The sequence below is a fragment of the Atractosteus spatula genome, chromosome 20 (assembly GCF_055471065.1).
Source record: "Atractosteus spatula isolate fAtrSpa1 chromosome 20, fAtrSpa1.hap1, whole genome shotgun sequence".
In the NCBI taxonomy this organism is placed as follows: domain Eukaryota; kingdom Metazoa; phylum Chordata; class Actinopteri; order Semionotiformes; family Lepisosteidae; genus Atractosteus; species Atractosteus spatula.
In genome coordinates, this window is record NC_142725.1 from 13818337 (window position 1) to 13962515 (window position 144179).

General features: G+C 37.5%; 4 protein-coding genes and 2 long non-coding RNA genes across 9 annotated transcripts; 3 read left to right on the forward strand and 3 right to left on the reverse strand.

The window, feature by feature from the left end:
- The first annotated feature begins 261 nt into the window (after positions 1–261).
- Positions 262–1869, forward strand: LOC148817591 (brain natriuretic peptide-like). Its single transcript, XM_088938271.1, has 3 exons — positions 262–480; positions 890–1187; positions 1597–1869. The coding sequence occupies exons 1-3, from the start codon at positions 265–267 to the stop codon at positions 1611–1613; spliced, it is 531 nt and encodes a 176-aa protein (XP_088794397.1). The 5' UTR covers positions 262–264; the 3' UTR covers positions 1614–1869.
- Positions 1870–7929: 6060 nt separating this feature from the next.
- On the reverse strand, positions 7930–27076 carry clcn6 (Cl-/H+ antiporter 6). Of its 2 annotated transcripts, none has more exons than XM_088938274.1 (23): positions 26993–27076; positions 25714–25773; positions 24916–24981; positions 24471–24536; positions 23747–23813; positions 23449–23555; positions 23032–23158; positions 22179–22246; positions 21519–21577; positions 20057–20189; positions 19150–19263; positions 18623–18789; positions 18141–18264; positions 17359–17488; positions 17026–17179; positions 16089–16245; positions 15377–15483; positions 14925–15111; positions 14316–14473; positions 13197–13353; positions 12770–12877; positions 12396–12521; positions 7930–12273 (listed from the first exon to the last, which is right to left on the reverse strand). In XM_088938274.1, the coding sequence occupies exons 1-23, from the start codon at positions 27065–27067 to the stop codon at positions 12193–12195; spliced, it is 2598 nt and encodes an 865-aa protein (XP_088794400.1). In that variant the 5' UTR covers positions 27068–27076; the 3' UTR covers positions 7930–12192. The 2 variants fall into 2 exon arrangements, with proteins under 2 accessions (XP_088794400.1, XP_088794399.1); XM_088938273.1 differs by having other exon boundaries at positions 26984–27067.
- A 790-nt stretch (positions 27077–27866) lies between these two features.
- Positions 27867–37700, forward strand: mthfr (methylenetetrahydrofolate reductase (NAD(P)H)). 2 transcript variants are annotated; one of them, XM_088938507.1, is made up of 12 exons: positions 27867–27985; positions 29947–30200; positions 30941–31179; positions 31540–31650; positions 31925–32118; positions 32929–33179; positions 33754–33888; positions 34860–35040; positions 35242–35424; positions 35680–35781; positions 35898–36017; positions 36347–37700. In XM_088938507.1, the coding sequence occupies exons 2-12, from the start codon at positions 29953–29955 to the stop codon at positions 36548–36550; spliced, it is 1968 nt and encodes a 655-aa protein (XP_088794633.1). In that variant the 5' UTR covers positions 27867–27985; positions 29947–29952; the 3' UTR covers positions 36551–37700. The 2 variants fall into 2 exon arrangements, with proteins under 2 accessions (XP_088794633.1, XP_088794634.1); XM_088938508.1 differs by lacking the exon at positions 27867–27985 and having other exon boundaries at positions 29828–30200.
- A 1997-nt stretch (positions 37701–39697) lies between these two features.
- LOC148817594 (uncharacterized) lies at positions 39698–40896 on the reverse strand. Its single transcript, XR_016094592.1, has 3 exons — positions 40761–40896; positions 40059–40169; positions 39698–39942 (listed from the first exon to the last, which is right to left on the reverse strand). It is a non-coding gene; the product is annotated as an uncharacterized LOC148817594 (long non-coding RNA).
- Positions 40897–60552: 19656 nt separating this feature from the next.
- Positions 60553–64054, reverse strand: pex10 (peroxisomal biogenesis factor 10). Of its 2 annotated transcripts, none has more exons than XM_088938304.1 (7): positions 63993–64054; positions 63623–63744; positions 63331–63411; positions 62831–63237; positions 62246–62421; positions 61150–61285; positions 60553–60998 (listed from the first exon to the last, which is right to left on the reverse strand). In XM_088938304.1, exons 2-7 carry the CDS (start codon positions 63732–63734, stop codon positions 60930–60932), a joined length of 981 nt encoding a protein of 326 aa, XP_088794430.1. In that variant the 5' UTR covers positions 63735–63744; positions 63993–64054; the 3' UTR covers positions 60553–60929. The 2 variants fall into 2 exon arrangements, with proteins under 2 accessions (XP_088794430.1, XP_088794431.1); XM_088938305.1 differs by having other exon boundaries at positions 63973–64037.
- A 1326-nt stretch (positions 64055–65380) lies between these two features.
- LOC148817596 (uncharacterized) lies at positions 65381–79562 on the forward strand. The gene is made up of 2 exons (XR_016094578.1): positions 65381–65510; positions 79137–79562. It is a non-coding gene; the product is annotated as an uncharacterized LOC148817596 (long non-coding RNA).
- Positions 79563–144179: the final 64617 nt, after the last annotated feature.

The following is a 144179-nucleotide window of genomic DNA, read 5'->3' on the forward strand; positions in this document are numbered from 1 at the left end:
AAGTGAACAGAAGGATAAGCAACGGGCAGAGGCTGAATACCTCTGGGAACACTTATACTAATTATGACACTTCTGAACAAATTATTGAAATATCTTGTGTATTAGCGCCAAGTCTTCACCAGGTTAGCCGACAGCTTAAAAAGGAGTCGGTTTCCGACAGCTTGCTTTATCATAATCAGGTGACGGAATGCGAGTCTTCGCATAACTATCCATGATGTCACACTAAAATGTACTGTATAAAAAGCCTTCGTCTTCTAAACGGAGATGTACAAGCACAAGAATAACAAGAGAGACGAGAGCCTTCAAAAAAAGAGTAGAGAAGAGACCTTGAGATTCAAAAGGACAACGTTGACAAGAAAGATGCAGCTGCTCACAGATCTCTCTTTCTGCTACGCTCTTCTTCTGCTGTTGAATGCACAGCTCAGCAGCGCACAGCCTTTCCACACCGACACTGTGGCGAAAGACGTGGAGAATCTGAAGGTAGATTTGCAAATGAATTGTCAAAAAGTTGTCAACCGCCGGGTTATTAGTGTTAAATTGCATTGCATAGTATCTGAGGCTGAACTAATCTTTCTCGTATCCGTGATAACTACAGACTATGTGCTCAGACATATTTAAAGGCTGTGCATATTCTAGCTACTACAAATAATCCCCCTGTAATTAACTGCACTGGAATTTAATATAGATTAAACAGCGTACTGTAATGCGGTATAAAACTAACAAAATAGGGGTTGATTTTTAAAAAAAAATGCAATGGCATTCAATACCATATCGAAATGGTGACACTTTTCATAGCATTATAAAGTGTACCAGTCTGCAACACTTAAAAAACTGACGTGATGGCGAGAGCACATTGTCTTATTTCTTTCTTTGCACTTTGTGTTTCTAGGCTTTGCTTCAACGACTGGAAGAAGCCTTTCCATCGCCTGACGAACAGGAACCTTTACTCTCGGAGCAGTCTGAAGAGGGAGTCTTCGACGACCTCCCAGGAGACGCACAGAGCGAACAGCCACGAGATGAAGTAAACCCCAAAACCACCGACTTGGAGAAGTATCTGTCCGCAAGAGATCTGCAATCGCTCCGGAGCTCCCACTCGTCGTCGAAACGATATTCCGGATGCTTCGGGAGAAGGCTGGATAGAATCGGTTCAATGAGCTCTCTCGGGTGCAACACTTCATCGCGATACAGTACGTACACTCTTTCAATTCTTAGTTAAAACGTGATCAAAAATAATGGAGATGCATCGCACCTACAGTGCTGTCATAGTGTCATATTATCCCTGCATCAGTTTCGCAATGTGATCCGAGCTAGAATGGGCTAAATATGACCGTGCCGTCTATACCATTTTGATGTTATGATGTTGCAATGAAGAAAAACGGGATCAGTGCGCTCAAGGTTCTGTACTCTTGTTTGAGCTTGTGGGCTCAAATAAGGTACTTCACCCAGGTTGTTTTGGTAAAATATAAATGTGTGCACGACGTATCCCTTCGGAGAAAAACGTCGGCGGAAACATGGTAATTATTTGCTTTACAGACCACATATCCGAGTTGTTACCATACTGTTTTTCACTCATGGTGTTATCTGCGTGCTTTTCAGGGTCGAAGAGAAGCTGAGGCTTTCTTGCAGCCACAGACACCAGAAATGAACCCCGGACTCCAGTGCGGATTCGGCATTTCCACGATGAACTCGACCTTTAGTTTCATTTAACATTAACACTATTTATTGAATGTTATTTATATTTAATTATATTTATTCTAACATATATTTATTAAATTATTGCCTCTGGTCATTTTTATCGTTATAAAACTGCAAATGTAAAATGACAAGTCAAACATAAATTGATTCAATAAATGGAATTATATTTTATCAGACGCTTTTTTTTTGTCTCGGCTCTTCTGATTTAACAAACTCCTGTGCGCAAACAAGACGTGCCTAAAAACGAAGTGATTTTATTTATCCACCTTTAACGCCTAATCCTTAAAAAGTATTGCCAATCGTGCTACAGTCATTTTTGGCGTAAACGTCATACATTCATGCGAGTCTGCTAGGTAAGACACATGTCTCTAGATACTGTTTGTCCATCAACAACGTTTTTATTCTTAAGAATATACGTAAAAACGTCCGTTTCAAATCTGTTGCCTTGTTTTAACATTTATTAAAATCATATGGATGCATCAATTCATTGTTTATTGTGCTAAATTAAATACATAAATTGAGGAGGCGGCTGAAACTTGAGAAGCGCATTAACTACCCCCACTGTTTCCGCTTGAATCAAAGAGCTGAAGTCACGGAGTCCTTCAGCACCCAGGACAGCGCCACGGCGGCCTGCGCTCAGACCGAGGGAAGGCAGCTTCAGTCCTCAATCTTCTCCACTGAATAGAACTATTCGGATAGGAGATCAAAATAGCTCTGGTTTCCACATCTTCAGCAGGTGTTAACTGGAAGGTGCCTCTAAATCCTGCCGGACCTCAAGGATTGGAATTGCCTACTAATGACTGGAGCAGAAGCAGGGCTGCAGACAAGATGAGGCCATTAGGGCTGTCCAACTCTTTTGGTTGCCTAAACCTAACTGATCCGAGAATCTCATCTAGCCATTTCTTGAAACACGCAAGTTCGGAAGTTTTGACTACAGGGTCTGGGTAGCTTGTTCCAGACTGCGTAAACTAGTGGCTCGCATGAACAATCTTCAATGTACAGTACTTCCCCTTAGTTACCAGTTGTGCCCTCTTGTACATTTAACTGTTGATTCTGAAAATGTCCAGGTTGACACGGTCACAGCCACAGAGACTTTTGAATAACTGAGATGGGACCCCATTCCCCTTTTGCTCTCATACAAGACTGAAAAGCAACAAATCACCTCATTAATAGACCTGCTGTATTCTGGCAAGCACCAGTTAGGATTTATAATAAAACATCCCAGCTCAGCCCCCTGTGCAATGTTCCGGCCATTGTTGTCACACTTTTAATCACTAAATAAAATTAAGAACCCAAAAGCATGGTAAGGCACGGCAGGGTGTGGTACAGTATTCTCATTTAAAGTTATAAAGCCAAATTAGAGATAAAGCAAATTACCTGATTAACACGGCCTATATACTGGGATGAGAAAGGTGAATCAAGGGAAATATTAGTATTAAAACCCTGTAGTGAACATTTTAGCTCAGATGAGTTCTTTTTACATGGTGTAAAGGTAAAATCACATGCTTCTTTCCACATGAAGTACAGTATTGGGGTCTCATAAACAATGTATTGTTGTTAATATCTAATTCATAAAGCCCGTTACCAGACCCATCCATGCTCTACATAGAATTTGTCTCTCAGAGTATGAGGAAGGGCGTTCCATAACAATGGAGCAGTGAGAGAAAAGGCATAGTCACAAAAGGTCCAAGATTAAGCCCTGGGTACAGTGATCAAAGGACCAGCCTCAACTGAACAGCGCCTAGAGGAGGAAGTGTAAACATGGAGGAGTTTACAGATGTATGATGGAGCCAGATTATTTAGAGCATTAAAAATCAGCAAAAAGGTATTATCTTGAATACTTGACTTTATAGGCAAACAATGCACAGACTTAAGTGTGAGAGGTTTGTGCTGCCAAGGTCTGGTGTGAGTTCGTAATCTAGCTGCAGAGGTTTGGACATATTGCAACATGTTAAGTAAAGTGTTAGGGAGCCTGTGGAAAAAAGAGCTGGAGAAATCAAGGCTTGATGTGATAAATGCATGAATCAGGCACTCAGCATCAGACATTATTAGAAATTGCATAATGAGGGCAATATTTCTGAGGTGAAAAGGAATCTTCATCAAAATTTTCCAAGAGACTCAAAAGACAGGAAGGGATCAAGTGTAATCACATTGTTCTCAAAGGACGGAAGCTCACATATCCATCATTGTTGCCAACCACCCTGTGAAATATAAGAACATTACACCATTTGGAAAGACATGTCGACAACCATCTGTATTAATTTCACTTCTGATCATAATTACCTAATTGAACACATTAAGTAAGAAATCACATGACTTGTTTTTCAGTCCTAATCAGGTGTTAACAGTAAGTTAACAAGACCTACAGCACTCCTGGGAACAGAAACTGCCCATATCTGACTGAAATTCCTTATTCACATCACCATGTAAAGATAAGATATTTGTTCTCTTACTGCCAGTAATGTTTAGTCAGCTTGAAAATTCTGAAAATTTGTCTCAATTCCTTCTTATGGATAATTTAAATCTCTTGGCTCCATCAAAAATACTTTTATAAAAATATACTGAAGACAAGCCTTAGGACCTCAAATATTGAGGCCAAAAGACATTACAAGCATGAGAAAGAACTCAGTGTTTGAGTACTTGTCACTATATGACGAGTACCATGGGAAAATGTTATGCTGAGGTTATTTTAGGATTTCACTATACATGCGAAAGCAGCTTCAACTAGGCTCTCCATAAGGTGTTGCAGTGCAATTCAGTGCATTTCTGAATAGGTGGTCCCCAGGCATGTTACAGGTATAATATATTACTTTGGAAAGGTTTGCAGGATAGCTGTTTTAAAACAGCTGGGCAAGAATTTCAGACATGCCTTGTGATGAATACTTCACAATGCCTGACATACCTCAGCTCAACAGTGAAAACTGTAGCTTAATTCACAAGACATTTGTGGACAAGTGGATGCAACATGTCTTCACACACAGCGCATCACCCTGCACCAAATAACCACTTAAAAAGGAAATCTTGTACAACTCCTATCTGTAGGAGGTGACAGAATGCACTTGAGACCATTATTGACACGATGAGCCGTGGAACATGAGCCATCTCTGTCAGGGCTATAAAAGAAAATGTGAGGCAAAGGAAAAACAAGGATCAAAGATCAAGGAGAGAAAGGCTGAAGAATGTGATAATGCTGAAAACAGCCATGTATACTGGATTCCTTATCTTTCCTTGCAACCAGGTGCTGGAAAAAGAAAATGTATTCAACCAGCTGTATTCTGCTAATGAACTAGCAAATCTGAAGGTTGATAAACCACGTCTATAAATTGGTCAATCACATAATGCTATATTATCAGTAGAATAGAAGCTATATATCCCCCCCCCCCCAAAGTAAATCAAACATATACTGTATAGATATGTTCAAGGGCATTTTCTTCATTTGTTTTAAACCCACAAACTCAACTGGAACTGGTTTCCTTCTTTTCATTTTCCTTGGAAAAATATTCTTGAGGCATCCCGTCCAGTGTGTACCCTGCCTGGTGCCCATTGTTTGCTCCACAACAACTCTGAATTCGGAACAGCAGCTAGAACATGGATTGATGGATAGATGGAAATATATTTGTTTCAATAAATTATATACAAATACATAATTAAATGAATTAAATACCAGATGAGAAAATAAGCTTAAGTGCACTGCAAAAATATAATGCATTTGCATTCTTTTCCTAGAGACTGCTAGCAGACTTAGTGGAAATCTAGAGTCATTCAGAAGGTAATGAAAGTCATACAAATGACGCAAATGGCAGCCGAAAGGAAGATGTGAATTTGGGCTGCTTCGTGTGGGACAGGGGGAAAAAAGTAGCCAGTCTTGGACATGAATAAGGAAGAAGAGGTTTACCAGCTGCAGAGCCGTTGTCTGCAGGTCTTGCTGGTGGCGCCCAAGAAGAGCAGAACGGACTCCGGGATGCTTTGGCTCACAAATTGATCCACTTGGTTCTAAAAGTGGCCCGGGATGTGAAAGCTCCAAAAGCAATGAACGACTCCTAAAAGGACTCTGCTAGCATCACAAAGGTGTTCCATAGAATACCGCAGGAGGATCATGTAGCAGAGCACCGCAAAACTCAAGGGAAAAGCATGATGGAGCAGAGAAGAGTGGGAAAACACAAGAAGCTGGGAAAACACAAAGCAAAAATTAAGATGCTTGACAGAAATTGAACAAAATCACAAAAACAGTAGAAACGTATTTAAAATGGTAAACATTACTTTATATACACAAATATACTCTACTTTTTTATTAAAGTGTAAAATCTTGCTTTCAAGAAAGTTTCATGAAGAGAATAATTTTCACTGATATGCTGTACAATGAACCACACAGCAAAAACACTGTTGAAGATTTTATAACTTGCAATTGTGATTTACAGTGTTTGCCCATTTCTTACAAGTACTTTTTACTTCAACCATTTGTTTTTCTTTCCATGTACAGTAGGTTAGGAACATCAGAATGAGAAAATAGAAGCCTTGTCATCTCTCATCATCTCCCACTTTATATTGAAAATAAAAGTGATAAAGCACTCTTTGGGGAATAAAGAAGACTAGTTGTTTTGTTAACAGTGTTCTTTTTAAATGTAGTTTTGTTGATACATATGAGTGTTGCGTAAACTAGAATTTCATTAAATATTTTGAAAAGCATTAAAAAAATTTAATGTATTTTTCAATTTATTTTTAAATGTATTTTAATGTATCAAACTAAAAAGTGAAATGATGAACAAGCCTACTGGACACTATAAGAAAATTGTCAGTTTTTTTTTAACAACTACAAATTTAATCATCCTCAGAACATTAATAACTTTGTATTAGAAGCTCTAAAATCATTAAAGCCAAACTCTGAAATCATGATTCTCAGAAGACACATAGGTGGAAGCAGCTGCATGATCTTATTAAAGAGCAATTGGTAACACCTGCCCTCTTTGTTATTAGAAAGCTCCTGACACCTTCGTCATTACTGACACCCTGACAAACCGCAAGGCCTGAATGAGCACAGTTCTGTTCAATCTGGTTCTTGCTTTAGTAATTAGTAGAGCAGTGAACAAACTCTCAAATCAACACATATCTACTTATAAAGTCTTTAATGCAGATAAAAAATGTCAAGGACAAACAGTTGAGATCAAAGGAGACCACATTTCACTGCTTGTTCTTGCATTTATCAAAAGGATAAGATCAGATTTTCACACGGACCTGACATGGTGAAGATTAGTGTAAGCTGTTTGAAATGATTCTCACAAGCATCCCGCAAGAGAAGGAACAACAGTCTAAAGGGTTGAATCGTTTAGAAAGATCAATCTCTTTGTTTTCATCTGTTGCTATGCTATTGTGCACAGCTACATCTTTAACAATCTATTGCATTTCTGCAATTAACATCAGCTGTCCACACTGATAACTCATCTGCAACCTGACAGCACTCGCGGCAAATGCAGATTTTGAGCACCATCCCTCCTAATTAGAACACAGAGAACAGAGATTACTCTTGGACTTGACAGGGAGATTGTCAAATGACTCCTTGTCTGCTATGATTAGTTCCAGCAGTGTGTGTCACTGGATATTCTTCATCTGCTTTCATTAACGAGGCCCACAGGTAGCACTGACAAACAGGACAGGACCGGCTTTTGAACAGTGGGAAATAAGACACATTTTTCCTCCCTACCTTTGATAGACAGCATTAATGTTCTATACATGCCAACACGTATTATTCACTGAAAATCAAATACTTATATTCCCTATAAAAGCAAAACTATTTTAAGAGAATTAAACTATTTTTTAATTATCCTCAAACGTCTCTGTACCAAATTATGAAAATGCACAATAGTATGCTTTCACAAGAGAAGGGAATGTACAAAATGCCACTCTAAAATTATCAAACAAGGTTGAATCCATGAAGCTCTTGTGATTAACAGGACTGAATCCAATAAAAGAAAAAAATCATTTTGGTAATTTATTGTCTGTAATTTTAGAATACCACTGTGCAAGCACAGAAAACTAAAGGAACCAAGCTAGAAAAGATCAAATAACCAAATTTCAGGGATGTGTTCCACACAATCAGCAAATCTACCTTTACAAGCCAAAGTAAAAATCTTAATAAAATACAATTGAAGGTGTAAAGCTTAAAAACCAAAAGAAACTTTATAATCAGTCTTTTCCTTTTAAAGAATGTGAAAATATAAGATCACCAGGCTCTGGAAGTGCACAAGTCTTTTTTTCCTTTAATTGTTTGACACATTAAGGCAAACATACAGACAGAACAAGTGGAATCCAACTCAAGTACAAAACCATTGTTTTATAATACCAAAGGTAGCTAATTACACATCACAAATATCCAAAATGAATATCTTTTTTTCGAAGTGGGAAAAAAAGTATGAACAAATCTGTATACAAGCATCAGGAAAAGTGTTAAGACACAAATTGAAAGTGCATAATGTGGAAATTATCCCTTTTTAATACGGCTTGGACACATGAAAACAAACTGAAAAAACAACCTAAACAAGGGCATGTTTGCATTGTTGGGAGACATTGTTTACCAAAACAAAGTATTATTCAACAAAGCTGGAGTACATGCACAAAACAGTTGCTAGCATCCTTATTCTTGCAGCAATAAGCTTTCTTGGGAGCATAATACCTTTCTGGCAGAAAAAATATTAGATAAAAAAATAAACTGGCTTTGGTGAGACTGAACTTGTAGAAGATATGCAAAACAAATCACAAATACTCAGAATTTACTTAAACTATTCATATAGCTCACATGGGAAAAATGAACAGCTTAGGGTTTCAAAAACTCTCAAAAGAGTTCCAGTCCAGTAGATTTTATATATCTCCATTCTCCTCAAGTCTCCAAAGGTTTGGTAGAATTAAGCAAGTGACCTGTGAAATAAATTTAGAGGTCGTTTGGGACCAAAAATCCCATTCAGTCCTGGAGAATCGGTATAATCCGAATTGAGTGCATTAAGTGCTTAATTGATTAATCATTACAAGCATTCCCACATTTTAGAAAAAAAAATTTTGAGAGGTAACAAACAAGGAAAGTTTAAGCCCTTTTGCTATTTCACCAAAAAGCCACATTACACACTCACTGTATATATGCACCAGACTATATATTATTCTATGGCTTTTCCAAAAATGCATTCTGAGGATCCTATCAATTCTGTTCCGTCTATGGACTTTTATATCCTAATACATTTTGTCTACAGACAGATAAACAGGTTACGTGAGAAATTTAATCCACATACAAACAGTGCCTCAAGACTGCTTGCCAAGCAATTCTCATTGAAAAACTACCATCAAAGCTCCCATTTTGCAATTGCTGAGCGGATCAAACTGTTCATGTAATACAGACCATAACATGATAAAGGGCCACAGTGTCACATTATTGATTAGAAATAAGTTGACTGGTGACTGGAAACAAGATAAAACATAATGTGTCACACATAGAAAATTTTATTGTAACCAGATCTTTAAGAGTCTATCAGATTAAGTTAACATAGCCTTTTTCCATCACAAAACAATCAGTTTCCTGCTTACTTTAACATTACTAATAAAGTGAATATTGGGGAAAAAAATGTTAAAAGGTACAGCAGGATTATGAAGGAAAGAAATGATATTTCCATGAAAATGGAACAATTATAGCATGAGATTTTTTAGTGTCAGAAACAAGAACACAAAGTTCTGTCAATACTGATTTTGATAAACGCATATCATGTTTTCACATGCCCTCAACCAAACACAATAAGTACCAATACTTATCTTGCAGGTAAGTGCAAAAAATTAATCAAAATATACAAAATATCAAATACCATAAAGTGAATTTAATAAAAAATGAATGCATCAGTTCTGAGGGTATTGATGGTGAAACAATGTGCTTTATTATAATCAGCCAATGTTTATGGATTGTTTCCCCACATTTACCCAGTTAAATGTCCCACTTTTAAAGTGTAGTGTACATGGCAGTGGGACAGCTGTGAATGGCCACATAACCACTGCAGATAAAGACACCTTGAACTGTATCAAGATGTTCTACACAAGAGCAAGTCTTGCTGAATTAGGAAATTATTTCATTATTCCAAAATAACACCACAGACCTACCTAATTCAAAAGACTAATGAAAGTTTTATGATTTACAGAGAGATATTTGGTGTCAAGCTAAGTGAATTTTCAATTCAGATCAGACATCAGCAGGACTCATCAGTCTTGGTGGAGAAGCTCAACATCTGTTAACAGGTGAATTTCACAGAAAGAAAAGAGAAGACCTGAAAGACTGTCTCTTCACATTTTCCATATCCATTACCTCCTGAATCATTACAATGCTACACCATGCATACTGCCAAACGAGACTTGTTGCCAGAAAGTCATGTGGCAACTACCGTTCATGCAAGGAAAATAAAATGAATACACTACCTTCTATTGACATACTATTCGCAACCTGCTCTTCTCTAACCACAAAGAGAGCTGCCCTGTTGAACAGCACAGTACAGCAACATACAGGTGCTGTACACAACTTGATACATGTGAATTCCAGTTTAATAGTAAGTAAAATGAAACTTCTAGCTTATGTTTACTGCCTTCAAAGAATGCCCAATAGCTTTATCTATCTAAGGCATAAAAGGAATGTTTTCCTGCAACAGAAATATGCCCTAGTTGTATTAAAAAATGTTAAAAAATATCTTCAAACATCATCAAAATGCTGTATTTGAGTGGCCAGACTTTAGCTTCTTTTACTAATGAAACAAAGGCTGTTTTTAATTAATCTCGGGTAAACAACAGAAAAATGCTACTCTGTCAGTGCAATGTCAAAACCATAATGCCAAAATACTGAAAGTACATCAGTGTGAATGGAAACATATTTCCGTTCAACAAAACTTAAACAGTAAAGTAAAACATATATACCTTATCTAACTTTGAATCACATGATTTTAGTTACATTGATTCTAAGCAAATAAACCTTAAATATCCCAATTTGCAATTTTATTAACTTGATACCGATTCAAATTTCTGCATCACTGTACAACATTTTGAGTAACTCAAAACCAAACTCCTTGGTTTTTGAGGACTAAACAAGCATGTCACCATTCTACAGGAAGCTCTAGGAAACTTCCTATCATAGGATAAAACTTAATTTCAGACTAAATGTGAGTCACAGTTGCTGCTTGTCTGCTTGAAAACAGCTCAGTTAAACTGGTTCTGAATTCAATGATATGGTTTCTTACTAGGTTTTATATTACACATAATGGGCTTATATTCATTAATGATGTTTCCTATTCTTTTTTAAAACGAAATACCAGTATGTTCCTAAACTTTTTGATTTGATCATCATGTATCATTATTGGCAATTTATGTACCTGCAAATGAAAGTTTAGTGGTATGACAAAAATCAACACAAAAACAACAAACCAAAAAGAAATTCTCAAATTATATGCAGCATAAATATTATAAAGAGGAATGCTTCTTGTACAACAAATGAGTCATCACCATCAACTGAATCATCTGCTAGATAATTTTCTACTAATTGCCTGCATGGAGATTACTGTAACTTGTTTCACTAGTACGTTAAATAAAACTTGACCATGACATAATGAGCGCACAGAAACCAATCTAATGGACTGCTGTCCAAGGGTTTTAACAGTGAGTTATCCCATCGCAAAGTTAAGTGTTTCTCATTTGCCCAGCATTGGATTGTGATCACTTTCCTGAGATTAAAGTTCAGTTTTCAATTCACTGTTTTACAACACAGGGAAGTATTAAATAATTCTGCAATTCAAAATTCATTCTAATATAATCACAGATCAACTTCTCAACATTTAATAACATTCTCATATCTGTAATGGTTAAAAATCTGTAAAGTAGAATTTAACCAAAGAGACTGATTTTAAAATGTATAGGGGAAAACTGCATTGCAAAATTAACCACCATATCATTGTGCATTTTCAGCTCAACAAAATTTGAATGTTTTACTGTTAGTCCAATGCAATGCTTATCTAAAAACGACAGCACTTGTAAACAGGATATAGTCATCTCTTTTTTCAGGGTGTAAAGGCATTTCCAGTTTGAGTCAAAGTCTTAAGTTTCTTCTAAGAAGTGTCACAGAACACTGGTTAGTACAAAAAAAATCTAATGCAAAATCACAAAAAAAAGTGCTATAGTGTAGTTGGTAAAGCAGGAATACAGGAATCAGAGAGCACTTTCAGACTCTCTGTAGGCATAGCAAAAAATTAGATATATTGGACATCAGACTTACTTTGAAGCACCCACTGCTGATCCAACAAAACTACCTGTGTATGTAAAATCTCTCTTAAGCATGAGTGGTGCAATGCTGTAGATACAGTGCTGCGGTGCATGGAGGCTCTTCCCCTGGGTGCTCTTGGAATAATGGATGCTTTGGCCCCCAGTTGCTGTGCTCAAGGAGAAGAAGGGGTCCCACCTGAAAGGCTCGAAGATGTCGCCAGGTGCTGATGCACCTCACATGGTGATGTAGTGCTGCCTAAGCTTGGCCAGGAGAAACTCCTGGGTCAGGTTGTGCCTGGTGATGATCCCAACGATCTGGAAAAAAAACGGGAGGGACAGTAGAGATCAGCTAGCTTTCTCTGCCACATGCTTTTGTGGGTTTCACAAATACAGCGGCAATGGAGCGGCTTTGGAAGTACAATTCAAAATTGACGTGCCTCTCCTACAGCGTTGACCACAGGCAAATGTCTCAGTCCCATGGTTCTGAAGAGGTTGAAGACTTGAGAGACGTGGGTGTTCGGAGACACAGTGTACGGACAAGGGTTCATGTACGGTGTGACATCCTGCAGAAAACAAAATCATGTACATAGTTAACATTTGAGGGGGGTGAGGAGATCCAGTGACTACAATGACACTGACTATATTCCACCTTCAGCCCCTTGATCAGGGAGGAATGCTAAAATGTATTTTAACCGGTATTTTTTAGGCAAAGCTTTAAAATGAGGTACAGGAAGAGATCTACTGAAAATTTACAGAGGTATTATGCAGAAAGAGAACAAAAGACCAAGTAAAATGAGGGTCACGGATATACCACTATCATCCTCGGGTTGAGTAAGAGCAGGTCCAAGTCGTGGATATCAGGGTATCGAGGATAGTCTTCAGTCATCTCACTGAATGAGAGCCTTGGCTGTGTTGCACTCTGTAAGGACCAATAGAATGTGAAACAAACCATGACTGTGTTAAAACTGTCAATAAACAGGTAGGACATGGTCAGGTCAGCTTAGCTTTTCAACTAACGCTAGTTTTTATTCTAAAAATGTAAAATATTTTGAGCTATAAAAAAACAACCTATATTGAGAAGAAAAATATTCATATTCTGAATATTTATGTAAAAATGGTCATTTGCTTTAATGCCACTCTCTTATGCATTAAACTTTTAATGAATACATATGAACATCTCAGGTGTTCACCCATTGAATTACTGTGTAAATGCCTCCCAATCCCATCTGCATGCTCACCGATTGGTTTTCTGCATAGCACACGCCGCGTATCAGCAGAGTGACCAACTGGGAGCGCAGGATTAGACCATGAAAGGTCAAAGGGCGGAAGCGCTCCTCCATAGTCCACTCCTCGCTGGGTGACTGGTCAGGGTACAGGTTGGGATAAGGCACATGTCTAGAGGAAAGGAAAAGCAACCCCGCAAAAATAATGTAGGTAAATCTGCTGCTCTTTTCAATTCTGATCACTTTTTGTGAAGCTACACTGATTGGCGGGTTAGTGGTTTCTTAAGAGGACTATTCTTAGAAGCCTAGAGGGGTGTAGGTCTGGAGATCAGTTCAAATAACTCACTATATGCAAAGAAACATTTCCACAAGTACTCTGGAATCATTCCAGAGCAACAATATATTTTTTGCATGTGACCACAAATACACATATACAGTAACAGTTTAAATGAGTTACATTCTGCAATTTTAACATAACAATTAACCTTGATTTCAATGCTACAACTTTAACTATGTATCCTAACAGTCCAATACAGTTACCTTTTAATTTCCCATGTTTCATGCATTTTTTTCTCCTTACAGAAACTGGGGAACTTTTCCTAGATCCAGATACTACTTTGAAAATCTTTTTTTGACTATTCAAGATATGATAAGCAATATTTATTTGGAACAATTCTGTTACAAAAGACTATACATTAAGTTTGTGCCATTCCAATAATTCCAATACTTCATGTTTCGCTGTGAGATAAAAAACTCTGCCCGAGTACTGTGGAAGATATCATTTTTAAAGCAGGTGACAGACCCTGCAGCTGAAAAGCCATAGTTCAGCAAAACATATAGATCATTTTTAAATGAACTGACGCATTCTTACAGTCAGTGCACTTGTTCAATTAAGTCAGGAACAACCAACTATAGTCCTCAAGACTACACAACTACAAAATGTATTTACTTTTATGATAATAAACTATGGATCTGGACAAATCTCGCTAAATCGGTGGTCAGAACAAAAACACTTTCAATTAAATGCTCAAGTGAAATTGACAATTTAAGCATCACCCATGAAATCGGTGGACATTCCAACATTGGCCATCACTGTTGCAGGAGCACAGGGACTGGTGCCACTGTGCTTCTCACCTCCTCTCCAGCATCTGTTGCAGCATGTCCTGTCCTTCGTCCGCTGGCTCGGCGCTGACCTGATCGTCGCACACGTTGCGCAGCTCGCTCGACGGGTACGACTTCATGGACTGGCTCCGGCGCCGCTGCTCCCCGGCCCGGGTCAGGATACTCGACTTCTGAGGCCCGGCAGAAACGCAGCCTTAAAACAATGCACTCAGCTGCACACAAATAGACAGCACTCCACCCACAATAAAACCTTGTTTGTTTTGATGAACATGACCCCTTCCACACACTAAGCGTATTTCCATTTTTTTAACCTTTTTGTAAAGCACTGAAATATAAAAATTAATAATTGAGGTAAAATTATAATGTTACATATTCTAGCTGCACTGGAGGTCACACAAATATTGTTATTATTAAGTCTCTTAGGCTGCATGTTTTGCAGTTTATTTCCTTAACATAAAATTACAGAATGTCCCTTAATTTTTTTTTGCACGAAAGCTGTAGATAATTTCCAAAACTTAAAAATGCAGGAGCAAACACAGAGGAGTGCAGTACTAGAAATGCAATAGAACTTTTTTTTGCAAAGCACTGTCTACCTCTACTGGAGAACATTTGGAATTTCACCTTAAACCTGATGTTGTTGCTAATGAGAATGTTCCCTTTCATGAATTCTGTCTCGTTGCCTCGGTTCTCCGTTACCACAGGGAAAGCATGGTACACTGTGGTCCTCAGGATGCTGACCAGAGACTGGATACGAGTGTGGGGGTACACATAGGTCAGATTGGGCTCCATAATGTCACTAGCTGTCAGTCTGTGGGGAAAAAAATACATTGTGTGACAAACACAGGCTCACAGAAAATGAAAATGCTAGCCGTGAACTAAGCTTTTGGGAATTCCTGGAAAGAATGACAGGTACAAACTAGGGATAAGAAAAAAATACTCTTCTAGCGTGGCTTTGTTCTAGATTGGCTCGAGGAACATACTGTAGTACTGCAGTACTGTAACCACCACACCGAAGAGGAACAAAGCCTTAGTTAATTGATAACATTTATTATAACATAAAGAATATTACTTACTTATCCATCTCAACCTCTGTCTCCCACTCCAATAAAGGCGCTCCTTTGAGAACAATGTAGATATCATATATGCCCTTGTTGAAGAAATCTCCAGTCCACTTTGCTACCTATTAGATCACAGTGAAAAAAACAGGCATTTCTCCTATAATTAGAATGGAAAATTGCTCATTTGTCTATAAGAACAAAAACTATTTTCCAAATGATGGGATTACATAATTTACTATTTGAGTTTAGATAGCAGGAATGGATCAATGCAAAATGGGTAACTTTGCAACTTCAGATGAAAGTTCATTTTAGTGCTTATACCTTTATTAAGGACTACAATTTAGCAATGCCCTTGGACTCATCTCTGCTCCGAGATTTTCTGAAACCATTAACAATTCATTACACTGGAACTGTTTCTACATTTAAATTATTAAATTGTCCTTTTGCAAAATATGCTGATAAGAGTTTATTCATTTCACTTGAAAAAAACCTTTTCGTCTGAAATTAAGAAATTCGAACTCTTATATTCCCACTGGAGATCGCCTACTAGTGGACTTAAACAGCTACCTTCCGGCCAGCCAAACATTATTGGACCGTAACAGAATTAAACTGGGCTGACAAGAAAATTGGAAACAATTAATATTTGACAGCCACCTGAGTTAGAGATAGAAATGACAATGGATAGAAAGAAGCTGGCTGGGAGTGTGGCCAGTAGCCCAGTTCCTACCATGAGAGTTATCATGATGGGCAGCCCGTATGATATTTCATTGGTCGATTCGATTAGAATGACAGTCAGGCTGATGGTCATCCGGACCACACCCCCAAGAAAAGAAGCTGCACCAATCAAAGCGAAGGTCCCAGCGTAAATGTCCAATCCTATGTTTCTAGATGGAGAGAAGTTAAAACGAAAGCTTTTAACTAAGTGTGTGAATAGCATGTTATTTCTGTTGCTAAAATACATAGAGATCTGTAGAAGGAAGATAAGCAAATTAAACAGAATGGCATTCATTGTATACACACAAGCTTACAGCAGACCAAATCAAAAATAGTGGTTCACAAAATCAGGAAGTCATATGTAATTTGAAGCAAACTTACCTTAATAGGATAACATTAAGAAATTACATTACCATGATGACATATTCTTGTCAATTTGTGATGGAAATCACTGTATTGTGATTATTGTGAATGCACGTGCAACATTTCACGACTTGTAACAGACTATCAAAAGGGAGCCTTCATTAGGGTAGCCATGTGGAAGTCGGAGCAGCTTTGGAAGTAGGTCAAAATGAGCCTTGACATGTCTGAACAGTTTTGATAATGAATGTCCTCACAGAAACTGGGCAGTCAGTCGAACCGTTTTGCTGAATGCCATTGGAACGGTGGCAGCGTTGCCGTGAATAATCTTCACAATTCTATGCTTTAGTGCTCTCTCAAATATGAAGAAATACAGTCCTAACTTTTCATGCATAAAACAAGCAATGAAAATACATATTTAGTAACATCGCAATGTCAACAAGAGGTTGTTTTTAGCAGCTGACTTACATCAGTCTGAACATTTCCACAACCTGCTTTCCTGGGCTCCAATGCGTCATGTAAGTGATTTAGCGTAAGTGTCATGAACAATGTGGAACAGCTACATGAGAAGTAGAGAAGGGCAAGCTCACGTTTTCAGGATGTTTGCTACAAGTCGTCCGTATGCAGCCCCACACAGCAGGGAGGGCACGAATAGGCCACTCGGCACAGAGACACCGTAGGTCCAGCAAGCCAGCACAAAATACAGCACAAAGAAAATAGTCAAAGTCTCAGGACTAAATGTACCTGTAATGACAACAGGAGAGAAGCTCAGAAAGACAGTGTCACACTGTTACAAACCAAAGGAGGCTGCAAGCACCCGCTAAGTAATACAAACAAATCTTCGGGTGTTTGAGATTGCAAAAAGATCATTTAGCCTGGGAACCTGGGGTCACTCGGATTTGGAGAATGCTCATGATTCTCACCGTCTTGGTGGAACAGCTGGTGGATGGCCACTTCCTGTGGATTGAAGAAGAGAGCTGCCATATCGTTGTAGGTTTTGTTTCGGCAGAAGAACTGCTTTATGGTGGAGTTTCCATCCTCGGAGGCAGGGCTCTTGAAAAATGGACAACAAAACTACATATTGCAAAAAGTAAACCAAGGAGGCCATTATGTAGCAACTGAGGTGTTCAATGGACCTGATATTCATCTCATTTATTACAGTTTATTTTGTTTTTGTTTAACAACATTGTTTCAAAATTGAATGTTGGAAAACAGAAATGGTTCTGAAGACTTGTTGTTGTGCTACAGCAGGTTTAAAAGGGTAGCCATGCAGTCAGGATAAGAAAACTGGTACAATTAAGTTTAAGAAGCTCATCATTTTTGAGCAACTTGTTATGCTTATATACCGTTTGCTCCGTTCACTTTGTTTATAAGATTTCATGATGCTGTCACAAAGCTTTGATGAATGCAACAAGTTAGTTACCAACACAATAAATGCAAATGTATAAATGTGTAATGTGTAAAAGTGTATAAATTCATTCTCATGAGGCAAAGACCTACCTACATACAAAGAGGTCCTTAATAGCAACTGCAGCAATGCAAATTTATTTCTTTGATATTAAGCCTTTAGAGTACCAATAAAAACAAGAAATCTTCAATTATTCCCTTGTTACACATCATACAGCATCTCACTTGGAACACCTATGCATATGGTACCACAATATACATCATACACAGACCTGAAGAGAAATAACTGCAGACTCACTTGCAGCAGCAGGGTGGTATTGTCAGTGGTAGGAGAAGAGAGGTTCTGGCATTTCCCAAGAGTCATGGAGGCCACAAATATCACTATTGTTGTAACCATGGAAACTAGAAGGCTCTCCAGCAGTCTGCGACAACAGAAAAATCAACAGCATGGAGGTCCATGTAGGAACACAGGAGAAACAAAACCAAGGAAGAAAACTTTAACAGTATGGATTTTGTCAAAGATGAAATTCTTTACACAGACAAACCCAATGAGTATAGAAAAATGTATTTTTCATTCTTCAGTCAATGGTCAAAATGGTCAATGGGGGGTTGTTCTGACCAGGGAAGGTGATCGAAGTCTACTGTTCCCTTATACTCCTCATCCAGTATAGCACAACCCACCCCTAGAATGCAAAAGATCATGGTATTTTGGCCACCACTTCTTAAATATAAAAAGACTGCAGAAGAAACGCTGTAATTTGCGGTCATGTTTCTAAATACCTGACGAACTTGGCTTTGGGATGCACATTCCTCATGCGGTACTTGGCCAGCCTCTTGTTCATGCAGTTGAATAGAGCTCCTAGCAAGCCGCCACCTATTCCCATCACCACAAAGAAGGCCAGGTCCACTGCGGTCCACAGGTGACACTTCTTATTGCCATCCGAGCACTGGAGGGGACAGAAAGACCTTTACAAACAACCTGCCCATCACAGACATGGTGGCATAGGGAAAGAGCTACCCATTACTTTGAAGCACACACTCATTTTATTAATTATTTCTATATCTGGATAGCAACTTACAGCAGCACAAAAGTTAACTTTCTACAAATTACGCAGTTTTGTACTTCATTATAGTCTGACACTTATAAAATTAGGACAAATTATTCATGGAAAAATCATTCATTCATGATTCCAAAAAGTACTCACATTCCAGCAATCTGGCTATCAGCACAAACACCCTTCAAAAAAGGTAACAAAATCTGAATAAAAAATGTACACAGGAGTCTGCCACTTGCTGCTTTTTAGTACCTTAAACTCTCCAAAGTTGAGCAGTCCTGGGAGCTGGAAAGTGCCCCAGCTGTTGAACAGAATTCCTGAGCGGAAGAAATTGAGGGTGAAGGTGGCCGACATGGAACAGAACAACTGGAGAGAGACAAAGAGGGAGAGGCAAATGATCAGGGGAGCACATGAAAATACTCTTTGCCATCACTCTACCACATAGAAGGAATGTACTGTTTATGAGAAACTTTCTCTTGACATGCGAAACTACTCCTCTTTCAGTAAATGTTCACACAGCTTGCTCCCCTGTGACTCAACTGGTAAAGGTGCTTGCTTCAAGCACACTTTGCACTCTGCAGGCCAGATCTCACAAGTTTGATCCTGGGTCATGTCACTTTTTGACTGTATCTAGGATTCCCCCACATGAAGTGAACAACTGGCAGAATGTTGTCATCAGGATTGGTCAGCCAGGATTCCTTAAGCAAAACATTGATACCTGCAAGCTTGCAGTGACATCTGTGAGAAACCTGCTGCGCCAGCTAGCACTACTTCTACTGCAGGGAGCTGTGGAGCTTGCAGCCTTCCAGAAGGTGAATGATTTAATAATCAGACAGATCAGAGGAATTTCTCTGCCTATTGTCATTCTGCCCATGTAGTGCAGCAGTAGTTTCTGCATGCCAAGATGCAAATACACAACCAAAGATTCAAAACTGGGAGGATATATGACGAAAAAGCAAAAGGAATGCTCAGAAACAAATGAGATAATATTTCACAATTAGGCACAGTCAATAATACCACCTGAGAAGAATTATCAGTACTGCACAGTCTGCAGTTTTGCTAATATAAATTTACTCTTGCACATTGCAAATAAAATGTGACAACAGGCATACAAATATGACTGATGGTTTAACAAATTTAACAATTAAATGCTGCTTACCACTTTCCATGTGAGTGCCTGGTTCCAAAAGGATGATCCCTCCTCCAGGCTAAACAGTGTTCCTCCTATAGGAGCCCCAAAAGCAGCTGCCACACCAGCTGCAGCCCCTGCCGACACAAAGTCCCTCTTGTCTCTAGGAGTTGGACAAAATATAAACATACACTGAGCATTAAAAGACAATTCTAACAGCAAAAATTCATTCGTTTATCACTGGACTGGGAAAAGGATTATTTTGTGGCTGATATAACCGCATTTTATTGAACAGATATGACAAAGTGATTATGCTGATTTGAATTCATAATCAACAAAGGTTGATCAAGTGAGGAGCTGCTGTGAAAGTCATAGGCTAGCAGCGTGTGCAGGCACCACTAGAAGCAATACAATGCAATAGGTTGCAAATCACGGCTTGAGGGATTCAGTCCCATTCCTTTCACATAGCCAAGACAATCATGTTTCCATCTGTTAACTGGTCTCATAGCCCTAGAGAGCACACATCATCCCAGCTCATCTGGCAAATGTTCAATGGGGCTCAAGTCTGGTGAACTTGACATCCATCACACAAATGTCAAATTCTCACCAAGTAGGAAAGCTGTTGCTAGGCGAGCAGCATAAGGACATGTTTTGCCCTGCTGGAATATTGTGAACTGAGGTGAGGTCCCAGAATTTGATCAATGTAGCACCAAGTAGTCAGGATGCCATTGATTACTACAAGTGGATTTCTGTAATGACTAGACACTCCTTTGCAGAGCCTTCACACTTTGAGCTCCCCTTTGGGTTCAAGCATATCTTTTCTGAATGCATGCATCATATACTTGCTGGTGTCCATCAGGGTGGTCAATACAAAAGCTTGATTCATCGCCAAAGAGGAAGAATGAATTGTTCTCTCGATAAGCGGTGCACATTGGTTCTTTCTGCGGGTCATTCTTTGTTTTTTATTATGCTTGACATTTAGCTGGGTAAAGGATCACATCCAATCTACCCAATCCACTTTTTCACTAATGAGATGATTAACTCAGAATCAACTGAGTGCATCAGTGAGTCATGAATTAATAACTAATCAAAATGATACCATAAACATTTAATCAATACCCATAATCCATATACTTTTTCCCCCCCAAAGGCATACATACATAAACAGAATGAAGATTATTTTGGTGCCCAGTATATTTTACAGGTATATTTATGTCTCATGAGGAGTGCCTGGTGAATGCCCAAGAAATAAAATGTTCATTTAGAATACATAAAAAGGCAAGATCGGCAATAGTGATGTTATTTAATATTTTTGAAGATAATTCACTCTTTTTAGAAAGAGGTCTTACCCATGAATAAATTTGATTTTGTTTGGGATGGATTAGTGTGACACAGAGAAAGGCAGAATGCCCAGCAAAAGTTTATCACATTCTTGATAGAAGGCCGCAAAGACATCAGAAGATCAAGTTGAAACGAAGATATGTGCACTTACCTGTCGCTACGGAAATAGGGGAAATTGAAGCGAATTTTCTTAAAAGTGATGCTCTGAAACTGGAAACAAGAAAAAATGTTAATATTGGAGTATGGAGAAATGTAGATCATGAGACAATCCAATCAAAATCCTTGACACACTCACCAATTGCAAATTACAAACCCAGTATTTGAATGCAAATACTGATTTGGTGGATGAGTCCAAAGAGTGTCAACTCTGGTTTTGAACCCAGTTTCAACTGTTGTCTTTCAACAGTCACAGACTTGCAGAAATCTATTGGTAACATATGGCAAAACATATAAACAGTACTTTTTCGCTTTTGTTTCAAAGCTAGCATTTCACTGATAAATACAGCTACAGGATTGTCAAATTTATGTTATTGCAAATGCAGCAGCCTAAACTAGCATAAACTTTAATAATACCTGACAGCAGAGATGCCCTGGCAACACGCATGGCAGGCCACTGTGTCTGCAGTTTTCCATTTAAACACAGCTCTAAATGAGTTAATCCAGCTGGTTACTGGCTTAACTGGACCAATTGAGCTGCATCTCCCAGCTCTCATGCTGCCCTAGCTTTAATGAGATACTGAAAACATACAGAAACACTGGCCCCCTACTTATTCTATTGTTAAAGTCACCAACAACAAAATGATTTCTGTACCTGAGGCAGGCCTGCTCCTATGATGGAGCCGCAGTGAATCATTGGGCCTTCTTTCCCAACAAAGAGTCCTATAAATGATGTCAAAGGTTACAACACAAAGTTCCCTTTTCAGTAAGTAACCTAGGCCAGTAGTACCTAAGCTTGATCCTGGAGGAACACTGTCAAAACCACCCTATGTCACGTACCAATTCAGCTTCTCCTCAGCTTGCTTATCCTCATTTCTACCTAAACAATCCTTGCTATTTGATCAGTTTATGATGAACAAACACAAATGGGAATAAAAGTGTATCACACACACTCACAATGAGTTTTGTTTCCTTCTTCAGGCATGCAATTGGGTACATTTCAGGCATCATAACTGAATGAGGGTATTTCTGAAACTCAGAATCTGGTATAAAGTTGATGCCCATTACAGATTCCATTTAACCTTGTAACAGCTAAAAACAAATTTACAATTATGCCCCAAACAGAAAACTGAAATCAATTAGGCTGTAATTAAATTCTCATCTGGAGCAAAAACCAGAAGACACATTGTTCTTCCAGGATCAGGGTGGGAACCACTCACTTATGTTATTGCATTGTGAACTTACTCAGCACTTAAAGAGAGTCAAAGCCAAAATGCATCTAATACACTTGCGTTCTGTCCACATAATGAATTGTGTTCTTTGAGTTTGCTGTGTGCTTAGCTTCCATATGTAATCGTTTTTGGTGAAACTACTTTGATATGAAATGTCATTATCTGTTGAGTTTCCCTCACGTACATGTACCTTTCATGGATTCCTGTAACATGATCCGACAGAGAAACTAAGAAATGGAGCTCACCAAGGAGGAACATACTGAGCGCACCGCCTACCTCCAGCCACAGAGAACAGAACTCCCACTGCCTTGCACACGAAGGTCCGGAACCTCACAATACCAGGAATTTTCACCCCGTTCAAGTAGCTCTTTATCTCAGGTATACCTGACCCTGCAGCTATAGGCTGAGAGAAAGGATCAAGCAAAACTTAATAAAAACAAAGCGTATTCACACCACAGCACGATTTACAAACAAAAGTTTTGATTCATAAGATTCAACTTAAGGAGATTTTTGAAGGTAGAGCATTTTATGAAGTAGCTGAGCAGGAAGGAGCCCAGAAAATGAGTGTTTCATACTAACATCATCATGCAGGTACAGTACATTGGCACTTCACAGGGTACATTTAAGTTAAGTCATAAACAATAATTTCAAAATGCTGACTTGCAGTCTGCACTTCTCACTGAAAACACTTACCTCAATAAGAACTAAAACACTAGCAAAAAAGATAAAGGTCATGTTGAAGGCCAGTAGTTCTAATAGGGATAAAGCAAGACAGCCCTTTTCACTGCATTCCTCCACGGCTGTAAGCCACTGGTCAAGGAAACCAACAGACCGGTTACTGACGGGTTTTATGAGAGTTTGGAACAAATCACAGACATTTCTAGAACTACTGAACTACTGATGGGCAATCTTGTGGCAATCAGGAGCAGGCCTAAAATACATTATTTCAATTAGTCTACAAAGGTCAGCATAAAAACACTGAAAAGGATACATTTTCCAACAAAGTTCAACTTGATCTGAGAGAAGAGTCGTACAAAATAATCGACAAAAAGACCCACCTGTAAAGATAAAAATGTACATGCATCACAGAGAGAAGTTAAATGGAATCTTTTTAGTTCACCTCTCAGGTAAATATTTATCCAGTTGTCTATGGATCATGGATGTCCTTCTTTCACCATAAGCTAACCACAATAAAGCAGCCTGCTTTAATTATGAAGGAATGCTGTTCTTCTACTAAAAATTCTTAAATATTTTCATTAGTACAAAACACTACATTTGGCACTGAAGCGCGGCACCTACCTGGCACTGAACAGAAGCCATTATTTACCAGCTGCCCCATTACACAGCAGATCAGGTCTTTGCTTCTCTGGCTGAATTAAGGACAGGTTTAGGTAAGCCAAAATGAGCAATGTTCAAAGCAGAACTCAGTGAGGGCACTGGGGTTAACACCCTTACTCTTTTGAGAAGTGCCCATGAAGTCAAATAGGGCAACTCCAACATCATGGTGTCCACCAGTACCAATACCATTCTGGGGTAGTGGTTTGGAAATTATTTTACAGAGGGAAGAGCACCAAGATGGAAGAGTGGTCCACAGACACCACTTACAGCAACAGCCTGGTTTTCCTTAGAGGTCTGCCCTCCCATTACAGATCAGGCTGAGCCTTGCTTAACTTATGCGACCTGACAAGACAGCATCAATTACTTCAATTACTTACCAGACCGGTACAGACCCCAATGGCAAATACTACCATCCACTTCACTGCTTCATACTTTCTGGCTGTCTAATTTGGGGGGTGGGGGGGGGGGTAGAAAACAAATATGATTCCAATTATAAAGGCTGTCTGTAAACCAGAACTCTAATACCGATTCAAAGTGTGATTTACATTACAAAAACTGTAACTGTAAAAAAATTCTGTGAAACTGAACTTTAGTCAAGACAACTATAGTAGATGTAGGTTTTGACTTAGGCAAATAACCAAATAAACATGGGTTATATATCTATCACAATATTGTTTACCTTAATAATAAAGGCAGAAAATTGGCTATGGTAAAAACACAGATTTTATTGAAAATAAATGCTCTAAGTATAAAATCAATTCAGTCTTTTAGAATACAGATAATTTGGTGGGAAACACGTGTCCTGGCATGTTGTTGCTTTACCTTATTGTCCATTCCCTCCAAAACCTCCACATAGGGTTCATTGATGCATTTGTCATAGTCCAAACTCTGCCGTAGAAAGGAAAGATGAATCAATAATAGTGGCAATAATTTTCATTTCCAGCTTTCCACCTGTGGAATTGGTGCTGTATCACATGAAGCAAGAAACTGATTCTCGGAACAAGAACTGATTAGGCATGTCCACCGGGAACTGTTAGACCTGGGTACACAGCTCATGGATCTATTAAAAAACACTGAAAGAACAACACATGACACATGCTATTTCCTACACATTCCATGTACCTTGAGAATTTAGGCATAACATAATAACTCGGAAAATGTAAAACTCTTTCAGCCTTAAACTATTAAATGCAACTTTAAATACAAAGTGCTCTAAAAACCACATTAGCCACAAAAATAACCTTTATTTTAAGAGACCTTTTCACACGAAAAAAACTGCACTACTAAATTTTTTAAAACTTTCGTAAACATATACAGAAAAAAGCGTTAAACTTAGAGGTTTTAAATTGCAAGTTATCCATTTGTCTTATTTTTTTCAACATAGCATGCTAAAGTAACATCTGGGTGTCACAATCAATGATTTAAGGGAAAATAAATGCAATTTATAGTATTTTTAACATGCTCTCACAACGTTACACTAAGCAATACATACTGTTTTAAAAGTAATCTTTATCCTCATTTTTATCCCTTTCATGGGCTCAGGAGAAAACTTTAATGACGTTTTAAGGAACAGTGGTCAATATGCCTTCTGTTTCAGTTTCAATATCTTTGGAGTCTCACCTCATAATCTTTTCTTGGAAGGATTTCATCATCTTCATCATGAGTTTCCCCTAGAATTGTCTGTCATAAGCAAGTGAAAACAGGAAATAGAAACTAATTACATGGAAATCTTGTTATCCACATTCGTTAAATTGCACAGCCTATTTATAAAACCAGTAAGCAGACAAATCAAGGGGTTTATTTGATAAACTCCCCTATCCTGAAAGCTGGTTTACCTTTACATTTCTAAAATATTTACCTTAAACAAGGAAACTGCTTTCAAAAACATTTTGTTTCCCAAAAGGTTAAAAATATTGCAACATAGACTTCTTTTCATGAGTAAATAAAGCTAGCAGGGAGCTGAATCAGTAAAAACATGAGCATGTGCTTATGGTTTCATTTTTACCAAAGAAAGCACTTGTCAGGAAAGGAAAACAAACAAATACTGTATGGGTGAAAGAGTTACAACTTGTCATTTATATTGCATGTACACGGTATTTAATAGAGTGTGCACATACAAAGTCATTGTCTGCTCAATTGGAAAAAAAAGCCACAACACTGATGAGTTATGGGATATATGAAGACCCCATCCATTACAGCTCCAGTCTGGGAGTAGCATTCCCTGGGGACCAGCAGATAGCCTTATGGCATCACAGTAAGGACCTGTGCTTTTGTTCAGCACATAGCCTTCGTAACTGCAGTACAGTATCTTTTTTTTGCTTTTAGAAAGCATTTTTTTTACATATGGTAGTTTATCAACACACTTAATATAAAAAAACCGGTGCCCTGGTCTAGACTCAACCCTTTGTCGTGCACAGCATTATGAATTCGTCTAACATGCGCTTCATCCCTCGCCTTAACTGGTCATGTTCATATCTCACGCAGCTCTTTACGACTGTCTGGGCTTAATTTCCCACTGTTCTACAGGAATTCAAAGAAATGTGAATCAAAGCCTTCTTCATTCTTAACTGAGTGTGCACATACAAAGTCAGTGTCTATAAGGGCTTCGACTCCAATCACAGTAGCCACTGCCCAGAGCTCAGCGGTGGTCCTAAGAAATGTCGCATTCTCATGCAGAAATTTCGTTATGCCGCACGCGTTAAGACCTTTTAAGAAATAAATAAAGCAAAACAACGCAGGCATTTCCAAAACATGACAATATAATTACACAGCAGGGAGGAAAGGGGTGAATGAAGGAAAAAAAAGAGTTTGGTCAAAGGACCGAGAGAAGATTTTTTTGCCGGTCAGAGCAACAGAGCAACAAAGGCAGGCAAAACAGCACAGCATTCACCCATTGTACCAGTTCCTCGGGCGTCCTGGTCTCCCCTTCCCTGCAGCAGCACTGACAACACAGACAGCTCCCACAACACGCCATCTTCCCCACCTCGGCATCCGCCTGACAGCGCTCACGTCACATGACCTCGCGGCGGCCCGTGCTGCCACGTGCTGAAGCAGAACGGGGAGCCGCCATTGCAGGACACATGGCTCTTTAAACGGCCAGGACGATAGAGAAGGGGATCGCATGCTCTAGGCTAGGGAGTGCATTTATGTACCAAGCAATTACACGGGAGCGCAGCACCGGGAAAATTAGGCTCTTTGATTTTAATCCTCAAGATATTTTGCAAATGTTCTGATTTATAAAGGTACGCGCAAAACCGCTCTAAAAAGATAGTGATTATCTAGACTCCAGACTAGATTAACCTCGGAACACCAGTGTTGTTGACACGATCTTCTATATCCTATCGTACTATTTCGATACGTAATAAGCATTGAAAATATAGCAATTTAAAGATGAGTTGCAGGCCTGTGGAAATAAATTTCATTCGGGAAAGGGTTAATCTTCTGTTTGAATATTTAATTGTTTGAATTGTCAGCCTCCTCCTACGTTACAGGCTTCACTGCACATAAATAAATGCCCCGACAGTGGTGCAAGATGCCCGCACAGCACCCGAGAGTCCAGTTGTGGAACTGGAAAGGTCTAGTTACACAACTGTCTCCGCTTTTGGGAATGTCACCTCTATCCTCCAAAACGTTATCGAGCCGGTTTCAGTAGTATCTCTGAAACTCCCCCCACGCTCTCTCCACTCCGCCCCCTGAAAGGGGAAACTTCCACCGGCTACACCCGCGTCACGTGACTGGCTATATTTAATATTTTTTTGTGCGCGACAGAGGCTACAATTGAACCACGTTATGAATCGACCTGCTGCCCCAGCTACATCTAATAAAACATCGCAGCGTCATCATCAGAACGCTACAAGCTGATCTCAGCGTTAGTTGCACTGCTTAAATCCAGGTAGGTAGTGATTTATTTAAAAGTAAAAAGTTAAGCAGCACTAGGTTTTTTTTTTACTGTTACTGAGCAGTATGTTTAAACCACAGAGTTCTGTGCTCCCCGATAATGAATGGTTCTGGTACTTTTTGTATTAACAACGCATTTGCAATGAGATAAGCTTTGAAAACAACCTATTTTTTGGTAGTTGCAGAATAAGTGAAAACGAATGTGTGAAGTACCCTAATCAAGGGAATGAAGTACTCACTTGATCCTAGATATCTGGTGTCGTTCCTAATTCATGCCTTCCCAGTAGTTTTCTTCAATGCCTGCGTGACTAGTGTCTGGAAGTCTCTGAAAACGCTGCAGTGATCAGATGGATTTCGGACTAACAATAAGCGGACAAAGCGCAGTTTTTGGAAGCGATGTAGCGGATCAGTATTTCTAATACGGTTAGCACCGAACCTACACCTTTGGTTCAATGGGCCTACTTTTTCTGGTAGGTTTTGAATGTGTATTGTTGAATGAGAACAAAGACGTATAAGGAGCAGATGTAGATCAAACAACTGCGATGTGTGAATCTAACGTTAAAATATCACCGGGCACAGCAGAATACTATACTTGTTTAGGGGAAGCTAATCATGTCATAAAAGAACAATAACTCAGTATATTATATTGTAAAACAACATATAGTGTAATATTATAATGCATCCCGTGCATATTAAAGTACTTACCAGATTATAATACCCAAACTTAAAAAAAATAGAAACACTTTTTATTTCTGAGGGTTAAAAACAGTGTTTATTTCTGTGGCACACAAGAAAACCAGGGACTGTTTCTCTGCTCCAAGACCCAGGCAGCTGGGTTACTTGCATAACAAACCCGTCCGGCTCTTCGATTGTCGCCCTTTAGCGTTGCAAAAGGCAATTTAGTTTTAATTTAATTATAAAATATTCCCAGTTACAGACTTTGGCTTAATCAGGTTTGATTAATTTGGTGTTTAATATAACTGGTCTTGTGCAAATAGAAAAATACCTTTCTCTGGAAGTTTTTGAGAAGAGATTGCATGAACCCCTGCCTTGATTTGGCAAGATTTTAAAAGGGTGAAGTAGCATCTTAAAACAAAGTGAGGATTAAAATGTAGATGCCTTTTCAAATAATATAACAATGTTATTTCCTCTAAAGCCAATAAACAAAATGCCAACAACAAAATATTTAGAAAACTTTTTAGAAAATTTAGAAAATCCAGAAAAAAACATTTTTAAGTGGCATTTTTTTTAAGGACATCAGTCCAACTTCACTTCATCTACACAGACATTTTTGTATATATGGCTTGGCCTCTGTAAAGGTTATTGCTATCATATGGTTTCACTTCATCGAATTTTCTTTTGTAGCACAGTGGTGCTCTAGGACCATGTTCCAAAATAAACTCTTGTCAGCCCCTCCCACTGTAAAGAACTGGCAGCACTAAAGTACAGTATGTTACAGAACTGAAAAGATTAAAATAATTCAGATGTTGAAATGCACTGTTAGTCCATGATGTTCCATTTGAAACGTTTAAGCAGATAAATTAATTCTTGCTGTTGATAACGCCTTGTTGTTTTACCTCACTGTTTCTGTTCTGATTAGTATAGTGGATGTGATGCTTTTTATTATGGAAATAATGGTTTCCTAGATTGTTGATAACCTAGGACTAGGGAGTGTTTGAAAACTGAAAACAGGGAGTTGCAGAAGGGTCACGTCTTTGATGGGACCTGATCCTGGAGTATCTGTAAGTACAAGCGCATAAAAAAGTAGGGTTTTATGAAGGGCAGTGTGAGAGTAGAACTGTGTGGAGCATTTATTGCACCTCAGTCTGCCTCTGATTCGTCAATAAAGCCACGCCTGGCAGCAGGACAGATCTTGAGAGTTCAGGTGAAGCGTGGGAGCGTGTTCTGTGGAGGACACTCCAGTTCCTCACGAGTGGGCGTGGCGCTCATCTGCAGATCACCATGGTGAACGAGCTGCCGCAGACGGACAGCAGCGGCCAGCCCTGGCGCTGCGACTCCAGTGGGGCGAGCAGCAGTGGGGGGGACAGCTCCAAGGAGAGCTCCCGCTGCTCCACGCCAATCCTGGACACCGACCGCGCTGACCGCCTGCGCGACAAGATGAGGAGGCGCATGGACTCGGGGGACTGCTGGTTCTCCCTGGAGTTCTTCCCTCCTCGCACCTCCAACGGAGCTGTGAACCTCATCTCCAGGTCAGAATCTTGGACTTGTCCTCCCCCACTTCCTTACTCTTGTATGCTGCCTTGTTTCTCATCTTACTACACCAGCTTCTTTCAAAACAAACGGGGAGACATCCCTGGATCAGTCACCTCCAAGCAGCCAAATGACCTGGATGGGTGAAATGGCCTCTTCTTCTTTGTAACATTTCTTCCATTCTCCATGCCATGAGTCTGGTTTAGTGTGACTAGAACCTGTGAAGTTTGAAGGCACTCTCACAGTGCACTGTATTATCATCCAGGGCTTTCTCTTGTTAGTTTTAAGAGTCATTAATCCATAAGAGTTATTTTCTCAGAAACCACCAGTGGCATGCTAAGCCATTTGATAGCTCTGTAAGAGTACAAACATTGTAGAATGACAGCATCCACCCCGCCCATTGAGAAGCCTGACGGTTTCCAGGAATGCTTTTGGAAAGGCTAAGTGCATATGCTCATTTAAGTACACTAGTAAATATACTGTGGTTTGAGAGTAGTAGGAAGTGATGTATAAAGTATATGAAGCAATTGTACAGAAAAATAAAGCTAAAGACATCCTCTGTATGCGTGTGCCAGATCATGGGGGTAAAAGTCAAATGTTTTCAATTAATTAATCTGAGGATCTCTTTGTAGGATTACTGCATTGAAAATGTTAAATTAAGGAGTATATTGTTAAGATTGCCCAAAGAACTAGTGAGACCTCATTTAAAATATCATGTTGTGTTGTGTCCTTGACATAGGTTTGACCGTATGGGGGCAGGTGGGCCACTCTTCATTGATGTGACCTGGCACCCTGCTGGAGACCCTGGATCAGACAAGGAGACCTCCTCCATGATGATAGCCAGCACCGCTGTCAACTACTGTGGCCTGGAGACTGTGCTGCACCTCACCTGCTGCAACCAGACCAAGCAGCAGATCACTGCACATCTGAGCAAGGCCAAGCACCTGGGCCTTAAGAACATCATGGCTCTGAGGGGAGGTGGGCCTGAGAGTTCTGTTCTTAAGCTAGGGCAGATTCCGGTTAGCTTGAGCTCTTGTCACAGGACATTTCCCAGAGCAAATGAGCCTTCCAAACCATTTCAGCAGACAGATTTATGAGGATAGCCATCTAAACTATTAAAATGTTACTTTATTCCATGGAATGTTAAGTTGTGCGTAGCAAAATTCTACATTGGTATAAAGAGGGTGAGCTTAGTAGTCCTTCCCCACAAAGTAGTTTTTTGAAACAGCCTAATAAAAACCTGAAGAAATTTCTGCTTGGAAATTGTCTGCTTCCTTTATTGTCATTCCCTGTTTAATTGCTATTTAAACTGTTTATTTCTTGTGGCTTTGGATCCAGATCCCATGGGAGATGAATGGGAAGAAGAGGAGGGAGGTTTCAACTATGCCACAGACCTGGTCAAACACATTCGCAGTGAATTTGGTGACTACTTTGATATCTGTGTTGCTGGTGAGTTCCTTATGCTGATCTTCATATTTATAAAAGAAGATCTTTTAAAAGAAAACTAATTAAGTTAAAAAGACTGTTAAATCCAAAAAAGTTGTGCAAAATATTCAGATTTCTCTACAGTTCAAAAGACTAAAGATTGCTTTCAGTATTCTTGAGGACTTGTCATGAAGCGTCTCAAATTTGTTCCCCATGATTTGAACCCGTTGGTGTTCTCTGCCACTTCTTGACGGGTCCTCAAGTTAACCATGTGCCAAATTCTGGTCTTGTGCGAAAGGCTACCCCACTGGCCACCCGGAGGCAGTGACCTATGAGGATGACCTGAAACATCTGAAGGAGAAGGTGGATGTGGGGGCTGATTTTATCATCACACAGCTGTTCTTCAGACCAGAAACATTCCTCAAGTTTGTCAAGGACTGCAGGGCTATGGGGATCACCTGTCCCATTTTGCCTGGAATCTTTCCTATTCAGGTATCTAGGAATGGCAAAGACGATCTATTTCACTGGAATTACAGTATATCGCTTTTGTGTCTTGTAAACAGAGTACAATTACATGTTGGGTAATGCGGAAAGAGAAATACCTGTATTTTGAACATTTGAAATGCATATCTAACAATGTATGCTTTCATTTTTCTCTTTTTAAAAGCTCAGTTTCCTGAAGTTGGCAAGAGGTTTCTTTATAGTTTGTATTGGAACTTGTAATGTGATTTGAATAAATGTACAGCCAATATTATTTTTGATTGCTGTGGAGTTCTCATGATACATTTTAGAATTGCAACAGACAGTAGGAAGCTGTTTCAGTCAATTTACTCATCTTATGTTTACTAATGTGAGGAACTCATTGTTAGATTATTGTAGTGAAAAATTAAAAGTAAGGAACATTCCTGGGGAATTAAGGAATGTCCTACCCTGACAAAGGAAAAGAACCTCATCTTTTGATGCAATCTTTGTATGCAAAATCCTAGCCAAAGTCAATCCAGTGAATTTATTCAGAGTCTCCAATGAACACATATCAAAGTACAGAAGTAGAAACTAAGCAGAATACATTTACAACGGAGAACAGGAGGTGTTTGGGTCATGTGACTCTGGAACAAGCGGTCCAGTCATGTTGAAGTTGATAAACTGGCATGTTTCAAGAAAAGATTCGTATTGATTCAGATTTGGCAACTAAACAAAAAGCCTCTTGACCTCCTCATATCTGTGATCTTTTTTGTTTTTATATATTATCCTGAAATGTAAAAGACTGTAAGCCCTTTCTTGTGTTTGGCACTGTGTGCCTAGGGGTACCAGTCTCTGCGCCAGCTGGTGAAACTCTCCAAACTGGAGGTTCCTGAAGAGATCAAGCGGGTGATTGAGCCCATCAAGGACAATGATGCTGCCATCCGTAACTATGGCATTGACCAGGCAGTGGGCATGTGCAAAGTGCTGCTAAAAAGTGGTGTGGTGCCTGGCCTCCACTTCTATACTCTCAACAGAGAGGTGGCTACCATGGAGGTCCTGAAGCAGCTGGGCTTGTGGATTGAAGACCCCAGGTTTGCACTGTTTTTTTTTTTAGGTGGAGCCACATAAAAAATAACTGCATTATTTCCAGATCATGTGTTAAAAACAAAAAAAGATACTCTGGTCTGTAGTCTTGCTGAGTATTATTCAGTTTGTGCAGGCACATGATGCTGGAATCAAGAGAAGCACCTCCCTTCCAGTTGGCTCTGAAAGTCTGATGTGGGGCTGCAATATCTGTGGCAAAACATGGGTAGCTTGGTGGCTAGGCCAGGAGAGTGGGTCTGCTCTTCCTCATTCCCTCCTGCTAGTGGTCATGCGGTTTAGAGATGTGAAAAACACACAACTGCCGATTCCAATTAAAGAATGGAAAATTGAAATCCATCTAGGAAGGCTTGTTCTCTAAGTTCACTTAACACTACACATCCCCAGATGAGTTTACTGGTTCACGAAGGCCAATGCTTAATGCTGTGATTTAATGCAATGACCTACATTGACAACCAGTACAAGTTTGATTTATGACAAAGTTAATGGTCCTTCGCTTATGGCATTGTGTGCTCTTTCAGGGACCTAAAGGACATGCCGTAACATCTGATTGTGTTTTTCCAGGCGGCCACTCCCATGGGCAGTCAGCGCTCATCCTAAACGCAAAGTGGAAGATGTCAGACCAATCTTCTGGGCTTCCAGACCCAAGAGTTACATCTACAGGACACAGGAGTGGGACGAGTTCCCCAATGGAAGATGGTATGGGCTGCAATTTATAAGTGTCTGCTAATTTCATATTAAGCCTTCTGAAAAAGTGTTTTAGAAAATGAAGAATTTAGCATATAAGTTGTTGAAAACTGGATCATCAGGTGTGTAATTAGATTGAACTTGCACTTAACTGAGTGACTAATATGTGTATGCTTTAAAGAGAAAACCCGCTTGAGGCATAGAAAACGTGTCTGCAGAAAAATAATTTGGTAGTAATCGTTTTTAAATAACATTTCCCTGCAAAAATACAATTACCGCATGTTCTGTTTGGCTTACATGCTGTGAACAACAGGAGTAGATGTTCTAAAATAATAAGGTAAGAACGTGTCTAGAGTAGTCTTATAATTAATAGCTCATATATCCACTCCACCTCTTGCACGATACTGGGAGCGGAAGATGCTCTCTTGTTTCACAAAATCTCACCTGGAGGAGATGGGTGTTCTTGCTTGGCAGGTTACATGCACACAGGGTGTGTCAATTAAAAACACTCTAACCAAGGTGACTGTCTCTGGCTCTTTTAGATAGGACTAGAGATTCTTCTTCCTATGTATTACATCAGACGTGACATGTGAACTTGTTTTTGTTTGCATGTTGCCTGCTAGAAACTCAGAGACACTTTACAAGGGATTACCTCTCCAGGACAAGAGTAGGGGGATAGCTATCTATCACTCTCTTGTTCTTAGAATAACTAATTTATTTTTTTTTGGAAACGTTTTAACTTCCTATTTTTTTAACGTGGCATTTATAAATATATGCATCTCTCTCTAATTCTTCCGGTTCTAATACATTGTTTTTCTAAGATTCGATATTAGATCTACTATAATATTCCCAATCTGATAAATAACTTTATTCCATGTGTATGAAGGTAGACTGATTTAACAGTTGAAGAGAGCTGTAATCGAGTTGTGTCCTGAGCTTTTATCTTTACCCTAACCCCTCTAACTGGTTCTCATTCATCCTAGGGGGAATTCATCATCGCCTGCTTTTGGAGAGCTGAACGACTATTACCTCTTTTACTTGAAGAGCAAGTGTTCCAAGGAGGCCCTGCTGAAGATGTGGGGAGAGGAGCTGATGAATGAGGAGAGCGTCTTCGAAGTGTTCACTAACTATATCACCGCAAAACCCAACTGTGCTGGGAACAAGGTAATTTGGGCAGCAGTCCATAATGGCCTACTGGAGGAATGTCGAAGTCCCGTAAGGTGTTTTGGTACATGGATTCCTAGTGTTCTTCAACAACAGAGTGCCCTTCTTATTCCAAGTGCGATTGGGGGATATGCTTTCCAACACGTATAAGAATCCTTAGGGATTGTATTTGTTTGAAGTTGCCATCCTTCTGTGTCACAGGTGATGTGTTTGCCATGGAATGAGGACCCTCTGGCTCCGGAGACGAACCTGCTGAAGGACCAGCTGGAGAAAGTGAACCACCGCGGTGTCCTGACCATCAACTCCCAGCCCAACATCAACGGGAGCCCGTCCTCTGACCCCGTTGTGGGCTGGGGTCCCCCTGGAGGATATGTCTTCCAGAAGGTAAAGCTTTTAGTCCAGCAACAGTGGACATATAGTACTGCAGGCAGTGAAGTTCAGTGAGCGTTAAAACTGTTATTATACAATGAGCAAAGTACCCCATGTTTTAATTTTAATATACTCGCCGTGCAACCTTTAACAAGTCAACCACACCACAAAATAGTGCTGCCTGTCAGGACACGTCTGCCATTAAATCGGTAAATTCGAATTTTTCTCCCATTCTTCTTTATCATGCTTTTAATAATTTGTAATCAACAGGCATATCTGGAGTTCTTCACATCAAGTGAAAATGTCACAGCACTTCTTCAGGTACTAAAAAAGTACGAGCCCCGTGTTAACTACCACATTGTGAATGTCAAGGTATATATTTTTTTTACTTTGTATATTTACTAATAATCAAGTTACCAACTACTTCTTATTAGCTCTGATGGGTGATTTTATTTTAAGTGTCAAATCTATATAATCCTCACTTCTAGGGAAAGAACATAACAAATGCTCATGAAATGCAGCCGAATGCTGTGACATGGGGGATTTTTCCTGGCCGAGAGATTGTGCAGCCAACAGTTGTGGATCCTGTCAGCTTCATGTTCTGGAAGGTAGGAAACAGTAATAGGAAAACTTACTCCTAAATCCAATGAGGGAACTCCACTTGCGAGATAAATTTTATGTTGTGAACATGTGTTTTAAGCAGTGTGCAGTCTGAGGTACTCTTTTGTTCATTTTGTGGGAGAACAAAATCCAGTATAATATCAAATCCAGCATATAAAATATCGAAGTCTAAGTCTCTGCAAGTCTCTAATTACTGTATTGTTGAAAATTCTACTTAAGTTTCATTGATCTTTGTTAAATATGTACATATATGGGACAAACGGATGATAAACAAATGTTTTATTTCTGAAACGAGTCTAATGCTTTTCATTTGTAGGATGAAGCCTTTGCTTTATGGATTGAGCAGTGGGCTAAACTATATGAGGAAGAGTCCCCTTCTCGCATGATCATCCAGTACATCCATGACAACTACTACCTGGTCAACCTGGTGGACAATGACTTCCCTCTGGACAGCTGTCTGTGGCAGGTTATAGAGGACATGTTTGAGCTGTTGGATTCTCCTGCTGAACATCCTGAATAACTCTATCCTTGCAACAGCTGGGCTCCCCACAGCCTCTCCATTGCATTCTTTGAATGCTACTTTAGAAAACTTGCACTCCTGCATACAGTAGATTTAAAATGGAAGTGCTATTCTGGGGTATACAATGTATACAAGAAGACTGGACCTTCTTTTAGTAATGCAGTACTTTTACATCCATTATTTTAAATGTTTTTTTAGCAAGTATATTATTTTTCTAGGGGTATTGTTTTTGTAATCTGGAGGTGAACTTCTGCCATCTTATTCATAAACGTGACGTGAACTTTGCAGTAAGAATTACGTACAGAAACCTATGAACTCATATAAAGCTACCAAAAAGTTTTGAGATAATTTCTTAATCTGCACACAAGAGAGGTTTTGATAGCTTGTAATCCTCTGCAGAAATCACCTTGATCAGTATTTTTCTTCCTGCAGTGTTGTACATTTTGTGTGTTAAAAAGCCACAATTAATCTGGCTTTTTTTACAGCAGCAAAAAATTATCTCAATGATAAATAAGCTCAATACTTTTTTTTCCAGTTCTGTATTAACAACTTTTATTACAATATTTTCCTATCTTTCTACTATTCCTTTAACATATTTATTACATTTAGCACTAAAGAAGAATTGGAATGTTATCTTAAACAAATGATTTTGTAATAATGTATTTTAAGAAAAGTAAATAGGATTGAAATAAATATCTGCAAATAATTTTAAGATATACAGGGTTTCAGGTACCATTTTTATAATGAGCTTTATTAGGAAGGTTAAACTGGTAACTGGTTTTATGTGGCTATGAATTTAAATAAATTTATATATTTCCTTACTTTAAGACATTCTCTACAGTACTCAACTGTTAACCAAAGGCTAAACTACCCATTTAAAATATTTTTGGATTCGAATTAAGAAGTTTTTGTTACATGCATTTTTTTATGTGAACAGCACTCCAAATTTTAAAAGGACCTATATCATTTTCTTAATCACCCCCGTCACTTTTATGATATTGTTCCAGCACACACCGGGCTGTGGCTAATCAGTTCCAACAGCACAGAAAATACACGTTGCACAATTATGCTATGCAAGTTTGTTATAATGATACTTTAAAGATATAGAACACTGTTGCAGTTTTGTCTTGAAATAAAAATGTGTGCCTTCGCAGAGTCTCAAGACCAATTTTATTTTATCCTTCGGAAAAAGAATTGGTCATTTGCCTCTACACCCTACAAATGTGGCCATACTTTCACAAACCTGAATAAATTGCAAGGATTGGGTCAATTTCATCAGCAGGTTTTACGTCACATTATCTGACATGAAGTCATATCATACTGACATGTACAGAGTGGACATAGTACAAAACCTCTTATCTTCCTGAACTTGATAACCCACTAATATTTCATGTGTGCACTTCTGTTTTGTATTCCTTTGTTTTATAATGCTGTGACTTTTCATCTGACACATAAATGTTCTGATATCGGGGTTCAACAATATTGGTTTCAGTCTTGATTCCTGACATTCAAACCAGGATTTTGTTAATACAAGTCTTTATAGCCTCCACATATATACACATATTTTTGTATAAAATACATTTTATACAAAACAGTTTTTCTATAAACTGGTTGTGCTTTGTCATTCATTCTTGCAAAGCTTGAAATATAGAGGGTGTTTATATAATCTTACAATACGGCTATTTTTCACACAGTTGTAATTGTAGTTCACACTTATTTGACTTTTTTAAAGACATTGGGACCGGGACTAAACACTTAGAAAGAGAATGTTCTACAGAGTACTGTACTGCAGCATTAAATGGCCATCATGAGCCAAAAAGACTGAGGTAATGGTTTTGGAGAACACTGGTAACATGAGAAAGTACAGGGAGGAGCTGTAATGAAACAGCTGAGACACCACAAGTGAGCTCACTGGCCCCCTGAGTGAGGAACAGGCAATTGCACATTGTAATGGAAGTGTGTGAAAGGTCAAGATAATGCACTGTTACTCTTTTCTCCCTTATAGAAAATGTAAAAATGCAAAATCTGTTTTCTATTTCAGATTAAAGGATACCGTTTAAAAATCCTCCTGCTGCTCTTAATTCTATTTAGAAAATGTGAACTGACAGCACACAGAGCCTAGCAACTATTTTAAATACTAAGCCACAAGACTCAAGTAGCATGTCGTCTGTGTTCTTCGATTCTAGCTGAGGTCCTTTTGGAGATAGTGAAACTATACCTTCTGTGTAGAATGCTTTGCCTTTAGCAGTACCTTCTACAGGCCTCATTTGGTTACTCCAATCAGCCACGTGTATAGTACATGCTGTAGCAGGCACGATAAAAGTATTTTTAGCCATGAAACTGTTTGCTCATGTAAGGCAAACGTATTCAGTCTGTGTAACAGCAGCTTGTATTAACTGTCACAGCTCTGGTAAAACCATGGATCTGAACTTTTTCACAATCAATAATGTGGAATTTGTACTCAAAAGCTCTAAAAATAATAATCTATAATATCAGAGTGCAAAGACATTTCAAATATTTCACAAAATTCAGAGCATAACTAATCATACATCTTGAAAACCTAGTGAATTACACTGTTAATACAATTTCCAGCAAATTAAATGTTGATATCTGAAATTGCAGATCCACTGCTAGTACTGGGATTCCTGGCTAGAATGTGCTATGTGGTTTATGTGCTTCAGGGATGCATTTCTCAGCAAGGCTCCATGCCAATATTTACACAAAAGAAGTCTGTTTATGAAGAGGGATCTGCAGGGAGCTAGGTTTCCCTAGGATTAGGATTTTTAGGAATTTATGGAAGATCTGTCTTTTATGTTTTCAGAAACAAATCATTTTATGTTATTTACTATCCAGTTTCACTTCAGTATAGCTAACTGAATACTGTACCAATACTGGAGAGAAAATAGAACTATGAACTGCACTGAAATATTACAAGGAATGAAAAAGAAATCTGGTCACTTTTATATATTAATCTCATATCTATGACACAACCAGTTCTTTCATTGACCAATGAGGGGGCAGGAGTTCCACCCTGCACACAGTACTGTGACAATTATTAATCATCTATACATCTTTACGTAAATTAAAATAAACTACAAAGGATGTAGAGATGTAATCAACATCTGACTAGAAGTCCACAAATGAATATGCACATTTTGTTTTCCTTTTCCAGTATGCAATCGCGATAGACAGTACAAATCATCTAACAGGTTTGATGGTTTCTTGATTTTTACAGGACTGCAACAATCACTGCAGGTCTCGAGAGAAGCACCACCACACCACCAGTTAGATCCAAAGTCCATACTTTTCTGTCACACATGACCACGTCACCCTTCCTCTGTCCAATGTAACATCCTCTGGGCAAAGCTGCGTTTGTGCCAGGCAGTGAAAACCTATTCAAGAAGAAAAGGTTATTATTAGAGCATAGTTAAAGATTTCTAATACAGATCTTACTGAATTGTGCAGCATAATTTTATAAGATGTTCCACCACTACTGCTCTGCTCTTACCTCAGTTAAGAAGGCTCTGTTCTGCTGCACCGAAAATGCAACAGAAACTCTTGTCTGTATCCTCCTTTTCCTCCACATTTTCCAAGCCTTCCCCAGCAGGCTCTGTTCATACTAGAAAGCAGAGACACCAAATTAAGTGCCAGTTTTCACATTCTGGACCACTCTGATGATTTTACGTTCCATGCTTAGACATGCTTCGATGTGTTTGTTATTGAATTGGGGCACTGAATTTAGTCAGACACGAGCTTCAACACCCTTGTTGAATCTCATACAAAATGCCCCTAAATCTGGGATATAACTGGATTCCAGGAAGTCTGGGAACCTTGAATACAGGCATGGTAGGAATCTGTAATACGCTACAATATTTTGATATTAGGAATCAGCCCCCATGGAGTAAAGCAGGCAAGTCTATAGAATTGCAGTTGTTCAGAATGCAACAATATTAAAAAAACACTGTTAAGAATCTAAAAATGCCTTTATTTGTCAAATGTGAGTAACCATTTTCAGCTTTACTGTTACATACTATGATCAGACTTTGCTACACAAAGTATACTCTGTTTTGAGGGTGGGAGGTTTATGAATCTTTAGCAAAATGGGACCTATATTACAACACTCCAAAGAGTATGAATTTTCACTGTGCTAAAGCTTAGTCCTGGTGATTAAGTGGTGGTGTGCATAACCCATAGCCTTTGTACTCCTCACCATGCTCCTGGTGAACAGCATGGCGGCAGTCTCGCTCTTCCACTGATCCCACAGGAGAGCTGTGCATCTTCTCTGCAGGCGCCTGTGAAACTTCTGCAGGAGAGCTCCTGAGTGCCACCTCTTCCAGTACTTCTCACTAATGAAACAGGAGGTCAACTTTATGCATAACCCCAGAGGTTTCATGGTGCTGCACAGAAGAACACTGAGAGGGCACAAAAGCTTTTAGTTTTCAGTGTTGTGTTATGAAAATAAACTGACTTGTGCCATTAATCTGGAAAGTCCAGTGCTAATTAAATATATCTAAACATATATATATATAAACATATATGAATATCAATGCATGTGTGCCATTAAATGTCCACATTTATAAATTAAATGACAGTTAAAGTAATGTACTACACTCACGTGAAGGCCCAAAGACTTTAATATTCAATGCAATGTTAAGAAGTTGGTTAACTCTGAGCTGTAGTATGCAATGCCCTGGACAGTAAATGATTAACAATGATTGTAACCAACCAATAGTCATTTATATTCTAGAAGCATGTTTGCTTTAGCCTTTTATGAATCAAATCCAAAAACAAAAACCCAGAAAGCCTGGCATCAACAGTGAGTGTTGTGAAATACAAACAACAAAGAGTGAGTGTAAGTGCAGATGTTGGAAAGACCCTGGTCCTGAATATTCCATGAGATGAAAGCCATGTCAACCCTGAGTGAGACTAATGTCATTCTAAAAGGATTTTGATAACACTTTAGGGGATGTAAACTGCAATTAAAAATTATTTGTATCATGTAATTGATTAACATGGAATTGTGTTAATAATCTTTAGTAAATGATTTACTAATAATAATGTTTATTAACAAAAGCTAGTTTTCTAAATATGTTTTATTAGTCAACAATTTACTGTTTATTTTACACTACTGATTGCCAAAAACTGTTTGGTAGGAAAAGGGTGGATTGTAAATAAAGAAATTTAACATCAGGAATATTTTTCTAATAGTTTTGTTTTACTGGCATTTTGTTTTTCCACATGTTAATAACTTTCTGGATGATTAAAAAGTGCATAAGGGGATAAATACTCCAAAATCCCTTTACAGCTGCATAAACCCTACTCTGCCAGCCAAAACTGAATAACGACGCGCATTTGTAATAAAAATGAAAATATTAATTTGTGTTTCCTCACAATTCAGCCATACCAGAGTCTCTTTTGGTACCAATCTTCGGTCAGTGTTGTATTCAAGACAATTCTGTCTCTGCATATTTTTGCAACCTGCCATCTCCATCTAGAGTAGTACTTCTCAGAGAAGTGCATCGTGTGACGTGTTAAAGGTCAAAAAGAAAGAACATGTGAAACAGGGAGATCATTCACTTCACATAAATTTTATCACATTGGAGAATACTGAGTACTGTTGCTTTTACCTACGTACAGATATAATCCAAAAGAGATTAAAATGAGCCAATAGTGCTGGTATTTCAGTTGGCACTTCTTTTGAACAAATCACATAATGCTTGTAAAAAAAACTAGAGAAATTCTATACAAAGGTCCTCTGTGTATATTGTAACTGCAGGTTTGTAGGCTGAAATGCTGAGTGGGGCACAGGTATAGTTATCTGTTACCCTTGACAAGGTCAGTCATTCAGTTTATTCCAGTGAGTGCCATTCTTAAAAGTGCTTCAGTGCTGTCACAGAGTAAGTCCCTTTTCATTTAATAGCACAAATATCTGTCTTGTATTGTCTTTAAGACATTCTTCTTTGGGGGATACCTATTTTACATATATATGCATTTATCATTCAAATATATGCTTTGAATATGCTTATAATCTAAATCTACGTCAGTGGCATGACGTTCCTAGTTCTGCACTGAGAATTCAAATGTAACGATGTGCTTCTGGTGCAAAGTGCTAAAAGTCCTTCCCAACATGAGAACAGTACAATGTCCAGGCGACACATTTTCTCAACCTTTTAATACTACAGTCATTAGTGTCGGTCTTTAGTGTTTGTATTTGATGACTAAAACAGCTGGAAAGGGACCTGATTCACAGGCATACATTTGAAAATCCTACTCTTTTAGGGACCTCCCTTTGATTCTTTTGATTTTTATTGACTACATACTCCACTCCATGTGGGTTTAAAACTGACCCACAACAAACGTTAATAACACTTTCCAGTTCAAAAGAAGATGACATTTTAATTTTAAAAAATGTAGGAATGTTCCCACATTGCCTGTTTGTCAGGAGTTGATATCTGTATTGAAACATTTATACATTTCATCCCCAAATTGCTAGCAAAACATGCCCATACATGCACGCAAAATCTCAAATTCGTTGCAGTGTAGACGTTACCTGAAGCACAACAATCCTGTTGTGAAGCCTGTGTGCCTGCTGCCCTCTGGTGGCTAGTTTCCAGTGATGCATCACAGCCGCTTTCAAAGAATTCTCTTTGGTTAGGCTCCATTCCAAAGATCTTTGTCTTTGCTGAGCCTCTCTGAATTGGGCATGCCACTGCACCAAAAATGAAGTCAGAAGTCTTTGCTTAATTTTAAGCTGGAATGTAAGCACCTTCTTGCTGCATGTCAGGTTGGTTTGAATCACTTCATGCCAAATCTTTAACACTCTATAAAAGAGAAATTAACAAGTTATTTGATCAATGTGTCTCTTTTTGTAACATATGCACATATGTAACATACATTATTAGAAGTTTCATAAACATTTTGCACTTTTTCATCTCATCCTCAGAACATTTTGTTCTTCTGGTGGTTAGCATCCAATCAAAGAAACTAATTATACCGGCAACAGATGTAATTAATAGATACGTGATTAATTCACTGCCCTCTACTGGTAGAGGAGACATTGTATAGTATTGCATACTATGTCCACATAAAACCAGAGGGTTTCCTTCATGAATAAATAAGCTTCTTTATAAAACAGAAACTTTAACTTCATTTCCACATATATCTGACAGTTTAAAAAGAAAAGTGCCAGACTTATTCTGTTTACCTCTTGCATTGACTTTGGGTGTAGACGCCTCTGCCTTTTACGGAGAGCTGGTATGCTGACACCCAGGATCTAAACCACCTGGCCAAACTATGTCTCTGTGCCAGGCCAGAGAAGGTGTTCGCCTCCTGTTCTCGTGCCCTGCCCTCCTGGGTGAGCTGAAGCCACTTCCTGCCGACGATCCAAGCCTGCCTGTGCTTCTCCTGCTGGCAGGCCAGGGCTTGCCTCCAGCGCAGAAATGTGTGTTGAGACAGCCTTCCTCTGTAGTGAGTATCTGCATGATTGAGAAGCATGATCCGCCTCCAGTGAAGAGCAGCTCGCTCAACCAGACTGCGGATCCTCTCGCTTCTCTGCTGGGAGTGAGCTTGTTTGCGGTCACAGTGCTCCTTCCACAGCATGAAAGCCATCCGCGTGTCTCTCTCAGCTTTAACAACCAGAAACGTGTTTAGATTGTGACGCAGGCGTTCCTCATGGACCACAGCCATGCGCCATTGTTGTAAACATCTAAAACAATACATAGACACCAGTGAAAATAAAATTAATCTGTTTAATTGGACTGTAGGGAAGAGCATCCCCCTCATTTCATGGTTAGGGTTAGGCCCCACTACTTCTTTCTATTATTCCATCGTTGTCTTGAAAGTTATCTGCACAAAAAAACAACACACCTCTTCTTTGCAGATCGTTGGTAGCAGAGCTTGGCATTCTGCAGGTTCTCTGACCTCTGTGCCCAGATTAACAGTGCTCTCTTCTTCAGAGTCCTCTGCATATTGTGCAAAAATTCAGACAGAAGGTTTCGGATTTGGCACTTGTCTGTTCAAAACATACAACAAAAAAGGCACTATTACACACATTTTAAATGCTGGCTGGGTTCATTGGTATATCTGAATTATTCATGTGAGCCTGTGTGTCCTAAACTTCTGGGATTGGCTCTGGGTGGCTGTTACCTTTACTATACTTTACTTTGTAATAATGGATGGATGCACATATTTTGTTATCTGCCTGATATAACTGAGCCTGTAAAAGTAATGTTTTAAAGCAGATTTACTTGTATAATCAGGGCTTCACTGTTGTAAAGCTAGTGTGAAAAGACTTTTATGAGTCTGTAAGGGTGAAAAGCCTGTTTTTTCTGGCTTCTGTGTGACCAGGACTTCACTGAAACAGCTGTAATTTTACTCACAGCAGATGAGATAACTTGACCAATATTTCTATAGGTGTAAAAATGATTATCTTTAATGTAATGTTTATGCTATTTGATTTACATAATACATTAGCATTACAATCTACCTAGTAGAGACATTCAATTAACAACAAATTCCATACTTTCAGTGATTTATACAACACCACTGATGTGCTGTAGACACGCTGGTGGGATTCTTAGAATTCCCTCTTGTGATTATGAATGATCACATCTAAATGATAAATGGGTAAAGGTCTTTGTATAAGAAGGGAATCTAACACAAAGCGGCCTTTAGGCACATCTAGCCCATTTGGCACTGAGTAGCTAATTGATCCAATGATCTTTTCCAGCCATTTCTTAGAAAAAAGCCAGGGTATCGACTTGGGTAACATAGATGGGTAGTTTGTCCCATATTCCCACAGTCCTTTGTATAAAGAAATGTCTCCCATTCTCAGTTTAAAAACATTCCCACTTTTGTCTGCTGGTTTATGTTTCACTGTTCGCTCAGAAGAGGTCCAGTGGGTTGACTCTGTCAATGCCCTTGAGGATTGTAAACACTTGTATCAGTTCCCTTCTTGATCTTCTCTTTCCAAGAACAAGAACACTTGTGAGAACGCGGTGCACACAATGAGAGCATTCACGGCGAGACTCACGGTGTGTAAGTGAATGCCAGCGGAGCAGAGTCTGCCTGATGCGCTGCACACATCTGTCAGCAATCCTCTTCTCTGCTTCCAGGTGCTGTGCCAGGCAGACTCTCCACCTAGCGAAGTGGAGGCGACAGCAGCGCAGCCCGCTGGTTTGTGCTGCCAGAGCCCTCCTCTCCCTGTCCCGCTGCACCCAGCTCTCCCAGGCAACAAACACTCTGCCACACAGAGGATCGTACTTCACAGTATTGAGGGGAGGCGAAGCATAGCGAGAGGGGAAATCATATCCTACTTTCATTGAGACATCATAGCTAGTCTAGGGCCGGCAATCCTAGATTAAACCAAAATGACACACTGGCAGCTCACGAAAATGTGCATTTATTACCTTTCTCCTGAAAATTGAGTTACTTTCAGTGCAACTTCAAGAAATGCAACTGGCGTTAATCTTTGTTTCAGGGGAAAATTTTGTTTTCATATGTTAAAGTAAAAGAAAACGCAAGTGTGGTCAAAAAGTGGTCGGCAAGAATGCAAATGTGTATGGTTGTTGCTTTTCTAATATTTTTGTCTTTACCATTTAAACACATCTACATTTCAATCAGTGATATATTACAACATCTTACAGGTGCATTGGGGGGGAAAGGAACACATTATACGTATAGTTAATTCACATCAATGTAATAATGAAACATAAGGAAAGACCTAATGAGATTAGACTAAATGAGACTTTCTTTCTGAGTAATACGGTGCAGAGCTCATCTCCTATTGTCAGGGGTACCTGGGAATGAGCCTTGACATTGATAATTTAAAGAAGTCAAGCTAACTGACCCTGAATATATTTGGGAAGTTAGATAAAACTCCACACAGAATGGTGCCAAAGGCCAGAACTGAAGCCAAAGACCCGTGTGGCAACAGTGCTAGCAACATTATCACCATGCTGTCCACAACTGGACTGTAAAATGAAAAGAAATGGTAGAAAGATATAAAATTAGAAAATGGGCACCGTGCTCCAGGTTGGTGTGACATTAGCAATTTACTTTTCAAGGGTGAATGCAAGTATTTACCTTGTTAAGAGAGCATGTCTATAGTAGACTAACACTCTGCAGGACTGCCGTACATGTGCAGCCCACAGAGTGAAGCTCTGATGCACCCTCTGCCTTTCCACTGTCTTTTGAAACCACAGAGCTTTTCTCTCCTGCTGGACAAGATCCTCAGCATCACCGTGGATGACCTTCAGTTTCCTCTTAATTAGAAAAAAAGCACACAAAGACTGGTTTGGTTGTGTGGAAAGGAACACATTACCAACATTTCTACAGTATTTTTCAAATTACAAATATTTCAACCTTGTCAACATGGTACACTGACACTCAGATAGATAACACACAGATATGGTGGCTGGCATATAACTATTTCTTTCCTAGCAATTAATCCAAATACATACATACAAAGAACTTCGTAGAAACACCTTTCCTAAGATCATAAAAACTCAACATATGAATGAAATTGCATTAACAGAAGGAGGGCAATGTATAGAAACTGTTCTTCAATTATAGGTGCATTTACATATTTGGATAATGCCATTTCTCTTTCACTACCTTTCTCTGCCAACTTCTGAAGCTCAGGGTTAAAAGGTGTGATTTGTGAAACTGAACTGCCTTCTTCTGTAGAAGACCTTTTCTCCTCTGTTGAAACACCAATCTCTTCCAAAGGTCCAGACTTCTGCTCAGTAGCCCCCTCTCCTGAAAAGATGAATGGATATGCTAAAAATCAAATGTAGTCATGGTGATCTTTCCTTTAATATATTACTGGGTTAAAATAAACTGAATAACAAAAAGTTGTATCATGTCGTGACTGAGTACAACTGTAACACAAAACAATATTGAATACCTAATCTGTTCCTAGCATAAATGGAACTGAAACTGAAAGAAAAAAAATCTTTACCCAGCAGTTTTTAGCAGTGATCTGTTTTACTGTCTCACACTTCCAGGTATGAAAAACACTGCTCTTTACTGACTGGCTCCTGTAACCTTTAAAGTAGCCAGTCAGAATATTTATTTCTCTGCGCATTGATACGTAAAGTCTCCACTGAAGGAAGGCCATGCTGACGGACGGATGCATGATTCTGTTGACTGCAAGGTGAACCAAAGTCTGCAAAGAGGGAAACATTGAAGATTACAAAGCACAGATTATCATTCATTTAAAATCCCTAAACTCTTACTGATACACTGCATACAGTGGAAATACTTTCATTTAAAAATACTGAATAATGTCCAAAAGAAATTAAGTTTTCGTTTTTGCAGCAATCAAAAGCTACATATGTATATGGCTCTAGCTTTCATATTAAATGTTTGATTAAATATTGACTATAATGAAGACTACAAAGGAACGCGATTAAAACATTCAGAATCCTGAAAGCCGCTGACCACACCAGTCCAATGGACTTCTTAATCAAAATACAGAGCTGCTAACTATGGGGAAAACTGAGAACAAGAGGCACTTTAATTCTATATATTTTTATGAGATATTGACAATAATAAGAACAAATCTTTTAAAAAATCTCCCATTCTGACTTATTCGCCTCCAACGCAAATTGTATGTTTCCAGCACCACGTTTTCTTCATTGCTCAGAAAGAAGAATATTTCTGAAAAGTTAATGTTTTGTCCAGGTATTTTCCAGTTGTGATAAGTTAAAGTACATTACTGGGAACTACAGTCTTTTCTTCTAGTTCTCTAAGGTTATACTCCATTAAAAATTGTATCTCCTTTCCTCCTAACCCCTAACTTGTATCTCCTAATTTCAAGGAACTCAGTTGTGATAATGACCCTTAATTTGGCAGATCCTAGCAGACGTATTATGGTGAATTATCCAGAAATAATGACACACACACAGCCAAAAAGATAAAAGACATAAATACCTTTAATCTTTTAGGCCCTTTGAGCATCACTGTACTGTGCTCCCAATGGGGAAGTGTACAGATGTCTACAGTTTGGTCCAAATTGTCTGTAGTTGTCATTCTGTGAAGGCAGTGATCATCAGAACAAAACAGCACAGTACACATTTCAGACAGTTTTCTGTGAACAGTTGAACAGCCAGGCACAGCACTCTGGGAGCACAGCGTGTAACCTCATTATGTGCAGACTTGCTCTATTAAGGGAAAATTATGTTTTAAATGATTGTAATATGACAAGAAAAGTCTGTGATGTTTGACACTAGGTGTACTTAATCAGTATGTCAGACAGCACACCAAGGCCAAAATGTCAATATTTGTAGCTGTGACATTTATTGGATTTCAAAGTAAGCCCAATCCCACTCTGCTTGTCAATCAACTGAACCAGTTCTCACTTGGCAGTCTAAATTAGTACCATAGAACCCACTTATGTGGGCTGAGATGTAGACAGATGATTAGTATAGGTGATCGTGGACTTGTGAGCTTCCTTCTGAACCAGAATTTCCAAACCTACTGTATGTCTGAGTATACTGGTAGGGAAGACCATGTTGTTGGAGATGCAGTCCTTTGAATGAGACATTAAACTGTGGTCCTGACTACTTGCTTATTAAAGATCCCATGGTACAATTTGTAAGATCAATGTATTTTCTAAATTCCACAATGAGCTGGTACAATATGGCCACCTGATCTGGTGGCTGCTGGTGCATAAAGTCTGCCTTGTGTCACCTAGTGCTATATAATGCAAGGAATTATTGTTATAGCAGAGAAACGGGAGATGCTAGTGAAGACTGACCCTGGTTTTAGCCTGCACAGTGATGAGGAGGTCTGTAAAGGGAGCTCTTGCTCGTGGGCATACTTTGACCAGTCATTCAGCTCGGTCTTCTCACCCTTCATGTGTTCTACTGACATTAAACTGATGTGCAGACCTCTGTGGCCCTTTCTCCCCACAACGTCCAGGATGACCTTCAATGTTGGAAATGAAAAGCCTCAGCAAACAGGAACATTGTGTTTCCATTAAACCTCTCCTTGGCAGAAATTTACTTCTCAACAACTTCATCAGTCTCATCAAATCACACCATAACAATAAAATAAGAAGCATTTTTTAATTTACTATACAGTTTCATGCTTTGTTTGGTCATTCGTGTCCTAAACTATCCATCTCATACACAATAAAAGTGATTGTAATTGTAAGGAAAAAGTAAACCAGTACTTGCCAAAGTGTTCACCATTAAGAGTGGGCCATTAGCGGAGCTCACACCCCAGCAACAGTGTGTACCTGCTGAAAGGAGCTGCAGGCTGTGTGCAGTGGAAATGAGGCAGGGGGAGAGCCCTCTGGGAGTGGACCTGGCGCCTGGAACTCCCGCTGGTCCACTGCAGAACTGAGCCTCTGCTCTCTGTCATTCACAGCATGCTCTGCCACCCTGTGCAAGTGCTTGACTACATCTCTTAATCTCCTTTTCTCCACAGCTTCAGAAAATACTCTAAAAAACAAAAGTAACAAAAGAATTTAGAGGGTTTATTCCACAGCAGGAGAGACGTGGTGTGAAAAATAGCATCTGTTGTTCTATTTCTGAATGATTATTGCATACAGTGGAATTCCACTGTATAAAGAGGCAGATTTTTCAATGCATAGCGCAGATGCAGACTTGTTGTCCAAGGCCTACTACCTGGCCATCTGCAGTTTGCACTGCTCCTCTTTCCACTTCTGAAAGGCCCCCTGGAGTACCAAAGCTGCACACAGCTCATCCGCTCTGTGGTGACGATCCATCATTGCCGAAAAGGCATTGCCTTGCTTCATTTGAAACCCTTAAGAAAATAACAAAAGCTTAACTAATCCTGACACCCATATCAACACTTACAATGAGAGCTTCGTAAAATGCCCACACACATTGTAATAAAGTGATTATGTTAACAAAGCTGATAAACTTTTAGCTAAGTGGCATTTATTAACCAGTAGGTAGTGCTCTGCCCTCTGGACTGACATCCAAATCAATGCCCCGTTATACTGAACAGGGACATTGCCCTGTAGGGGTTGCTGTCTTTTGGATGAAACATTAAACTGTGGTGCTGATCATTAAAGATCCTGTGAGATCCTCGTAAGAGTATTAACCACAACTTGGAAAGAATTACATTTACATAATAATAATGGTACATGTAAGGTAAATTATGCTATATCTGAATCGTAAGAAAGCTGTCAAGGAACTAACATCTAAAGGTAAAATGAAATTGCTGCAAAATATGCTTCTTGTTACAGCTCTAAGAAAATGAAATAGATATAACTTCAAGGTTACACAGTTCCTATAAAGAAAACTAACTCTGAGACATAACTTTCAGAATAAAAAGGTCTACCAATTAAATATCTGATGAAACCCATCTGGTCTCATGGGTTTTGCTGTTTCAAGGGGAAAAGAAAGAGAACCTTTCCATTTATCTTTTGCTTGCCGCTGCCTTTCTTCAAGTAAGTGGATGACAAACGTCTTCTGTAGACAGAACAGTGCCACGTCTTGCTTCCAGCGCTGGAAACACAGCTTCGCCGTGTACCTCTGAAGTGTAGCCCAGTAATAAACGGAGATTGATTTCTGATGAACAAGTTTTCTCCAAGCCTCCAAGCAACTGCAAGGAACCAGGAACACCGATATGCTTAAGTAAGCTTGAATGAAAGAATTAAGGACCCTTAATGATTTTATAAAACTTATCTCCACTTTAGCTTTAAAAAGCCGATATTATTGCTTTAGAAAAATACATCCAAACATTAATATTATATTATAGTAGGCAAGCTTTTATTATTACTGTAGTTGTTGTTTTTAAATGCAGTACTCTGAAACATTTCCAACATTATGTTTCATTTAAAATTTGTCCCATCTATAATTTTTGTTTTGCTGATCACTGATCAACATAAAACATTCAGCATGAGTCACACTGGAGCTAGGCTATTAGTATTACTAATCGAAATGTCCATGCATACTAAAATTGTCAGCTTACGAACCTGATTACAAGTTAATTTTGTTTGACTTTTCAATAGACACCTATTGATTTATGAGACAGTAAGGAAGCTCTCAGTTTATATACCCAGAATTACCCATTAAGCACCGGACTTCCTCAAAGGCAAACAGCACTGGGACACAGAATGAGGCTGCAGAGATTAATTGTGAAATTAAGCTTGCAAACACACCGCAGCAATTGTCTTTTTTGTGCTTTCGCACAGAACAGCTGCGCTCCTCTTCTTTGTAAACTGAACCTGTGCCAGGAGGCAAATGTAGCCTTCAGCTTTCTCTCATCCAGCAGATGGCGCACAATCATCACGCTGCTTCTCTCCAAATCGACAGAGGCCTTGAGTTCATGCCAAGTCCTGAAGGCAACTAAAAAGGCAGTTACATTTATCACATTTAACAGTTGACTGGACTTGGGTCTTTTATTATCCCTTAAAAAAGCAAATTAGGAGCTTGACAGCAGCATGACTGAAGCACAAAACATATCTATAATTTAGCACATAAGAGGAACAATTTTGCATAACAACTTTTTTTACAGTGATACTAAGGCTTTCTCCTTGTATGGATCACATATCGCACATGCTGGCTTGACTCCACCTACTTGCTTGTCTCCTTCTGTAAAGCACCTGTGTTGCTCTAGAGCACAGGCCCTCAAGTTTCTCCTTATGTGCAGCCTGTTGCCAACGCTGAGCTGCCATCCTGAAGAACCATGAAATAAAGGACAGGGGAAGGGAAAAACACAGCTGAAGATCATCGTTATGAAGCTGTCAGATTCCTCTTTCCACTTGTCCTTCACTGAAGCAGGAAGATGCAATCTATGCAAAAATTTATGTGACAGGGCATTGTGCATAATGAGTTCTATTTCATAATCTGTCACATTTCCCTGTCACATATATATACATCAAGTGCTGTAGAACATAAGGATATGTCATTAATTGGAAATGTAAGTTAAGGATTGTAAGACACCAGTGTTTGCAACTTTCACTCTCACAGGTTAATAGTTTGAGCCATAAGTTTTGTATGTTTGCACCAAACTAGTTTATAACAAAGGTCATGTCTGCAAACTAATTTCCTGTAAAATCTGCACAGTACCTTAACCTTTTAAGGCTTGTAGGGACTAGAACATCAGTAGAAAGCATGTGAACTCTGAATCACAGTTTCTGGTCTGGAAGGACTAAAAAGTAATGTCAAAAGACATTAGATTAGATTGCAGATTTGAGGTTGACGCTGGCTAAAATTGATTTCCCAAAAAGCCAGATGTAAATCGCGTGCCACAAAATAATTGAGTGTGCTAATTATTATTAAATTATTAAAGAATCATTGTGTGCCATTAATCATTGCTGCTCAGCTAGATTCAAGGAGAACACAAAATTCAACATGTGTGCACACTGACCTGTCAATACTTCTGAGCCCAATGGTCTGTATTATTGTACAACAATGAAAATTTAAGTTGAAAAACAATAAAAATGTATTAGTTATTTTTCAAAGGACACCGGTCTACAGTGTCCTGTTCTTACTTTCTTCTGCAAAAAGAAAAATTCAGGCCACGCGGGGTTAAATGTTACAGACCTGCCCATTTCTTGTATTTTCTCCTGTTCACTTTGATAGACTCCTAGTCTGGATCTCCAATGATGAAAGCTTTGTTTCAGAAGGCAAGATCTCTGAAACTGGGAGGTCAGAAAATCTTTCTGCTGTCTCTCACACTTAATATATTGCACCTGCATACTCCAAGCTTTGAACACAGCAGATACTGTATGGTCCCTGTGGAGATAAGAATGGTACGATAATGGAAAGTAAAATGTACAGATAGTATTTTTCTTCTGAAAGAAAGGGAAAGAAATCTAAAGAAATATAAGATGGCTAATGTTTTTGCTAACTTTTCAGGATTTTGTGCAATTTTACATTTCTTTTGCTCTGGGACTTGGACTGAAGGTTAAAGTGTTCTGAGCAACAGGAGTATTTAGTAAGAACCACTCATTCTCTAATTGCAACTTCTCATGCCTCATAAATAATCTATGCACCAGACTCCCTTTTTAGTTTTTAAAAACACTCCTATCATTCCAGTATACCCTTTCTGGAAATACAAAAATATTCTGTATTATTCTCTACTCTGTAATAAAGCATGGAGCACATAAACATGAATTTTTGATATGGGCTATTAAAAGATCATTTAAGTTGGATTTACTGCATTAAGCACGCAAATTACCTAAAACATTTTTTGGCAAGCCGTGTTTTGTACACAGCTGTGCTCCAGGCCATAAAGACCTTCTTCTTCAGAGTGCGTTCCATGCAAAAGAAGGCCTGCTCCTGTTGTCTTCTTGCATTCTTCTTTATCTTGAGCTGTCTCCAGATGGCCCAGTGCTTGCACAGCAGTGTCAAGCTATCAAGGAAGAGACAATAAATAAACCTTGCATAATGCCTCCTGCCAGAGACTGGAAAGAATGGTAACATAAAAACTTAACACTGTTTTCACGTCTAAAAGTGAAGGACTGTTACAAATCACACCAATGTAACTTGTGGAAAGTCCCAGCTTAAACAGTTTTAAGACTTTCACATACCGGTGCATAATGTATGTAATATAGGGTGAAGGCTTAGAAAGCTGAAGCCATGCATTCCATACTGTTCCTAGCTGTGGTTGTGGAGGCACAAAATTAAAAGATCATCCTCATTACAGTTAAGCAGACTTGGTTTTGTTAGCTTCAGTATTAGTAATCTGTAACACACATCTTACATTTCACAATGGAGCATGTTACTGCAGGAGTCTCAGTAAATTATCAAGGGCATTTCAGCATTTGAACCCATCACCTGGCAGTATCAAGTCCAAAGCCCAACCGGTAGACCAGACTTAGTAACATGGGTACTGCTTCACAGAATGACAATGCCAGCCCACATATATCTTTTAAAAAAAAACAGGCTAGTGATTGGATTAGTGTTAGAAGATCTCTATTTGAAGGTGTTCTATATTTTCTATGTCTATTTTACAATGGCATTTGTCCCTTTAAAATGCAATTAGCTTTTACTGTATCCCTATTTAGCAATACATATTCATTGCCCTGTGAGTACATGCATTATTTGTCAAAACGATCTTAAATATTGTTGTTGTGATTATTAAACACTAAATGTGTCTCTCAGAGAGTATACTGTTGAAATGTTTAATTCAATAACAAGCAATAATAATAGGGTGATTATACACGTCACTCAAACCTGCTTCACCTGTAAACTCTGCATGAGAGATTGTTGAGCCAAAACATTCAAGCAGCTGTGATATTAAGTGAGCAGCATCGCACCTTGTTCTGTAATTAGTAGCGTTTTGGTGTGTATGTATAAATGGGAATAATAACCAATCCAAGGCAGGTCTAAAGGGATGTCATGTAATAAAAATAAACTCAGAAAATGTGAAACACTATTAATACATGAACATTAGCACTCCATTTGTAGTGTATATAGAATCAAATATCCTAGTAAAGTTCCAAACCACAAGTCTCACTTAAGATGGAACTTTTTACTTTGACCCGGGTTCAGCAGGTATTTATAAGGTCTAAACAACCCCAATGCCTTGACATTTTAATTAATCAAAACAAGTAGAACTGAAAACAATTTAAAATAAGGTACTGAACTGCACTTTGCTTGAGAACTGACACTGAGCTCATTTAAAGTTGTCGAAACACATACTTATAGTGTATCTCAGCAGCCCTGAGTATGTGCAGGCATGCGATGTGCCTCCTCCGTGGGCAATAAGCAGATCTTAAAATGAGCTCATTATTGGGTCGAACAAGGCCTCTTCTTAAAGCCTCCACGTTCAAATCAATGTCAGGAGTGGTCTTTTTGAGAAAAATGTGTCTGCGTGCAAAAGCTTCTTTCCACTACAAAAGAAAAAAAAGGTTCTGTTAGATATAACAATTTTATAAATCAGAAGCATGACCTGCAATGACAAATTACAATAGTTTCTAGGCTATTTTGTTTTAATTATGTTAATTTGTTTTAAACTGTATATTACAAACTACACTTCTGTGAGAAAGCCATTGCTGCAGCTGAAGCAGTAGCTAGTTCCAACTTCTTGTCCAATGAATTACACCTGAGAGGAAATGACATATTATTGTGATTTATTGCACATTGGCCTCCAGGCAAGAAACTTTTCCAATAAGTGCAAAAAGAATCTGCAGGGCAAAAATGGAACAAAGCACCTTTTAACAAGATTTTTGGCATTCTTATTTCTTAAAGTTCAGTAATAAAGGCTGGATTCTCTCATTTCATGTTGCTTTTCTTACTGGGATATAGTTTCAGAACACTGCATTGCCACACAATAGCTGTAATGTATGCTTCACTTCTTTAAGAGATAATGGTACAGAACTAGCACTGCATACTGACTGGTTGGCAATTCCGAAAATACATTTTTCATACTTTGAGATTCTGACATAATAACTCCCCGTAAAAGCTATCATATAGACCAATAGTAAACCTCTGTATTTTGTTGCACATATCACTGGCCTCCTATTTGATTAAGCCGAGAATGCACTGTCACAGAATTCTGAGATGGGTAAAAACAAGTCTCCTGGAGGAACAAGACATTATCACTGTTCCACCAGCTCTTGTTCTAATCAAAATAATCAGACATGAACTACTTTTCCCACACTGATATCACGGGTCCCTTTGTGGACCATAATTCAAGGTGTACACCAGTTACTTAATTTTGTAAATCTGAAAGCAAGCAGTGCCATGCTACTCATGTTTGTCCAAGGGTTAAAACAGGAAGCAGAAACCTTCTGTTACTCACATGATTAAAGCACTGAGATAACATCCCAGCTCTCTTTCTTTTTGAAACGTTGTCATACTGCATGTGCCGTACTTGGACAGCCCATGCCGGTGCAGCTAGCCCCTTTCTCAGCAGCTGTTTATTGTGTTCAAGCCTTGCTGTAGCGTTCTCTCTCACACGTTGCACCCAAGTCTCAAAACACTTGGCTAGAAGCTGGTGTCTGTACAGTGACAAGAATCCTCTAGGTGAGAGGAAATATTTGACCACTTTACTCAAATGGTAAAGAGAGCATTTCAATTGACTTTTTTTTAAACTGTTACATCCTTAAGCACAGATTTAATTTTTAAGTCAAACATGATGTCTATCAGTAACATCCATCAGCTACTAAATAAGAAATGAAAATAATGGCAGTTAAGACATTTAAACATTTTCATTTGATCAAAAACAATTTCACTTGTTGCTTTTAATCTGATATTTATTGTAGTCAGTCAAAAGAGACAAAGGATCCTGCTTTACCTTCCTTTTGCTGCCACAACAGGACCATGGCTATATATCTTCACTGGATCAGGAGGCTGCTGGAAAATAAAACCAAGCTGTCAACATACCCTGCTTAGAAATATCATGTTACACTCAACAATGTTGCCCTCTGACCTCCCAAACAAAACATCTGCCTACCTTAGATAACTTGCTCCTCTGACCTGCTGACAGAGGTTTTCTTTCTGCAACACCTACACTCCTCTTGTAGTGCTTGGTTCCACCTCTGCTAGAACAAATGCTTTCTTTAAATCCATGCAAGGGAAGAAATTGTGGAAACGAAGACGGTTGTTCCTCTTCAGTAGAACACATATCAGCTACATTAACCCGACATTTGATTCTTTTATGTTTAGTGTGAGTATTTTCTGTTGTAAAATCACAATTTCCAATACCCTGCAGGCAGCCTAACTGTTGATTTCTCTTTATACCTACTACCTTTGTGTCAGACTCACCAGTCACCTCCTGTATTAAGTTATAGTTTTCTTTAATTAGGTGAAGACTGTCCATCATTGAATCACATTTGGAGACCCCAGTGTTGTCTGTTATGCTGTGCGCCCAAAATGAATGTTTTTCCATCTCCACGTTTAAACATGAACTTGAATCAGTGGCATCGAAAGTGCTCTGACGTTGTATGGGATCTAAAGAAACCAGTTCCTTTCCTGTACTCTTAAAATGGCTGACGCTTTCACAGACAGATGATGGATACCTCACTTTTTTTAGACCAAAGTTTTCAGCCAAGGTGAGCTCTCTTCTAAGCCCTGAACACAGAGCTTTTGTGCCTTCTGTCTGCCTTTTTGAGCTCTCCTTTGCCACAGGTAGTGATTCTGCAATGGTAGCACGTGGGCAACTGGACAGCTCTGCAGAATCATCACCACAAAAATGTGAAGACATCTTGATATTCTCTGGGTAAAAGTGATGGCTTTCATGGACATTCTTTTTTATGGATATAGTTTTACCTGACTTGGAAGCCAGTTTGCATGTGAAACAACTTCTTCCTCTTTGAACAAAATAACATGATATATTTTTTGGTGTGTTATGAAGTCCTTTATTGTCGGTTCCATCACCAGAATCACCAGAAGAAGAAAAAGCTGTACAGGAACTAGGTGGCTGTCGTTCTGCTGATTCAGATGCTAGCAAATCTTCACTTTTCCTAAGGTCCAGCATTGACACCTGCATGCTTGCAGAAGTCCAAGATGGATTAAGGACATTTTGAAATGTGGAAAAATGTTCAGATGCCAGTTTCTGACCAGCAGGACTGCAATCATTTAAATTACAAGGCTTCTCTGTTCCTCTATTAAAACGTGGCTGTTCCTGACTTGAAAGCTCAGAACACTCTGGATTAAATATGACATCACTAGTTAAAACAGAAGGCTTTTCATGAGCTTTGCAGATTTGCACATTGCTTTGAACCAGCATCTTATTTGCAATAAAAGCAGATTCTGTCACCAAATGCTGCAGGCTCATATCTTTCTGTTTCTCAGGCTTGTATGCATAATGCAGATCATCTTTGGTAACTGAGCTGTAAGTATTACTGCAGGCGGATGCATAGCCTTTGCAACTGAGATCACTGTTATCTCTGCTAAACCGAATTGGTTTCATACTGTGCACCGGTTCCTGATGAGTTGCTTTTCCAGGTCTGCTGCTTTTCATCATGTAATGGCTGTGACTTGCTGGCCATTCCCCTTCATTGCCAAGATTCCTCTGTTTCAGGATCAAGTGCTTGCCAGTGCTCCCAGAGCTCAATCTACCTGCAGAATGCAGCAGGTTTGACTGCTGGTCTTGACAGGACATTGAAAGAACTCCCAATATCTCATTACCATCATCAGCAAGAAGGCCCAGGTTCCTCTGCACATTGAAGTTTCCTTGTGTTCTTCTTGTCTGAGTCTTTGAAGTTTTCCCAGATGGTTTCTTCTGGGGATACTTTTCCATTTCGTGAAGGTGCTACAACACAGTCCCTGTCAGCAGAAATTTCTTTGTCGGTTCTGTACAATCTGTCAGACACCTATAATGAACAGCAAACTGTTAGTTATACCATATGCTATAGGAAATAGCACAATTCGTTTTCATCCCATCAAGCCTGAAGTATGTCAAATTTAGTAATGCTGCTCTGTAATTCAATTCAATATGTGGCAGGAAAAACTTAGTAATATAAAATGTTTTATAAAAGAACTACAAAAATATATCTACAATATAACTACAATAATATATATTATAAACAGAAGTGTTATTTACAGTAATTGCTTTCTTAATCAATTGTTAATGTACCAAACATTCCATTTTCATTTATTTAAATTATATTTAAATTCGAGTGAATCAGGTTTAGACACGTCTTCACACTTCTTTGAATTCAAACGTTTACGCTGTTCAATACAACGTGTTTAGTGCGGTATGTGGGCATTACTTATTCGTGATAAAAAAAACACACCTGTTTCACGAAAACAAAGGAAAGGACTACAGAGTGAAAAATCCCAACGTCTAAAATTCATCAAATGCTTTAAATTTTAAAGCACAACCTCAAAAGAGTGGGAAGTGCATTAATACTATCTAAGAGATAACGCTACTCACCCTAAAACTGCTGCAGGTTTTCGCACTTATTCAAAACCACAATAAGGTTTGACCTCTGTTTGCACTAGACCTCCAAATTATATATATTCCCATTGTTTTAAACCCGCTACTACAATATGTCCCCTACTGCGCGCAGAGCTGGATTAGCGCAGCAACAGATTAGTGACGCTATGCCGTAAACAAATCGCCTATCCGCCTCTGCACATTGAGGGACGTACAACTTCCAATTTGAATAAGAAAAAAGAAAAAAATCCACTTCATTTACATTTCAATTGATAAAATCTGTGTATCCCCAATTTTTATCACCTACACTCGCTGATTTGTATGTATTACAACAAACAAGGGCTGTGGCGTGTTTAAATTCTCCCAAATGACTCAAATGAAAATACTTAATTTTGCCTCAAAGGGAGGCAATTTAAACGGTAAACAGTGCAACATCCAAAATAACACTGGAAAAACAAAATATGAACATTTAACCATATCAAAATGTACATAACACTTCGTATTAAGCCTATCTCATTTGCAACACAAACAAAACCTGTTAGCTTTTAGAATCAAGAGTTCAATCTTTTTAGCTGCAAAGACTGGTGAAACGAAAGTGTGTTGTTGATTATTTCTTGAACGACAAATAAACATTAGAAGTGGAAACATTAGAAATAAACAAACTGAATGTGGATAACATTCCTGAACAATATCAGTCTTCCTGGAAGAATAAGGACTTTTCACCTTTAATGGGTAGTTGTTTAGTCTGTTGCAGTATTTCTTTTCAAACCTGGCGCGGCTCTGATGACGAACCGCTGGCACAGGAGTTATAGCTGCGCATGCGTACGCCTCATAACCGACGCACTTATCCGGCCCGTATTAAAAATTCGGGGTTAATTTAAATTTGGGTATACTGACCTTTTCTATCTCAACGTCGATCAGTCTGTCTTAAATATAGGGGGTTAGTAATTTCACCTGAACGCAAATGACTTGCTCTCTTAAAAAAACACCTACAGTTAGGCCTTTTCTATTAAAGGCAGGACAAGCACAGCTTGAATTCAGAATTCCGAGAAAAATCAATTCAATAAGTAGGGATACTTAAGAAGCAGATAAACCATTTAAAAAGTATATAAACATCATATTCTCATCAATGCACTAGTAGCTTTCTTCTTTTAGACATTCAAAAGCATGCAGCAAATCAATACCAAAATGATAGAACAAAGCCATAGGTGACTGTTTTTATTTCTGTAACACGGACTGATACAATCCAGTTCTACATGATCCTCATTAAATTATCAAGTGAAATAAAATCATACACCATACATACCAATTAACAAGGTTAATTAATATTTTCATCAGAAAATAACAGTGCTACCCTGTATTTTAAATGTTATAATAAGATACTATCACTGACAAATACATATACATTATAAAGTACACGCAGTGTCAGGACTAGACTGAAACTGCTGCTCTGAGGCTTGTACATGTATTGTCTTAAGGGACTCAATAGCAGAGGAAACCATAAAATGAAAGATCGAGGCTCTGTGTTGAAGCTCGTAAAACAACTTCTGTCATCTTTGCTCTTCTTCTATTTGTAGTTTCGCAGATAGACCAGCCTGTGTGGCTGGAATTTCTCACGGCACAAGGGACACTCTGCCTGTAGAAAGAAAAATGAAAATATGTTTTTTAGAAGAAAAAAAAACCCCAAATAAAAGCTTAGAATTTTCCCATAAAATACAATCGGGAGAGATGAGGTGGCCACCACCCTTCTGAAACACAGAAGCAGGCTCCTCACAGTGCTGCTTCACCTTGGTATTGCACCACTCAGTGATGCACTCCCAGCAGAACAGGTGGCCGCAGGGGGTCGCGGTCGAGTGTCGCCGGTTCTCCAGGCACAAGATGCACAGGGAGCAACGCGTTGCCGTAGTTTCCACAGACTGTGAACTAAAAAGAAAAGAAAAAAAGAGACTAACTGCCACCCACTTTGCTAGCACATCTCTCCAACCCGCAACACGCTCTTCAGAATCAATTAAGCAAATTTCAAATCCACTTTCAATGAGAAACCTTCCAGCCTCCTCGACTTTCTCCTACCAACAGTGTCCTCACTGCATTTAAAACCTAAAACAGCAGGTATATCTTTAGCTAAAGGGCTATGGGAATCTGGAACAAGCTACCGCAGCCACACTGTCAAAGCCAATGTCTTTCAAGATCCGTCTGGATAAGATCCTTGGTTCGGTTAAAGGGGAATGGTAGTCCCAATTTCTCAGAGCAGTAATTAAATCTCCGTCACAAAATAAATTCATGGACGCTGTAGAAAAAACGCACAAATTTGGAATTAAGCACAAATTCATGAACTTTCTGAAAGTACTGCAAGTCGCCATGTTGTCGCAAACTCGCATTCGAGTTCCCACAAACCGTGACGAGATGCGGTTCTTCCTGCTCACTAGTCTCCGTAATGAATAGTGTGATGTGATGGACGAGGGAATACGTACAGGTTGTGCAGCAGACATTTCACCACAGAAATGTTCCAACGTGATTTGCGTGCAGAATTAACAAGTAGTATTTGTCGGAAAAATCCTTCTCAAAACTGAAAGCAGTATTTCTACTGGATTAAAAGAGATGTATTCACGAGCCTGCTGGTTTACAATGTCATAGGTCTGCACGCGTCACCAGAAGTTATGTTGCCACATTCTGAATTACAGAACATGGTGCTGCACATACCTGGAAATTTAGTCTATTTTGTAAATGTAAACTGGAGGTTTTATGAGTTACTGTGTACAGTTTATTTTACTGTGGTTTGAAATGCACTTATCAATTCCGGCTAGATGGGCTACGGGGCCTCTTCCTGTTTGTAACCGTTACGTGCTTGAATTACCAAGACCATCACTCTTTGAAATGAAATACCTGGAGGAGGGGAGGTTTCGATGAAGTCTCCACTCCTGCCTGGCTCTCTGTCTCTGGCGGAAGTTGTTGAACTGCAGGGCCAGAGTCAAAGCCAGCTGTAGCAGCGAGACAGCGCCCAGCAGTCTGTAACTGTTACGGACGGCGCGGTCACCTCCCGGCTGACCATGCACACGCAGCTGAAAAGCAAGCCGGAGGAGAACACTGAACAAAAAAACAAAAAAATGAATCTAACGTGTATACCTTGTGTATACAGAACAGCTTGAGCAATAACGCTTATTTTCATCGGATTACATTTTCCATTTAAAAATTCCAAAACCCCCTGTGATAGGTCGGCCAGATTTTCTTTGCCTTATATAAAATCAGAAGAAAAGAAACACAACGTGTGGAGTGACAGAAGATGGCCCCACAGCCGAAAAGTTGTGTTTCTTTTCTTCTCTTTTCAGCAGGGAATAAACCTTTACTTGTTCCTTTGCAGCCTACGCAGGCTGAAGCAGCTCCCTACTTATATAAAAATAGGCCTATTTTGCAAAAAGGAGGGAAACAAGATGTCTAAAATGGCACTTGATTGCTCCTTGATCAACTTACGTAGTGGATGCCCGCCGCCCTCTTCCCAATATGATAAAAGGCTGCAGTGAGGTAGAATACAGCCACATGCAGCCTGCGCAGGAATGTGATGCTCAGCTGGGAAACGAAGAGGATTTGCAGGCCGGTCTTCTTCTGGGGCTCCGTCAGGAGTCTCACGGCCCGGTGGATCCGCTCTCTGCAGTAGGAGACTGGGCTCCACCATCGGGAGGCCGTGGTGGGACTGCTAGGGATTTCAGATCCCTCAGCCTGGAGCTCATGTTCGAGACAGACGAGGGCCTTGTCCACAAGATACGGCACGACGACGTGGAGCAGGATCAGGGCACCCCGACGCGTACGAGAGGGCACCCTCCGCTTAGTGGGATCAACCTGGATTATGCTGACATACTCTTCTCCAAGGGTCTGATAACCTGTGGGGGAAATGGTCAGATTTCACAGCAGGCGAGATCAGTCAGGAGCGATACTCCGTAAACAACCTTTAGTCGAAATGAAGTCTTCCTTACCTGCAAACGTTGTAAGGCAGTGGTATGCAAGATCCGAGAGAAGTTCTATTTCCTTTCTCCATTCTAACCACCTTTTAGACCCTGTGAAAAATCAAATGAATCCTTCACAACAGAAAATACGTTGCATGTCAAATAGCAACCTTCCATTGCTAAAATAAGTAGCCAAAATTGAAGCGTGGGAACATGAAATGTTTAGCATAACCCGCCGTGGAAAAAAAAAATGAAAATGTCACGAAACAAGTCATAAAAATGTATGGATATTTAATGTCCCGTTATTTAAATACGGACTCACCTGCAAAGGTTTGAAAGGCGTCATTGGCGTTATTTCTCAGACAGCTCTGGTAATACTCATCCTTTTGACTGGCACGAATCAGATGGGGTTGGTTTGCAGGCAACAAAGGCATGACGTTAACCCTTGAACAAGAAAGCAAACGAACAGCATCCTCAGTACTGCTTACAAAAACGACTTATTATCAATATCGAGCAATATAGGCTCACGATGCAAACCAAATTACAGCGCCGATAAATGTATCCTTCTCGCTGTGGGAGATTAAAATGAGACACAACCGTAGCCGAGTCTCTCCTGATCCTAAAATATAAAAAAAACCTGAAAGAACAAAGAAATATATTTTACAAACTTACTCAACTCATCGCCAACCTACCTACTCCAGGCAACTCACGGTCCATTGCGTTTACCTGCCTTTTCCTGTTCCTGTGCGATGCAGGAAAAACCCGGATGCACCAGAGAGAGAACAATTACAAGAGCGTAAAAGTTTGAGACGAAAACCGTGGTGAATAAACACAGCGGCACCTAGTGGAGGTATGACGAAAATAATAAGCAAATTAGTATTTTTAAAATTAATTTAAGCCTCTGTGCATGCATTATTTTTTTTGTTTAATTCGATATCACAGTTCCACGGCTTCAGTCCGGGTCGGCAAAACCAACGACATTAATAAATGTTTGTGAAATGAGACGTGAAAAAAATAACAAAAAACAATGGTGGGGATTCTTTTTTTTTATCAGAGAAGGTGAAGGAAAAAGGAATGCACCGGCTGTCTTCATAAACACTAAAAAGAAATGTTTTGTTTTTGTTATTCAAATTAATCGTTAAAATTACGATTCTCTAGTGAGCCAAATGTCGTTCACTGACGTCATCCCAAAGAGAGTGCTGCATTTTGCCTTGGCTAGCGATTCAGGCAAATTAGCATTGGATGCTAACCTAGTTTCAGAGTGTTTTACAGAAAAGCAATGTGGCAGGTTTAGAATGTCATTCAGTGACAGTGGCTCTTGCTGTTTGTACGTTTCTTTGGTCTGTGAGATGAATAGTTCTTTTTCGGGTATGCTGTGTAGGTTTCAACTGCTTCTAAAGATTTGTACCTGCAGTCCGAAGTCACCTTGTGAAAGTGAAAGCTAGCTGGTATAGGAAAAGGGTTCTCTGGGGAAATAAAGTGCTTAAGTGGATGGAAAAGTACAGTATTTTACTGCCAATACAACACAAGAATTCAATAAGATGAAAGAAAATAATGAGGCAGCACTTTTAAATGCAGTCTTCTCCCAAGACTATGGTTTTCCTCAAGCAACATAGCCTGGCTGTAGTGTAAATGCCACAGTTTGCTTTATGAAAAACTCACACCATGTAATAATTAACTCTTACAACCTTTCACCTCAAACACTTCTCTCTCAAGTGTTTCAGAACCCGATCTTCTCCGATTCCAACTGAATCAGAGCAATGCTCACAGGGGCACTGTGTGTGTTCTATGTGGGGGATGAAACTTACAAGTCTCCTGCCATTGCCCAGTAACTTGCAGAACCGGTTTCTTTGTGATTTTATTCAAGCAAAATCAAGTCACAGCTTTTTGTTTCGCCAGCTAGCAGACACCTCCTTTTTCACTTTGGCACAAAGTGCAGATTTATTACCTTCTAAGAGTCCCCTCCCAATCTAAAAAGTTACATTCGAGTTGTTTGATTAAGAACCTGCAGGAACTCATTTGCAGCCTACTGTGGGCTGGGAAGGGATTTAGTTTACAGTAAGGAGGAGGTGGAGTTTTTGTTTGAAACTCTAAGTTACTTGTTACTTCTTACAGACTGAGGCTAGGCTCACTGTAGCGCTAACACACACTTCACAGATGTGGCTCAGAAAATGGACATGAAGCTTTGTTCAAACTTTTAAAAGACAAAGGTAAGTCAGATTTCATTTGTTCTTGGAATACTTTATCATACAGCTCAAATAGTTCTTTCACGCTGAGGTCTGACATTAATAAACTAAAGAGGTAAGTGAGTATCTCGTTTGTTGGGGTTACAGGGAAACACAGGCTACTTGTTTCAAAGTCATTACGCTTTTGTCTTCTCCTTTAATAATGAAATATAAAACGTTCCTCTGCTGCTTTTAACAATCTGAAATAAAAAAAGAAATCTATTTTTTGAGGCAGTTCCAAATAACAAATCAGCAGCAGGTTATTATCTTAGAACTTATTTAGTGTAAATATGTGTTGTGGAAGCAGCAAACATTAATTTCGGGGGTTTTTAATATACTGAAACAGCTGTCAAACGGTCTTGCTACAGAATTAGTCTGTACTAACAAGATGAAACTAGCTTCTGCAGTTTTAAATACTTAGGTGCCAAGTATTACTTATGAAAATGATATATTACAATATTAACAACTTGGTATTAAAAATAATAACACATGATCATAACACAACTTTTAGGAAAAAAATAAAATGTAAAGGGGTATTTTCATTTTTTACTTAAATTCAACCATTATTACGAAAAATTACATTAGCCAAGAAAAATCAAAGAAAAAAGTAAACGACCTTCTGGTTTCATTAACTTCTTAATGGTCCAACTTTTATCAATTTAGGTAATAAATTTTAAGAGATTTGCTTTCAATTGAAAATTAAACTTTTTAGGTTAGTGTCCCATGCTTTTAAAAGTTTTCTGAATGGATCTTTGTTTAAAGGCAGAGAAATATAAAATGATTCAATACAATACAATACAATACAATATAATTTGACAGGCATTTCTTTCCCAAACATACAAATACAAATACAAACTGAAATTTTAATCTGTGTATTTAATTTCGAAATATATGTACATGTGCAAATACAGCACCTGAATGTGTATTTCCTAGCAATCAAATCTAATAGTAAATAGATTAAATGAAAGTCACAAGCCTTTAACAGACCATCGTGAGCACCATACCATTGTGCTTTAAAACAAGGACTGCTGGTGAAAGGCACATTAAGCTGAAGAGAAAAAATAGGATTTAACTTGTCAGAACATGGCCTGAGTTACATACACAGGTGTAAAAAAGTACAAGAGACAGTGTAATAGACCAATTGTGCAATACCGGATTATTCTGCACAAATTCAGTGATCATTTTTAAAAATATAAAGATTATTTATGTGTTTTTTTCTGGATAATTAGAGCCTTACAAAGAACATTTTCTTTCATTAGGAACGTATGTTGCCTATAACATGTCTCCATTATGTATAAACTTTATTGATTTTGAATGTGACACTATTTGTGTTTAGTCCTTTGTGGAAACATATACCATATATGCAAACAAAAACTAAATTCAGGACATAATGAAGAGCTGAAGCTATAGAGACTTAGTTCCTTTTATCTGTCAGCATACCATAATGTATATTACATATTAGATCTTCATGTGTAAAATCATTAACAAAACAGAGACAACTAAATCTGGGTCTGAGCTGTAGCTTGTATGACTGAATATTTGTGATGAAATATTTTTTTCTGTTGATATTAAAGCCATTAAACTTTAACACTGCTATCATATTGGCTCGTAGTAGTTTTATTGTTTCATACCTGTATTAAGAAATATAAAGGCACAGAGAAAATGTGAAAAAATATTCTCCTTTAATGTGATTTTATTTCTATCAGAAAGGAATCGGTATACATCCCCCAGGGTATGTTTTTTTTTCCTTGCTGCATCGGCAGTGATCTGATAAGCAGTGACTATCTGTAAACCTTACAGGTATTTTGTTGCTTAGTGGTAAAGCAGCCCTAGTACTCAGTACATATTTCAGAGGAATGAGGATGAAACAGAGCACAGGTCATGGTGTTTCTTGCAAAGCACTACCACATATTAATCATCACGAGGAGATGGCACACTAGGCTATAAATACAGATAGGATGAAGACAGGTAAGAATTTTGATGATCTGTCCTACTCTACTATATCATGAAGAGGTGTCATTCTACTTTTCCTGCCATTCTCTCTTCTCTCAGTTTGCTTCAGCTATGTTGTCACAAGGATCAGATTTGTCACAACCTTCTTCCTTGTGTTTCCACCATTAACCACAATGCCTTGTCTGTTGACTCGCACATGTCAGGCACACTCCCTGCCTGCTGTGATGCAAATAGACCCTGACTGACAGCGTACTTCTATAAACAGTAGAAGCTCTGATAGAGCATTTAGTCTATAACAGAAATATTCTAGTGTAATCCCAGCGCATGAACTCTTGATAACATTAATAGTGAAAGAAACTCTTTGAAACATTGGCTGTGGTATAGCATAGTAAAATGACAGCAATGTGTAGTAAAACTACAGTTAAATAATAGAATGGTAAGGTGAAGAAGGGTATGGACCACCATGATACAAAGTGGAAACTACAGCAGAACTCAAGACATATTTAATGCAAACACAGTAAAAGCATGCAAAACCACTGTGCACATTTAGTATCCTAAATTTTCAAGGAAGTCACACACTGCATCTTGTTATTAGAGGGTAAAGGACCAGTAGAGCAGATACTTGATACTTAATTAGGTGTCATCTTTGATTAAACATGCCTTGTATTCCTTTATGTGTATTATATTCAGGGTTTCTTTACCGCAGCTTGAATACGGCATGCTAAATATTCCTTCACGCATTTCTTTCACATGTAATTTGACAGCAGTTCCTATTTCAGACCTACAGATCTATGCAGATCCAAAATGCCAGTAGCGACTGCTGCTGATTTGCAGACATGTCATTAGCTGTTGTAATCTAAAGTGGCAATCTCCTGACAACCTTTCGGAAAGGAATAAAATGCTACAGACAGCGAAGCACGTACAGTATGAAGGACTAGAACAGGTTCTTTGCAGGTTGCTGTTTTTCAGAAATATGTGTTCCACAAAGGTTTTAACTGGTCATTTTATAAAAAATATCCCATGGGATATGTTTTGTGTTTTGAAGTAAGCCATCAGTTCAGCTCCTTCTGAAGAGTAACAGAAGCTAACACAAGAACTATGTGAGCAGGCACTATATATCTGAGAAACTGCCTTCTCACTGCTTCTGGAGAGGCAGAAAGTGCTTCTAGAGCACCAATGGCAGAGGTCATGTGCTCTATAAAACATAGATAGCAACCATGTGTCCAGCAGAAAGTAGCAGTAGCTTTTGTTTAACTATGCAAAACAAACTATTTGTCATAAGGAAGGTGGGGCTACATCACAGGCAATTAAAAAGACAATTCAACCAGACTTTGACCTCCCTGGCTTTATGCGTATTGTGTGTGTGCAAACCAATACTGACAATTTGCATTGTTGATACTCTCTTTCAAAGAGTAAAATAGAGTAAAATATAGTTATGGTTTTGCTGTTTTTTTACTACAGCAATATACTGTATAGGCTGTAGGTTGTATGGAGCTTTTTAAAAATTGTTCTCTCAGAGGGCTCGGGTGCCTTTCTCACCACTGAATAGCACTGCATGGTCATTCCTCTGATATTGGTAAATCTCTAACTTAACATTCCTATGGAGGTTTTCAAGTTTGGCTGGGAGGATTCAGAAGGACAGCAGGTTAAGAAACTACAGAAAGGTAGTCAAAATGTCTTTAAAAGCATGAGAATAAACCATTCAAAGAAGATAATGTGCTTTGGTCTTAGCTAAGTGGTTCTGCTACTAATATCCTTTCTCGTGTTCTTATGGTCTTATTTCAGCTGTTTATAGAATACATTTTTTCTAATATCAGATAGACACAAGTTTCTAAGGCAAAGATAATACAGGCACTACTTGTATATAAAGTACACAGCAAGACGTGTTCTCATCCTCAGTTTAACTTCAGCTTGTACTCAAAAAGGGTTTCTACTGAACTGCTCAGTTCCAAATTATGCTTCTTTTATGCTTCTCATGCCTTCATTCTTGCAATCCCTATTTCACTAGACGTAGATAATTGTTGTTCATTTAGGGAACACCCACTATAGACAAAGCCATTTCAAATTACATTAAACCACTTCCTGGTGTTGGACGCAGAGTGCAAAGCAGTTGTGCTGTACCAGCACACACAGCCAGCGCATAATTTTGCACTGTAAAATACAAACATACGTGGGGATTTATTCTTTCAAAGGTGACAAGCTTAAGCACAGTCCACTGCTTTTCTCTTGAAGGTAAAGCTCTGTGCATTTTTCTTCTTATTTACTCTTCGATGCAGGAATGTGACAGATTGTCAAAAGATGAATTCTTTACCTCCACTCTCTCTGAAAGGGGTGGAAGGAGCCTGTTCCATATGTTGTGGTTGAGCGATCTTATTCAGGTCTTTCTGACCTTTCTGTATTGGGTATTTTTAGATTCTTAGGTTCATCATAGCTGCAGGTATACAGTATGTAGGTGGCAAAGCATTTTACAAGTATCATGTGACTGACAGAAGTGTTTCCCACTTTGAAGTGTAGAGATTCATGGCACTGTAAATTTAAAAGTGATAACTTAATGAAGATTTAATTCACTTTATATAGTAATTTAGAAAAGGGACAAAAATCTTAACTGCTGTGTGTGGAAGGAACTTGAAAAAATATAATAAGCTCTGTATTCAAGCTGGAACTTTTGCTACTGGATAGTTTCTCTCTTGGTGTTAGGAAGGAGGAAAGAGAGCTGTTAATGTTACCATTTAAAGCTGCAGGTAGAATCAATCCTACATATCGTCACTTATACTCTCCAGGAGAGAGGCAAGGACTGCAATCACACCAAGAATGCCATCACCGAGAGAGTATTTTAAAAATGAAATGTGGTAACAAGATTACTGTAGGCTGAAGGTGGATAAACTTAAATTACAAGTGTAATAAATCAACAGTAAATCAGTACATTAAGGCAGGAGACATTCATGGGGCTGTGTTATTTCTAGGTTTTATGTTCAGTGTCTTGTATAAATATAAACTGTTTTTAGACCTTAACTATGCAGAAAAGGGAGAATCCTACAGTGTAATGTGCTTTGGAAACATAATGCAGATCTTCATGTGTTTACCGTGTTGTATACTCCAGCAAATGCACACAGCAGTGGATCAAAGTCAAACTGTGGTGAAAGAATAGTAAAGTTTAGACAAGTCTGGCAAAGCATTAAAAAACAGAATGACCACGACAACCCACATGCAGTGATTTGCCAAAGCATTCACCCCATTTCAATAGCTTCTTTCACCCATAAAAGTGATGTAAAATATTCACCACAAAGGAATGTGTATACATCATCTTTAATTCAGTAAAATAGCACAACATTTGCCAGGTACTGTAATAAATTATAGAAAAATTGTACAAATGTTGTAAATATACGGAAGCAAACTTTTGTAAATGTTTGTGAATATCACTATGGTGTATTAACGACACAACCATGACCCAGAAATCAATATATTTTGTTTAGTATTCTGTCTTTTTAAAAAAAATACAACTCTGTGTTAGAAAGAACTTTTGTCTCTTGTTCGCAAATAACCCTTACAAAAATTGCAGGCAAGATAGAGGCTCAGTTTGCTCCAGATGTCTTTTGAATGTGATTGAAATGTGAGTCTAGATTGACTGAGGCAACAGAAAGAAAGGACTGTTATGTTAGCACCTCTCTGTACCAGTTTGTGACATCGGGCAGCTGCAGAGACACAATCAGCATATTGGGGGATTCATTAATCCGGGAACAGAATTGTTTTATTGTTTTATTTAGTTATAAACTGGTTGCCACTGGTGTAAAGACCTGTGGTATGATGTTTTCCATTCTACGTGTATCATACAGAATTTGAAAGTAAGTATGCTCAATAATTCACTACTAAGCCCTTTATTTTTTCCCCCAGAGCATAATTTAAATGAGTGTGATTGTAAAATAAACTTGAATGCTGAGTAACTTTATCCTAGGAAGCTATTACTGAAGATATGCAGTTAGTTAAATCTACAATATAGGTACAAAATATCATTGTTTGTGGTAGCATTGACTTTCCAGAGGGTCAGTTATTTCTAAAATATCACACAATGGCAGAGACATGAAACGACCATATTGGTGTTCTTGACAATCAGTCTTATTAATATTTACAATGTTTAACGATAATGTAAAATAGTATACAATGTTTTACTCTTATGTGTTTATTTGATATGTTCTTTAATAGTTTATTTCCTACAATATTTAGGTCAATGATCATGACTTTATTACCAAGGAATTGTATTATGTTTGATGTTTAAAAGTTTGACATAAAAGACACCTTTATTCATCTAGAAAACGATCAATAACAATCAACAAACTTTTAACAACGTGGAGGGAAAGATTTATAATGATACACAAGGGAAGATCTAAAAAATATCACCTTCTTGTTGCAGAACATTAGAGAAGGCCAAACATTTTGTTTTCAGATGCTGCTGTGTCACACAACAAGTTGTGTAGGCAATACAAAGGTTTTGGTACCCTTAAAAATTGCTGGCAGCTAAAATAAGTTGCATGTTTTTCTTTTTTATCCAAAGGACTTTGAAATTGAATCTTTTTTTTGCTGGGAACAAATTGCTTTAGTGCTTTGACCAATATGAAGTGCCAAATGCCATAAAACTCCACCCTAAAGGAAATTAGCTACTTTTTTCTGTGTTCCAGTCCTATCTGGATCTACACTTGTGAGATCTCTCAGGTTCACGGCAAATCAAGAGATAAACTCAACAGAAAGCAAGCTTTGGTGATCTATTAGTAAACAGGAATGCCTTATCTACAAATGTTCTGTTTATTAAAGCAGTGTGAGAAACATCTGTGATATTCAGCATGGAGTTCGTTTTCAGTGTTTTTTTTTTCTTTCGGAAGATTTAGAGCTGGAGTTACAGGGCAGTGGCCTGAGATGTAGACACAATGCGTGCAAGCTTAGGCCCCAGGTATTTTGTCCAGTTGTGTACAATGACACTTTCCATATTGGAATTACCGCTGGCACCTTGAAGATGTTAAGGTTATGTGGGATGTAGAAATGAAGCACTTGAGCTGGTATTGCTTTTAATGTAAAACTCCCTTTTTCCACAGAATTAACTAAAATGATTGATCATTATTACTTGAAGCATAGAATGGATATCGAGGTTAATTAATGTTCTGATAAAATCAATAACAAATTAGATAAAAAGCATGATAACAATTGAAGTTTCCATATTATAGTTTTACAATAAGTTTTAAGGAGTTTTCTATCTATCATATTCTATCACAAATAAGACAACTAGACTAACACACAAAAGGTAATGGGAACTTGGAATGTGTTTATTTTTTGCTGTTTACAACCAATTGGACAAATCTAGCTAATTCTAGATACCTGTTGTCTCTAGGCTGTTTTTAAAGCTTGTGTTTTCCAGTCATCATTACATATACTTTCTATAATATCTATTGGCATTTTCTCCTGTTTCTGACTGTCTAAAAACTCTTACCAAGAAAAAAGAAGTGAAAACAAACAATTACAGTTTCTTTCATGTGCCTATGCACAGTTTATCCAATTCCATTAGTGTTAATAATACAGTATTTGGTCTCTTTGTCACTGGTCTCTCAGTCTGAGGCTCTGTGTCTATTTTATTTAAGGATCTGATTTATGTGCCTGGCTTTCACTAAGAGCCAATGCTCCCTCTATCACCTCTGTTGGTTTTAAATTCAAAGATGCGGTTATGTTTGTTACCTAAGATAACATTTAAGCTTATAAATCATCACTTAAGGAACCACAGGGCTCTTTAAAAACACTGCTAGGGGTATAAGGCTTAAGAGCTAACAAATACTGTATTTCATTACTGTATACTGTAATTCAGTCTGTCTTCTGATTTGTCAAGGGAATTCTAAAGCAAAGGCTTGGATATCTTTACTCCAGAGTTTTTTTTAAATCTAAACCATCTCTAGATATTAAGTTCATCCTCATCCATTCAAAATGGATGACTTAAACAAATAAAACACCCTTAGTTTTTAGGTCGGAGTCTTGTTATTTATTGCTGCAAAACTCACAAGCAGCAGTCCACATACAGTATTAACCTGCTATTAGAAAAGACTGAATAGCTGCTAAAACAAAAGCATTTGCATTTCTTCCTGAACAAGACCTTTTGTAGGATCAGTAAACCAGAGTTTCCACACCTGAAATTCACCTGCTTTATTACCGGGAACCTCATGGTATGTCATTGTGCGAGTTCAGACCTGTGCTTTCTTTTACTCGGCCTGTCTACTTTCCTGTCATACAAGCCTACAGTCAGAAGCACTGTACTCTTTTTCTCTCTGCTACGTGAAGCATGGCATAGCTCTGTTCAAGGTTTGGGGCATGTTTCTTTCTTTGGAGTTGACATTTTAACGCAACAGCTCTGAGAAAAGGCTCTTTTCTAATTTATTTCTTTTGTGGTTGGGTTAACCTCAGGAATGCGGGGATATGAATGAACTTCACAGGTCAATGTGAAGGTGAGAAACTATTGCCAATTTGTGGTGAACATAAAATGTTTACCAGTGTACGTTTTGCTTGGAAATGGCATCTACCATTTTGCTTATTTAGTTGTTTAATTTCTGGATACATATTTCTGAAGTTATAAGGCATTTCGTAATAGAGAGCCAAAGCGTCGTTTGAAAATTTGTTGATAAGTATTATCCTATTTTATAATTGTCTGCCATTATAACTGATGTATGTCCTAGAACTGTATTGCATTGATTTTTCATTCAGCTTAATTACGAAACCTTTTTCTGGTAACCTGCACTCAAATCTCAGAGGGCTTTCAATCTAAACAACATCATTTAAAAACAATAGAACTTCTAAGTGCCTTTTTATCTTGTAGATATTTTTTTTAAAATAGACATGACAGAAAACTAAGTATTTGAGATCATTATGTAAAGATAATTATTGACTAATTATATGTTTTAAATACTGAGTTATTTTTTTAATGAATAACTAAGCTATAAAAGAGTATAATTAGGTATATACAGTATAAGCACATTTATTTTCTTCAATGCATCTAATAATTAAAATCCCATTTGAATCAACAAACTGGAAGCTCTGGAAATATTTCCAGACCATCACATTATAATATAAGAACTTTCTTGCAAATGAGTCACCACTTAAAGGATGAAGCAAACATCTATTGTTGGTCCTAAAGTATGAACTAATGCAGTGTTTTTACGAAATGGGCTGGATGGGCGGAATCGCTTCCTCTTGTTTGTAACATTTCTCATGTTCTTATGGACATTTAGATACTTCTAGGCTCTGTCAGGAACTCAGGAACTGGCCTGTTCGGGAGGGCACCATGCTTGAGTCATTCAATAGATTGTGGTAGCTCTAAAATAAGGCAGGTGTAATACATATTCTCTTCTTTGTGTATGAATTGAAAATCAAATTAAAATCTGGAAATTAAAATTAAAAAAAGATTGTCACATCCAGTATGATTACTATTGATAACAGCTTCTATTGATAACAGCTTTAGCAAATACTCAACATTCAAACAACATGTAAAAGCATGGTCATTTCCAGTTCAAGCTACTCTCAACAGTACTGGAAGTCCCTCTATGTTGATCAAATGTTTTATGTTTGGGGATAATTCAACGGTTCACTGTCAAAAATCTCTAATACAGACTTTGACTTGCTACTTTGAAGCAAAGCAACAATGCTGATTCTTTTGCACTGAAAAGTATTTTAAGTTTAATTTTTTTTTGTGGTAAAGATGTATGTTTTAAAACTGAACAATAGAAAATAAGACCATGAAGGTATTTTATGTTTATGGCTGAAATAAATAGGGTAGGCTATCTGATACAAAGCAGTCATGCAGAGGAGTGATTTTAAGAAGAAGGGTTATGAATTTGAACTGTTTTACTGTTATTTCTGATGATGCAATGTAATGTATCCAACTAGATAAATGCTACAGACTTCATGCATGTCTGAGACTATGATATGTTATGTGTAAGTGAGGTTTACTTTCACACCTGTTATCAAGGCAGCGTTTCTCTGGAAAACACTCTCTGGCTGTAGGCTATGCTTTGAAAAGTTAGATGAAGCATAGGTCCTGCTCATTTTGTTTTTGATGTGGCAGTAATAATGAGAGATAAATGCACACTGGCAGCTGCCTGGATTCAAACAAAGCCACCATTCACCAGGTTAGAGTGCTGAAGATCGATTTCCGCGCCATTGTACGAGAGACGAGATGCTCATGTGATGTTGTTCTTGGTAACTGCCATACCTGTCACTGACATCACCGATAGAAACTCCTTCTTCAAAGTCACTGCTGTGGCTGGATGCCTGGGTGCAGCTCTTTGTGTTAACCAAGGAAAAGATTCCCCCAAGAAGAGGCATTTTTTAATTTAACTTTAGATTCCCTAATTAAATAACACATGTAGTGTTTCATTTTCTACCTTCAGTCATGAACCCCATGACCAGAGAAACTGAAAAAGTCTTGCACTTGTTCAGAGAGTGTGTTGAATATTATAAAACTACTTCTTAGGTTACGTTTGTCATGGCTCTTTTCCAAGGAACCACCAGAAAGCTCACCTGAAAACTAAACAAAGGATTTTGTCTACAAGGCCATTTTGAAGACACTAAGTGTCACAGATACTTCAGAAACTATCACTGAAATTGAAAATGTGGCAGCACTAGTGATTTAGCTAGCTGTAGTCTGCCATGACAGAAATAAAAAAAACACTTCTGTGATGCTACATAAAAGCTTGAAAATGAAACAAAACAATATCAAATTATGTCAAGGGAACTAGAAATTTCAAGAAGTCAAAACCTGACTGTTCAATGTATAGGTAAAATAAGATGATAGATGTTTAATTAAGTGTTGAGTTACTAACATATTATGTCAGTTCTCACAATAATTGCAACTGGAGTGTGACTTCAAGAGTGTCCCAGTGAAATGCCTTTGATAATTACTGCAAAATAAATGCTCCTTAACACTGAAATGGGCATCTGAGCTATGTTCACCATAGTGAGTCATTATTTTGATTATTGTAAATGGGAAAAAGATGAATTTCATACTTATCCAACGTTTGCTGTTAGCCTGGAGTTTTTCATTTGTCAAAATTGCACTCCCTTGAGTGCTAGTTAAAGAGTGAAACTGCTAATGTTTTTTAAATGTTGGTTTAGTTTTCAATTTACATTGGCTGTACATCATGGCTTATACACAGACTCACACTAAAAAGCTGTGAGTCACACAAAATTAAGAATAAACCTAGACAACATTTTTAGTGTGAGCTGTTGAAGTTAAAGCTGAGTCACATTTGGAAGCACTCCACAGCTCCTCAACTGGAAATTAACCAAATCTGTAACCATTTAGGCCTCACGGTGGGGTAGTGGTTAACATTGCTGCCTCACAGCGCTGAGGGCTTGGGTTCAATTCCTGGGAATGTTTGTGGAGTTTGTATGTTGTCCCTGTGTTCACATGGGTTTCCTCTGGGTGCTCTGGTTTATTCCCACAGTCCAAAGACAGACTGTTAGGTTAATTAGCCTCTGGGAAAATGTACCCTGGTGTGAGTGTATGTGTTTTTGTGTCTGTGTGTGCCCAGTGATGGACTGGTGTCCCATCCAGGGAGTACCCTTGTTCCTGTTGCTTGCTGGGATAGGCTATGGCTCCCCCCCGACCCTAGATAACGTGGTTAGATAAAATAGATAAAGTGGTTAGAAAATGGATGGATGAACAGGTAACATTTTACTCCAGCTCTTCATATCTGAGAAATCTCCACACTGAATTATAATGAGCACAGCGTGACAGCAGTTATTTTAATTTTGTTTGGTACTGAAGATTTCTTGATACTTTTTGTGAAAACGGTATGTACTAAACAGGGTTATCGCTGTTATTGTTTTATCTATTTAAACTTGTTTTCTGGAGCACCCCAAGGGATTTCAAAAGTCTAGTTTTTGGTCATGAATGTGTCAGTGAAAGGTGTTATCCATATTGTCTGAGGCTTGAACTAATGTGTAATTTTGTTTTTCAAGGTACATTACAAAATACAGGGGCAGGATAATCTGTTAAAGGTACCCCTACTTGGGAAAGACTGAATGAAATTTAGAAATAACAGATCCTATATAAGCCTACTCAAGCATTATAAGTTCACTCCCAGGTCCTGTTGGAAACTGTGAGAATTACTATGTCAGTAATGCCATGACAGCACCACCCTTCTTTTCTTTTACATAAATACATCTTTGTTCTGTTTTAAAAGCAGGTTCCTTTGGAGATGAAACACATGGGTGATCTTTCTGAAGAAACCTGCTTTTCTGTTTTGTTTTTTTTTGTGGTTTAAGATTACTCATCACATGGTGTTAAAATTAGAACAGAATTACATTTCTACTTGCAGTAGTCTGGCATACTGCATATTTTATGAATTTCTTAATACAAGGTTTAAGAAAATCACATACCAGTATAGTAAACATTAGATTCGTTTTGCAGTTTATCCAAAGCTTCTTTCTACCCTTTTCACACTATATTCTGTTTTGAGGATGTTTTTTGCAATTCATTTACTAACTAACTAACTAACATTTGAAGTTGATCATTTAATTTTGCTCAAACAATGTCCACATAGCTCAATCTCAATCATGAGAAGTACCGTGATCAAGCTGAAAGTAACAACCAGTACTAAATTTAGTCTGCTGTCTGGCAGGTGGTCCGAGTTCATCTGAGTTTTAGAACTATAAAGAGACACTTCAAGCAGTTTGTGCTTCAGGCAGGTTAAATGGGATAACCAGGGGAACAGGAAGCCAAGGAAATTTCTGGAGCATGTTGTCAACTGTAGGCAGTGAAACTAAAATGACTGTACCCCTTAGGACATGTAATAGCTTTCATTTTACTCTGACATATCACAGCACTAGGTATATAAATCCAGTTGATTATTTGTTTTAGGGACTACAACATGAACTTTGTTTCTGCTGAAAATAGCCAGCATCTGTTTGTTTAGCTGGAATAAGAAAGAGTTTTTTTCAGAAGGAGGCTAAGGAAACCGGTAAGATCAAACCCTGTCTCGCCTCCTGCTTTGGAGTAAACAAAGTGCAAAGATAAGGAAACTAAAGATTTGCACTGAAGATGTTGGCTAATTTTGCATTTTGCATGCTGTGACCTCTACACAACAGTCTCTGATAAAACACAAGTGTGATGAATAAATGATTCATTTTGCATTTTGCTTCAATAATAAGAGGCTACTCCTGTACCTCCTGGGCCTGATCTGGGTAATTAATATGCACATATCTTTTATTTCTTTGAGTGTTATGTTCTGGGATTTGTGAGAAGAAATGTCACAAAACCGAATGTAAACATTTGGTTTCTTTTGCAATTCGTCTTGGGAGCAGTTTTGCAGAGTAGGTTAGTCTACAGACTCACTGGATAAGTGTCATTTCTGGAAGTAGGCCCTGTGATGGACCTGCGTCCCATCTGAGGGGGAGTCACATGCTCTCTTGTCAGCTTAATGCTACACAAACCAGGATAAGATGTAGCCTGATGAGCTACATTTTGGATCAAATATGAGAATTACCTGTCTGCTGTATTTGTCTTTAAGATACTCATGCTGGTTGGGGGTATGTTGGAAGAATTGATGACGATGAAGGTGATCAAAATAATATAAATTCTCAGTTTTCTAACAACAGAATCTGATATGTGTCTTTTCTTTCACATAACAGGTGTTCAACGTCTACTGCTCAGTTCAGAAGTAACCCCAGTTCCTGCTTTCCACTGACTCTGGCAACAGGCCCAGAAGCACTTTGCTGTTAGCTCTGCAGTATATGGTTATCAAAGCTTCGTTGTCATGCCTCAGGACTGGGCATGAAAGACGTTGGTACTTAAGGACTCATGTGCCTTCCAATTTCCTCTGAACCTTAACCTATTAATTTGTCTGTGGACGTCTGCTGTCACAAAGTGCCTTACCAGCCCAGGAATTCCATGTGTGCCAAAGCATAATTCCACGCACAAATAACAGCTTTGTCCGTCTGTGTCCTTCAGAGGGTTAAGACAAGCTATTACTGAACACTGTCCACATATTGTTTGGTAACCAACAGATAAAGAGCTACTGCACACCAGCTTTGTTGTTTTTTGAAGTGAAAAGAAAAGACGTTTGCTGTAAGACTTCAGCTTGTGCTTGAGAGAGCGAAAGTGAAAGAAATCTTCAAATGGCAATGGCAGAGCAAAGCCAGCAATCTAAATAAAGTTGCTGGGACGCCTTTTGGACTGATATAAAAACTGTTTTACCTGGATTCCAGCATATCCTGTAAATTTGGAATTTGCAATTAGACAATGGCCAATGCATCACCAACACAGAGGACAAGCTTAGGGAAAAAACCCCAAAAGAGTCAAGATTCTTCGACAACCAGCAGCCAGTATTCAGATTTCTTCCTATCTTCAAATAAAATAACAGTGGGTAAGTACGCCATTTCCTGTACATATGCTGGTATTAAAATGGAGGACCTCAACTTAAAAAATGTCCTATGTTAGAAGCCAAAACAGATGAAGAAACTCTATCTGAATGTTATGAATGATTTCAGAAACTTTCTGTTTTTTTGTATGAATTTCTTCAGTGGGAAAGAGTTGATCCTGGTCTATAATGTTTATTTTAAGTTTATTTTCAGCAGTGAGCTGTACGCTAGGGATAAAGACATTTATCTTTTTTTTCCCCATCATCAATGGTTTGGGTGTTGAAGACTCAAGATATCAGGTATCTTTCTGCATATTTAGGGTTCTTGGGTCTAAAGTCCATTGGTGATTCATTGGTCTTTGGTGTGGCATTATGGAGTTTTCAAGGTTGAAGGTTCGCCAACAGTTTAACAATTGAAGATAAAGTCTGTTTGTACAGTCTCATTGTTTTCTGATGTATAAGAAGGAGACCAAACTGAAAGGTTGATATCCCTGTGACATTAGTGCTTGTTGAACCACACATCTCAAGTTGTGCACTTCACTCTTAATGATTGGGCTTAATCAGATACGCTGTCTTCTGTAACCAGACCACTGCATAAACTGCAGTTAGCTGATGAAACGGATGGCATCACAGAAGACAGTGACAAATGGATCACTGTATCTGTATCTGTGCAGGAATGTCACCTTTTTTCCTTTTATTAAAACCTTAAGTGCACCATTACCTGGTTGTTATTTAATATTGGAAACAAAAGTAAAGTTATTTAGTATGTAACTTTTCTTATAGTGTCCCCAGTAAGAAAAAAATGGGTTATAATACCAAACACACAGTCTTCCCCAAGCATTTCATTTTCCTTCATGTTCACTTGCACTTTTGGTCTGATGTTCCTCAAAAAGGAGAGCACTTATTGTGCTGTAGACCTTATCATCAGACCTTATTATCATTACAACAGCCCGGAATGCTGCTTTGATAAAGAAAATTCACAGAACATTATTGTGATAGAAGCAGCATGAAACACTGTCTGAATCTAATGGATAAAGATTTAATGACTAGGCTGTATTTCCTGTTCTAAGGGGACACCATCTGTTATCGAGAAAATACAATGATTAAATAATATAAATTGAGAGAAAAGATTTTGGGAAAAATGTATAGTTAATTATGAGGAAAAACAATATAAATTATGTGAAGTCATGTTTATATAAAATCAGTAGTTAAGTGCATCTAGAAATGGTTCTTTGATTTCCAGACACATATTTCTGTACAGAGTAAAAGATTACACATGGGTGCTTTGTGGTTTTGATGATAAAATGGCAAGCTTTGTTTTAGCCCACTTGTCTAATTATAGAAAACTCTGTCTCAGCGGCAAACTGAAGAATGCAGCAGAGGGATTTTTAGATTTGTAGTCGTGATTATTTTATTCTATTCTGTAATTTACTGAGAAAAGGATATGACAACCTCCAGATGAGAGATAAACGGTTGGGCTCAGCAGAGAATGACAGAACTGTTGTGGCAGTCCAGTTAAAGATCTATCCATCAAGGCAATTCTCAAAAACCTCTTGGGGAAAGCATGGGTAAAGTGAGTTTCTAAGACCCAGATGAGCACTCCTTTATCAGTTTCAGCTGCACACCTTGCTGAAAACAGAATAAAGTGGTGCGGAGCACTGGAAAATTAGAAACAGCATGCTAAAGCAAAGAGGGCTATGATGAAGAACGATATGGACTGCGGAGAAACAATGGCATAGTGGTGTAGATAATATACGTTTGTTAAAACCAGAGAGAAACCCCTCTCTGGCAAAATATTGGAAGGGCTAAGGTGGCTAAACTCACCTCACTTATTTCTCTTGGTTTTTTTTTCCAACAAGTACGGCACACAACATTAAAAGCTGTAATGGGAATCAGTTGATTTTTAACCAAACTCCTCATATGATATGGGGCCCAGCTTTATCAGATTTAAGAACAGGAGTCTAATCTGGGTTGAAGGGGATCTAAATCAGGACACTTTGAGTAGACAACAAAGAGAAACCTAGAAAAAGCCAGCTAGTTCAATGTGAGATTGAGTGAATCAAGCCAATTGTATTCAAACCAGAAAGACGCTGTGCTTCTCTGAAACCACTACTGTGAATACACTTGCATTACAGAATTGAAATGTTATTGTTTTACCACACTGTCTTTCCTGTCTATGTTTTGGTAACCAAGAAAAACAGCCTTCTGGAAAAGCTGCTCTAACCATTCTGTACATAAAATGGTGTGCTATTACTGCAATCTTGCTTAATCACCAGCTGATTACCACAGGCTGCTACGACAGTCATTAACAATTAGAAATTAGCACTTTTGATACATTGCAATCAAATAGTTTGCTGTTTTCGTACCGACCCTTCTGCATGTGGGCTCTGCTGAGAGAGGAAAGAAAAGCCCTTTCAAGTGCAATATAAAATATAATCAGTCTATAATGTGGGTTCCCCAGGCCCTGTCACCACACAAAGCAACAAGCCAAGGTCATTACTGCCTTCAGCTGAAAACCCAACCTTTCATGAGTCATAAAGGCATGCTGTCTCTTGAGTTTTGTCTACAAGCTATGGAGAAAAGCTATATGGGAGAGTTGTGACAGAAGCAGACAGACTAGCGTCACCCTATCACAGTGTGTCCTTTGATATATTAAACCCCCTCCTGTCTAAGTTTCATCGCTACCTCCAGCGCATGGCTGCCTAATTCAGTCTCAATCTGATAACTACCATTCGCTTGGTCCATGGATGGACTGTTTGAGGAGCTATTCTGAGGGCTTTGTTGTTATAAATTCTATTATCCATATATTCATGTCTCAGAATTTGATTGTATGACCAAATGCAGGAAGGAAAGGATGCGAAAAAAAAACATTTAAATTTTAAACTCTTTGTGGTTAAATCAATAACCTCATCATAAATCAAATATGTTCACGTACTCTTGAAGGAATCAATTGAGCTAGCTCCCTTTAACATTTTAATACCATTTAAAGGAACACACTTTTATTATACAAACAGTATGGTAGATTTGTACCATTAATGCAATATATTCTTTAGACACACTAGCTATGATTTGCTGTGTTTAGCTTTTTTTTTGGTTATGCATGTTTGAACAGCTCACAGTTTACAACTCTGGGAAGTATTTAGTTGTAAAAAATTCAAAATATGGTAATCAGATATCTTGTAGGTAGTTTCTGTTTTGCTGCATGTCTGTAGGGGCGTTCAAGGAAGAGATCTCTGTCCTTTTAAGGCAGGTTGTTTGGAGATGCAAAGGTGTTTTTAACTTCCAGGAGATGAGGTAATTTGCTTTGATAGGCTGAATGAGGATGGAACTCTTTGAACAAAAGGTAAGGCTACATGTCCTGAATGGTTCTGCGCTTGTCCGAACAGAGACTGAGAGCGTTTTATGAGATAGAAAAACACGTAGGGTCAATGGAAATTACCATTTGTGAAACTCATGTTTAAAAGGTGAAGTTTTTCATGCTGAGTAAGGTTTGGTTCTACTCCTTAGAAAATAGTAAATAGTTAGGAAAGTAGTTTTTAAAATCAACAACAGGAGGTGTTAGTACTTTTAATTTCTCTTTTAGAGTTGGTTATACTACTGATAAGGGATTATATAAAACCTTTCTTAAATATTTAGTATTACACAAAAATGTTCATCTCTTATTGGCACTTATATTTTTATGTGTGACTGTATCTAGGGCCGTGTGGAGTCTTTGTCATTCGTGACTATTACAGATAAGTTAAATTGCTAGTGAAAGTAAATGGATATGAAAAGTAGAGTGTTGAAAGCCACTGGGTAAGCTGAAGGCTCATTTTCATCACACTAAAAAACGTTTTTTTTTCCGACATGAGCAGTATAGTGTTTTATTAGGCAAATCTTCTGTATGCATCTTCAAAGAGATTTTTAGGCATTATAAAAATGAACCCTTGAAAACATCCTGCAAATCAATTATGCTGGGCAAGCACATTATGTTGGGGAGGCTTTTTTTTCTACAGAAACCAGAAATATCCTACTTTAGCTTAGTAGGGTTCTCTGAGGGTGTGATCAATTTTTTATTAAACTCATGGACTGTGTAGTAGTTACAGGCTCACTTCAGCCACAGTCTTATTGCCCAGGAAAGCACATACAAAGGGCAACATCTTGACACCTTGGTTAATGAGCTGTGAAATCAAGAGGGATGACAGAAGTCAAGACCAGAGTGCTGACCTTAACCTCCTTTGTATGTGTTTAATGACACATCTACCACAGCTCTGATCGAAACACACAGGCAGTGATATAAGAGCTAATTAGCCATTGTAATATCATGCACGTATTAAAGTAAACATCTGCTCTTGTACCCACAAGAGCTGGTAATTATCAGTAATTATTTGTCTGGGCAAAGAGGCAATCCAGTCCTCCTGGACTAAACTTTCCAATGTGCTCAAACAGAAACTTACCTGAGTGCAATGACCATATTCAGCAGATGAGATTTTATTTTTAACAGCAGTTTGTTTACTTTCATACATGGTTAAGCTGGAGCAGCAGTAATCACTCAGATTCAACATAAATGGTGTACCAAAACCGTTTTGAGTTCACTGCTAACAAAAATGGAAACTGAATAACAGCAATTGAGCCGTTGTAATTTTCGGGGGAGAGTGCTTCTGTTGTTAATTTTAAAATGTGGAAGCAAGGGATAATAATGGAAGAAATGTAATAAAAAAAGCCAACTGACTTAAAGTGTCAGTCCTGTATTCTCAAATTGCACATTATTTCACTGGTGGTGCTATCACAGTGGAGTTTATGGGCCTCTTGTAAATCTGCTGCTGATAGATTAAGACTTTTTATACTGCAAACAACTCATTTATTTTATCCAATGGTATCCACTGGCATCATGTGGGTGGTGTGTCAGTTTCAGCAGTTCATGTTAGAGCACTGACAAAAACAACAGGGTCTCTATGGTGGAATGTAAATATTTGGAAACTTAGCTTATTCCAGAGATTCCATGGTCGAACCCACAACCATTCACATTTCCTCTCTGAATTCCTCAGCATGCTCTGGCTAGCAGAGGAAACTCATTAAGCTGAGCACTATAGCTTGCTATTATAAACATTTACTGAAGAAGACTGGTGCAGTGTTGCACTCCATTTTAAACAGCAGTAAATGTTTGTACTGTGGAACACATTACAGTGCAATACATCAGAATTATCCTGTGATTTACATCCCAAACTCTATTATAGCTGTCTAATATAAGGGAATATATTAAGTGAATGTCACAGAGAATATGGATGATCTTCTAAGTAACCCCTTTTAAAAACATTTACACATCTTATGTGAGAAACTGGTGGAATAGTTTGTTAGCAATTGTCTTGTTGTGGTGTCAGTAAATAAAAGAGCCTGCAATAAATGATGAAATGGCGTGCTCAGTTATTTTCTCTGGATATATGGAAGTATGCTTCATTTCTTGGAAAAGCTATTTTCTGTTCTGAATTTGGATGCAGTGTGGCTCCTATAACATACCCATTGTCATTGGACTGAGTGAATAAAATTAATAACATTTCTAACTACAACTAATTTTGTTTCTCCCACCTTAATTAAGCTAAAGGTCTGCTGTCTTTCCCACTACAGACATGTTAAGACATTTCCCGTTGCTTAAAACAGAGATGAGTAGTTTTGTAATTAGATATTTCCAGTAGAGGGCGCAGTTTGCTTCTAGTAGCTATAGGGAAAAGAAAGCTCTGAACGCTACAATGTATTTAGTTTACACTCTTTAAGAACTTAATATCTAGGCTTTATTCTATGTTTATCCAGTGCATTTTATATGGTACAGATCTAAGAAATTGTTATGATTTAATGATAAAATTAGCACAACTGGGATAGCAAGTTGACACAGTGGTTGGCGTTGCTGCCTTACAGCACTGCAGCTGGAGTTCAATTCCAGACCTGGGGTGCTTTCTGAGTGGAGTTTGTGTGTTCTGCTTCTGTTTGTGTGGATTTCCTTTGGGTGCTCCAGTTTCTTCCCACACTCCAAAAAAAAACCCCATACTGGCAGGTTAATCGGCTTTTGGAGAAACTGGCCCTAGGTACTGTATGGGAGTGTGTGTGTCTGTGTTTGTGCCTGTGTGTGCCCTGCGATGCACTGGCATCCTGTCCAGACTGGACCCTGCCTTGCGCCTGTTGCTTGCCAGGATAGGCTCCTGCTCCCTGTGACCTTGAATTGGAAGAAGCATTTAGAAAAGGATGGATGGATTAGCATGGCTATCCAATTCATACTTGTATTGGAATGTATTTTTGTGTTGGGATTTGTGCCTTTACTCTAAAGGATACAGCAACTATACTTTCAAACAAAGGGAGTTATTAAAACCATGTTTCACATCCAGTGTGCTTTGATCATGAGGTCATGAGTGCAGTAACTCCTAATTTACACGGCTTAACCTAATTTTTCTGCACTATTTATTAATATCTGCAATATTTCTGAGACTTCCACTTTAAAACCGTTACAGTTCCTTACAGTTCAGAAAACAGAGAATAAATTTGCTTGGAAGCAAAACACTTTTGGAAAGTACCTGGCTAATCACAGATCCTGTTCATCGGAGAATTTGAAATTTAATTTAAAACTGAATATTAATGTTTTTTTTTCCTTTTCAAGTTGATTGCAGTTTATCATAAAATATTTTTCTTTTCGCTGATTGATTTCCCCAAAGCAACAGATAACAAAATTAAATAACTCAGCTCTCCAGTTGCAGAGGAGACATGTGGTTTTGTTTAGATGCAGGCAGCTCTCCTCCGATTCATCCTAATCCAGATTTACGGCAAGGAAAAAAGCTATACTTTCACTGAAGTGGAGCTGTACTTCAGTTCCTGTGGCACAGCTCTAAAAAAAGCACCCATTTAAAAATGTCAAAGCACACAGCCTAACAAGATTAGTTCACACACAGAGCCGAGATGCTTGTTAAGCAATTAGGAGGCTACTATGCCTGCTGACACCTTGCCTCTTGAATTGTTTCGTCTGGCCCTTATGTGTCATGCCAAAAAATTGCAAACAGTGGGCAATGGAAAAAAGGCTCTAAATGAGACCTAGTCTGAGTTTGGCTAAGGTGTAGAGAACCTCATCTGGCAGGTCCCAGGGGCTAGCTTCTCTCTCAGCCACAGTCACTGTATAATGCATGAGCAGTCCTGGTGAGAGAGAGAGAACACAGTGGGACCACCTGAGCATTCAGCTGCCTTTGACACTGTATGGTTGAACTGGAGCACATCTGGAGCACAGCCACACGGTGGAAGGGACTCACCTGAGACAGGCTGATGATGTCCTGTAAAGTAATGTCAAAGTGTGGATCTGAAAGGTTAACAAGGATCGCTGTTTTACATGTAAGCGTGCTTCTACTTTATTGAAAGTGTGCCCATCCACAGTGTATAAAATGGTGTTGTCATACTTTTATTTTGTTGTGCTTTTGCTATGCATTTACCTTGAATCAGCAGGGTTTACAGTACTGTTGAATGCTACTGTATGTAACTATTCTACTACACTTATCTGTTACATTTTTAACCTACCAGTATTACATTTTCAGAAGGTTAGAATTGGAATTGTAAAGCATGTTTCTTTAAAAATTGCATTTATTTGCTGAATGATAAAGCAAAAACATTTTCTATCTCATCCAATGAAGTGTGCTTTTTAATATTGACATAGTGATCAATCACATATACTGGAAAGACCATGAGAGTGGAACTGCTAATGAGCTAAAAAAAAAAATTAATAACTATATTATGTAATAATATATATATAGTTATTTTGTATGTTTAAAAAAATCTAAATAGTATGAGTTTTCAGGGCTCGGTTTAATATGATGCTCAGCTCAGAATTACTCAGAAATGAGTAATTTGAAAATGTTTCATGTACAAGCACAAAACTAAATTCTGCCTCTTTTTAAATGCATTTCCACTTGTTTCTGTGTTTCAGTAAGGGACAGTTTTGTAATTTTGTTTACATTTATTCTGTTTGAGCTCTGCTATTAAACTGACTTAGAAAATCTATAACTCTGTCTCACCAAGGCTTGGAACTTAAATTTGCCATCACTTATACTGTCCCCTGGCTACTGATGAAGTATTCACTTGAGACACTAGAGGTCAAAGCGTAGCTGATGAATGCATTGTAAGTCACTAGGTAATGGCATCCAAACAGTATTCTTTTTTTTTCCAGAAAAAAATACTTTTTCAGCACTTTACCTCAGAGCCTTGGGCCATTTATATGGTTGGCTTTTTAACCTGACAGGCAGCAGCGATAAGACCTAAGAATTCCTCCTGATATCTGACACCTGTCATCAGGAACAAAAGAAGGGAGTGTGTGAGAGGAGAAGAGGAGGTGGAGTATCTGGGAGGGGGGGGGGGGGGATTTGCACCTCCCCCAGGTTAAAAAGAGCTGTCATTTAGGGGAAAATCTGCAATTGACAGATTAAAGCAATAAAGCAACTATAATACTCCAGGGACAGCAATGTACGAACTGTAATGCCCTGATTTTTGAGGTACGGCACGTTATTTCTTTGAAAACAAATATGCTACTGCTGTAACCTATTCACATTTCTAGGTATGGGAAAAAAGCCTAAAGGTGTCTTGTGTAAAACCGGATTCATATTGGCCATATTAAAACTGAATAATTGCACTCATATCGATAAAAATAACTGCAAGTGGATTTTTGTCTTGTTGAGGCAGGCAGATCAGCACTTTTTGTAAGGAAAGCTGCATTGCTCAGAAAGAGTCAGAAAACCAGCTGATGGTGCAAGAGGAAGAACGGAGGACAGATGCTCAGTGCTATAACAAAAGAGCACTGGAAGGAGAGCTGCCTTGCCACATTAAGCAGGAATACTGAGCTAAGTTAAACTGCAATAAAAAAGACTGCATGGGAGAAACACATTATTGCTTTGCCTATAAATAACACATGGTAATTTCCACAGTTACCGCACTGAGTGTAAGTCCTGCTTTTCAACAGAGAGAGCTCCAGGTCTGATTTTCATGTAGCATGTGCTGTGTGCTGTGGTCATGCATTCAAATGCACATGTGGCAACCTTGGTATATAGCCTGTGGGGTATGCTGCTAAATTTGTGAAGGAAATACATACCGAAAGCATTCTGTATGCTAAGGGGAATATGGAAGTTATTTGAATGGGCTTAAGGGATTGCTGTTCTTTCAGGAACATAGTGTAAGACCTTCACTCGTCATTTTATTCTGAAAGAGGAGGCTAATCCAAATGTTATTTTCTAATGAGGTATTAAGAGCAATTGGGACTTTAAGTTACAGTATATATATAACACTACACCATTTTCAGTGTGATAGATTAAATCATTTCAAAAAGAAAAATGTTTTACTGTTGAGCCACATGGAACTAGCCCTGCTGTTCACATGGGCTTTATTTTTGCACATGATTTGAAGTAGAAAGCGTATTATTTGGCTTCCAGTTGAGGTATTTTTAAAATATAGGGCAGAAAAGCCTTGTGGGATCATTTTGACAAAATGTGTGTGGGTTTTTCCTTCTCTTTCCTTATCTGCAGTGAATGTATTTCTAATACAATAATTTAATTAGTACTGGATGATTAACATTTCACTGAAGGAGTTTTAAATTAATCCTCTTTACCTAAATTCCTTGTTCTTTTGGTCCATCAAGCCAGACAGGATCTTTTCAAGTCATCTTCTACAGTCCAGCCAATCACAGTGTGGTAAAATGAAGAGCTTTGGGATGATGAAACAGTCTTTATCAACAGACATTATTAAATTAATCTCCAACTGTTCCTTGTAAACAAAATCAGTGTATAACTCAATATCACTAAGATAAGATAAGATAAAATCACTTTATTGGCCATATACAATTTATTGTATTAGGAATTTGTCTTTTCACATACCCCAGCTTGCTCTCCATGAGAGACACAGACACAGACAGGGAGAAGCTTGGGGTCAGAGTGCAGAGTCAGCCATTTATACGGCACCTCTGGAGCAGTTGGGGTTAAGGCCCTTGCTCAGGAATAGGATTCCTCTGCCAGTGTGGGATACAAACCGGCGATCTTCCAGCCACAGGTGCAGATCCTTAGCCACAAAGCCACCTATATTACTTAGTAGTGTTGAGCATGTAAAGACACAATCAATGTGGACTTCTACCCATTACAGTTCCATGAGAAAATAAGGGGATTAGCACTGATACTTCACAACTCTTAAATCCCGGGTCCAATTCAAGCCTGATATACCTTATGTGTGGAGTTTGTATGTTCTCCATGTGTCCGGGATTTTTCCAGTTGCTCCTGTCCAAAGACTTTCTTTGGATGAACAGTTTTAACAAGCTCCTCTAAACTGTCTCCTGTATGTGCATGTGATGTACATACCCAGAAATGAGCTAGCATCCCATGCAGGGAATATTCCTGTCACAAATGTTGTACCTGCTGGGTCAGGCTCTGGGATAAAATGGTTAATAGCTTCTTAAGTAGAAACCCCCCAGGGATTACAACATACATACAGTAATAACATTCCTATAGACAAAATTAGTAGCTCATCACTGATGCATGTGTTATGGGATTAGGATAAAATAACAAAGGAAATCCAGAGCTTGCCTTTGTAGTGTGGATACTCTGCACAAAGAAATGTTCTTGTTCCTGTATCTGTTACAGTTTTGTATTCAGTTTTCCTTAGCCTGAAGGGTAGATGGGGTGATGCTCTTTGATGTTCTCCTAATTTTCAGGGCATTGTCCGATGTTTGCATTCTGTGCTGTAGCTTTCACAGTAAAGTGTATGTGATCTCAGTAAAAGACTTCCTCCCTAATTCATTTTCAGCACATTAAATCCTTGTGACAGTTATTGTAAGCTATGGGCATGAAGCACAGAGTAACATAGTTTAATTCCGTATCTTTAGTAAGTAATATACTTACAGCAAAAACAACATTAAAAAGGTCTCTAGTGTGAAGCTGTTTGTATGTAACAAATACTTTAGTATTTTTGGCATACAAGCAGTTTCATTAAAACACAAGGGCGTACAAGCCATTAGACTATCTTCCTTGCACATTTCAGAGCTCACAGATATTTCCAATAAGTTTTTTTACTTCTTCTTGTTAGAAATTATTTTTATGAGTGTCTTTCCCTTTAGGAAACACCATCCTTCTGCATTAACAGGAACATTAATTCTCCAATCTCTTTAATGTGAATCTCAGTCATTTGAATTTTTGTTCCCCTGTGATGATGCACCTTCCATAATGTGATTGATTTAGAGGCACATACTATAGTGAGGATCCACAGTGAAGTTGTGATTTTGGTACTTGTCAAGCACATTTTGTCAGCATGTGAAATATACAGACTGAAACATAGTGTTTTTGGAGTCATCGTTTACATTTTCACAGGTCCACATCTCTCAGTAAAACAGTCCTTGGAGTTCCAAAAAGAAATTTTAAAAACAGCAATGCATTTTATGTTTTCAAAATCAGTATAGTATTTACTCCTTGCTATACATAGCTTTTTCTCTCTCTCTTTTTAGAATTAGAGATGATAATGACACTTCAGATTAAAGCGGTCCCCATGATATGATTAATCAGGTTCTTCTATTTTTCTTTCCATAATGTCTCTCCGATCATTAGTAGTCCTGTCTTGGCTTAATAGTATAATAATTACAATCCTTCATACATTCTACAACAGTTATCTTTTACAGTACCTTTCTTTTTTCCTTCATATTTTATTTTTTCTAAGGCACTTTTAAATACTGCGGTACACTAAATTAGGTTAATCCCACTATACTCTTAATTACCCCCTTTGTCATTTCTTTTAGTATTCTTGTCAGATCCTGCATAGCTAGTACTGAAATGAGATCATAATCTATTTGTCTGCTAATTGGGTTCATCAAAGATATTTTTAACCTCCCCTTCTTTCAGGTTCTCTTCCTTAACCTGTACCTGAAGGGGCCACCTGTCATGTCAATTCAACTGGCACAGGAGCTGAGATTGCTGGATTGTGTCATTTTTCTCTTCGATCGCAGAGAAATAAGAAGGAATACAGTGCATCATAGTCCATGACAACCATGCTGTTTAAAAAAAAACTTGATTTCTGAGGGCTTGATAGATATTCTAGGCATTAATAAAATAAAATATTAATGAATGAATGAAAAGACAAAATAGCTGAGCTAAGATGAACCGATCTACTTTTCGTGTTTCGTGGAGCAATGGGATTCTTAGTTATAGGTTTCGCCCACCATGGCTAATGTTAAGACTGCCTTCCTTATCTGCGTTAATAGATGCTATTTGTCACAGATCATTTAGAAACTTCCAAAACATCTCTTATTTTGGTTGTAATTTCCCTGATACCAATCTGTTTATTCCCGTGGGTCATATCCCTGACTAGCCTAATGAAGACAGCAAGTTAAACCTAGCCAGGTTGTTAGTTTACATTAATGACATCAGGACTGGGCACAATCTCCGTAACCTTCTTCCAAAAACTGAGCAGAGCCTCTTTGCTAATAATGTTCAGTAAAATCTCTCCTGACCTCTGCCTCCCCCAGTGAATTCAGGAAACAAAATGGTTGTGCAATTCGCATTCATTAACCTTATCAGGCTTTAGCTTCCTGGTCTGGGCTGGTGCCAGGGGTTTCATCACTGTATCACAGATGCTCTAAGCAACTTTACTGTGTAAAGTGAACAACAGATCCCACTGCCCAGTTACCTATTACCTCATTGTTTCCATTTACTGCTTGTGCATCTGTCCTTCAATTCATATTCACTGATTTTCAAAAAGGACATGGGGTTTTGAATTCAGAAGAACAGGAAAATGTTTATGTGATTAATATAAATTAATGACAAATTTACCTTTTGAATATGGGGAAAACATTTAATTTTCCACCCAAAATGTTTAGAAGTACACCTGCACTTTTTGCCACATGATATTCTGGGTGTTTTGTCTTTTCCTTAACGCTATAAATTTTCTGAACTGATTGCTAATCAATTGTAGGTGTTACGCTCAAAAGTAATATCCCAGGCATTCAGCGAAAGGACAAAAAAGAGTGACACTTTAAAACAATGTATTCCAATCCTGCTTTGTAAAAAGTGTCACATTTGCACATAGATTATTGTAGCTCACACTCAATAGAAAAAAGGTGGATTTTCCTTTCTATATATCCAACCTTTTTACCATGATACTGTAATCTTGCAAGAATACAAATCTATTATCCCTGGCTTCTGCAAGAAAATTTGTACCTGTAAATTCCTTCTCCACCAGTGATCTTCAAAGTAATCATTCTTATTACCCACAATTTGACATGCTTTCATTTCACATGGGTTCCATATCCCATTTTATGTCTTTTATGGGATTCTACTAAGGCTGTTATTTGGTATATTAGCTTAACTATTCTACCAAAACTAACACAGAAGGACATTTTTTAAAGTTCATTGCATGGAGAATTTCACAGAGAACTAGCTAGCAGCCTGCCATACCTTTTTGTTCTCAAAGACACCACAGTGTTACAGTCCTTTCATATAGCTTTGCCAAGTCTTTTCAGGAGGGATTTATGCCATAATAGTAAGTAATCATACTGAATTGCAATGTCAGAGGAAACAATAACAGAGAATGGCTCACAGCATTATCACTAGATATGCAAGGACGAAATATCTGAGAAACACAGATGGCAATGAACCATTCCCTGATCTCTGCCATTCTGTACAGTAATAACTTTCATATTCACTTCCTCATGTCATTATTGTGAACTCAAAGAGCCCTGCATCCATTCCTGAGTACGACATTTCATTCCAAAAAAGTCAACAGAAAGCTCCATAGCAACGCATCCAAATAGTGCTAATTTCCGTTTGCTGTTCATCATTTGCTTAAAAAAAAACAAATGGAGATGTTCTACATGGGGTTCTCTTAAAATGCCAATGTGAGGACAAGTGGAGACTTGTATACTACTGGAGAGGTAAGTTACTACACTCCAGATTTCGAAAGCACAGCCTTTTCAAATCCTGGTGTGTAATTATACAAGCATACCTACCTGTGCACTGCACTGCTGCAAAATTACACCTTGTCTTTGCTCTCAACACCTATAACCTGACAAACTACTCATTAAACCCCATAGGAGATCTGCATACATCACCAGAATACTGTAATACTGGTGTATACATTCTGCTTTTATATTTTTAAGGTGTTACAGTGTCTTGCAAAAGTCCTCGCCCCCTTCCAATCATGTCCATTGAAGTAATTTTTTACAAATTAATATTTTTAATTAAAACTTAAATGCTTCTTCTTAAGGTATTAGTCAGTACATTACATGGGGCTCAACAATGTCTGTAGCATATTTTGAAGACAGCTTTCTGTTTAGGGTTACAAAGCTGTCAGTAATCCAATTAAAGAGCAATGAAGAATAAATGACATTTGCTCTGTACACCTCCTTTTTGAATCCAGTCCCTTGACCTGTACCAATTGTATTTGTGTCCTATTTTCTAATACGTAATTTGGAACCTGTTGTGTTCTAAGCCTTTTGCAAAGTATTTGACTTTCAATGCAAACCCATGGTGTTTGTGTTGTGTTTGCCAGAGGTGCTATCATTGTTAATTGTAAATAATGAGTTCCCGAGAATTCACAGAAGATTATCCCAGGGGCTGCTTGTATACTTACTTCAATAATATTTAACATTGTCTAATGTGTCAAGTAACATGTTCGAAAAATGCTCAAAGCTTTGCCAGTGATGTTTTGGAGTATTGAATTTTTAATATGGACCTTATGTGTACTCATTCATAATTTGTGCTGTAGTGCAACAAAGAGGCCCCTGTGGAAGTTATCCCAGTAATGGCAAATTAGAGGGTTTGGAAGGTTTTCGAACATTCAGGGGAGTGGAGAATTTCAAAGCAAGAGGTGGCAGGACGAGGATGAAGGGTGTTCAATCATTAAATCATCAATTGTTCCCACATTGGTGTTCTTAGATCATCGAGTGACTGGATGACTAGATATGTACTTGGTTCTAGTCTTTGGGTTTTCATAGTACCTTGTAACAAAAGAAAAATATAGGGAGAGCCACGTTCTGTCCTATTGATTATGCTTCAGATATACACCTGTTTAAATTAATACTGTTCTGCTGTAGTCTGGTTAAGCCCAGCTCATGAAGTCTATTGTGTATTTTCTGAAACCGACCGTCGTCCTACTCTTCTTCTTTTGTCTCTGAGTGATCCACGTAGCCCTTTGGGATTCTGAGCGCATCAACTTTGCAAAGATCAGGATATTGAGTAGATCGCAGCTCCTTAAGCCTATTCCTTGAGGACAACAGTCCAGCAGGTTTTAAAGGAACCCTTAAGTTATCAGCAACTTCAAATATGTATTATACATGAAGGTTAAATTGGTCCACTTGAGCCTTATATGTGCTGTGATTTAATGACTGCTAGACTCTTACTGTCAAGGACTCGATTTGTAGAGTCATAGAATAGATAATAGTTTTACAGTTTCCTTGCTGAGGTGTTAAGCTTAAAAGCTCAACAGAACACTTTAGTGTGTATTGGAATTCAGCCCAGGTGAATGTACAGTGTTACTTCTTTACCTACTTTGAAAATTACAATACCATTTAAACTCACTAGCCAAATGCCTCTCTAGTGTTAAGTGCAGTTCTGTGCCTGGGCTATAGCTACTGTATTTTTGAGGCATTCTGAGATTCCACTCAACATGAAACAAGAAGTATTGTCATAATCATTATTCACTTTGATGCAATCAGCCCATGTTGGCACTGTCATTGCTAATTACAGTAACTTTTAAAATTATTTAAAAATAAAAAAAATGCTTTGATGTACTCGTAAACATCCTTTCTTTCTTGAAAGCTGTGTCTAGTATAAATGCTATTTCTCTCTGTAAACTTGCTTCTTAATTTACTACAGGCAGCACAATGATTGTGTTTTAATTTGAAATGCATTTGAATGAAAGTCCTGGATTAATTTAACTTGCAGTTTTCCAGATTTATTGTTCATTCTTTCTGTGTTTAGATACACTTAGATTCTTTAGAATAATGAATGCAAAAAATGGGGCTTTCTTGATTAATTTGCACAAACACAATAGTGCGTGTGTTTATTCTGGATTTCTTTATTTGCAAGAGTGTATATCTAAGAGATTGTATTTATGTTTTATCACAGGGTTTCAGCATACCTTTTTGCAATTTTTCATTGATCCAGCACTGTAAACAATTTCTCAATATTGATTTGCAGTTAGTTCACAGTAGCTTTAGAGGAAAAAAGAAGGACACTCCTGATTTCTGTTTCAATTATACCTGATTCTGAAGGCACTGAAATGTTTGTTGTTCAGGGCAAAACAATCCATCCATGTACTTAGGGAATTAATTAATAAATCAAAAAGAAAACTTTCCCCAAAAAGCAGAGCACATCATGTTGTAATATAACTTGCATTTTGAAAGCCAGACTCTGCAATGAGCCTGTCATTTAATGATAATTATGTGGAAAACGATGTTAATGTAGAGGTCTTGATTCCTTGCTATGAAGCCACTAATGTGAACAGATTAATTAACCAAAAACTCAGTTTTTGATAATGAGTGTATAGCTCTATTTGACACTAAAGGACTACGGAGATTTGCTTGATGCATTCTTTCCACTGAGTGTTTGTAATAGAAGTGTTATATGGAGATGTGTGATTTGAGGTTTGGAAGGTACATCTGTGATTTCTTTGAACATTTTCTGCCCTATTTGCAATTAGATTTAATGATGTATAGAACCTTGATTACAAGCTGTTTAGTGCTCACACACGTATAAAAACAACAGTGTAATGAAATTGAAAAATTGGGGCACAAACAAACCTTTTGCCAGTGTCTCCAGAGCATGTTGTGATTAAGTGCTTGTTTGAAATCTTGCTCCTGAAGTATCATGTCCAGATCTTTTTCGGATGTAGAAATAATTTCTGATATCCGTTTAACACCATCTTGTTCTGCATACAAATATCCCCAAAGATTTTCCAGCTTTCTTCAGTGTCAATAAATAGCACATTCAATAAAAGACAATTTAAAAAAGACAATGCTCCGAAATAACAAATCACACTACTCCTGGAGCACATAGCTTAGCCATAATGTGTGGGGAGTGCTGTCTGCATATTTTCTCTCACTTTGAGTTCAGTTGCCAAAGAACGCCTGCAAACAATTTCTTAATACAGAACAAACCATAACAAGCTGTTTGCTCCAACACCCACAGCCATTCTTTTTAGTGAGCATCTATTAGCGGAATAAGTGAATATGATGTTGTTTTATAATAAAGAAGAATAAAGGAAACAGACTGTCAGCTCACAAATAAGTGATCTGACAGTGGCTGAGTTAATAATGGGATGAAATCTAAACACTTGCACTAGCTCTCTCTCCCTCCCTCTTTCCACACATGCACTCACACACTCACACATATGCTCACTTATGAGGTGCTCTGGAGAAGACGAGCGAGCAGCAGAGAGAGAGAGCTTCATTCTTCACATCCCTCACTGATAACAGGAGCTACTCTGCTGCGCCTGCACTCACTCTGTTGAAGCTGCACCTCTTGGAAGCATGGAGCTGGGAGGTGTACCACAGATGCACAGTATGTTATATCTTATGTTTGGGTTTTACATTTCTTTTGCTGCATTGCAACGCGTTCTTCTGTTCCTGCGCTCACATCGCAAGTTTTCTTTTTTTTCCAACACTACCTTGCTATTTTAAACACAACTACAATGCCATTGTTGTCACCGTTTTCTCACAGTGCATGCCTTATTACTTGAGTTAGTAAGTCATAGTCAAACATCGGAGATATAGCACATGACAAGAATGTGCAGGGAAGCTGACTTTAATTCTAAGTAAAAAATGACATGCAGATCTTTTGAAACCATTAAGCACTTCAGGATTTGTACTTTTTAAGGTGACTTTCAAGCCACAGCCAGGAATAGCCGTGCATGGATAACTTGTTCTGAAGCTACTTTACATCTAGAGCATTTGTACAGTAAATAGAAATGCCCTTTTGCTTTAGACAGCTCAGGACTGCATTTTCATGCTGGATTGATCCCATTGAGTATAATTTCCTGTGGAGAACTTAACTCAGAGTACTGTTTCTGTTGAACACCATGCATTCTTTGTTGGTAGAATCGATCAATAAATGCAGCACTTATATACACTTTTTCAAGTGTTGGATATGAAGGGGGTCGCCTTAAACATGCAAGGGAAAGCTGATAGTCTTCTCCCTCTTCAGTTGATGCTTAACTGATTTCATGCTCTGATGATTCACTTGTAATTTGCTTTGTGAATTTAAGAAACAGTAACCCCTGTTCTATGTGTTTGTATTAATGGAAAAGGAATGTGTTAGTGCTGAAATATTTTTTAATTATCAATGACATGCACTGATGGCTCACAATTGATGTAGATGGGGGCTAAAATTAATAAACTTTTGCGGAACTGGGTTAGGGAGTAACATTAATATACTGAAATTGTTTGGTCCCTAGCATTTAAATAAACATTCTGAAGTTATGACGCCTTAACTTTTAAGATTTACAAAATAAATTTGTGAGCAGTGACGCTGGACAGATAATATAATAAACAGCAACGATAAGCGTGTAAAATATAACAGGATTGAATCATCTCTGTGACAGTATTGAATCATCTCCCATAAAAATGAAATGGAAAAACTGAAAAGCAAATCTCGCTTCATATTATAAAGAAATTAATACTGCTATCTAATCACCTTCACAATGGTTCAAGTGGTACTGCTATTATTAAGCAGAAAGGTGGCAATTACATGGGTGTCCAGAACAACAGGGCTTCTAAAAAGCCCCAGGAATAAATGAAGAAGTATGATATTGGACTACAAAGAGAAATCTGTTATTAGCAAAACAAACACATTTTTAGAAATGTTTATGTATTATGGCAAATACAAGGTGGGTTGCATTGTTCACTAATTGCCAATTGCTCCACACTATTCAAAAAGCCTTAATGAGAGGAAACAAACGATACAAATGTGCCAACAGCCTTTATGTAGTGCTTGAAATACTTGGTAATCTCAAAGACTGCAGTTTTATTGTATGACGAATTTACAGTTTATCAGTAAAGGCAATTTAAAGGAATAAATGCAATACAGTGTCATATATACAGTACACCACAAATTAAACTTACAAGTATCAGTTTAAACTTCTAGTACAGGACATTTATATTATATATATATATTAGACTTCTAGTACATTCATATTTTTAAAATGTGTTTCTCTGATGTGCAAATGTAAATTTGCCAAGGAAGGAAATGAAAACAGAGTATCATATGAAGTGCATATCGGCTTTAAGCATTGCTTATCCTTTCTGTGGCACAACAGCATTAGTCTGCAGTTTAAAGTGACTGTTGACTCCTTCATGGTAGAGGCAAATTATAAAATTATAAAAAGAGTTCATTATGAATAGTAATATTAAAAATTATTGATTAGACTGAGAATCATGCTTTATGTTTGTAGTTTGTTTCGTGAAGATAAATGGTGCTTATGTTAATTTATTTTCAACATCTGTGGATAAAGTGTTAAAGGAACTATTAGAATCTTAGCTGCAAACGAGGTCGAATCTAATAAATGTAGCTATTTCTGTGCTTTCTTTGGCTGTATTCCCATATACAAAGCTATTTCACAAATCACAACCTTCCCCTATTCCTCATTCACTCTCCAATGTACATTAATGCAATTAAACTAAACCCTGAATATGTTTTGGTTTGGCTGGTGGGGACACATAGAAACTGGAATGTCCAAAAGTTAATACTGAAAGCCCGATTCTAGAACAGTTTCCAAAACTTACACATCTTTCCAAGTAGTTACTGCTGTCAACTAGCCATTGTGAGATGTCTGTGTGTGAGCAGCAGCTGTTGTATACCTTGTCGTGTACATGTCAAGACAATGATGTTTTGGATTATGTTATGATTTACATGTGTTTTATATTACTGCAATACTACTGCTCGCGGCAAAAAGCTGTGTTAAACATCTTAGGACGGCGTCTCTGGTTTCAGCACTACCGCAAATGGACAGCTCCTACTGCAAAAGTAACTGTGCAGTACATTTTGATGGTCTAATCAAATTAAGCAGAGAATTCTGCAAGAGGCTTATGGTAGAGTGCCTAAAGATCACTCCATTAACCCTTGGCTTTTCTGAAATAAAAGCAGTGAGACATGGCGGAGCATTGTGCAGCCATATACGATTTTTCAGTTTCTTTTTATGTGTGAAATTCATTTGGCATTCTTTTTCAAGGACATTAACTTATAAAGCTAGCAAATGGCAGACTAAAATGCACTTTCTAGTTGCCTGTTTCCTTTGGATTTGTTACAAAAAAAGTGAAACGATTATTTTTTAAGTTCTTGTTTTGTTTATTAGTTACTTTCGATGGGGGGTTGGTTTGTATCCCCTTCTTTCACGGGTTGTAAGGAGAATACCAGCAATGCTCGTCAGCAGCAAAAGCACAGTCCCCTGTGTAAGATATTGAATATTTTGTAGATTAAAATGTATCATAATTACACTACAGTCTCAAATTGTAAGACGTTATGATAGCAGCTGTATGCCCAAAATTCATGGTCTAACATAACACTAAAAAAAATCTTCTCTACATCATTTAAAGTAGTTATGTGGCAGAAATACATTTTTCAGTGGAAATATGTCGAGATTTCTTAAGTTGTAGTATTGAGTAATTCATAGAAAAAATAATATAGTAACAATACTAACCTTTTTTTTATTTGAGGTAAAATGAAACCAGATTATGCCATACAAATGAATGCATAATTAATATTATATTGCAGAACAAACTAATCATTGTCAGAGATTCAATTTCGCAGATGCATTTTTTTCTTTCTTGGGTGTCAATGTAAGGATAAAGCTCAAGGCTACTAATCATATATGGAAAGAAACTAGAACCTGCAGGTACAGGCAGCTGGTAGGAAGCAAAGGAGCTACTGTGCCAAAGGGATACCCAGAGAAGAGAAATTAATATACAGTTGTCGCTACTTCAGCCTAGGGTAAGAATGCAGATAACTTAAAGACACACAGAGTTGGACAAACTTTTTTGCTCAATAATAATGACAAATTTCACAATTCTCTTTGCTCATTGCTAAAGTCTAATCTGCAGAATGTACAATGGGCAGAATAATGACTGAAGATTTATTGATACATTAATATTTTATAGATGGTGTTAGATGTACTTTCACATTACCCTTTTACTTTTATCAAAAAATATTGCACTGCTCAAATGTACATTTGCCAACAGCTTGGATCCAGCTTTTGTGTTTTCTCCATCTGGTGAAGCTTGAATTATACCCAGAAAATGATTTTTCTATCATATGCACCTGCATGCTAATTCCTTTATTAATTAAGCACTGATATTTTATACTTAAATTAACCATACTTAAATACCAACAAATTCTGTTTTTAACGTTTCAATTAGTCAAGTATAATTACACACCATAAATTGCTAGAGCTTGGCACTGATATGTTGCTCATCTTTAAAAAACAGTCTAAGTCAGATAGCTTCAGGGTTCTGCTGTAAAGCTGTAATGGTATGATCAATTCTCATAAAGCACATATAGTGCTGCATTATATACTTTACATTTATATAATTGTGGATCTGCAGAATTTGCTATGCTGGTGTAATTAAGTGTTTTGCATATTGAAGTAACTGCAAAAAGAGACATGATGAATCATTTGCAAGTCTTGTCTGGGATCAGTCTCTTGAGCTACAATGAGCTGTTCTCTAGGTACTTTAGACCAGCCAAATGTGTTTGCTATATTGGATGAGGCCTGAGGAGAATGCTGCCAAAATCCTAATAGGACTTATAAAAGGGCATGCAGTATCGAAACTGAGCTGATGTAAAAATACAAATCCAAGCTTTCATTCTCTGTCTGTGTCTGTCAATTAATAATTTGGCATAGTTTGAATCTAATGAAGACTGGAATACACACTGATGAAAGTTGAACTAGGTTTTTGTTGATTGTTAATAATTTAGATTGGTATTTCTCTAGTCAGACAGTAATCACATTTGCTTTTTACTCTTGAAGCTGACGTTGCTATTGCAGCAAGCACATACAGTAGTCCACTTAACCACATGTACTCCTGCTTTACATGAAAGAGCCTTACTGAAAGGGAAGACAGAAACGAACACAGCTTTCGGGTTAAATTACTAGGGGTGTCAGTATAGGCACAAAAGATCACTTACACTTACTCCTTTTTAAGATTACTTCAAAATTCATTTTTTATTGATTTTTTTTAAAGATTTCTTTTCCAGGTCTAATATTTCTTTTTTTGTCTCTACCAATGTCAGTAAGTTAGAAAATGATGAAAAACGCTTAAAATATAAAGTATTTTAAAATCTTCTGCTTTTTACTTACCATGCATCTTCCAAAAGAAAAAAATATTATTTAGGCAAATTTAATGGAATTTTTGAAGGCCATTCATAATTGCTTCAAAACATGTATTCAATGATTTATATACAGAGCATTGAAGAGACTAAATGAGCTTCTATATTGAGCATCTGAATACCTAGCCATCAATCTGCCTGTCTATATGACTGTCATTTACCACTCCTTTGAGATTTCAATTAAATTTGGGAGAAAATGAATATAATTTTTCTGTAACTAATGATATTAATACGCACTCCTTCCTTAACTAAAATGAATACTATGTACCTCTGGGAGTCTTTAGAAAAAGGCAGAACATATGTGTTCTTAATTTTCTTTTGGGAACATTGGCCCTGGTTTGAGTGTGTGTGTGTGTTTGTGTCTGTGTGTGCCCTGCAATGGACTGGTGTCGTACCCAAGATGTATCCTGCCTTGCTCTTGTTGCTTGCCAGGATGGGCTCACAAAACAGGCGGTGGGGTGGAAGATTGGTGATGATTACACTTGAACTTACACAATGTGTCGTATGCGACGTAATATGTCCATGGCATGGCTTTCTAACTAAGTGAAAACTGAACATTTGCATATTAGTAACTTAAAACATGTATATATTTTAAGCTGGGGTTCGTAACCTCCACACCAGAAGGACATCTGTCCTGCTGGTTTTCCAGCCAGCTGAGCTCTTAAGGCACCTGTGCTAATTGAAACATTGAATTGATGTGCTTGCTAATTTAGGTGTTTCAGTGACTGGTCCTTTTCTGTTTTAAAAATATCCCTCTTCAAGTGTATGGTGTTGCAGTACCTTCAGCGCACCGTGCTTTAAACAGTCTCTTGGGACGTTGGTGTTCAATTTGTGATGAACAGATACAAGTCAGATACAAGTGGGAATGACAATGTATCAGGTATACCCAAAATGAGCTTTTTATTTTTCCTGCTCCAAACATTCAGTTGGTTACATTTCCAGTAGCACACCCGAATCGGGGGAGTTATGAACCTCAGAAGTACAGGACTGATACCAATTACAGATCCCAATTAGCTTTTCAGGAGCTTGAACCAATTTTAAAACTATGCTTCAAAAAGCAACTGAAATCAATTAGACTGTGAAAAAAATGAAGAGTAGTACAGAAGGTGGCCTCCTAGGATCAGCGCAATGTTATCTTTCATATGTATCTGCGTGGGGGTTCATTTTAATTTAATAATTATACATAAGCCTATAATTATAGGAATTTTGAGGATTAGTGAAAACCTTTTATACATGGTCCTACTTCTATTAGTTCATCACCATTCTTTCTAGTTTTACTTGTGTAACTCCTGCTGATACGTAAATGGTCTATATGATCATAACAATCATATTTCCATCTCCTTTCAGCTCAATTGTGTGAAATGTTTGAGAGGAACACCTCAGAGTAACAAGTGTTGATAGCAATGCAGAACAGGATATATTAAAGCATTTATAGATATAAAACCAAGAAATGTGGTGGAGTAATTAAACTCATTAATCTCGTATTTCTTAACTCCCGCAGAAATGAATCAGTCATCATTAACTTTTATTGCATCATTTAGTCCTGTATGATTATTTCAGGAAAGCAGATGTTTATGGAAAGAGCCGACGTCTGGGGCAGTTAGCCCTTCGGTGATGAATAAAATTAAGTTTATCCTCATTCCAAAAGCATGTTATGGAAAATGAATGTACTTTTTTATGAACAATGTGCCCTTAGTTCATAGACGACTTGACAGCATTCTTGCAATTTTCAAGGTAGTGGTATTTGTATTCTATGTAGTTGTATTAAAGCAAAATGGCTTTTGAAATTCTTTAAAAAAAACTTAAACATGTGCTCTCTCATGAATTCAGTTTTCTTTGTGAAATGTATGCAACTATTATTTTCAATAATTATACTAAAATATCATTTGTTTCCTATCTTACCACTGTACATCTATCCTCCCTAGTGGGAGAGAGAATCTAGTAGCTGAATGGGGTTTTGGATTATTTTCATTTCTAAACACATTTTAGACCATCAGATAAAATCTAAAATGGGACAGAACCTTTCAGAATTCATCAATTTGCACAGAACACTTTACCTTTACATTTATTTTTAATCTCCATTGTTTTTGGGACAAATTATAAATTAATGGAAAAGTGTCTGCAGGCAATCTGAAGTATGTAGGATTAATGTTTTTGTTGAGAGCCTAATGATTATTTGACTTTACAGTAGAGTCACAGTAGTTTAACATTATTGTATTGTAGGTGTGATTAAAATAATGGTATAGTTTATTTTTAGTATACAGTAGCTGGTCATTGCTCTACCAGAACGGTTGTCTCTAGGCAATTTTCATTAGGATTAGTTCATTGTGGCAAAACTTCTCTATATGCTGCAAAATTCACAGAGCTTGTCCCACTTCAACTAATCAATTGTTCAAAGCACTGTCATTAACTCTGTAATTAGTCAGTCTGTAATCAATTTGTTAAATAATAAGCCCAGACATTGGGAACTGGTTTGGAGGTTTAAAATGAGATACTGACAATACAAATTATCCTATGCAGAGAATAATAGTCTAATTTCAATTAATTCCACTTTAAAAGCATTACTGTTGTTTTATAAATCATTCATTGGACATGGTTCTATGGTACATTAGGAGAAAGATATGTTTGAAATCCTGGATGACAGTCCTGAAATACAGCTTTGCATTTTGATTTCCTTCAAACAAATTGAACACTGTATGAAGTAAATTAAGCAACTAAGAAATTATCTCTTGTGAAGGTATTCATTTTTAGTGAAACCTGTTGGCAACACATTGGGTTATAGAAAACATTCCTGCCTTGTCTTACACATGTGTACAGTATATTATATTTCCTAGTATTGATCTTGGACAATTGTTCTGAAAACAAAGCTTTCTATTTTAATGTATCCTTTATGTCTTGCAATATTAATGTATGCACTATTTCCTGCTTGCAGAGCATGGATTGTTTTGAAAGTGTAGGGCAAATTCTGTCATGGTATCAGAAAAAAACATCTGATAGTCAAACACCAGTGTAATAACACTTGCTTGAATTAATGTAGGGGCACCTGTAACTGTGATATAGTAACAGTAGTAAAGTCAGTGCTGTTCATTTACCATCACATATCTTAATAAAACTTTTAAAACATTTTATATCTATGAGGCATACACAGAACTGGGCTTTTACATTGTTGTATTGCATAGCTTTTCTTACTTGATCATACAGTGTTTCTTTTTTTAATCAAGGATTTGCTCGTGTGCTTAGTGTTCAAGACATGCAGTGGTCTGGATGGCTGTGCAGATTTAGCCACGCAGCTGCCTATTCAATATTTTAAGTCCTTATTAAATGTGGGCAGTGAAAACGATGACCCCAAGCTGCTTTGCTCTCCTGCTGCAGTAGCTGTTTCTTCTCGTTACAGTTCTCTGCTAGATCTTTACCTCAGAGACCTGCAACCCCAGACAACATTCTCTATCCGCACGCACTCCCGGGCAACAGCAGTAAACAAACCACTCCAGTCCAAGGCTTTCCATTTTAGTTAAGGCTCCTAACTTTTTAACACCGCTGTGTCTCAGCACAACTGTGCATTTCTAGTCTGTCTTGGGCTCTAGCTGGTGGGATTCCTGGCAGTTTTCCTAAGACCAAATTTAGACATCTGTGCCTCGGTGTCTTCATTTCAAAGTTCAGTCTGTTTTTCTTCTTTGCCCTGTGTGATTAAATCTTTGAATCTAGAAGTGTTTTTCAGAAGGCACTGAATTTGTGAGCAAGCTATTGCAGGACACCTGCCAGTGTTCCATATTCACATATACGCTATATCCACCATGCTGTAAAGTTATTTAAATTTATTGTATCCTAATAGCATTTTTCATTTTTCATTTCCCTCGAGGATATTTCCATTCCCCTTGATGCCTCCCCTTCAAATTACTCTTCAAAAGTTCTTTCTAGACAATATAAATGCCGTACAATTTACATTTCTATGGCATCTGTATTGCAAATATCCACGGGCACTGGCTCAGTGGAAGATGCAGACAAACCAAAGCAAACACATGGATTCTGATTGGAAGTATTAAAAAAATATGCTGGCACGTGTTTCATCAAGGGACTGCAGAAAGTCAGCAGTCAACACAGGCAGGTTTCTGGATTGAAGCATGTGAGGTCTTGCACCCAGTCTATAGATATGCTGATTTGAAAAAATAGACCATTAGGGCACATACATACCCAATCTATTTCTTTATACATTAGAATCTTTTGACTGAGGTTTCCCATTTTCCAGCCGTGTCCTTGAAAGAGTTCAAGTAATTTCCAATGAAGCCTGGGCAAGGGCAGCTTACCCTAAATAAGAAACAAAAAATATTAGTATTTTTAAACTGCTGTACATAATCTACACTTACTCACAGATTTACCTTCCTACCCATGCAATTCAAGTCTTATTATCTTCATTGTTATGATTCAAAAGCCCTGATAGCTTTACCCCACATATGATAAAATATGCATATTACCAGGTACCAGGTACAGTACCTACTAACATAAGCATGGCAAAAGCAGAACGATGAGTGTGATTCAGAATCTTGCAGATTAACCTTTAAGAGTAAATGGTATGCAAGAATGATTTTTTGCAAAAAGCAAGCAATTCTTATTGGTTTTGAAGGAAGGACATTATTAACAGTATGTAACATCAATGTATATGCTAATATAGTGTAGCTGCAAATGTGCTTTCTGTAGAGAGATTACAGTTCAGCATAATGTTTTTTTTTCCTTTGAGTGCGAATGAATAAACCTTTAGCTTTCTGTATATCACTGTAGGTATAAGCTTGTATTAGGGATTCAATTAATCTTCCTGTCATTTCAGTAGATTATCCATTTCTTTGTCCCACTGCTCAGTCCTCTGATACTTTATCCATGTGGGGCACTTGCCCATTTTCCTCATCTCAGTGCTAATACTCTGTGAAAGAGTGTCCAATCCAATAGTGTCTAACTCTGACCTTTTTTGCTTCTGTCATGTCGGAGACCTTTTTTCCCCCCTTTTCCCTTCCCCTTGTACTGGATTTAACCTGTTTGTCAGAGATGAAAGGTCAGTTGCATCTCAGGACTGAAATGTCAAAACACACTTTGATGATGCTACATTAAGGAGGCTTCTGAAACAACCATCTGATCAGGTCACCATTACCTCTTAAGCCAGTGGCCCACGTTTACATTGACATTTGTAGCAACAAGCACGTGGCATTGCCAGATCGAAGGCTTTGAGACTTGGGTGGAATCCCAGGAACACTGTGTCCTGCCACTTTGAATGTTACATCCCTCTTTGAAAAAGACTTCCAACAACGGCAACCATTTTGATCAAATGTGTACCAGTTGTGCAGCATATTGCCACTGTAAACAAATCATCAAATGTTTCAGGAAGATGAACATTCAGACAGTGAGTGCAAAGGAGAAGCTTTAAACAAATATCCCTGAGGATATGGTGTTATTCATAATAAAAGGCAGACAATAATGACATTCAGGAGGATGCTAATGTATACCATTTAACAAAATACTTACACCAAAACTATTTATGAGGGTTATCTGCTGATGGGAAAAGGATCACATTTGTTTCTCCTGCAAAAATGTGCCCGTTCTTAGAAAAAATCATATGTCATACGATGCAGTGCTAGAAGAATCAGTGTGTGAAAAAATCATGAATGACTTAATTTCTTTGCAAATTTGGTAGTGGAGACTAATCTTTAAATTCTTCTTTCATGAAAGTTATTAAAACTGCTTCCATGTATTACTCTGAATGGAAAGCATTTTTTTGCTGTTAGAAAACTACTTAGTGTTTTGTAATGCAAAAGATGGGGACTTGAATAAACAGTTATAAAAGCTACAGATCGGAGCAAACAGTTTTAGAAACTGATATTGGGGAGAGAAATTGGAGAAGAGACAATTTACTGGCAGTCAAATGCATCAAATTAGTTCTCGTCTGAAAATTTCCAGCGCAGCTATCATCTTGTCTGAGACTTGGAAGATTTGCTTCTGATATTTTATTTTTTCTTCGCCCAATGTCATTACAGATTTCAATCTTCTTTATTGACCTCCTATCAATCACTCAACGATTCTCTCTCCCCAAGTGGATAACGATCCCACACCATGTTATTAAACTTCATCTTCCATCTTAGCGATAAGAGATGAGTTTATTTTTAGGTGGTACATCACTGTTTCCAGTCTTAATGGTTGGCAGTTGACATGGTTTAGCAGTTTACACTGACAGTTATTTCCTGCGTATCTGAACTTACATTTGCAGCGAATTAGCTTTTCAAATACATTTTCCATTTCTGACTTTGCTTCAGCAGTTGTTTCACTGCTTGGCTCCTCCATTGTATACTGATCGATGAGTAGGTTCACTTTCTAGAATCCGTATTCATACTTTCTACATGCTATCAAACGCGCCCTCTTAGTGTTAATTTCCTCACTGCTCTCTGGATAAAAAGTTGGAAAAGATAATCTATAGCTAATTATCACATGCTATGGTCTATTGATTTGATTATCATATTCTATGTATTCATCATATTCTATGTATTTATATATATGCAAATAGGGTTATGACTAGAGGGTTTCTTTTTGAACAGCTGAGAAAGACATTGTGCGTGAAGGAGAACAGTGAGCATTTGGTGGTAAGAGTTGATATATGCTGCTAGTACAACTTAACTTGTCTTGGCAGCCCATCATAATTTGAACAGCTTTGTGTTTTGTATTCTTATCATTTCTCACACTTCTTTCGTAATATTTTGTTCTTGATTTATTAAAATGTGTTTGATCAATAAATAAAAAAATTCAGGGACACAAGTGCAAATGAGGAGGAAATGCATTTAAGATGGAAACATGTAGCTGGTGTCGGAATAGGAGTAGTCCAACGTCAATTCTTTGTGGAATTTTGCAAAATAAGATTCCTGGGCTAATAGGCTAGATGAATTTAAATGAGGAATATGAGGTCTGAATGAGCTCTCCTCATCTGTATCCTTCATCATGCTCTTATGTTTTATTCCTTTTCAATTTACTCAATCTGTGTAGATCCAAATGGCATTCACTCAAAAGTGATGAAGTGTATTTTGTGTCCTTTCATTAACTGAGTGTTAATGAATCCTTTTCTTTAACAGGTGATGAATTTGCGTTAAAATGTGTCCTCTAAAACACGCCTTGATATCATGATGATAAGCCTCTCTGGTTTATGTCATTAAAGACAATTGGAAAGGCCAATTATTTTTCATTATATACCCCATTATACACCCAATATGGATTTGTCATTTGTTTAAAACCCAGCTTGTGGGAGTGACTCCTGCATCAGACATAGAGAATGAGGACCTGCAGACATGCTCCTCTGGTACACCCATCTGTTGGAGCCATGTGCCTCACTTTCTTGCCCCCAGTTGCTGTTATCCTGAAAATTAAAATGACCAACCAATACCCACTCTTAACCTGGCAGCAATCTGCCAAAAGTATACCACCACCTTCGGGATCCCAGGCACAGTTGGGTTGTGACTTGACTTGGTGACATCAAGGGCACAAGGCTCAGCTCTCATTTTAGCTGGAAAGAACTTCACCTGCACCTGCACTGTGAAAGTTCTCTTGAAGGATTGCTGTTTAAAGTCGCTCTGTCTAAAGACTGCTGTTTAAAGAAATTTGTGCTCACTTGAGTTTTGCCTCAAAGCTGTTAGACTGCAGCTACCATCTACTCTCTAAAGTTTCATGGCCTGCTGCCAGTCCCTTGGTAACAGCAGTTACAGAGACCCGCGGGACACACACTCAGATTGTGTGGCTTCTGCTGTTCACTCACAGGAACAAATCAATTGCCACTACTTGTGGAAGACATCCTAGAATGCCCAGCTGACAGTTATATTCAGAACTGGTGTTTTGTAATGGCCTTTTTAACTCTTCTTTGAAGAAAAGCCTTCCTGTTCTTCGACAGCCAGACATCTGTGTTAATTATAACTCACAAAAGTAAGCCAGTGCTTTTTAATAAAAAAATAACTAGATCTGTGGCTAAAGCAGAAAACGTCTATTATTTTTATTTCTTTTCTGATTCAAGTAATTTTGTTCGAGTATTTCAATCATATACAGCTCAGTGATACATTACTACAACCATTTTGAATAACCACATAACTATTAGTCCAATACAGTGTGAGATTGAGCAAAAGTCTAACCTGGCAGACAATGGGCACAAGATAAAATACACCCCGGACAGGATGCCAGTTCATTGCATGGCATGGGACTCACATATACAGGTTGGCAGTTTAATGCTGAAATAGACAGCATGTTTGTTGATAGTAGGAACCAACTGGAGTAGTTGGAGAAAACCCGCAAATCCAATTTATAATACAATATAGGGTGACACAGTGGCAGTGAAACACCTGGGGTACTATCTGCTTGGAGTGTTCGCCCCATTATGTGTGGGTTTCCTCCAGGTACTCTGGTTTCCTGCCATAGCCCAGTGGCATAATAGCAGGTGAATTGGCACTGGTGTGAGTGTGTGCCCTGTAATGAACTGGTGCACTGTCCAGAGTATCCAGTCCTGCCCACATTGCTTGGCGGGCTGTCCCGCAACCCTTAATTGGATGAAGCAGTTAGAAAATGGATGGGTGATGTTATATAAAGCCAGTCACTGGCTTATTATTTATGGCTTATATTATTATTCTTTTTACCGATGATTGTATGTATGTCCGCAGGAAGCAAAACTATAAGTAAATAATTGTTTATGTTGGGAGCATTTAGAAAACTGCTTTCAGTTCATCTCACGGGACATTTCATAAAGTTTCTAAGAAATACATTAGCTAATATTCCATTTCCATTTCCAGGCTTACATTAAAGCTAAACTTTTTTTAAGTACTTAAGCAATAAACCTGGTGAGAACATTCCTTTCTATAAGGAATAGATAAGTGAAAAGTTATTCAATATACTGTAAAAGAAAATAGTTCTATGCAGTAAAACAATATTTGCAAATCATGGTTGGTTTATCTGAGGCAGAAGGTTTCATAACCAGTGCTATCTGAATTCATTTTATCACCACTTCATCCTTCAGACAAGAAGAAACTAGTCTTCCAGGGACAGGAAAGTTGAAGGGGATGACATTGTATCAATAAAAAAATCTGAACAAGATAGTAGAGAATGAATGGAAGGATTGTTAATGATTAGTAGGTCTTGGACAACAGTGTTTTGGAAAGCAATCAAAATAAGGCTGAATTCATATTTTAAGTTGTTTCTATGTTAAAAACCAGACAATTCACCTGCTTGACTATGCTTTTATTACTTCACACTCTGGGTTCATGACCTTCATGCACCATGACTGATGCTGTGTTTTGTTGATACTGAATTCAGTTAACAGGTTTAAATAGCAAGCCCCTCAGGGCCTCTTCCAAGCTGTGACATTTTTAATCAACACTTCCTAACCAGGATCTTTCTGCAGTTCAAAGAGTGCCTGCCTCCGTCTCCCTCTCCCTCTTAGCTGGCTGTCATTATTCCAAAAAGATGTCAGTCTGGTTCTGTGACGGGGAGTCAGAGTGTGGCGATGGTATTAAAGGTGGCAGAGACACGGTGTAAATGACTTGTTGCAATCCCAGCTTCAAAACTGACATTTGCCAACTTGAAGTGTAGCTGTCCAATGAGAATATGCAAAACATTATACAAACAAAAGAATTTCATGCAGTTGAGATGCCTCCAGTACCCACTATACCAGTATACCATTATATCCACTAGTAGGGTATATACATAATGAAATACATGCATTAGAAGGACACAGAATCACAACACAGTATTCACAGTATTTCAGAATCAATCTGAAATTAGATTTTAAGGTTTTGTTTTTCTGGTTAGTGTAGTTGCCTGTTTCATCATAACTTACAATCGACCTCTGACTGCAGAGTGCAAGCCTGGCACCTGATGGTAACCTACTGCTTGTCGCAGGTTTCTGCCATTCTACCATCTACCTGCTCTTTGCCATTAGCAAGCAGGCCAAAGTTTTGATTTCATGTGGGTCACACTGCCAATGCCTGCTACATCAGAAGGAGAAATAAGTGAATAAGCCAACACTTTTTGGGTGAATCAGTCATTAATTCTTCAGAAGATTTAAAAAAGCAGTAAACATGTGGTATCAATGGCCTGTTGATTTTCCTGTGTGAGTAAATCCTTCGCTAGTTTCTTACGCTGAATTGAGCTTTAACACTTAGAACCAGACTGTCCTCTGCATATACCTGTATTGTTTATTAATTTGAATTCTCTTTTTGTCTGGTGACATTTGCACTTAATTAGAATCTTCTATTATAATTAGAATTATAATGACAACAGATTTGGATTAAACTGCTGCAAAAACTAAACCCTAAAGCTAAAGTATGTGTGCAAAGAATTACTGAATGGATAAATCAATAAAAATTCAATTTTTATCCCTTGCCTTGGAAATTAGAAATAATAATAGTAATGACAGAAATAATTAGAAGCAAACAAAACACACCAATATATAATGGACAGTATACAATTATATAACAATGTCAGTTTATAAGTAAGATCCAAAAATAGACAAAAACTCAGGATTCCTGAACCGAAGAATGTTCCAAAGCCCAGATGCATACGAGAAGAATGTTCTGTCAACACAGAACATAGTCTGGTTGAGGGGACCAGCATGAGAGTGTGGAAATTGTCAAGGGTGTAGCCTGGAGGTCAAGAAAGTAAGAAATTTACTTCATTGACTTAAAAGTCAAGGGTAGACTTTTGACATCTATACAAAGTTCCAACTGACCTTTTATGTGAGAAGGAGACCCTTTGTTGACGTATATTTATAAAAAGCTGTTGTCTCAGTTTGAAAAGATTGTATTTCTTTGTTATATGGCACTTCCGTGTGTGGAACAGGTATACATTCATCCAGTTTCTACCCACTCATGTCTTTTGACTGTGGGAGAAAACCAGAGCATGAACAAGGGGAGAACATACAAACTCCACATAGACAGCACCCCGGGTCCATAATGAACCCAGGGCCCTGGAGCTATGAGGCAGCAATGCCAACCACTGTGCTGCCATGCCGCCCTGGATTAGAAGTATATGTTCAGCACAGTTTCCAAGATGTCTGTTTCTTTATCCTTTTCTTCATAAGTGAATTCTGTATTGAAAAAAGCATCTGTACAATTGTGCCCTACTACCTATTGAATCTATTATGCAATTCAAATGGACCATAAGATGTAACCTTGACAGATAACAGATGTTACTGTTTTCACTAATTATGCTTGCCTCTAGGTATATGCACATCTAGTGGAAAAGATTAAAAGGGACACCTTCATGAATAGCTGTTCCATCTCAATATTTTAGGAATTAAAATGTTCGTTCAATTGTTTCAAAATTAAGTGTTTTTTTGTCGTATGAATGATCAGGGCACCATATTAAACATGGAACATAAAATCTGCTTTACTTTATGTTAAGAGTTCATATTTTTTACTTATTGTATTTAAAATGTGTTTTTTTCAGTAAAGCTTGGAGGCTTCAGATGTTAGCTGTAAAAAGTATTACCCGGGGATACAGTATGAGGAGTGATGACACCTCAGAAAGCAATTGTGTAGAATGAGACCCCCCAGAGGAAATAATAATTCAGAACATCTTGTCCAATTCTTTTAATTATATGTATTAATCAGTCCCTGCCTCAACGTTCCTTGTTTATCTGTACATAACAAATTAAGTAGCCAGTTCGATTAAGTGGCCAGAGAATATTTAAACTTTTTTGTTAGGCTTTTCTGGTATTGTAACTTTAACACATGATGTAGTATATAATTTTAAGAGCTTCCTCATACCTACTCACAACATGCTGTCTAGCTGTTCACAGTAGCACACAAAACAATTTTAAGCCTACTATAAATGCCTCACGGGTGCCTTTTTTGCTGATACCAAAGGGATACATGCTGTATGCACCAACTGGTAAAGAAAAAACATTGTGCATTTTCACCCCAACATGATTGAATATGAAAACCAGATTTACCTGACATTCTCAGAATAGAATATGCATTATTTGTTAATTATGTAATTCTTAATCTATTCTTGTAACTTTGGTAAGAGATGTAAGTCTTCGCTGTTTTTGTGCAGTGTTGTACAGATATATAGTCAGTGCCCTGCATCTCTCTAGTTATCATCTCTGGTTTATGCTACAGCTTATCTGCCTCTGATATTATTTCCTGAAACCCATCGAAATCCATTGTCACCTATTCCAACTTTAACCTCCCCCTCCACAAGCCCAACAGATGATATAAAAATGCAGTTTAAGGAGAGAGAAATGAATCATTGGAAGAAAAGCCCCCCTGCTATCTCCAGTGAACCCGAACAACACCATAACTGGATTATAATAGACTGCATGTACTTGTTTTCCTCTGTCTCTAATCGCAAAAAAGCAGTAGCTGTTATTGCAGATGATAATCTATAATCTTTAGACTGTTGTAGATAGACTCTAATCTTTCCTGCACTGAGGCTTTGTGTGGTAAAAACAAGCAGTAGCTTGTTCTTTCATAATGTAGCAGGACAAAAAAAAAACCAACAGCCAGAAGAAAGTGAAAGAAAGAAAAAGGTCATACAAATTTACACAATTGATTCATTTGAGACAAGATGACAAATATAAAGTGTTGATCAAAGAGGGCAGGTGCCTATGAAAATAGTAATATAAATTTAAAAATATGTGCAATTGCAATACTGGAAATTTTTAACCATAATTACGATGACTGTACTGAAATTATGCCAGCAGTCTAGCAGTAAAGAGGTATAGAAAAAGAATTAATAGAAACATGGCTCTTTTATGGTTAAGCCTACATTAATTTTCATCCTTTCCAATTACTGGTATTGATTCACTTATTGTTATGTGCTGTGCAGGGACAAACCAGATGAGAGATGAAGAGAGAGATTCCACATCAGCATCAGATTGATGGAATTATTGTGCCAGATGTCTAGAATAAGCAGGAAGCTCTGGACCAATAGATTATTAATTAGAGGGCTGTCGTCTTCTTGAACCGATGAGCTCATCAATCAGTGTTATGTTTTTAGTTTCTTCAACATAGTTAACAATTAACAATAAAGTTAATCATTAATTCACCTCCAAGCATTAGTGAATATACAGTATATTTAAATGGAAGCAAACACTATGGAGCATTTTATGCTGCTCAAAATGTTAGTATGGCAATGGAGTATTGAGATAAGGCTGTGAAGACATGTGTGCGTCTTCTATAGAGTAGTGGCTACGCTCATTGCAGAGATGGATAAGTTCAGTTTTAAGAACACTGACATTACACCCTTCATCTAGTTCTCTCTTTTTTCACATTGATCATACATGGAAGTGTCTGCCAACACTAAGAGGATATTGTTATTTTAGATCTCTAAGAGGTTGTGTCTTTTCTTGCATTTCCTTGTATTACTCAACTCCAATGGAAAATACGCTCATCATCTGCATAAACCTGCTTGCCAGATTTTTAATATGCCAAAATGAGAGGCCCAATGCTCTTTTCTCTTTTTCAGTACTTATGCAAATTGCCATCTATCGTTTTAATTATTAGAAACTGTCACAGATTGCTTCCTTTGTTCACCTTGCTGTTAATGTTTGAATTCTTGTTTCATATATAAACTGACTCAGATATTGTTAAAACTATTAGAATTATTTCCAGTATTATCACTGTGATAAAAAAGAAATGTGTGTATACTTGTTGTCACTGTTGTCTTAAGGGAAAGATTATATTGGTATATAATGCATAGTATGGTGAATGGTGATTATTAAAAATATAACTCAAATTGCCACATGTCAGTTGTAAATATTATACATTTTGGTACTTTTATGATCCTCACATGGGTGCAATGTGGCTCAGATAAAAAGTTCTTGTGATTTGCTGAACCCAGCATGATGTGACATATTGGCTACACACTGCTAAAGTTACTGCAAAGCCTTGAAAATTTGAATCAGAGAGGAATGTGAGACTGTCTCTTTGTTGATTTCATGGTGTCTTTTAAACCAGCTCTGAAATGGAGCATGTACAGTATTTCCAGGTAAGCTGTGATCCCAACCGTATAAGCAGGAGATCTCAATGACATATCACATTGGTTTATTTTCTTATTTCTTTTTAGCAGCGCCAGCCTGTTCTTGCTGTGAAATCAATTTAAAAGCCGCTAATAGCAGGACTCAACCCACAGTGCTTTCACTTGCAAGTTGTTTAAAGAATTGAACTTTTTTTCTAAGTCAAGGAATTACACAGCATGTTAATAACTAAGAACACTCTAATAATTTTATTTCTGAGCAAGGGTTATAGGACATCTTCAGGACAAACAGAGACCCCATTATACTTCCTGTTTTAAAAACAATTAAGTATAATCATCTTAAAACGAGTGGTTTCTTCTGGTTTAAATTGGCAGATAAAAGACACACTGTAAGCCTAACAATATGAGAAAAAAAAGACTTTAAATTGTAACAAGGAAAAAATAGTATTGTCTCAAAGGACAGTGGATTTGCTGGTATAATCAAGCCCAGTATTGATTTCTGGTCAGAATACACCTTTTCCTACCCAGTTCAGTGTGTGGTACATTTCATGAATCATTTCAGACTATTAGGATTCAATGTGCTTGGAGGGAAAAGCTTTTATAGCCATTGATAAGCCTCCAGATGTACAGGCAGTCCTGCAGTTTGGAAAAGGAGTGTAATTGACAGAGAAGTCTGATTTGAGCACGTGGGCCAAGTGAAGTTAACCTGAGTGAAACATGATTCTGTAGAATATTTTAGAAAAAAATAAGTTTAATTTCACACACCTGAAAAAATTCTAAAACTGCCCTTGTCAAATCTAATTATCCCCTTTTTTTGTGGCGTTCATATATTTCTGAACCACTTTAAACTACTGTGAGCCTGAGCTCAAGTCACTCACAGAAAACGGAGGCAGAACATTTATGGTTCTAATCAATCAGGTGGGCAAGGCCTCTTCTGCCTGTTATCCTCACTATTGAAAGGAAATAACCTGTACTGAATGACCGCCACCTGGTATATTTTCAGAAAGCAGCAGGCTGTTATATGCTGTTAATGAAGACGAAAGCTGTTTCTGAAAGCTTTTGAATTTCCCGTTGTCAGTTTGTGCCAAGCAGTTCCAGTCCTGCTGAGCGCTGGTAGCTAATGTATTCATTAAAATTGTGCTATTAAATGCTGTGGGGTGGGTTTTTTTCAGATCTGATGGTAGGCTTAGGAAGTCTGGCTTAAGTACTTCCAAGATCAGAAACGGGTGCATTCATCTGATCCAAGCACAGCAGGAAGACACATGGTGTGGATTGATTTTGGTTCTGTTACCCATAATTTTAAAACCACTCTTCATAACTGGATCCTGTTTAGGATAAACCAGCTGCAAGGAGGGTCTTTCACACTTCATTAAGAAGCAGCAATATAACGTTTTACATTAAGTCTAAGCCTGAATGAGAAAATGCTTTCACATTTGATTGATACACTTAGATTCATAACCGCTGATAGTAGTCAGTTTTATAAAAAATAATAAATATCATTAGAGACAAAAAAGAGCAAGCAGTTATACCTACTATAACTAAAAAAAGTGCTCATTATGTGTGATATATTAAGTGGATGTCAAGTGACTATCTAGTGGGTTGGAAATGATCAAATTATCAATCTTTCTGTGTTGAACTATGTTTAGACAGTCAAAACACAGGGGATAAAGTTTCTTATACAGTCTCATATGCACTGATTTCTTATGTGTTTGGAGGGGGTGAAATTCCCTTTAGGGAGAAATAGGCTGGTTCTGGTTCAGATTTGCATTTTTATACATAAACACAGAGCAGATTCTTCTCACAGAATAATGGGAATTCATTTTTTCATGTGGCACACCTCGCATTAAGCTGCAGCACATCATTGTACATACAGAGGAGCATTATTAAATTTGATACTTTATGAGAATGATCCCCAGTAAAGGTTGTTAAATGTGGCTACATATGACTTTATATCAATCACATGAGGCTAATGGTGAAATATGTTAGACATCCGCATAGAAAACTGTCCTGTGATATCCACATTATAAATATCAGGGATGCAATATTAGCAGTGATTCTCTGTTAATTCTACACGCAGATAATATCAATCTTTACTATTTCATTGCTTGAAATGGAATGAGACAAATCTCAACCTTATTTTTAATTTGTAATCAGAAACAACACAACACATAGCTGAGTGTGTTGTAACACACATGCTATGCCTATCACATACCACACACAGATTTTCATTTAAAGAAATACATAAGTAATGGATTTTAATATGCTATAAAAACATTATCATTATTCTCAAACATTCAGATGGAACATGCAGAACTGGAATAATCTCAGATTAATTTTGTATATTTGTTATGGAAGACAATATAAGAATTGTTTCCACCTGCATGTGTATGTTGACCAGATTCAGTATCTGTGTGACCTTTCTACTGTTCCTAGGAAAAGTGAGCTTTTTGACATTTCTAGATTTTCATTTAGTACTATAATACTGTTAGAGCTTTAAATCGATATTTTACATGTGTCTTACTTTGAGACTCAGTCATTGACATTTTAACATACGAGATAAAAAGAAACTTGACATTAACATTCCAAGATAGTGTGAGAAAAAACAACAGTAAATGCAACATTGCAGCAGTACTAGTGCAACAGTAAACAGAAGCACTAGTAAAAACTCTTCTTGGGGAAAATATTATTTTGTGATTTATATGTTATTCTTCTCATGTATTTGAAAAAAATGCATAAAAATGTTTTTGTTATTAGTATAATATAATTGAAACCCCAATTATCCTTTCCCAACTTTACTGTTGTCCAGTTAGTCAACATAAACATTTGTGTCATGATGTTCGTCTAGAGAGTACATGCCTTAAATAAAGTCAATCAATCTATCATCCATTAAAACACACACTCCTAAGTGCATAATACAATGTTGTGCTTTTAAACTACCTCTTTAGCTGAGTCAGTTCAATGTTTCTCAAAGGTGTTAACTAGCCTGTTTAATATAATGGTTAGAGATTTTGCTTCCTGGCCAAAGAGTTTTGGTTTTTAATCCCACCCTCCAGAGCAAAAGCCACACTGTAAAAGCCTTTGTGGCCACATATTTCCAAGTCTTAACATAGCCTGTGCTTAGAGCTGTTAGCCTGCAATGAAGGCTGGAGGCTGAGTGTAGCATTGAAAATATAAATATATTGGCAAATAATTTTAAGTTGGAAAATATATGGGGTTGAATCCCAATGGCAGGAGGTGGAAATGTTCAATGTTGGATGCTGTTATATTCTGGTATCAGATCCCTGACAGGAGGAGAATGGACATATTTGCTCCCATATTCCCAGTTACACTTTAATCCATGGAAACATTACTTTTTTTCTATTTTAATGGTCATTTGTTTCTTTGATACAAATGCACTTTTAAGAAGTCTTGGCACTCACTCCTGCCATTACTGAAACTGACATTTCACTCAAGTTAAAACTGCCCTTTGTTTTTTTAAGGACAGTGGTTTCTTTTATTTAGCAGGATCAGGGGTTGCACATACAGTATGAGTATAGGGCAGGAGTGATATTCCCTAGGCAATTTTATTAAACCCAGTGAAGTTAATAGGAGGAGAGGTCTATGTTCTATCTTCCATCTAGTTCTGCAGTATTTACATCCCTGAACAGAATGGAATGCTCGGTGAAGAGTAGCACTAAATTGGAGTGGCTGCATGGGTATCATCTTTAGTAAGGACCGAAAACATACACATTACAATCTGTAATTCAATTGTTTTCTCTATTTAAAGCCTGCAGTATGATGCTGCTAATATCTTGCTGCTTCCACTCAAAGTTTTTTTAAGCCCTGGATAACTATGGATCATGCATGCCTGGAGGCGCATTCATCACACATTTGTAATGGTTGCTGAGTCAAATAAGTGCCATTAATTGGAGTGCAATTGCATGATAACAGGAATGTAAACGGATATCTTACAATTCCTAATGATGAATTCAGAACATAATTCAGCTCAAGTGATGATTAATTAGCAGCAGAAACTTATACAAACAGCAATTGATCATGATTATTACAAATTGTTTAAGAAATGTATCACTGGATGCACTGTAAGGTGGCGTTTCCTGTGCATCCTATAAACTAGTAAGCTATTAAATTCTTATTCTTGGAAATGTTCATAGGAATGCTCTAATGCACCTGTGCTTTTTTTATTTTTAATTATAGGTTAGCTGTGTCACCTGTCGATAAGTAGAACACGTAATTGCTAATAGGAATGCACAACATCATCTTTGAGCTCTATAAAGGCTTAAATGTCTCATCTATATCAGCATTATAGAAATAAAAAACAGTAGGTAACTCCTGGTTTCCAAATTAAAACGAAAATGCTCCTAATCTACAAATGCTTTCTTTCAGCATTGTAAATACCAATTATTCTATTCCAATACTCACTTAATACACAATGGTGAACATGGCTGCAGTTAGGTGTACCAGATGTACCTGTATAGAGAGAAAGGAACTGTAGGTGAGGATTTTATTTCCCCCAGCAAGGGCAAATAGAGTGAAATGTCCATTAATTACAGTAGTAGAAGAGTAGCAGAACACCAGACAGAACAGATTTGTTCATTCCTTACAACTACAGTGTGTCTATGTAGTGAAGAGAGTCTGATCACCCGTTCGCTTTGCACTGCACTTCTTCTGTCATGTGTTTTGATGGATCTTTTCTCTAATGTGCTCTCTTTATTTCAGCCCAGTTTAATAATACCTTTTGATTTGCTGCAATGATTTCACTTCTGCTCCAGTAATTGCCTACAACACCGGAGTCAGCTCTCCTGCTAATGAACTGCGAAGGGCCTTTGTTTGCACAGTCTAATTAGAGCTAAGATACACAATGCTTTGTTGTAACAACAAGCATAAAGAAGGGATTCAAACCAGAGAAAGATCAGGGGGGTGATGGAGGGGGTATTAAGTGCCCAGGGCTTTCAAAGAAAGTTAGGCCTGTAAAAGGAAGTCTGTTAAACACTGAACATACATTATTCAACTGTCAGTGTGCTCAGAAAGGTGGCAAACCACTGTAGGTTAAATGATGGCACAAAGCTGCAGTGTGCTTGGAGACTTTGTTTTGTTGCTCTCTGCTGCAATAACAGCCAGTGAAAAGGCAAAGAATACCCGAGGACACGTTAGAAATATCAGTTCATTTCAGTTCAACATGCTCGCCTCATTTTGTAAATAATTTAAAACTGCCTCTAGTGCGCTAAGCTGATACCTTTAACCAGATCAGAAATGCAAACACTGAAGTTCACAGCAGATTTGCTTTTACTTTGATTTAGGAAGTGCTGTTTTCATGCAGGCCGTGCTCAAAATTTCTTTAGTCTGACCTTTGTTTCTTGTTTCAGTCTACAAAAACGCCATATTAGTCCCAGTGGAATCTGGGCAGATAGCTGTGTTTGTGATACAGAGACACAGGGGACCCACGCAGGAGTATAGCTGAAGCAGACAGTTGCAGAGCTACATTTAAAGATGGGGTCATGTGCCTGATTATGCTGAAGTAGCACCTACTGTACCTGGACTGAATGAAAATGGAAGAAGTCAACAGTGCCTGCTTGTTTGCGAATTTCCTAAAAAGGTTAACAAACTAGGAAGCTGAAGACTAGAAATACTTAAATATTTAATCTAAACATAACCGGACAGAGAGAAGATAAAGAACCAAACCGAGTAATCCAGCAAGTTGTGAACTATTCTTTCAGAAATAAAATATTCAAACAATAATGTATAGAAAAGCCAAGGTCATCAATGGCTCAGGAAAGTTATTTTTCTGTGGTAATAACTGCAAATGTCACAGTTATGATAAATCATACCAGAGTCCTAAGACGTATTACAAAATAGATTGCTTTTGCTATGTTCATGGATTTTATGCCTATTGCAATTCATTTTTTTCCTTAGGCCATTCTAAGTAGTCTTGCCAAAATCAGAAAACATCAAAACTTGTTCAACAGATTTATATTTTGCTTCAATGCTTTGTGAAATATTCTTATGTGTATGTTTTTAAAATACCATCATAATTTGAATATACTCTTTTATTTTCTCATTTATCATACTAGTTCCACTGTCTAGGCAGTGAAGCTCCTTCTTGGTGGAGAATTATGCATTTTGTTGTCATTGAATATGTAAATAACATAGTTTTATACAAAAGACATACAGGAAAACTTAGTTCTAACCAAGGCAGACAGTGTGCACATTGCATCCAACAACAGATAATAGCAAGAAGGAATTACCTTGAATAAAAATCAGGAAATATGCATTGCTTTCTTCATTCTTTTTTTCAGCTGCCTTTGATGTTGATATCACAAAAATATGCAAGCTGCCACCATTTGTTTACTGCTGTATAAAAAGAATACATCAATGAGTCAGCAGATCATGTAAAGTACAGAAACAGCCGCAATACACACAGAATACCTATATTTCCAATTCTTTGTAAAAATTATTGTTTCCCTCTGCAGATCAATAAATTAAGACTAAAGTCTTCTATATAGATACTTTCAATGTGATGAATAGCTTTAATTCTGCACAACACCTTCTGTGTTTGTTTATAAGAGTTCTGGAATGGAAGGTACATTTCTAAAGTATTTAGTTTTATATAGATCTATTTCCTATTGTATAATAGCCTCCTTGAGATGTGCTTATACTCATAAGCAATTCTGTAAAGACATTTCAAACTATACTGGCATTATATTAGACTTAGTAGTTCTCCTTAGTAGGAGAGTAGTTCTTTTTCTTGCCTTTCTTCATTATACTTCTAACTCTCAGTCCATCTTTTAAATGTTTTGCTCATTGTCTGCCTGAAAAGAATCCCGTCATGCACTAAGCTAGTATGAACCTATGTGAAGCATATAGCCTGAAGAAAACTGTGTGGATGTACCACCTCCTCTCACTTGTGAATAGCCAGATAGCTGTAAAGATCTGCAATATGTTTCTCCTTTCTAATTATTGGGGTTAAGACATATAATTAGAAATCTCTCGACTAGGAGGCTGTACTTGAGTTGAAGTGGTCACAGTCGTCTGCTGTAATCAAAGACTTGGAAATACGCAGACTAAAAGACAGACCCTGAGCTCAACTTACACTGAGTCTGACTTGTAATTATAGAACTTGTTAATTGCATTTGGAGAAATGTCCTTGCAGAAATCACAAAAAACATCAGTGAGACTAAAAATTCCTCCTGGTTAACGTTTACACTTTTGTCTTGTCTATTTTGAGCTGAACAACTGCTACTCAACAGAGAATAGATGACTAGGTTGAGGACAAAAGGTCCGACACTAGTAAATTAAGTATTTAAAGTGCAGCATTAAAAATTCCAATAAATTATAAGAGATGTACTTGTTTCATTGGCAAATTCATGGCCTGGATATCTGTGCTCCTGAAGTACCACTTCAATGTAAGTCTAAGAGATGCCTCTTACATTTGTTTAGAAATTCCCTATAACAAGTTTGTAATGTTAATGTAAATTCCAAAAACAGCACTGGTATATTGGAAGGACAGAATATATTCTCCTAAAAAGTTTTGACTATGATTTCAAAGTGATTTTTCTTGAGGCTCAGTTTTTGTGCATTCTTGTATATCAAGGCCTATATAACTTGTATGATGAATATGGTCATTATTTAACAGCAACATGTGACTTAATCAGAGTGGAGCCCAGATATGTAAAGAACAAATTTAATCACAATTTAATTTAATCAGGGTCAGATTAAACCACGAACCTCTGCACCTGACTACCACTACCACCACTCCTCATTCTCTCTCAGTTTCAGTTTAGATGTCTCCATATTTGCATGTGGCCCTTCTCGGTCACTTGGTAGTTTTGTAGGTAAGTGACTAAAATTACATCCAGTCATTCCTTAATGAACACAGATATTAGGGCCTCAATCACCTTTCTGGGAAACCTGTTGTAGATACCCCACTAATCCTTGTGTAGAGAAAAGTCATGTCTTCAGAAATGTTTCCTGTTCTTGCCTTTAGCTGTTAGGCTCCTATTTTTTGTGAAAACAAATACACTCCATTGCTCTCTTTGTACATTATACAAACTTCAGTTACTACCGAGAGTCATTTGAAGGACAGACCAATAAGCTTTTATTTTCCTCTGCTGTTGTAGTATTCCTGTAGCCTGTTCCTAAATTCTGGAACAGCTTTGTGATCAAGGCTGCATCTGCGATACGATTCCAAGGTTACAGATGAAAAGTACCATTTCTCTTAGCTATCCACCTAACAACACCAAACTGTGAACATTAGCCTTTTTTATTCTTTCTCTTTGCTTCAGTAGGGCCGGTAAAACATGAAATTACACAAGATAATTAGAATTTGTGAACTCTTCAACATGCTTTCACCTCAGGTTGGGTCTGACTGTTACATAGAAGAAAAATATTTTTGCAATGTGTTTTACACAATACAGCACATACACAGAATAATAGAGGTTAGATTAATTTATGCCAAATTTTAAAAGATATTACAAAGCCCATTACCTTTTTTCCTAGACCTATGACAACAGATACAATTTACAGCCTTTCAATGCTTTGGAATTTGTCTATTAGTTGTTGAACATAGTCAAAGCAAATATTTTAACATATGAGGTACGTCATGAATGTAAAATTCCAACTTTGGTTGTGCTTTGGAATTTATTTTGATGATCGTTCAGTAGAATAAAAATCTTGAGAGACCAGTCAAATTTGAGTCTGTTGTCTGAAAGAGCGAGATATTCCTTTCCTTAAAACTTAAAAATGATGTGCTTCGCATTCTCAAAAAGAACAGCACCTCCCGCTTTCCATTAAGTATGGCTAGCTAAAGTAAATATGGTTATATAAAGATGCTCTCACTCTAAGGCCACACTGATAGATAATTAAAACATTTGTCCAATCTAATTCCAAATCTGAATAAAGTTTGGAACATTATTTTGGTGCAGATATGTTGGAATGAAATCAAAAGGTATATTTAAAAAGTGCACAGCAATATTAAAGGCTCTGTACTCCCAACCAGCGGGGCTCTGCTGTTGGACCGTTGATCGAGGTTTGTCACCCTGATAGCTCCAAATGCTCTGCTGTATAAATGGGTGCGCTGCTAATGAGAAATTGTTCTCAGTTGAGTTGTCTAGTGAAATAAAGGATGACGTTGCTGGGGTTTCAGCAGCCCAAAGCTGTGGCATGTGAAATGCACCTCTGTGGTTTATGTTCCTGAAAAGAGTTTTGTTGGGATTTTCCAGATCCTGATCCTATGTAATTTGGTTTTGATCATCACTCTTTTCCCACCTTCTCGTTCCACCTAAAGCAGAGCAAGCCCCACGGTCCTGGGGAGAGGATTAGAATCTAATGAGGATTTGCCTCAGTTTAGGCACATGTCTTTTTCACACCGGTTTGATGACTTATCTGGCTATTCATCAATTGTGTGTCAGTCCATCTGTCTATGCCGCCTAACGGCAACAACAACAATAATAATAATGTACTTTTTAACAGTTTACAACCAGGTTCAATGAAAACAAAAAATAAAAATTAGTTAAAAATCATTTCTGTCACAGAAATCAGAAAAAAGCCAAATAAACTGTGGAAAAGTCAGTACTAATATCAGAACTGAATTTTGTTACTATTTTTAATTTCTTAATTAACAGAAATGTCTTCTTCTTTTTATTTCTTTTAATTATTAATTAATTTTTAATTTAATTTGAAAAAAAACAATGGAAACAAAACAGTCTGAAGACTGACTTTCCAGTTGGAATGCTGTCCTTCATATACGCATTGTATTATCATTATTACTGCTTATTAATTTATAATTAGGCACATTAAGATTAAATTCCAGGGCTGGAGGGGGCTGACAACCAATACAAAGTCTTAATAGTAAACTTCTAGCAGCTTTATTGCACTTAATGTCTAAGATGAATGGGATCTTTTTCAAGAAATCTGCTCCATAGACAAAAACATTTCATATTGCGTTTGTTGAAAACAATCCTGTAATTGCATTGGCTCCCAAAAACATAGTGTTTCACACAACAGAAGAAACCCCATCAATTATTAAAATAAAGCTTGAGACATATGTCATCAATAATCCTTAGCTATTGCAGCAACAACAACCCAGGTAAATATATATACCAATAATTTACAAGCTCCTTATTACACAGAAGATCAGTGCTTTCTGGAGTGCTGCTATTGAGAGCTTCATTAAAGATGACAATAGTTAGTTATGTGTGTTGCCTCATATATTATATATCTTTCTTTCTTCGTTATCTCCCATTAAACATAATGGCGTTTGAAAAGTGCATTCCTCTCTTCTCAGCATTATCACAACTTTCATAAGAATGTTTTTTTTTCATTTAAACAAGTGAACAGAGAGCTAGTCATCTGCAGCAATACTCCTGAGAATACCCATTTACACAACAGACTGCCCTAAGGAACATCTGGGGTGAGGTGCTTTCTTCCAAGGAACAACAAGAATTTCCTACCTGGGATTTGATCCCACAATCCACAGTTTAAACAAATGAAAATCTGACCTGCTGATCCCAATGTAGAAGAATAAAAATATATGTTATCTCATTCTAAGCCGTGATCTGCCCCTTTGAACATTATTGTACATGAGAGATCTCTCTTCAAATAATATATATCTCTTTATTTTTATTGATATGTCTTAAAATGCAAACAATCAATCCATACAAATTGTCTGATGATGTACAAGCAAATTAACAGATGTAGCTTCAGCAAAGCAGAACAATTTTTAACACATATGGTTTCCCCTTCATCATGTCACATACTTATTCAGCTGTAAAGCTGTAATCCTGATTTAAACTGCAAGGACATTGCAGACATTCACACTTTGTTGTGCCAAAAGGCTTTTTTGTAGACTACATCCACAAAACACCTTACTCTGCACAGAGTAAGCTATTAAGTGCCTATCAGGTGATAAGCACAACTCTCAGTAGGTATTTACAATGGGGCTGCTAACAAGTCTTAATCTTCTTCAATGGATTGCTTCCCTTAGGATTTTCACCCACAGCATAGCCAAACAGAAAGCTCTGCAATGCTCTAAAGAAAATAAGCAAAGATTGAGAAAGGAATGTACCAAATCTTCATGTAACCTTAAATGTTTTACTGTGAAATGTGGATATGCCAACTACCAACCAACCTCTGTCTGCTACTGCTATCTCAGTACCTTCTCAGGGTGTAAATTAAGTTTCATATACTGTATGATAATATTTGCAAATTAATGTATTTCTGGGTAAGGGGTTCTAAAGTATAAGTACAAAATTAGACATAACTTAAATTAGATTTCACTGTAAATATAGTAAATCTGTGTGATTCAGTTGTTACATTTAACTTTTTAAACTTTTTTCAAAATCAGTTATTCCAATATGCATTTCTCCTTTTTTAACACCCTTGTTACAAATCAATGATGTTGGTCAAAACCTAAAAGTAAAAGTGCAAATATGACACCTTTGTATGGGAGTCATATATCTGCTTCTCTGGTGTTCACTGTAATGACTATTTTTGGAAAATACAGAACACATAAATCATTTTCTCGTGTTAATGAACAACGCCTGGAACATGGAACTGGCAAAGTAAACTTCATTGTGCTGAATTTCAAATACATCTAATAAACAGCAGCCAGGTACTGAAAATATAATTTGTTCCCTAGTGAAGTATGATCTTAAGTCCATCTTGCACAGTCCATAAATTATACGATATCTCATTCATAAAATCTAGGGCAGATTTCACATTATACACTGTGTTCCTGCTAAATGTTAGTCAGGCTAATTATTATTTTCTGTTAAAAATAATGTATGCTAATAAGAAGGTTTTATGTCACTCATTTTTGTATTACTTTTGTTCATTATTTACACAGGAATATGATTTGAATTTTTCTGCTCCCAGATGCAAGGGCTTATCATTGTGTACATTCTTTTGCATTTGAATATTGGGTTAATTTTATTCATGTGCAATGCTTGGAAAAAAATACTTCAGGGAATATATTATATAACATGATACAAATGCAATTATCTTTTGCTTTTCATTAAAAAAACATCAGTCAGATTTTTTTTTTCCATTCTAATATTTTGCATTTAGTATATTTTTCATTCTGAATTCCTAAACTAACAAGAAATGATCACAGAAACCTGACTAAAATCCTTTTTACCATCATATTGTCAAAGTTTCGTCCTCTAGTATAGACCGATTCTGACAAAACTGATTAACAAAGGAAAAAAAAGAATGACATTCCTTCATATCGTATGCATTTTTCAATTTAGCTTTGAAATATTGGTTTCATCTATTTCTAATTCAAGTTGAACCAGAATGGATTTAATAGACAAAAATGACATTAAAAAGAAGCACGTTTAAAGTTCAGATGCTGAACTCAGACAGCAATACCACATATCAAATAATGCTGGTGTTATTAAATACTGAAGAAAAATGGAAGTCCATACAAGAATTAAAAATTAGAATCATGGTGAGAAAATTAATTATTTGTAAGCTAATATGAGATTTAACTGCGTAAAAGCCATCCATCCCTTATCTAATCTCTTCAATCAATACAGGGTCATGGTGAAGCCAGAGACTAGTCCACAAGCAATGGGCTCAAGGTAGGGTATACCCTGAGTAGGTGATACCTGTCCATTACAGGGCTCACAGAAACAAACACTCCAAGGCCAATTCTTCAAGACACCAGTTAATCCACCAGTATGTCTTTGGACTGTATGAGGAAATCAGCACCCAAAGCAAACCCATGTGAACTTGGTGGAATTGAACCCAGGGCTCCAGCACTGTGAGGCAGCAATGCTGACCACTGTGCCACTATGCCCGCCGCAATTAAAATCTTAATGCATTCTGCCATGCTGTGGGTGCAAGCAATGTTCAGCCTGTTTTTAACTAACATCAGTAGCAGGTAAAATGTAAAACCATTTAAACAAAACTAACATAAAGGGAATTGAAACTGGGGTGATTGAAATCTTACACTACTTTGAAGGACCTACTTTAAACATTGTTTGTGTAAAGACAACCTAATGAAATACACTACAAGATTTGTTTCTTTGGCTACATGAGGCTTTGCATGGACAGGTATAAAAGTCATGCAATTAGAAATGATGTTCTGCAGAATGCAATGGGACTACTTCATAAATAACTGACAGTGGTTTAAAGCTGGTTTATAAGACAAAGCAGAATGCTTTGAGATAAATATAAGGGTATGATCAAATCTTTTTATAGGAGTGTGTGTTAAAAATGTGGAAAAATATAGAAAAAGCTGGTAAAGCATAGTAATGGCACAGTTAAACCATAAAATATTCAGGCATAATCCAGTATGAGCATGTTCAAAATCTGCAAACCGTACAATTACTGTGCACATTTATTATGGTTAAACTTCCTAGGGCAAGTCTAGTGGTATTCTTGCAGTTAGAAAGTGTGGAAAACATACTCTCATATACTTACATTCCCTCTCATTTCAGACTTGAGGCAAAGGTATTGTACATCATTTTGAAAGGTAAAGTGCTTTTGCCTCAGGAGAGCCTTTTCACTCTGTGGAAGTGAACAAAGCCAATCACGTTAAAGAGTAAAATACTGTTGGTTTTAACAGTTTGCCATTTCTTTTCTTGAAACCTAAGCATCAGAAACTGCTGCTTCACAAGATTTTAAAATGTAAAAAGACAAAAATGGGCAACTGCTAGCAAGTGTTTTGAACTAATAGCTGTTAACATGATTGTTTAGAATAATGTGGGATTGAACCAATCTGCAATTAAAGGTTTTTAACCTTAAGTTAATACATAAAAGACACACAAAGGTTCAGTATCTCACACATAGCTAAGATTTTGGAATAAACTGACTTTGAGGATTTGAAATATACAGTATGTTAAGGATATATGTTCAGACCCATGGCTCTGGTTGTCCTGTTAATGAAATGTACTGAGAGCAGTTCAATTCTCTCCATTGTCTTTCATTCCAAATGTGATCCAACAATATAAACACCTGAAACATTAAGTCTCTTTTCTTTTCAGCATGGAATAAACCTTTACTTGTTCCTGTGTAGAAAATGCTGTATGTCTACCTCTTACATGCAATATTTCCAGTGATGAACTGCAGGGTGTAGTGTTAACTTACAGGATCCCAAAGGAAAGAGGAGAGTCCTTTTATTGTTTAATAGTAAATTATTCAGGCACTGTTTGTATCTGATGCCAAATGTTTGGGTTTGAATTGAAAGCCTGACTTCATCTCAGTCACATTAAAGTGATTCTTTCCAGTTATCATCTGAATATCTGCTAAGGAGAGGTCATTTTCAGGTAATGTTTTTCTACTTGTTATTTAAAGAGTTTAGCTCAGTGATTGCATAAATCACATTGCTGCGTTAATAAAATTTATTTGAGTAGAACAATCTGACTGTGGTTCAGATTGGAAAACCCAACATCTCCCTGCACATATGAAGTTCATTCGATGCCCTGGCTTAGGCACTGATTAATGTGGGTGCTCCTAAGAGAAAAAAAAAGAGAAAATGCTATCAAGTTTTTTTTTCTGATAACACACTCTCATGTGAAAAATGTGACTATTTGCAGGGTTATATTCATCATTCTCTTTTGGACTGTCAGGGATAATAAAAACTTAATATGGTGGAAAATACAAATTTGGCAAAAGATAAAGAAAGGATGATGAATTGGCAAGATAGCAGATTGTTGTGGCTGATGACAATGATGGAAGACATCTCACTATGTTTTCAAGACAGTTCATATAATAGAATTAGTTCTTGTTGTAAAGTCTTTTTGGAATAATTCAATCAAAGCTGGTCTTTCTCTGGTATACCAAAAGACTCTTTAACTCAATAGCAAATATATTAACCTGTAGGGGGAACTGAGCCATCAAAAGCTTTGAATTTGTATTTTTGTTCCAGAAGTCTTTTTTATAGTAGCATACTGTACACATGACTCTTTTGAGCGTATTCCTGCCATATTCTAAGGTTATTTCCAGAGCTGTCGCCGTATATATGCAGATTATGCTTCAGTGCAACTCATACATTTGGCTGTTTTTCACCTTGAAGGCATCTCTCTTTCTGATTCAAGTTAGCTGCACAATAAAGCAGAGCCTACTACATTATTAATGAAAGGTGCAGCTACCTTTTTCTTTATGCTCAAGATAGGTTATCTTTGCACTATACAGAGCCCTATAGAAAAGACTTCAGTATCCCTTTTCTCCTAATCTCTTTCATTTGTCACTTTAATGAGTGCTTTTTGCTTTGTATCACACAGCAATGTTTCCATTAATCAGTAACTATTGTAAAATACTCTAAACCTTGAGACAACCTTCTGCTGTGCTGCGGTACTTTGTTCATTGTATCAGGCACATCTGGTCCTGGCAAAGAAAACTGTCTCTGGCTCTCTCCAATGGGAGCCAATTACCATACGCTGACACTCAGTATGTGAATGGAGGGTGACAGCTCTGTCCTGGCCAGCTGCAATTAGCCTCTCACCACTGCTTCCCTGCCGGTCCAGCACACAGCTGGAGCCACGCTCTCACCTTCAGGAGCTGAGGAGCTCCGGGGTTTCTAAAGGTGACAAGGGAAGGTGAAGTGAAATATTATTATTATTATTATTATTATTATTATTAATAATAATAATAATAATAATAATAATAATAATAATAATAATAATAGTTTTATAAAGCACCTTTACAAAGCTTCCCAAAATGCTTAACAGTAAAAAAACAAAGACTTTTTAAAACACCTCCCTGAACATCTGTTTTGGCATTTTACTTACATCTGTGAAAAGGTGAAATATACCTTGTCGAAATTCATCTGTCAATGCAATGTGTTTTAAAAATAACAATAAAGCTCTAGTTTGAAGTAAATTTTAACAGTTTCTTATCCTAAAATGACATATTTTATGTGATTTCAACACATATCAACATAACATTGAAAATGTGATTATTTTTTCATGTACAGCCATGTTGTAATGCACACAGGTTTCTCTGGAAAAGTGAAAATACACAGGGGTACATTACATTCATATTTATATGCATGAAAAATTGTGATGCCTTTTAGCTTTCTGTAGGCATGTAAGCCTCTAGGCTTCTGTTGAATATTCCCCAAAAATCTATATTAAGCAAATGTGTTATTCCATGTATCTGTTCCTATAAATTATTGTAAGTAGTGAAATACATCTACCCAGCTTTTATTTATCAGGGATATATATATATATATTTACACATGATGTTCTGCTATGGGAAGCAGCATTCTAAATAGAATTAAACCTCACAGGACCATTTGACCTCCTTTTTTCCCCTTGCATACAGTATGTGTAATGATAAACAAAACAAATGTAGCTTTCAATGTTATGTCAACCAAAAATAGCAATGGTACAAGGCCTCCCTTAAATGTGGCCATATTTTTTCCTCTGATATTAGAAACATTTGGGTTAATTTTGACAATTGGTCAAAAAGTTAGGGAAGCAGCCCAATAGGGTGGTGGTGAGGCTCTTTAAATGGTCCTTCTTATTCTTGATGTGCTTTTACTGTAGTTGCTTTCTTATTCAGTTGCAGAGGAGGAATGCTGTCCAGTGTAGTCACAGATCGCTCCCTGACTAGACTGCCAATAGGAAAATCTTGCTGTAAGTTGCTTATAGTCATAGATCCTACTCAAGCTCTGTCCAAGGGTGGCTAGCGAGAGAGAGAGAAAGTGAATCTCACGCTTCACTGAGCAACAGACCTAAAGGTATTACTAAAAATCAGAGACTGAAAAATGTTCCAGACCTCTTACATTATTGACCCCTGCTTGATTCTGTATTTCAGCGCTCATAACAGCTGCAGCGTTAGTATTATTTTATTTTTTGCTTTGTACATAGTTAAACCTGAAATAGGATCTCGTTTGATAAGATTGGATTTCTGTTCATAAGCCCCAAACAGTCAGAACAGCTCATCATCTGTCATTATGGCCTCTTTGTTCTCGAAAGCTGACATGATAGAAATCTCAAAGATGCAGAAGGTGTTACGTGTGAGCTGAAGAAGAGAAGGAATAGAAAATGGACACATTTTGGCTTTTTAATTTGAAGCACTGTTGGTGAAATCCAATGTATACATGACTAATTGTAAAATTTGACTTAAAGTATTTAACTTGTGATGCATTCTTTCAAATGTGCCTTGAAACAGATTTGTCCTCAGTTCAATAACCTATTGTGCAATTCAACATTCTGGCATGGACAGATAGTGTAACTAGCAGGCAATAAATACATCACTAGTGGAGAAGCAGTTAGGGTGCTGCGCTTTAAAAACCACGTGGGTGCAAACAAGATCTTGATGGCAAACAAGTACTGCCTTACTACATGTACTGCCTTAATACATTAACTTTCATCTGAAATTAAAATGATCTTTATGTCTTAGAGGGCAGAGTTGCATTGCATTTATTGAATCCTAGGCTTGATCTCCAGATCAATTATCCTATGTGTGACTATTGCATGAACTTGATGTGGATTTTTTCAGAGTGTCCTGGTTTCCTTCTCTCTTCCAAAAGCATGCAGGCTAAGTGAATTGAATTTAATGGTATGTGTATACAATGAGCAGCAGGTTGCCACAAACCTTACCAGGAATAAATGACCCTCTACTAGTGAATGGATGCATCTTTATTAACTTGTGGATAAATACTTTAATTTCATATCACAAACATTCTTGTCTTCTGTATTAGAATACATGGCAGAGTGTCTTCAGCATTTATGCAAAATTGATTTGATTGTCTAAGAGAAACATTACTCTATTTAAAGAGGATTGATGAGCCGATCAGCTGTGTTGGCTGCAAAGGAGCAAGTGAAGTTTAATTCTACGCTAGAAAGTAGGAAGAAAAAACACTCCATTTAAATTTTTAAGCTTTCTGCAATTCTTGTACAATTGAATGATGATTATAAATCATCTAAGAGGCTCCTAGAAACAGCAGCATGGAGTGTTAATATGTGATATCTCACAAGTTTAACTGTACAGTCCCAAGATCATGTACTGTATTTACATGAGGATTAAGCAATTAGCTGCCTGAGATCAACTTATCCCAGGCAACTGTTCCCAACTGACCGAGTGCTGCTGGAGTGAGTCAAACAGGTTATCCCCGAGTTGCAGCTCAACAATGACTCTTGTGGCTTAAGCGGGAAACTGTGAGCTCACAGTGCTGACATCATCTGATGCCAGCACTGTCCACAGTGTGAAAACAATGGATGGTCTCTGATGCAGGAATGCATGCTCAGCTCTCATTCCTCCAGTACTGGTACACGTTGCAGATAAACCATATGAATTATCTTTTGTCAGCTCCACTTTCCTTTTTAAAAAAACAACATACATGATTTTGACAAAAAAGACGCCATGCAATATTTAAAGATTTAGGTCGATTTCTCAGTGGAAAAACTGGTGCTCTATCTTGGGCAGGTAGAGCAAAGTAAATTAACTCACAAGAGACAAGAGTGCATTACAGATATGCAGTGATAGCGCTTTTCTTACTGTAGAGACTACTCTGCTTTCAGTAGCATCTTTTAATATCCTTCAGTATCTTTTATTCTCTCTGTTGTGTACTCCACGTCTCAATTATTTTAACAACTTAAGGGAGAAATTTATCACAGCACTTCTTGTGCTTTGCTCACATCTTGTAGTTCTAAAACTGTAGGGTTAGAATATGTAATACACTGAAGTCCCATCAACCTCCTCTGGGGAACTAATCCAGGATCTGCACTTTAAGAACTATTAAACTGAGAACATCTTGTCCAGGAACAAAACATTAAAGCATTGATGAACAGTTGTCTTCACGCAAAATGATTATATTACAGGAGCAGAATGATAACTTTAAATGCCTGTGCCCAAAAATTGCAATACTGTTTTGGTTCTTGTTTTTTTCTTGTAATACTTTTCTGCTGTTATTTTCAGTCCTAGCTGGGTTTTTTACAGTGGCACTCCGTAATATTAGGATTATATAAATATAGCACTCAGTGGGGAAGAAAATTCACAGAATATTGTTTGTCTCCTACACAACGATCATACTAGTGGTAGCTTTTAATATTAACAATGCACCCTGAGCATGAAATCAAAAAGAGATACAAACAGCTCTGTGCATTCCAAATCCTATGTACATCTTAAGTACCTAAAAGTTAAAAATCATACATAGTGTGATAAATAAACCTGTCTTATTATCCGAATCATTAGTTTAGCCCCACAATTGTAGAAGCCATACATTCCACTTTTTAAATGCATGAAAAATATATATGCAATAAACCCTCAGTTTAACAGACTAATAAGGGTGTAGGGGTCCATTATTGAATTACTCAATGTCCGTTAAATTATGAATGATGGTTTTTCAGCCCCAAAACATGATCCTATGAGAAATATATACAGTATATACTATATAGATGCTTACTGGATCTTTTAACTTTTTTCAGCAATTCAGTTGATCCACACAGTCAATGAAAATTGTTCTTGTGCCTTCTTTGTCATAGATATTTAATGTATTGTAAATATACTGTATACAATTTGCTAGAATACTGTACATAAAACACACATATTTCAAGTCACTGACCTATCCCTATAGTGCACCACTGATAAATCTGAAGTAATTTAAAGTGATTCAACTCACAATTCACTCATAAAAATAACAATACACTCATAATAATACATAGTTGAGTAGAAAACCAAAGCACCTGTGTTAAAAAGGTTTTTCGTTAGCTGTTATTGTGATCCTTTTTGAGATTCTGCTGTGTTCTCTTAGTACGTGTTGTATATAAAAACCTCAACAACATTTCTTAAGCCTGCTTATCATAAAGCTATTATCTATCTGAAAACCTATTAAGAGTAATAATAGATCTTCACTAGAGGGTGCTGCACATTGAAAGTAGCCTATGAACTCATATCTGACTTCAGTGCAGAATTTTATTGGATGAGAATATCTAAGAGAAAAATGTGAAACATCCTTTGCACAGAAACATTCATTTATCTGTTTGTAAGTTTGTCATTGATCTGTTTTTGTTCACTGATAAGGATACATAATCTAAAGATATCGAAGATTCAAAAATTTTGGAGAACAAACATTATCCCTCATCTTAAACCTCCAGCCTATGACAATCCTTCCATAAAAAGTATAAAATACTACTGCTAAAGATCACCAATATTTTAAACCGAAATAACATGCTGCAATGTTAAGTGCTTTTTTGAATGTCCTATAAAATTGTTTCAAAACAGTGAACACAAAATGATATGTCCAATTAATTTGTATTTCACTTCTTTACCAAAAATATTTTTCCTTATAGATCAAACTTTGAGCATCACAGATACTGCTTATAGAAAATACCATGTTTTGTAATATACAAAAATCTGGTATTGCACTTCATGTCCCCTGTTGTATTAAATCTCTCTGCCATTTATTTGATTATCATTAGGATGTGTACATTCCAGGAATACTTTCCAGGCAGGATCAGATGAATTCTGGAACATTGGTAATCCTGCTTGCTGGAGTTTGGGAGGATTTTGTCTCAGTTCATTGGGCTGAGTTGTCAGTCTTCTTTCTATGACTGACAGTCGCCAACCACATGAATGAAATTTTCAAATAAAGGTGTTCTCCTTTTTTCTGTTTCTTGGTTATGTAATATTATAATGCTTTGAGTGAGCTCCTTTGACTCCAAGGACTACTATATTACAATATTCTACCTAATTAAAAAAATCTATCTATTCTAGATAGATAGATTGATCAATGAATCCATCAATCAATCTCAGTGAGTATACTTATACAGTAAATATAATAGATGTATCTGTATCCTAACAGATTATTACTTAAATGAGCCACATCTTTCAGTAAGTTTCACAGTAGATTGTATGTTGAGAAATGATAAAATGTCACTATTAAAAGAAAAGGTGTCCGGTCAGTGTACTTGAATTATAAAAGGTCAAGCTTCCAACTGAGGATAGAAAGCTTGAGAATGGAAATTGTGGTGTCATCTGTAATCTCAGGATGGTATGATGCTCCTGGAGGGAATGTCCATGGATTACAGCTTTGTCACTGAGAGCAAAGGGCATCTGTGGCTTGTGGGGAATCAGAGAGTTCATTTAAATGTTGGACTGCAACAGTGAGTCCTGAATCAAAGGAGCATGTGATCTGGGAACGATCAGGGGTTTAGCTCACACAGCACAAACACAATGAGAACTCTCTCACTGATTTCACCATGTAAGAAATGAGGACAACAAGTTTTGGAAAAATGGACTGTGCACTCCTCAATGAGAAATCTGCTACCTGCTTTCACTATTAGGGGTGGGATTGTAATGAGAATAAGAGCATTTAAGTGCATGAAAAAGCCTTTCATGGCACCAATTTTAAGTGTGTGTTCTTTTTTTCAGACGAGAGTACAAGCCTTATTTCTTTATAGCAACACAAGCACGAGAGCATAGTATTTTACATTGTTTGACTAGAAGGTTTTCTTTGAGAGATCCTGAGGGAATAGAAACCTATACCACCAGGAACAAAAGCCACCTTGTTTCTTTCGTTCAGCCCTTCTCTTATACGTTTTTTGAAGCAATACGTCAAGCTCTAAAACTTTGTACCAAAAGCCTGATTATTTAGAAAGTTACAGTAAACATGGAACTGTTTCAGAAATTAATTTCTCTCCTTGACTGTGGGAAATCTGATCAAGCAGCTGTGTCTTTATATTTTGTGTCTTCATTAGATCACATCTATTTGTTGGCATTTTGCACAACAAGGAATGTTTTATTTGCTTGCTCAGGATTTAAGTCCACACTGTTTTTTATTTTAAGTAGGCCACAAATAGTGAAAATCAGTACTGCAGATTTTTTTAATAAGAAACAGCAGTTCTCTCATTTCTAAGAGTTGATTGAAATGTGTTTTTTGTGGAAGGAGGCTGAAAGAGCTGGATGAGATAAGCATGCTAAGAGAAATTGAATTGTTCACAGAAGGATTTTGCAGAAAAACTCTACCAGGATAAAAAAAACTGCAGCTTGTGCTGATGAAAACAGATGTGAGAGATGGCATCAGGAATCTGAGTGGACATAGAGGGAAGCTGGTGGATATTGCCTACCAATTCACAAGTTACAGACTTTTGAAAAACACACTCAATCCCAGTTATGGAACAGAGCAAAAGAATAAAACTTGAGTATTTTAAAAAAAAAGTGTTTGGAGATTGACAGGCCCTTTTTTAATTCCTTGAGAATTTTATTGATCTTTGGCAGTGGTGCTCTAGCCCTGCTAAAAACAAGTGAGAAGAAAGGAGCATGTCTCCTTATTCACTCTTTTGTGTGCAGTTGGCTTCACACTAACCAAATTCCTTTTCAGGAGTCTGTAGAATATGAAAAGGTCAATTCATTGGCACAGTTTGGGAAAAAAGGGTAATTTATCGTGCTATAGGTTCTTTCAGAAAGCTCCTACAGTGTTTGCAAAGGGACGGCCTTTTCAATTTACTGCTGGGGCACAGGTTACAGACCTGATGAGGTGTGAGATGAAGACACTAAGGAAGCAGCTGTGTCTGAAGACATCCCTAATGATCTTAATATGGGAGGGCTCAATCTATTAACCTCCAGGGGCTCAGGGGCTCTTGGGTCACATTGAGGGGAACCCCCTGGTCTAGGATGAGCAGGAATGTTTTCTTGAAATTAAAGCCGAAAGAGATATAGGTATATAATCAAACCCTTATGGCTCTTTGTTGTATCTAGGGTATAAGATAAACTTAATCAATATTTATCTGAATGAAATATGTGCATGAATATTAATTAATACTCATCAAGTCTCAATGCTGTGACAGTTTAATCTCCCATATCGCTGCAACTGGATGAAAGCTAATTTATATTCATATCCATTGTGATTATCCATTGTGATTGCATTGTGATAATCCATTGTGGTCCATTGTGATTTATATTCATATCCATTGTGATTGCATGTACTTAACATACATGTTCAACTGGAAGGTTATAGTCCTAATATCTTGTATTTGTCTATAAACTGTATCTTGCTGTTTTTTCACATTCTTGTCATTCTTTTTCTCAAATGCATGCAAACTGTCAGTATTGCTTACAGTCTGGTTAAATTTTTGAGCTCGTGTTCTGCACTCAGTGCTGTGTCCTATATATTCTCTTTTCCAGGGATCACAGTTACCTCTGTCTTCCTTCTAAATGGATGCTTTCAAGATTTTTAACATCTGAATAGGCAGCCTGGTTAATCAGACAGGACCAGGAACTCTCTTACTATCTCATACGTTGTTGTCAAATACAGCCAGCATGACTCAGGTCCAATGACAGCACATTTTCTGATTTATTTAATGGTTGTGGAAGTTGTAAGAATGAAGGACCTATAGTGGACACACTGAGATCTGTATTAAATTAAAGGTCCTCAACAAAGGTTTTCATTGTTAGTTACAACATTCATAATTTCACCAGGAGGTCTTGTTTATATTCAGCCACACTAGGTAGCATTTTATGAGTTAAAACCCTGATTCTAGTTGAGTTTGAACCTAATTAATCTTGTATATATTTACATGTATATATTTAAATACAAATTACACTTGTAGTTTTTTATTTTGCAGAGTTTTCAATAAAATTGAAATTGGAGAAACACAGTACAACTCAAATTATTATATTCATGCTGTTATTAAGCATAAAAACGTTTAAGAACAAGATTCTTGCAACCATTGCAATCTGTTTTGTGTCTATTTGCAAACAAGATAAAAAAATACAACGTCTTTGTCTCTTTTCACTATTGATAATATCTGTGATGTGAAAGCGAGTTCTTGTTCCCTAAGCCAATTACCAGCAGGCTGTAGCATGGATATACAAACTGTGTCTAAAGCATGGAGAAATATTGTGACACTTACATTAAATTAGCAGTAGTAAAATACTGATGAACTGTTTACTAAGCATTAATGTTTTTAGACTAACGAAAGCAGCAAGTTCTAAAACCCTAAAGCTGTAATGTGAGCACTAAAAATTATGTAATAAGTGTTTTTTAATTGTATCTTCTAAAGTTAGATACATAAATCTTATATAATACAGATTAAATATTACATCCCTTACAAAGCCTGCTTTTGTACTTCCACTTAAAGTAAAGCTTAAAAGATAATCTCCTTTTAAAAAAACTATTTTTAAGAATATGCATTGAGAACAGTCCAGTGACCATATTTTCCCAGAAAGGATTACAGTAAAATAAAATTAATTATTTAAAAAAACAAACCAAACTTATTCACCATGAGAAAAACATGGATCCCTAGTATATAAAGGCTGCTAATTACAGATGCAGTTTCTGTTGATGCCCCAACTCCTGTTAACTCTATAGGCCAATTCAGCTCAGATGGGAAAGGCTCCAGTTAAAGAGATTTCACATCTTAACTGGGTCAATCTAGGCTACTCTGATTCCAAGCCATTGTGAGTACCTTTTTCACTTGTGCCAAATATTCAAATTTTAACCTTCAGACACATTTGACAAATGTCTGCTGTTGCTGCAGGCTGTATATACCCTTAGCTACATTGCCTATGCTGTTATTTCCTGACACAAAAGCTGCGGTCGCTCAGATTATTATAATGGTGTTTATGATTTTTGAAACATATCAGAAATGCATCTTGGATTCAGAAGTGGTGGAATTTTGAATTATATTTGGACTCTAATTACATCAAGCAATATTTATTTACACTGTTAGAATATTCTAAAGCTATATTTAGATACCTTTAGTTCACTGACTACTATAGACTGAAGGCGTAACAGGAATAAACTCATTTTCTATGGGGGCAGGTTGTACACCTTTAATTAAATTTCACTTTTTAGTTTACTATTAACTGGATTAGTCAAATGAAAACCATAAATGTGAAATGTGATTTGTCACATTACTACATACTCACTTAACGAGGCAGAGTACAAAGCAAGCTGACAGCTGTTTCCAGTGCCTGTTATATAATGGATTTGGCCTGACATCCATAGTGCAGGCAAGGACTCGAATACAGCTGTTACATTTGCAGATGTATTTGGCAAAGGAATTCTTTAATGGATGTCAGATAACCCCCAGAATTTATGTTTTTTTATTCTCCACATCTATTTTGAGCACTACTGCAGTCTTAGTTTTTATTTACAGAACAATGTTGACAGTAGTGTGTTGTAAACTGTTCTCTCCTCAAGCCTGCAAGTTTGTAAGTTTGTGAGGTCCTCCTTGTGGTTGTTAGTGGAAATTAACCTTTCCAGGCAGGCTGCTCGCAGAGGCCTACATACTCTTACTTTTATTGTATTATAGTTCTGTGTTTATCTACTACTGTTGTTGCTTGTTCAAAGAACTCTCAGTTCTGAAGCAAGACCAAGTTAGCTATGCAAGACCTGTCTTCTCTAAACCCATATAATCCATGTAAACACATGTAATAAAATATAATCTTCTGTATTATGTTATTCAGTAAATATATTTGTGATTTGACTATCATAATAATGTTTTGAGATTCTGTTCTGTTCTACAATGCACTATATATTGATACTAAATTGATTCTACTATATTGATAGTCAGCTCTGTTGTGCTCAAGTGTAGTACTGTTCTAATAATAAGAAAGCGCCCTTAAGGAGGAGGGACTACAATCGTGACAATAAGATGTTAATGACATAACATTTAAACTGTATCACAGGGGGTCTCACCAGCCATTTCTATTAATGATAGGAAAATGAATATTCAATTTATCTTATCATGCAGTGAAATGAAATGTTTCCTCCTTCTTGCAAGCTAATCATTAATATAATAAATAAAACTTTTATTATAGTAATTTTGGTATTGACGTTTTAACAGCTATAAGATAGAGACAGAGATTACATCAGAGCGTATGAAGAAACAGGAATATCTTGGGAGAATTTTTTCCTTATTGTTAGAGTACAAGTCTCTGAAAACAACAAACTTTAGGTGCTTGTGAGATGATTTCGTTGCCTGGTTCCCATTGTCATTCTGTTGCTCTAAATACAAACCCCAAAACATCCATCCATTTTCTAACCACCTTTTCCAATTCAGGGTTGCAGGGAAGCCATGCCCTATCCTTGTAAGCAAGGGACACAAGGCAAGGTACACCCTGGATGGTATGCCAGCCTATCACAGGGTAGACAGACACAGATATGCAAACACTCACACCAGGGCCAATTTTCTCACAAGCCTATTAACCTACGAATATGCTTCTGGATTCGGAGAGAAAACTGAAGTACCTGGAGGAAACCCATGTGAACACAGGCTGAACAAACAAACTTCACGTAAATAAGACCCCAGGTCCCAGAATTGAGCCCAGGGCAAAGTGTCCAAAATGAAGATTCTCCTGTGATAAATGACACCATGCAGGTGGTGCGCCTTATGGCATAGTAATATAATTCACAGATTTCCCCAGAACCTAAAATGCAAGGATACACTCCTCTTACTTTTCTGAAAAGCAAGCTAAGAAGACTCAGCATTGTGTACTGTAACACTCCAGCTTCAGATTTAATATACCAAAATCCAATTACTGTTATCCCTTCAATTCAGGTGTATAATAGTTTTTCATACGCTAGCCATTCCTGTATCTTCACTTCTGATGGTCTTTGTTGTCTGCTTTCTTGCAGTGCACAGCTAGCATTTACCTTTCTGCTTGACCAGCAAAGCACTGAACAGAGAGCCTTGTGAAAGGACATGAGCAATTAGGATTTACTGAAAAATTAGACAGATCGAAAAACTATTGTTGACAAAAATATTTGGTTTATCAATTAAATTTAATGGATCATTAATGCCATTTGGAATGAGTCATGTACTGTACTTGCTTTTACCCTCTTTGTGTATTTCTTACTGTAAACCTTTGCTCAGTACAGGACAGGCAGACACCTTTCCAAAAACCCAAGTGAGACCACCAATTGATTTGTGTTTTAGTATGGTCTTTTCTTTCAAGTTTTGCTTAAATCAAAATTATTATATATTCCAATTAGGAAGTATTGAAATAACAAAGCATACTGTAGCAGTGTATTTCTATCTATACCAGTAAATTAAATTATGGGAAATAAAAATATTTTTTTCTAATTAGTACTGGCTAATAATTTTCATGTTTTGCTGTCTAAAGGCAAAGGGATGTTTCCAAAGGTAGCTAAACTTTTCAACTGAGAATATTCATTTCTGTACAGAAATACTTGTGCAGACCTAAAACACCATGAGCTCCCTGGGCAAAGTACTATACCAACAAATAGCATTTTAATTCTCTAAATAACAATGTCACTGCTTGAACAAATTCCTTTGTTTTTTGTCGGTGCTAAATGATTCACCTATTTAGGGAATGTATCTATTTTTGCCATTAACTATTTACATTGACTCAGGTGACAAATTAGCAATGTTTAACTGTCCCATTTCTCCTCTTTGTTTCAACATTAAAGTTGTTTTCCACTTTAGCTTGAAGAGGCTACCACTGTCTACACCTCTCCTTCCCTCCTCCATGTGGAGTGCCATGCTCCAGTTCCTCCTGTACATGGCCTCCAAAAGATGTTTATCTGATGAGCACTATGATTTTTAAATTATACATATGTACTGATGCTGCACTGCATTGTAAGTCACAGCTGCAGCTCTTTCCATGCGATCCTCCCTGTTCCTTTAAAAACCCATTATCCCAGGTGGTCCTGTGTGGCTGTATGTTTGAGCGGCTGATAATATTCAGAGCACTTTCCTTTGCTGGCTGCTACCTGGGAGCAGCTGCAGGCTGGCACTGCGCTGGTGTCTAAAAGTGTGGAGCTGGCCAAGGAAGGCAGCGCAGGTACTACCACTGCTCGGAGATCTCAAAGATGAAACGCCAGGAGCCGGCAATCTCACTCTCATTTTGGTTGAAAAACGGATCCCATGACAGTCCCAGAAACCAATTTCTCTCAGACTAGGTTTTGTTTGGTGGTCTGAGGCAGCTCTGTTGGGATATGGAAGATTTGAGTAATATTAGATCTCTCAGCGCAGAGAAAGGTAAGGAAAATGTGTCTTTATATCCTTTTCAATGAAGCATAGAATTGGAAGGAAATTAAAGTTAATCTCTTTTTGTTCTTATCTTTGAGAAAGAGA

Coding starts and splice junctions, on each gene's coding strand:
- LOC148817591 (XM_088938271.1), top strand. CDS start 265: ATGTACAAGCACAAGAATAACAAGAGAGACGAGAGCCTTCAAAAAAAG. Junction 481..889: donor AAGACGTGGAGAATCTGAAG/GTAGATTTGCAA, acceptor TTGTGTTTCTAG/GCTTTGCTTCAACGACTGGA.
- clcn6 (XM_088938273.1), bottom strand. CDS start 27,067: ATGGCGTGTTGTGGGAGCTGTCTGTGTTGTCAGTGCTGCTGCAGGGAA. Junction 24,982..25,713: donor TTCCAAGAAAAGATTATGAG/GTGAGACTCCAA, acceptor TTTCTACGGCAG/AGTTTGGACTATGACAAATG. Junction 17,489..18,140: donor ATACCACCCTGCTGCTGCAA/GTGAGTCTGCAG, acceptor CCATTTTTCAAG/AGCCCTGCCTCCGAGGATGG.
- mthfr (XM_088938507.1), top strand. CDS start 29,953: ATGGTGAACGAGCTGCCGCAGACGGACAGCAGCGGCCAGCCCTGGCGC. Junction 30,201..30,940: donor GCTGTGAACCTCATCTCCAG/GTCAGAATCTTG, acceptor TCCTTGACATAG/GTTTGACCGTATGGGGGCAG. Junction 35,041..35,241: donor CCAACTGTGCTGGGAACAAG/GTAATTTGGGCA, acceptor TCTGTGTCACAG/GTGATGTGTTTGCCATGGAA.
- pex10 (XM_088938304.1), bottom strand. CDS start 63,734: ATGCCTTTGTTGCCTGCAAACCAACCCCATCTGATTCGTGCCAGTCAA. Junction 63,238..63,330: donor CTGCCTTACAACGTTTGCAG/GTAAGGAAGACT, acceptor TTTCCCCCACAG/GTTATCAGACCCTTGGAGAA. Junction 61,286..62,245: donor CGAAACCTCCCCTCCTCCAG/GTATTTCATTTC, acceptor TTTTCTTTTTAG/TTCACAGTCTGTGGAAACTA.